The sequence below is a fragment of the Colius striatus genome, chromosome W, assembly GCF_028858725.1.
Source record: "Colius striatus isolate bColStr4 chromosome W, bColStr4.1.hap1, whole genome shotgun sequence".
Classification (NCBI taxonomy): domain Eukaryota; kingdom Metazoa; phylum Chordata; class Aves; order Coliiformes; family Coliidae; genus Colius; species Colius striatus.
In genome coordinates, this window is record NC_084789.1 from 9,737,720 (window position 1) to 9,881,898 (window position 144,179).

Below are 144,179 nucleotides of genomic sequence, written 5' to 3' on the forward strand. Positions count from 1 at the left end.
TGTCGGTTTCCTTCTGCAATAAACCCAGGTAAGGAGGTATGGGACCTAACATGCATAATAAAATAGGGATGACGGCGAGAATTTAAAAGAAAGATAAGTTCTTGTAACAGAGTGAATAAGGCGACATGAGAGACATCACGGAGTACCGAGGGCTCTGCTCGTTGAACAATTCCTGCAACATAAGCAGAATCAGTAATTACATTGAGAGGAATAGACCATTTCCGAAAGACACGAACCACAGCCGACAATTCTGTTATTTGAGGAGAACCCTGTACAGTTTCTACATCAGAGTCCCAACGTCCAGACTTATCATCCCACCAAAGAATGACAGACTTGTGGGTTTTTCCCGATCCATCTGTAAAAGCAGTAAAGGCCTGTAGAGGCTGATCACTTCTTTTTGGCATCGGCAATAGGTGAAAATCAGCGTGTAACAGTTTATGAGAAGGTGGATGCGAGGTAAGTTGACCTGCATAGTTGACTAAAGCTGTCCCCAAAGCATCCGATTGTTGCAATAACCATTGCAAATAAACTGCTGTTACTGGTAAGCAAATAAGGGTAAAATCTGACCCTGCCAAAGTTAACAGTCTCTGTCGAGCCTTGATGACAAGGGATGCAAACATTTCATGCTGTGTCGAAATAGTTTTTGTAGCTTGGTTGGGTAGAAAAATCCACTCAATAATTAACAAAGGGTCCGGTTTCTGGTTGTCCCACTGAAAGATCAACGCATGAGGTTGCCGCACAGGGTTTAAAATGATGAGTTGAAAAGACAACTCAGGTGCATACCGCTGCGCTTGTCTGCTGGTAATTGCTGTGGCAACCTTTTGTAACGCACTCATAGCCGCATTGTCAAGGCTCCGTGGGGCGCATAGGTCTGTATCCCCTTTAAGCATTTGAAATAATGGACTTAGATCTGTATTTGTGATACCAAGTAAAGGCCGTACCCAGTTAATTGTTCCCAACAGCTTTTGTATGTCATGTAAATTTCTTACATTAGCATGAATCTGTAAAGGTTGTGGAACAATAGTCTGAGCTCTAATACGCCATCCTAGATATTTCCAAGGTGGTAATTTTTGTACTTTCTCTGGTGCGATACAGAGGTCTGCTGATTTTACAGCAGCCATGACAAGGGCTACGGCCTCCTCCATGACTTCTTGGCGCTGAGCTGCCACTAGAATGTCATCCATGTAATGATATATCAGTACTTTAGGTACTGCAACCCTAACAGGGCTAAGCATTCTCGCTACAAACCATTGACATATTGTGGGGCTATTTTTCATTCCTTGTGGCAGCACAACCCAGTGGTATCTCTGCAAAGAGGCTTGCATATTGATGCTAGGGACTGAAAAGGCAAATTTAGGGGCATCGTCTGGATGCAGTGGGATATTAAAAAAACAATCTTTAAGATCAATGACAGTTAAATGCCAATCACGAGGAATCATGGTTGGTGATGGTAGCCCGGATTGTAGGGCTCCCATGTTCTCCATAGCATCATTAATTTTTCTCAAGTCATGGAGCAAGCGCCACTTGCCAATCTGTTTTCGGATAACAAAAATTGGCGAATTCCAGGGACTTGTAGAGGGAACAATATGCCCCTCAGAGAGCTGTTCTGCAACCAACTCTTGGAGGGCGTGAAGTTTTTCTATAGGTAGGGGCCATTGATCGACCCAAATAGAAGAATTAGTCTTCCAAGTTAATTTTAGGGTTTCACGCCCTGCAATGGCCCCACCTAAAAAGGCTTTTGGGTAGTTTAAATAAACATTCCCCATTGAGATAACACGTCGCGTCCCCATAAAACCATAGGGACAGGTAAAACAAATGGTTTAACAGAAGCTGTTTGACCGTTCGAATCCTGAATCTGAATCAAATCAGAGCTTTGTCGGCTAGTTCCATAGCCCCCTATCCCAGCCAGCGCCTGAGAAACATTTGCCAGTGGCCATTGTGGGGGCCACTTAGCTTGGGAAATAACTGTAACATCTGCCCCTGTATCAATGATTCCACTTAAAACCACTCGGTGATCCCCGCGAACTAAAGCACAGCGGCACATGGGGCGCTTCTGGGTGATAGATTGAACCCATAAAATCTCAGGCACTCCTGTAGAGCCAAAAGCTCCCTGCCTTTGTTTCGGCTGGCCATCAGACTGGAGGCTAGTTACTTTAGGGATTAAAATCAATTGTGCTATTTTACTATCTTTTGGTATGGTACAAGGTGGAAACGGAGTCCAAGCCATGATTTTAATTTCCGATTCACTATCAGAATCAATTACTCCTGGCAATACAAAAAGACCCGACAGGGTAGCAGATGACCTCCCTATTAATAATGCTTGAGTCTATGGTGGTAAAGGGCCAGTAACTTCAGTAGATAACAGGTGAACAGAGGAATCAAGTAAAGTTACTGTGTGGGAGGTTGCCAGGTCCAAGCCGGCGCTCCCTGTGGTTGCTGGGCAGAGGTCAGAAACCCTCCGGTTTCCTGCCCCCCCCCCTGCGTACGGAGGGGCACCGGGGCCGGTCGCGGAATTTGTGTCTGCACGCGCCGCGGATTCGCGTTCAGCTGCCGGTTTCCCGGTATAGGACGCCCATTCACATCAAATTTGGATTTGCATTGGTTCGCAAAATGCCGTCCCTTCTGACATTTAGGGCAAACCGGGGGTCTTTTTCCAGACCCAGTGTTACGGCAATTCCTTTTGAAATGCCCTGGTTTTCCGCAACCATAACAATTCTGTTCTTCACTACCTCCCATCGGCCCTTGCATAGCAGCGAAAGCAGTGGCCATGGCCTCATATTTGTGATCCACTGTGCCAATCCTGTTACAAGCCTCAATCATCTCAACTATCGTAGGGTTTTGATTCGGGAGCGATTTTAAAAGTTTTTTGCAATCGGCGTTAGCGTTTTCTACTGCTAATTTCAGCAATAGGATCTCCCGAGCTTCGGCATTATCTATTTGCCGATCTAGAGCCTGTTTCAGCCTATCTATAAATTGCATATACGATTCTCGAGGCTCTTGGGTGATATTAGTAAACGCCTTTTGAGGCTTTTGAGAATCAGGGACTTTCATTAAGGCTCTTCTCGCTTCCTCCCGGACCGCTTCTAAAGCGTCTCGGGGGATGTCTCTAGCCTGAGCGGCTGGGTCTGCGTATTGCCCTGTCCCAGTAAGATGTTCCATAGTTAAAGCTGCTAAAGCGGCATTAGCGTGCCCCGCATACCCCAATAAAATTGTTTGTAGCCTTGACCTCCATTGAGATTCCCACATTGTATACTGAGTCGGGGTTAACAACAATCGCACAAGAGATTTTAAATCATGCGGCGTCATGACATATGTATCGAATACAGAAGGCAAAAGACTCACAAAATAAGGAGAGGACAGTCCGTGCTCAGTAACCGTACGACGCAATTCCTTAATCACTGAGAAAGATAGCGATTCCCATTGAGCCGCCCCCCCCCTTCCTTCAGCGCTTGGCGCTTAATCTCTCCCCAAACATCATGGGGGCCAGGAGGGAAAAGATCAGGCTCTTTTTCAAGGTCAATGGGTCCCGGATCAAAAGGATCATCCTCCGGTGGGTAACCTGCAGCACAAGCTAACGGGGGGGGTGACGAAACAGCGGGAAATGGTGGTGCTGAGGGCTGCGCTCCCCCCTCCAAGCCTCCCTGGCTTTGCTCCTGCGCTTTTACCGTCTCATAAATCGATCTCCACCGTGGAAGCATTCGTTGTGCCTCCTCATTTCCAGAAGTAGCTGCGTCCCATAATCTTACCCCCACATCATCCCAAAGTTCCTGAGTAAAAATTGAAGAGGCAGTAACCGTGGGGATCTTAACCTGGACCCATTTAAGGATCAACTTAAGATCCTGACCCGAAATGGTCTTTTTTCCATGCTTTTCAAGCAAAGCTTCCATTAGTTCATAAACGTCTCTTTCAGGAGAACTTGTCTGATTCCCCATTTTTCAGTTTCCCGCAGCTCACCTCTCGTTCCAGACGGGGGTGATTAGCCGGCTTTTCCTGCTTCGTTTCAGCAGCTCCTTCAGTTCTGCGGGACTCGCAGCACGCCACCAGATAGGTAATTATCTGTCTCCGACGGACTCTTCACAAAAGATCACGTCGGGGTCACCATTTGCCGCGATGGAGAGACGGAGACGCAACTTGATACAAGCAAAGTGTCCACTTTATTGAATACAGGCAACATATTTATATATTCTTAAGGCCAACATGTCACTTGCTAATTGGTACAATTGCAAAAGCTGAGCTCCTAATAGGCTAATAAAAAACATACGATTCTGCCAAGAGATTGTTGTGTCACAAGACTAGATAAGTTTCAAAGTTTACCTAACAGGGTCCTAAGATCCTGTTACTAAACAGAATGTTCTTATCTGTAACCACAAATTCCTGTACTTTTGTGCTTACTTCTGCATGTTGTAATTTTCCACTGTCCTCAGTGCTTTTCCATACTGACACAACAAACCTAAAGGCCAAAGCTAACTTTATTACTTACAATATATATTTATATAATTACTAACATTCCATAAACTCAAATAACTCCTATCTTTACATAACCTACAAGCTTGAAAACAAAAATGGTGTATTTTCTACAGATGAAGAGATACTTCCATCTTACAGATAATGCTCACAGATCAGCATGCTAAAGGATCTGAAGAGAAGTCCAGAACTACATCAGGAAAAAGAAATATGAGTGGAGCTACCAAGAACTCATCCCTTCCTGCCAGTGTGTGTCCCTCCTAGCAACACATATCACATTATGTTTATTTTGACTTTATGGATTTCTGTATTGTATTGTTCAGCGATGTAGCTGTTATTGACCTTTTGTTGTAAACTCATGGCCATGGATAAAAATACTTTGTTTTCTTCATGTACCTTTAATTTTGAAATGTGTTGCTAAAGGCTGGCTGGTTCAAAAAAGAAAAAGGGGGGAATTGTAGGCACAAATGTAGCTTGGACCAGACAGCTTGAATAAAGATGGTAGGGATAAGTTAATGCAGCTGGCATGCTGCTTCAGAAACAGGTGCTGCAAGTTAATCAATTGGGCCCTGGGTGATCTCATGGGCAATAACCTTTAATGATTTCTTTGTGGTATATAATTTAAGATTGTGTTTTTCCTGGCTTAATGTTGTAAAGTTTGCATCATCAACAAAAAGCTGATGATTCTTACAACATTATTGCTAATGTATTTTTGAAATTAGCAAGAGATATGTAAAGTATCTTTCTGGTCTACCAGGATTCTTGAAAGGAAACTTCCCTTTGAGAAATTATTCTTGGTACCAAGGGCTAGAGTAGCTATCATTATGGGAAGAAGAAACAATGGTGACACCCACTATGGAAGGTATAAATAAAATTTCATGGCAATGGACAACTTGCAGTCTGATTTAATATCAAGTTCTGCATCTTGCTTTGCGCTTCTGCTTGCATTTCCAACTGCTGTTGCCATGATTTGCAACATTAAGGAGATGATTACTATGTCTAGCAAAGGCAGGAGCAGTGGTGGCAGTTGTATCATTGGTGGTGGTGGTGGAGCATGGATTTCTTATTATACAATAGGCAGTAGCAGAGTTCTTTCTGGAAGGAGTTACTGTGGTGGAGTGAATTATGGAGGGGGACTGAGTGTTAGTAGCTTGGCTGGTGGGAGCTATGGAGGTGGTAACTACTATAGCAATGGCCTTGATTTTGGCCTTAGAGGCGGTGTGGTTGATGGTGGTCTTGGTGGCGACTGTTTGCTTTCATCATGCAATGAGAAGGTCACCATGCAAAATCTCAATGACTGTCTGACTTCCTATCTGGACAAGGTGAAGTGCTTAGAGAAGGAAAATGCTGAACTGGAATGCAGAATAAGAGAGCGGTATGCTACACAGGGTCTGTCCCGTGAGCCTTGGGACTACAGCTACTATTACAAAGAAATTGAAGATCTTCAAAATCAGGTAATCCCTTTTTTCAGTTATTCCTCCCTGTGGAAGAGTGGCTTACATTAAAAGGTCATGTTCCCATCAGTGAGATAAAACAGAACAAAGCAGAGCTGAAACTGTAAATATGTTAGGTATGCTTGCAGACCTTAGTGGCACCAGCTAATAAGCAAATGTAGTAATCTGGCCAGCTGCAGATGGCAAAAACTAATTTTAGGCAAGGACGATGTATCCTTGGCGGTTATCTGTAACTCATAAACAGGGACAGATGCCTGGGAAAAAGGATCTGAAAAAGTACTTTGTAAACCACAAAAATATCTGTCTTATGTAATGCCCTCAGTTATATCAAACCAATCATAGTGTGTGTATTTCCATATTCATGAGTTAGTGTTATATTAATCAAGCGTAGAGCTGCAATAAACGAATCATGCTTATCGATCATATTGGTTGTATTTGATTCCTCTCTGCTGCAACACCTCCCCTATTTAAAGCTTATTTCTGAATTTTTGTTTAGAATCTACTGCAATTGTTAGAGGTTACATTGGTGCCACTAAATGTCTTCACAAACAAATTTTGGCGACTTTCCCTATGACATTGTTGAGTGCGGGCGCATATCAAAGATGCATGTTGCAAGGTCATACAGGTGAGAGAATACTCTTAAAAAGGAAAAGGATGCTTTGTTACCTTGTTTTTTGACTGGACAGTTACAAATATGGTATTACCAAGTGTGCTTTGAAGAAATGTAGTGGTGTCAGTCCCATAGGGAAAGCAAAGCAAAGAGAACTATAGAACAAAACATACATAGAAAATGCTGTATCAAAAGAAGCTTTACAGCTCCTAGGAGGGAAAAGTTGAGAATTTGAAATTGATTGCCATAGTGGCTCAAACAGTTTCATACTAATAGGTCCACAATGAGTGTTATGGTTAATCTTAAGGCTTAAAGACACGTTCCAACTATCCTCCCTGAAGATCCTTAAGCTTGAAGCCCAGTATACATCAGCTGGAACGTCAGTTGAGATATAACGTCTTAAGGAAGTTTCTTTAGGTTCTTTCTGAAGCATCTTTGGAATTTTCCTTCACATCTTGAAACTGGGAAGTCCCAGATGGGAAGTCCCATCTCACAACTCCTGTCCTTCTTTGGGGACTACAGCTTGATAGGACGGGATGGGATTCATCTCTCCCGTAAAGGCACTAGAATATTTGGGAGTAGGTTAGCCAACTTCATCAAGAGGATGTTAAACTAAGGGACTTGGGGGGTGAGGGGAGAAGCAAAACAGAACAAGCTGTCCCCTCTAGCTAGGAAACAGGACAGGACAGGGAATGCAATGATAAGTGCCCTTCATGTGCACACTGGGCTGAGATATGTAAGGCTGACCACCCTGAGAAACAGGAACCTCCTGCATCCATCCAGCGAAATCTCTGTGTTTGAGTAAGCCCCTGTGCTGTCTCTACACCAATGCACGCAGCCTGGGGAATAAGCAGGAGGAACTGAAGATGTGGGTGCAGATGCGGGGCTACGACCGCATTGCGGTCACAGAGACGTGATGGGACAGCTGCCATGACTGCAGTACAGCCATGGAGGGTTACATATTGCTCAGGAAAGACAGACTGAGAAGGCATGGAGGTGGAGTTGCTCTCTATGTGAGGGAGCAATTACTTTGCACCGAACTGTGCCTGGGTGGGAATGACGAGCGGGTAGAGTGCTTCTGGGTAAAAATTAATGGGCAGGGCAAGGCAGGTGATATTGTTGTAGGAGTTTGCTACAGGCCACCTGATCAGGAGGAGGATGTGGATGAGGCCTTCTACGAACAGTTGAGAGCTGCCTCACGATCACAGTCCCTGGTCCTCATGGGGGACTTCAAGCACCCTGATATTTGCTGGGATAGCCACACAGCCAAGCACATACAGTCCAGGAGGTTCCAACAGATTGTTGACGACAACTTCCTGTTACAGGTGATAGAGGAACCAACAAGGAGGAGTTTGTTGCTGGACCTGGTACTGACAAATACGGAGGGCCTGGTTGGGGATGTGAAGGTTGGACGCAACCTCAACTGCAGTGACCATGAGATGGTGGAGTTCAAGATCCTGTGTGGAAGGGGCAGAACACAAAGCAGGACTGTGACCCTGGATTTCAGGCGAGCTGACTTTGACCTCTTCAGAAATCTACTTGGACGGATCTCATGGGATATGATTCTAGAAGACAGAAGTGTCAATGAGAGCTGGTCAATCTTCAAGCTCCACTTCCTCCAAGCCCAGGATCAGTGTGTCCCAATGTGCAAGAAAGGAGGAAAAGGAGGTAGGAGGCCTCCATGGATGAGCAAGGATCTGCTGGGACAACTCAGGCAGAAAGCAGCCATCTATGAGAGGTGGAAACAGGGGCTGGCTTCTTGGGAAGAGTATAGGAACCTTGCCAGGGCATGCAGGGGTGCAACTAGAAAGGCTGGAGCTCTTCTAGAATTTAATTTAGCCAGGGAAGTTAAGGACAGTAATAAGGCATTTTTCAAGTACATCAGCAGCAGAAGGATGGCGAGGGGGAATGTGGGCCCGCTGCTAAACACTGAGGGTGCCCTGGTGTCTGAGGATGCAGAGAAGACCGAAGTACTGAATCCCTTTGCTGAGGGAGCTGGCTGATGTGATTGCTAAGCCTCTCTCCATCATTTGTGAACAATCATGGAGGACAGGCAAAGTGCCTGAGGACTGGAGAAAGGCCAATGTCACTCCATTCTTCAAAAAGGGCAAGAAGGACAACCCAGGAAACTACAGGTCGATCACCCACACCTCCATCCCTGGAAAAGTGATGGAACAACTCATCCTGAATGTTATCCCTGAACATATGAAGGAAGAGATGGTTATCAAGGGGAGTCAACATGGCTTCACCAAGGGGAAATCCTGTTTGACCAACCTGATATCCTTCTATGAGTGCACAACCAGCTGGCTAGATGAGGGGAGAGCACCGGATGTCATCTACCTTGACTTCAGCAAGGCTTTTGACACTGTCTCCTCATCAGAAAGCTCAGGCAGTGTGGCTTGAATGAGTGGAAAGTGAGGTGGATCGAGAGCTGGCTGAATGACAGAGCTCAGAGGGTGGTGATCAATGGCACAATTGAATTGGAGGCCTGTGGCCAGTGGAGTTCCACAGGGATTGATTCTGGGGCCAGTCTTGTTCAACATCTTCATCAACGATCTAGATGAGGGGACAGAGTGTACCCTCAGCAAGTTCGCTGATGACACCAAACTGGGAGGACTGTCTGATTCCCCAGAAGGCTGTGCTGCCATTCAGCGGGATCAGACCCGGCTTGAGCGTTGGGCAGAGAGGAACCTCATGAGGTTCAACAAGGACAAGTGTAGAGTCCTGCACCTGGGAAGGAACAACCCCATGCACTAATACAGGCTGGGGGTCAAATTGCTGAAGAGCAGCTCTGCAGAGAGAGACCTGGTAGTCCTGATTGATAATAAGCTAAACATGAGCCAGCAATGTGCCCTTGTGGCCAAGAAGGCCAATGGCATTCTGGGATGCATCAAGAAGTGTGTGGCCAGCAGGTTGAGGGAGGTTCTTCTCCCTCTCTACTCTGCCCTGGTTCTTCTCCCCCTCTACTCTCCCCCTCTACTCTGGAGTCCTGTGTCCAGTTCTGGGCTCCTCAGCTCAAGAGGGACAGAGAACTTCTGGAGATAGTCCAGCGCAGGGCCACCAAGATGATCAGGGGACTGGAACATCTTTCATATAAAGAAAGGCTGCGGGAACTGGGGCTGTTTAGTCTGGAGAAGTGGAGATTGAGGGGAGATCTTATTAACATTTATAAATATCTAAAGGGTGGGTGTTAGGAGATTGGGACATCCCTTTTTTCTATAGTAGCTAGCAACAGGACAAGGGGTAATGGGCTGAAGCTGGAACACAAAAGGTTCCACTTAAATATAAGAAAAAACTATTTCACTGTGAGGGTGACGGAGCAGTGGAACAGGCTGCCCAGAGGGGTTGTGGAGTCTCCTTCCTTGGAGGTCTTCAAGACCCGCCTGGACATGTTCCTGTGTGACCTGATCTAGGTGACCCTGCTTCTACAGGGGGGTTGGACTAGATGATCTCTAAAGGTCCCTTCCAACCCCTACCATTCTATGATTCTATGATTCTATGATCCTATGAACTGTTTAGGTCTTAACCTCTACACAATAGACCTTTTTTTACTGACTTAAAGTTAAGAAGGCAAAGCTACCTCCTGCATCTGCTATGTTCAAGGAACAAGGCTACTTAACTAAAAAAGTAATAGAAAATGGAAATTTTCAAGAGTTACTACCTAATTGCAAACTAGATAGACTTATGAAGTATAACAGCAGTGAGACATCTCTCATGGTCTGCTCTTTTCCAGATTGTCTGTGCAACCATTGATAGTAACAAAATAACTCTGGACATTGATAACAGCAGGATTGCTGCTGATTACTTCCATATGAAGTGAGTGCCCTTCTATGTAGATGAATCCCTCTGTCTTCTCCCTACTCCTTTAGATCCTACTTATGGAGTCTTGGTGTGCTAATTACAGAGACTTCAGACAAGTCTAGCTAAAATGCTACATTAGGCCAGGATGGAATGATGAAAGGCATTTTGGTCTTGGTCACTATCCCTCCTTTAATTAGTGTTCTCAGGTAAAATATTTAGCAACAGTGTTTGTTGGTGAGAGCTGGGGATCAACATTGTTGCAGGGAGTGGTCCTTAGTGTTAAGGTTGGTGCATTTCCATCAGAGAACTGTGCAGATTTGGATCAGCAAAACAGAAATGCAACTGATAGTAAACGTACAGTGATCAGGAGCAGGAAAACAATAGATGAGGAAGAGAAGCTTTCACAAAACAGACATCAAGTGCAGGACAGAAATCTAATGCAGAGTTCATTCAGCTTAGACAACAAAACACAGTTTAGAGCGGGCAGTTGGGCAAGGAGATCTTGGCACGAACTCCACACGTGAGATGCTACCTTGCTGAATTTCTGCTTTCTTTCTCGCTCCCGGGTACGAGATGGAGTTGGCTCTGCGCCAGAGCATGGAAGCTGACATCAGTGGCTTATGCCAAGTCCTGGATCAGCTGACTCTCTGCAGGTCTGACCTAGAGGCACAGCTGGAGTCACTGCGCGAGGAGCTCTGCTGCCTGAAGAAGAACCACGAGGAGGTAGGGTCCTGCCCTTTCCTGATGAGCACCATGGCCCTGACAGAAATCTTTGACTACATGCATGTGCTCTAAATTTAAAAGTAAAGATCAGCCACTTTCACACCACAGCTTTCCCATCAGACAGCTCTGGGGCTCAGACCTGTTGGACTCATGGGAGGTGTGGGAGCTCTGACAGAGAGGCAGGTGCTGCTCTCAGGGCTGCACTAGCACTGTGAGTGACAGAGGGGGTGAAAGTTGCTGCTGACTCCAGTGGATAAGAAAAGAGATTACCTAGCAGAGTCGTTGGGGAAAACACTTGCATCATCTTCCAGTGCTTTTTGTGGCCATGACTGGGAGGCACCCCTTGCAGGGAGTGCTGTTCGTAGCCACCAAGCTCTGCTCTTCTGTGTCATCTTTCAAAAGCCAGTACATGTCTGGTTATATTTCCAGGAAATTAATTGCCTGAGAAAACAATCAACTGGAGATGTGAGTGTGGAAGTCAGTGCCTGCCCTGGACCAGATCTGAGGCAAATCTTGGAGGATTTGAGATGCCAGTATGAAACACTGATAGCGTGCAACCACAAGGAAGTTGAGGATTGGTATGAATGCAAGGTAAACGACACACGTCTGTGAAACAAACTGACATACACATTTTGGGGCACAAGAGCATTCCAGAAAACAGACATGGAGACAATAAGCAGTTCTTGTATCACAGTGAAGCCCAAGATCAGCACTCATTATATCCTGTGCTCCACAGAAGACACAGGCCTGTCTAACCAGTTTGTTATGTCCCATCTGCAACAGCAGCATTTGCTGCAAGGCCTTGTGGTGTGTTGTTGGAACTGAGATATTTCATGTTTGAATTAAAGAGACTTAATAGCCATGAGGTTAATCGGATTTGTAAAACGAGTAAGCAGTTGAAGCTGGCAGCTAATGATCAGTGCACAGAGAACTCACCCTGCTCACTTTCCTTTTTGCTTGATACTCACTGTATTCTGCTTCTGTAAAAGCAAGTCCAATTTACACAGATATTCTCTGAAGCCCTTTGTTTTGCATTGGTGATTTTCAGATTGAGAAGGTGAATCGGGAGGTTATTACAAGTGGTCAGGGGGTAAAGACGTGCAAGAACCAGGTTACCGAATTGAGACGCCAGTTGCAAGTTCTGGAAATCAATCTCCAGGCTCAGCTCAGCCAGGTAGGTGGTAAGCTTACTACATACAGCTGTGACATGGCTTACTGCTGGATTTCTTAGCATGAACAGCCTACCAATCATCATGATGGTGGTGAATAGCTCTTTTATTTATGCATTGGAAATAATAACCTCTAGGGTGACACTTAAATGCATGTTGTTTCTTTCTTTGGTTGTCTTGTTTATCAGAGAAATAATTTGGAATCCTCTATGTCTGAGACTGAATGTCAGTAAAACATCCTCCTCGGTGAGCTGCAGAACCAGATCACATGTGTGGAGCAGCAATGAGCTGAAATCAGAACAGAAATAGAGTGTCAGAATCAGAAATACAAGACCTTATTGGACGTCAAGTGCCATCTGGAACAGGACATTCAGACCTACCGGTGCTTGTTGGAAGGACAATAGCAGGACCTTATGTATGTAGATCTCTAAATCAACTAGAGAATAAATCCAAGTATCAAGGATCTGTGTTATAGATTGGGAATCCTGCATAATCTTTAGTCCATCTTAATGCTTTCTTTGAGATGAAAAAGTTGCCTTGTAAGCAACTTTACTGTAGGCACAAATGTGGCTTGGACCAGCCAGCTTGAATAAAGATGGTAGGGACAAGTTAATGCAGCTGGCAAGCTACTTCCAATTATCAGAAACAGGTGCTGCAAGGTAATCAATTGGGCCCTGGGTGATCACATGGTCAAAAGCAGCATATAAGGAAGTAGCTAGCAAACAAAGGGTGGCTTTGAGTCAAGTCTGTTGGTTGTATTATGTTGCCTGTGTATGTCTCTGCATGTGCATTACCTCAATTCTCTAAATCGCCTGTATTCCTGTCTGAAAAGGCAAGTGAACGGATTAAACTAGTATAATGGGAAAGATGATGAGCAAAGAGGAAAACCCTATTGACACCTTCCAGCATATCTTTGCTGAGAAAGGATTCAATTATGAAAGAGAGGATTTGTTAAGACTTGTAAGATGGGGACAGGAAGTAGATCTCTTCGTCTCCCCACAGGAAGTGTATGAAATGGGACATTGGCAAAATCTAGGAGATGTGTTGAATAATGCTATTGGCCTGTGTGAACTGGTATCATCCATTCTACAACAGCTAGAAGCTGAGCATGCTACAGCTGCTGCCATGAAAGCAGAAAATGCTATACCATTTGCATTCCCAGTAGATGCTAAAAGGTTCTTTGGAGGTGGTGACTTTATAGTACCATTGGCTCCACCTCTAGAAGAAAATACTAAGAGACTCTTTGGAGGTGATAATATCATAATACCCTTGACTCCACCTGTAGAGGAGGAGAGTATGTATGTGAGAGCACCTGCCCTGTCCCATCCTGCTGCCATGCCTGAAGGAGTACCTGGCAGAGAACGAAAGGTATGCTTTGCCCACACTACTATGGTTCTGCCATTGCCCCTGAGCTCATCAACCCCTGAGTGTATTCCTCTTCCATCATCACCCCCAACATCTAGTGAAGGGGAAGATCAACAAAGACAATTGTTACAGGAAGAATTCATAAGGAACGGAGAAGATATGAAACAGCGGATATGATGTTAGGAAAAGGACCGTTCGCTGACCCTCAGGTACAAGCCCGACTCCATTAAGCTATTTTGCAGCAAACACAGACACTGACTCGTCAAGTGTTTAAGATCGTCCCTGACATGGGGGTGCCAGTTCCCTCATGCACAACCATTATACAGAAACCAAATGAACCTTTTATGACCTTTTTAGACTGTCTAAGAGCAGCTCTGGATCATATACCAAACATGTCGGCTGAAGTAAAAGCGGAAATGGGATTACACTTAGCAGTTGCTAATTGCTAACCATGATTGCCAAAAGATCCTGCAGGCTCTCCTGCGGACGGCAACCAAAAAGAATAAATGTGTACAAATTAAACCCTATGTAATGAACACTTCAGTCTGACTTTTAGGTAGAGACGCCTTAAGCCAAATGGGCTTTCGTTTGTCAAATGAAAATTTTTAATGGTGACCAATCCTGAAGTTAACCTGGCTCACAGATAAACCAGTTTGGATTGATCAATGGCCGCTAAGCAAAGAAAAGCTCACCCAGATTCATGAATTAGTATATGAAAAATTAGAAAAAGGTCATATTAAGCCATCCACTAGTCCATGGAATACACCAATTTTCACTATCCCTAAAAAATCAGGGAAATAAAGACTGTTACACGATCTAAGATCTGTTAATGCAGTGATGCAGGACATGAGTGCTTTACAGCCAGGATTACCCTCTCCTGCAATGCTTCCAAAAGAATGGCCCCTGTTGGTGATTGACCTAAAGGACTGTTTTTTCACAGTTCCCCTACATGAGAATGACAGTGAGAATTTTGCTTTTACAGTACCCTCTATTAACAAACAAGAGCCAGCAAAACGATATCAATGGACTGTTTTACCTCAGGGAATGAAGAACTCGCCAACTATTTGTCAAACTTATGTTGCCTGGGCACTAGCACCTCTGTGCAAAAATTACCCTCATTATATGGATGATATCTTGGTTGCAGGAAAAGACCTGGACCAGCATCAGATTCTACAAGAAGTGAAGTGACAGTTGAGCATCTCCAGGTTGGTGATCGCGCCAGAGAAGGTACAAATGCACACCTCTTGGAAATATTTAGGTAATATCACCGGTGCGTGTATTTATCCTCAGAAGTTGTCAATTAAAACAGAAATTGCTAATTTAACAGACGTTCAAAAGCTAATAGGTGATATCCAATGGGTACGAACCATATGTGGTATCACGAATGAGGAACTTGCACCACTAATGCCTTTGTTAAAAGGCTCAGTAGAGGCTGACAGTGCACAAAAACTGTCCCGGCAGCAAATACAAGCAATAGAAAAGATAGGAAACAAGATAGTCAATAACTACAGTCATCTATATGATCCTGACTTGTCAATTAACATTGCTGTGATAAGTCAAAACCAGCATGTAATGGTACTCTTGATGCAATGGGATTCAGTAGCGAAAGACCCATTGAGGATCTTGGAGTGGATATTTTAGCCATATAATTTGCAAAAAACAATTACCACGAGACTAGAATCAATTGAGAAAATAATAGTTAAGGCCAGTTAAGGAAACGTCTTACAGATAATGCTCACAGATAAACATGCTAAAGAAGTTGAAGAAAAGTCCGAAACTACATTCAGGAAACAGAAATATTAGTGGAGTTACAGAGAACTCATCCCTTCTTGCCAGTATGTGTCTCTCCTAGCAACATATATCAGATTGTTTATTTTCAGTTTATGGATTTTTGTATTATATTGTTCAGCGATGTAGCTGTTATTGACCTTTTGTTGTAAACTCATGGCCATGGGTAAAAATATTTATGTTTTCTTCATGTACCTTTAATTTTGAAATGTGTTGCTGAAGGCTGTCTGGTCCAAAAAGAAAAGGGTGGGAATTGTAGGCAGAAATGTGGCTTGGACCAGCCAGCTTGAATAAAGATGGTAGGGACAAGTTAATGCAGCTGGCAAGCTACTTCCAAGTATCAGAAACAGGTGCTGCAAAGTAATCAATTGGGCCCTGGGTGATCACATAGGCAGAAGCAGCATATAAGCATATGCGACCTGACCTAGGTGAAACTGCTTCTGCAGGGGGGTTGGACTAGATGATCTCTAAAGGTCCCTTCCAACCCCTACCATTCTATGAAGTAGCTAGCAAAGGAGGGGTGGCTTTGAGTCAACTCTGTTGGTTGTACTATGTTGCCCTTGTATGTCTCTGCACATGCATTACCTAGCTTCTCTACATCTTTGAATGAATATTGCTTGCACCACTACAACAGAGGAGGCCCCAAGATGTTACATTTTCAAGTGATGTTGTAGGCAGTGGAGTTTGGTCCTGTGGGAACTGTGGCTGGCCCTGTGCACAGCCTGTCTCCTCCATACTCTGCTCGCTTATCAAAGTTGATAATGTTTTCTTGTGTCAACTACAAGAAGGATGTGTCTAATTTGACAGAATTTTAATTTCATAAGCGTTGCTTCAGTGATTTTTGTGCAACCATATTGGAATATGATTTTATCTTGTAACTTCTAATTACCATTAATAATTTGCATAATAGCCATAGGCATCACTTATTAAACACTTCTCTGATGTGATACTGTGTTGGCTCCAGACCTCATGCTCCAATCTTTCAAATGCAGACCATGACTTCTTTCTGGCTAACGACTCATTGGTTTATACCACCATGTTTAGCAAAATTCCTGTAAGGCAAGTGAAATAATTATCACAAAGAGTTTGCTAACACTATGATCCTAGGTCTTAAATATGCCTCGGAGACCAAGACGATTACTCTGCCAAGAGTAATCACTCCCAAGTACCACCCCGCAAGACTGGAGATATACCAGGTAAGAGCCTTGTTTCCACAAAAGAAAAACTGGGTTTATTTTGAGTTTTTTCCTTTGTAATAAGGCCAGTAGAAATATGTTCTCCTGGGACATTGTCATGGTTTGGCCCAGCTAGCAACGAAGCACCATGACAGTCTCTGGCTTGGAGCTCCCCATTCACCCCCACCCTCGTTAGGATGGCAGAGGCCCCATTGAAATGGGAGGAAAAAGATAACCAAGGATGTTGTGGATTGAGACAAGGGCAGGGAGGGCTCACTGCCAATTACGGTTCCAGGCAAAACAGACTCCAGTACTTATTCTACTACCTACAAGAAACAGAAAAGAACAAAAAGCAAAAAGAGAGTAGGATGATGAGAAAATTACAACCAGCACTTTAAGATCTCCCTCCCCCATCCCTTCTTTCTTCCTGGGCCCAGCTCACTGCTCCCAATATCTCTACCTCCTCTCCCATCAACGGCTCGGGGGGGCAGGGAATGGGGGATGTGATCAGTCTCTCACAGATGGTCTCTGCTGATTCTCTCTTCTCAGAGGAGAACGACTCCTGGCATTCTTCTCCTGTTCCAACACAGGGTTCCTCCCCTGGGATACAGTCCTTACTGAACTTCTCTGGTGTGGGTTGTTCCCAGCAGCTGCGGCTTCTGCCGATACAGGGTCCCTCACACGGGATGCAGTACTTGGTAAATATCTCTGGCGTGGATTCTTCACGGTTGCAGTTTCTGCAGTTATTGGGTCCGTCTCTCAGAACTTGGCCTCTTCTGGGCATAAGTTGAATTAGCTGCTTTTTCGTGGCTTCTTTCCCACAGTTACATCTGTGGATATTGGGTCCCTTCATCGGGACACGGTCTCTTCCAGCCATAGTTTTAAAGAAGAAAATCACTGCCCCTGGCTCGAGGTCTGTAGTGAAGTGGTTGGGTCCCTCCCATGGGCCACGGGACACGGCCTCCTCCGGCCATAGTCACTGTCCCTGGCTCGGGGCCTTTAATGAAGTGAATCGCTGCCCCTGGTTCAAGGCCAGCTTTAGCAAAATGAGTCTCTGCCCCTGATACGGGGTCATTATCGAAATGAGTCTCTACCACTGATGCGGAGTCTTTAAAGAAATGAAAATAAATCTCAGCTTTACCTGTCCTCTCTGTAGAATGCAGGGGAGTCTCTCCTCCAGCACATCTCCTCCTCTCTTTCATCACTGACCTTGGAGTCTGCATGGTTGTTTCTCTCACTGTTCCTACTCCTTGCACCACCACCAGCCAAAAGAGGAAGGGACAGAAGAAGGAAGAAACAGGAAGAAGCCTCCTCTTCCGGCTTCTTCTTAAAAAGTGATCATGGAGATGTCTAATTGGCTCAGCCTCAGCAGTGGATCTGGCTCAGAGCTGGGGAGAGTTTCGAGCAACTTCTTACAGGAGCCATCTTTACAGCCCCCTCCCCCTTAACAGAAAAGGCTATCATGTCAAACCATGACATCGGCTTAGCAGCCATTCCTGGGGGTGTCTCCAGCAGCTCTCCAGATGTGTCAGTCATTGAAATGAGAGATGTGTTGATTGCTGAGGAGTACAATGTCAATCGTACATGTCTTAACAGATCTTCATTGTAGTCATCTGGAGGGAATGACGTGTCTTCTGACCTCACCTGGACTTTTGTAACATATGTATGTCTGAGCAAATTCCATTTCTTCTGTGTCAGACAGAAGAAATGTCTGGGGAGGGAGACCACACAAAAGAAGTACCTCTGCTCTTGGGTGACTGTAAATGGAGCTGAGAGCAGGTGCTGAGATGATAGCATTCAAATTTTATCATGAATCTCTTCTTCTCGGGAGGCAACCAGAGAAGTAGTTGTATATCCAACCACTGTAGCTGTGCAGAGACACACACAGGATGAAAAAAGTGGATTGCCTGAAAGCTCTTTTTATAGTCTATGACATGACACAAACATTTCTCACATCTGAACATGTGAAATATTTTGGAATCCTTTGCTGAGAAATTAAAAAAAAAAAATTGAAACATAAAAACAAGTGCATTTCCCCAAATCCCACTCCTTAATACACACAAATCTGGAAGAACAACATTTATGCCTCAGTTCACGCTCAGTTTATGTGCTGTAATAAGCAGAGAGACAGAGCCAGGGGCAAAGGCAGGATGGTATTTTGGCTTGGAAGCAGAGAAACAGCAAGGATGATCCCTGGTGGCCAGGATTGTGAGAAGCAGCTCCCAGAATGGCCTCCTGGCTCCAGTCAGTGCCTGGAGAATAAATGCAAGCAGAAATGGCTGACACTGCGTTTCTGGCTGTTGTGTGCCAGGGAGAAAGAGGTTCATTCTATCAGGACACACACCTTTCTCGGTATTGTGCCAGATTTGCCACCTTGCTCTCCCCAGCCTGTGATTTAACCCTGGTAGCTGCTGTAGTAGCCCAAACCTCTGTACAAACCACTCAGGTCTGTAGACATGAACCTACTGCTCCCTCTTCCCAACTGGGCACTTGGACTGAGCAGTATGGATCAAACCCTCCCCAGACTGAGAGACGGCTCCTCCTTGAAACTAAACCCAATGAATTTTGCACCTGAGTTCTCACTTTCTAACTGCCATCTGCACTGGCATTTCCCTCTTGCTATCACATAAGGAAACGCCAACATGAAACACTTGAGAAAACATTTATACTGTTTTGGTTTGGGATTTTTTTCAGATGAAAGAGAAATTGAACACAGGGCAAAACTGGTAGTTTATCCAGTTTGTACCAACACTCAAGCAAAAGTTTTTCGTGAGCACTGTATTTGATTTTGCATAAAAACTTAAGAGGAGCTGGAATAATAAATTATCACTACATGTAAATGCTGCCGTGCTGAAGAACAAGGAAATGAAGAAAGTGCCTGAACATGTTCCTGTGTGACCTGATCTAGGTGGACCTGATTTAGGACTGTTGGACTAGATGATCTCTAAAGGTTCCTTCCAACCCCTACCATTCTGTGATTCTGTGAAATATGGCAGAGCAGACATCTTGGTACTTCCCAGATCTCTCCATAAGGTGTCAACTCTTCCTAGCTGGCAGCTCCAAGCAAAATGCTGACTTGCTCGTCTCTTGCTCCGGAGCACCTGATCTGACACAGTCTTCTCCTTATCTGCCCACCAAAGGAGAGCACACAGTGCATCATCACAGTACCGAAACTGTGACCAGATGCACCGATTAAAGTAGGACATACATTCTACTAACAAGCCAGGATAAGTTTGGCAGATAAGTTTGGCTAATGCTATCTGTGGCTAAATGGAATGCTGTTTGACTATAAAACAAAACTACAATAATATGTGTCATGGTTTTGTCCAGCTTGGGACAAAGAGCCATGAGGGTGCTCACTCACTCCCCCCCTCCCGGCGGAACGGGAGAAAAACCCTCATAGGTTGAAATAAGAACAATTTAACAGAACAGCAATAAGAAGTAAGTTCAGGAAAAACAGTTATAACAGTAAATGAGGGGATATACAAAAGGAATGGCGCGTGCCGCAGTTGCTCACCACCTGGGGTCCAACATGACCACTCCTGACTGGCAGCTGAACTCGCAGTTCCGCAGCGTCGCCCCCAACTAGCTCCCTGCCTATATGTACTGGGCATGACATCAGTATGGTATCGAATACCTCTTGGCCAGCCTGGGTCAGCTGCCCATGTTGTACCCCTTCCTACTTCCTCATCAAAGTTAACCCTATCCTAGCCCAAACCAGGACATTCCACTCCTTATTCTATACCATCTACATCATGCCTAGTTTCTGTAAGTTGAAGGCACTGATCTTGAGGACGTCACTGGGCGCCAATTCACATTCCACCATTCTGTATCTTGCTCGTCCAGGTCCATCCTTCAGTGATCTGGGTGGGTCTTACTGCAGTGTCAGTGATATGGCATAGAGAAATTATGGTAATGATGACATATAACAGCAAAGTTATTTAACAACTAACATAATACAATTCAATTCATGGAATTCACAGACTATTTTCACCCAAAATCAAATTTCCTTGAGGTACACACTGAATTTCCCCATCCTTGCGCATCACCCACCAAGTGTACCCAGGTCCCTGAGCCAAAAAAATCCCACAAATGGGTTTGCCTTTACCCAAGGTAGGACTCACCCAGACTACTTTCCCTAAGATTTTTATGTGCACTACAGGGACTTTATCCCCTTCTACAGTATGTAAAAGTTCCGATTGGGCAGGGCCAGCTCTGTTGACAGATCCTCTGGAGTTGACTAGCCAGGTGGCCTTTTCTAAATTTGTATCCCAATGTTTGAATGTCCCACCCCCCATTGCTCTCAGCGTGGTCTTCAATAGTCCATTGTGTCGTTCAATTTTTCCCGAGGCTGGTGCATGATAGGGGATGTGTTGTAGGCGTCTGGAAGATCTCCGGTTGTAACACAAGAGGTGGAGGGTACAGAAGAGGTGAGCACGGGGTGGAGTGAAAGGAGGTGCTTGTGTTAGCAGAGAAAAGCACATGGTGTAAACAATTAGTTGGAATAAAGCATCATCCATACTGTGTATGTAGTGATCTTGTCCCCTCAGTGGGGTTGGGCTGAGTGATCTGTGCGGACGGCCTGGTGATGTTGCAGGTAGCGGCAACATATGGTGACCCCGACGTGATCGACGGAAAGCAGGACGTCCGCGGCCATGGCACAGTTGGAACAAGTGATTAAGGTACCTAAGGTGGTGGTGCTTGAGGTGGGCGTGCAGGTTCAATGCACGCCCATGGCCGCGTGCATCCTATGGATGCGGAGGCGGGGTGCGGTACGGGCACCCACAAAGTTATTAAGTGTCCAGAATTGGATGGCAGTGGAGGAGGACATGTTATAGGCTGCCTTATCGGGGACCAAGGGGATGGATCAGCATCTTAAAGCGTGGGAGGAGGTTAAGAGGACTCTGACTAAGGCAGCAGAGGAGAGACAGCTTTGGTTGTCTGCGCAGGAAGCTCTCCGGGGGGAGGGGCGGAAAGCGCAGACAGAGGAGAGAGTTTGTAGTGATCAAGAGGCTCAGACGAGCGTGGAGGTGGAGAATCTGGGAGCCCAGACGGGTCCGTCACTGTGTGGGGACGCGGGATGTGATAAACTTGACAGTGAGGAGGAGAGTGAGGGGTGCGGCCCCGGAGCAGAGCCCCCGCGGGAGAGCTGCTTCCCAGTCGAGTTCAGCCAGCCGGGTTACCCCTGGGACGAGTTGCAGAGGGTGCGGGCGGGGAATGCCGAGCGGACGGGGAATGCCGAACGGGAGGAGTCGGACGGGGGTACGGCGCAGGATGATCAGGGGAGAGTAGGGGGGCGCGACCCCGTGTTAGACTGGGAACCATCGGGCAAGCGAGGGGAGAAAAAGAAAACGAAAACGCAGGAGAGAGTAATACCGCCGGGGACGGCACGGAGTGAACCAGAACCCCCCGCCCCTTCCATCCGCAGCAGCCGCGGCGCAGCCGGTTCCCACGCCTGTTAAGTGTCTCCGGAGTGCCCCCCCCCCCAACCCCGCGCACCGACACCACCGGCCCCAGCCCTCACGGACCGCTGGGCTCATCCTTTCCATCCTCAATCCGTTGCCTCAACGAGTGTAAAAACTGTTGGCCGTGATGCCATGCATTTTGCTATAAATGTGATGATGAATAGTGGTTTCCTTACAGTGGAAACTTTCTAAAGTGTTTTTAGGTGTCAGGAATGGAACTTGGAAGAACAGAACATGATGCGCGGGAGCTTTCCGGAGTCAAAGACGTATCCTCATGGAGGTAGAGTCAGTACTTGTTTATTAGTAATACACACTGATATTTATACAATAGTACAGAATTCAGGTGATAGTAACATAACATTAATTGGTTTCATCTACAAAGCAACATGCTACTCGGCACAAGCTAATTGGTTAATTGCTAAAGCTCACACTTAGTTTAAGCAAAATCTCAGCACAGCTGTGGTTAAAAATATCCTGCTTTTACTTCTCAGCTGCTCACTGTTTTCAGGCAATCTCCTCCTGGCATGCGCCCAAGGTCAAGCTGACCTGGCTATCTGTGTGAAAGCTTGGATTGTGCAAACATGCTTCTAACAAAACTCCATATCCTGTATTAGAAAGAAATTTCACTACAGTTCTCCCTTTTTCTTTTTGTACAACCCATGCTTCATTGGTTATTTGCAAAATTGGTTTCTTTACACAAGAAAGCACACAGCTAAATACACATAACCCTACAATTATTAGTATCAATATAAGCAATCCAGTTTTCAACAAAATTTGTATCCATCCTTCAAGGCCCATCCAGGACACTAAACCATCTAGGCCGAAAAATCCCACATCTTGCTTGATATTAGAAGTGTGGTCCATAAGTTGCTGTATTTGTTTGTGAATTGCTTTGGAATGATAATTTAGATCCATACAACACATGCCTTCAAAGTCTTCACAACCATGACCATGAGCTAAAAGCAAAAAAATCTATAGCAGCTCTATTTTGCAAGGTTGCATATCCAATACAACTTACATCACTAATCAAGCCTTCTAATATTGAGGTTTGATTACTTTGTTTGCTAAGCCAGCATCCTAATTTGCATAGCTGAGCTAACGAAGCAGATACTCTTACACCTGGAGCAAATATACTAGTTGTTATTATTGCTGAGGGAGACCAAAGGTAACATGGTCATCACATTCACTAGTAAATGCATGCACAAATTGTTTTGGACAATGATGTTTCCAAATCATTGTGTGATTAGGCATCAAGATTGTCAGTCGTCCCAAACTACACGGTCCCCCTTGTGATCTCGAGGGTATTCCAGGCCATGCCTGGTCCCCACAAATCAGAAAAATTCCCTTTGGTAGCTGTATAGGCACAAGACTAGACCTGGATCTTTTTGGTGAAGTATAATTGCACCAAGATGTTGTGTTCTTATACATGCCCAGGATGGGATCCACATTCTGTCTCTTTTTTTTTTTTTTTTTTTAGTATTGCTGGTAAAATTAAACATAACACAAAAATCCATCTTTCTAGATCCCAATAATTCTAACTCCTGTGGCTCTGTTGTCATTGTTGGTAACCATGAAATGATCAAATCCCAGTTGTCAACTTTGCCATTACCCTTAACTAAGGGATTTGTTTTTAATGCATTTGATACAGGCCATTGTGCCACATCTGATGGAACTCCCACCAAACAGGTAGAAAAAGGATTATCTGGAGTGGCCATTGATGAACATATTGTAGACTGATTGATTGCTTTGGCCAGTGTAACCCACATGTTTTGCTTGGTTTGTTGAAATTGCCTAAAACCATTTACCACAGTTATTTGAAGCATCAACAGTATGACAAAATCAGTTTTTTACTTTTTTTACTCCTGATCAAAAAAAAAAAAATCCTTCACCAATGAGTCTAAAACACAAACCACTTTTTATAAACCTTTTTCACCCTTTTTTCTTTTTTTCTCTTCTTTTTTTTTAATGTATCACTGACTTCTCAATGCCAAAATGTTCTGTTCTTCCAAGTTCCATTCCTGACACCTAAAACACCTTAGAAAGTTTCCACTATTCATCATCACATTTACAGCAAAATGCATAACATCACGACCAACAGTTTTTACACTCGTTGAGGCAACGGATTGAGGATGGAAAGGATGATCCCAGCGGTCTGTGAGGGCTGGGGCCGGTGGTGTCGGTGCGCGGGGTGTGTGGGGAGGGCACTCCAGAGATACTGAACGGGCGCGCCGGAAGCGGCTGCGCGGCGGCGGCTGCGGATGGGGGGTCTGGCTCACTCCGTGCCGTCTCCGGCGCCGGCGGCGCAGTCGGTATTACTCTCTCCTGCGTTTTCTTTTTCTTTGTCTCCCCTCGCGTGCCCGATGTCTAACACGGGGTCGCGCTCCCCCACTCTCTCCTGATCACCCTGCGCTGCACCCTCGCCCGACTCCGCCCGCTCGGCATTCCCCGTCCGCTTCCTCTGCAACTCGCCCCAGGGGTAACTCGGCGGGCTGGGCTCGAATGGGAAGCAGCTCTCCCGCGGGGGCCCTGCTCCGGAGCCCCTTCGCCTCCCTGACGGGCTGGCTTGCAGCGGCGACGGGCTGTGTCTCGATGGACTCTAGTCGCTCCAGTTTCTTTAATACTTCCTGCAGGAGCTTGTCCATTCCCCTATCTGTCTCCTTCGGCCTCGGCGCAATGGCCAACGCCTGGGCTGCAGGCATGGCCACACGCTGTTCTGCTTGCATTTCTTTTAAAGTATTTATCACGTCCTCTCCAAACGAGACCCAGATCCTTACTGATCTTACTATTGTCCTTATCACCACTAATAGTGGCTTCCCAGAGAAGGTTTCCAATTTCTCGCCACTCGGATATACTAAATAGAAGTTGTGGTTCCTTTAGGTATAACTAGTGGGGGAGCAATAGTATATGCTGTAATCATTATTTCACCAGTAATAATGCATACTGGGCCTTATTACACCTCCCATGTGACACAGGAATTCTGTCAAACCTGGCAGATCAAATTGGTGCACGATATCCCTCACAATAGCCAGGGACAGTCAATCGTTGAACGTACTCACGCTACTCTTAAAGTACAGCTTAACTGTCTTAGGGAGGGGGAGAGCATTGGACATCAAATTACCCCCAATAGGCAACACGACATTTTGATGCGCTGTCTGTATGTCCTTAACCACTTTGTTCGAAGGTCAGGACCCATACCGGCGCAAGCACATCTTTAGGGAGCAAGAACCAGTAGCGGTAGATAAATTACCAGCAATCAAATTACGGCAAATCGACACTGGGGAAGGGGAGTCAGGATGGAAGCTTAGATGCTTGGGCCGAGGGTATGCTTGTGTAGAAAAGGAGGGAACCCAGCAGTGGGTCCCAGCAAAACGATTACGACCAGAGATATGAGTCTAACGGTCTACTGAGTCTCTTTTGCAGGTTGATGTGCTCTTCAGAGTGCTCTCCGTGATGCAGATCCAGCTGGGGTCACTCAACTATTGGTGAGATTGGGCAGTGAAGTGGAACACGACCAGCACCTGTTTATATCTTCCCACAATTGGCTCAGCTAGCACGTGTGCTGGGCAGACACGTCAGCCCATGTCACAGGATGCTGGAGTCATTGAGCATAGGGAGGGGGAGATGTTGTAGGCCTCCGGAAGATCTCGGGTTGTAATGCAAGAGATGGAGGGTACAGAAGAAGTGCGCATGGGGTGGAGTGAAAGGAGGTGCTTGTGTTAGCAGAGAAAAGCACATGGTGTAAACAATTAGTTGGAATAAAGCATCATCCATACTGTGTATGTAGTGATCTTGTCCCCTCAGCGGGGTTGGGCTGAGTGATCCGTGCGGGCGGCCTGGTGATGTTGCCAGTAGCGGCAACAGGGATGTGATAAACCCATTCAATGCCATGCTCTTTGGCCCAGGCATCTATGAGGTGGTTCTGGAAGTGCATCCCATTGTCTGATTCAATTCTTTCTGGAGTGCCATGTCCCCAGAGGATTTTCTTTTCAAGGCCCTGGATGGTACTCTGGGCAGTGGCATGAGGCACAGGATGCGTTTCCAACCAGCCGGTGGTCGCCTCCACCATTGTGAGCACATGGCGTTTGCCTTGACAAGTCTGTGGCAGTGTAATATAATCAATCTGCCAGGCCTCTCCGTATTTATATTTCTGCCATCACCCTTCATACCATATGGGCTTCCACTGTTTGGCTTGGTTGATTGTAGCACACATCTCACACTCATGGGCAACCTGTGCAATGGTGTCCAAGGTTAAATCCACCCCTCGATCACAAGCTCATTTATAGGTGGCATCTCTGCCTTGATGACCTGCAGTGTCATGGGCTCACTGAGCTAAAAATAACTCTCCCTTGTTTTGCCAGTCCAAATGTACCTGAGCTACTCCAATCTTTGCAGCCTTGTCCACTTGCTGGTTATGCAGATGTTCTTCTTTAGCCCTGTTCTTAGGTATGTGGGCATCTACATGGCGCACCTTCACAACTAGCTTCTCCAGCCGAGCAGTGATGTCTTGCCATATTGGGGCAGTCCAGACGGGTTTGTCCTGTCATCGCCAGTTGTTTTGCCTCCATTGTTGTAACCACCCCCACACAGCATTTGGTGCCATCCACGAGTCAGTGTAGAGATAAAGCCTCAGCCAGTTTTCTCGTTCAGCAATGTCTAAAGCCAACTGGATGGCTTTTACCTCTGCAAACTGGCTCGATTCACCCTCTCCTTCTGCAGCTTCTGAAATTTTGTGTAGGGGACTGCACACAGCTGCCTTCCACCACCGATGCTTCCACACAAGACGACAGGACCCATCGGTGAATAGGGCATACCGCTTCTCGTCTTCTGGAAGTTCCTTGTATGATGGGGACTCTTCAGCACGTGTTGCCTCCTATTCTGGTGATATTCCACTGTCTTCGCACTCTGGCCAGTTTGTGATCAATTCCAGAATTCCAGGGCAGTTAGAATTTCCTATGCGAGCTTGTTGTGTGATCAGTGCGATCCACTTACTCCATGTAGCATCAGTTGCATAATGTGTGGAGGAGACCCTCCTTTTGAACATCTAGCCCAGCACTGGCAGTTGGGGTGCTAGGAGAAGTTGCGTTTCCATGCCAATCACTTCTGACGCAGCTTGAACTCCTTCGTATGCTGCCAGTATCTCCTTGGTTGGAGTGTATCGGGCCTCAGATCCTCTGTATCCCTGACTCCAGAACCCAAGGGGTCGGCCCCGAGTCTCCCCAGGTGCTCTCTGCCAAAGACTCCAAGTAGAATCATTCTCCCCAGCTGCGGTGTAGGCACATTTTTAACATCTGGTCCTGTCCGGACTGGCCCAAGCGCCATTGCATGAACAATCTCTTGTTTAATTTGTTCAAAACTTTGTTGCTATTCAGGACCTCATTCAAAATAACTTTTCTTCCGTGTTACGTGGTAGAGAGGGCTCACAATCATACTGTAATTTGGAATGTGCATTCTCCAAAAACCCACAACACCTAGGAAAGCTTGTGTTTCCTTTTTGTTAGCTGGTGGAGATATGACTGCAATCTTGTTTATCACCTCTATTGGGATATGACAACGTCCATCCTGCCATTTTATACCTAAAAACTGGATCTCCTGTGCAGGCCCTCTGACCTTACTTTGTTTAATGGCAAAGCCAGCCTTTAGAAGGATTTGAATTATTTTCTTCCCTTTCTCAAGAACTTCCTTTGCTGAGTTGCCCCACACAACATCATCAATGTACTGTAGGTGTTCTAGGGCCTCGCCCTTCTCCAGTGTGGCCTGGATCAGTCCATGGCAGATGGTGGGGCTGTGTTTCCATTCTGGGGCAGTTGATTCCAGGTATACTGCACCCCTCTCCAAGTGTAAGCAAACTGAGGTCTGCACTCTTTTGCCAAAGGAATTGAGAAGAATGCGTTGGCGATGTCGATGGTGACATACCATTTGGCTGCCTTGGACTCCAGTTTGTATTGGAGTTCTAGCATGTCCGGCACAGCTGCGCTCAGTGGCAGCATGACTTCATTCAGGCCATGATAGTCCACTGTCAGTCTCCACTCTCCACTAGACTTTCGCACTGGCCATATGGGACTGTTAAAGGGTGAGTGAGTTTTGCTGATCACCCCTTGGCTCTCCAGTTGGCGAATCAACTTATGAATGGAAATCACTGAATCTCTGTTGGTGTGATATTGCCGCTGGTACACCTGTTTTTCTTCGACCATCAGCAGTCCCACAACAGAAGGATCCTCTATGAGACCGGGCACGCTGCACAGTTGTTCAATTTCCTCTCTCTCCACAGCAGCCACACCAAAGGCCCACGGATACCCTTTTGGGTCCTTGAAATACCCTCTCTTGAGATAGTCTATGCCCAGGATACATGGAGCTTCTGGGCCTGTCACAATGGGGTGTTTGTGTCACTCATCCCCAGTTAAACTCACTTCAGCTTCTAACAAGGTTAGCTGTTGAGATTCCCCCGTCACTCCAGAAATACAAATGAATTTTGTCCCTTTAAAGCTTGATGACATCAGAGTGCATTGTGCTCCAGTGTCCAGTAAAGCCTCGTATTCTTGTGGGTTTGATGTGCCAGGCCATCAGATCCACACTGTCCAATAAACTTGGTTGTCCCTCTCCTCCACCTGGCTGAAGGCAGGGCCTCCCTAGTACTGGCCATGGCAGTCATTGCATATTTTTTGTGGAAGAGAGCTAGAAGTCCCCTCGAGGGGACCAGAATAGAGATCAACCCTCCTATCTTGTCTAGGGAGTTGCTCACTGAAAACTGGAGCAGCATCTTTCCAGGAGAAATTACTTCTTGTAACTGTTTTTCCCCATAACTCTTGTGGCCATGCCCTTAAGGCTGAAGTAGGTTGCCTATGCCACTTGTTCATGTTCTCTCCCTGGTCCTGCAGGTAAGACCACAAAGCACCTCATGGTGTCTGCCCTCTATATTTCCTCTCTTGAACAGAGGGACATCTACTAATAGCTGAAGTATGGACTCGGGCAGGTGGAGGGCGAGACATATCTTGGCGGAACTCTTTTGACGTTTTATCTACAGTTGAAACAACAGCCTGTGGGGAGGAAGACAGACTTCCTTCATATTGCCGAAGTTGAACACCCATTTCTCCCACTGTTTTCCCCTTGCCTTCTTTCCAGGAGATGACTGCCAATGAATTAGCATAAGATGATGGTGCACTTTGCAGAAATCTTCGTCACATAGATTGTGTGCACTGGACCTCATCTGGGTCTGTTGGTGACTGCTCATTATAAATCATATCCAGCACAGCTAACTCCCTCAGGTACTGGATACCTTTGTCCATTGCGGTCCACTTGCCTGGATGGCATACTATATCTTTTTTGAAGAGATATCTTTCCTTCACACTTGACAAAAGTCGTCTCCAGAGGCTGAGGGCTTGTGTCTTTCTTCCAATTGCCTTGTCAATGCCACCATCCTGGGACAGAGAGCCCAGAGGCCTGGCTTCTCTGCCCTCCAAGTCCAAGCTGTGGGCCCCATTCTCCCAGCATTGGAGCAACTAGGTGACAAGGTGCTCACTTGGGTGGCGGCTGTAATATTTTTGCAATTCTCACAGTTCGCTCGGGGACAAGGTTCGGGTGATTATAACTGGCTCTGACTCTTCCTCTTGCTCCCATGATGATCCTGATTCATCTTCATCCCTCACAAGGTGAACTGATTTTTTTGTATATTTCTTTTTCTGGACAGGAGCAACTGACACTGGCTCAGGTTGATCCTCTGATTCAGAATCAGTGTCTGCTGTTGGAGTTAGGGCAGCAACAGTGTCAGTTGCCTCGATTTGAATAGTCCCAGTTGTTGCTAGGGTGACATTCCTAATCTGTACAAGTAAAAAAACTCTTCCAATACCTGTTCATATTCTTCTGTATGTCAATCCCTCCATAGCTACCCAACCTCATAACAGTCTGAAAAACAAATTTTGCAACTGTACCCAAGAAAAACACCCTACCTAGAGGACAGAACAATAAAACCACGATGGCTGGGACATCCCAAGTGTATTCCGAATTGTCAAAAGTTATTGCAGTTAACCTGAATGAGTAAGGGAGGATGGAAAAAAACGGAATTTTCCCATGAATTGATTGTCACTATTGTTACTAAATTCTGAGGAGAAATGTCCAAGTTGCAGAAATGACAACCAAGTCATGTACAAGTACTGGCCTAGCTCCAGTGATACAACCATACCATAAGCCAATATCAACCAGTATATCAGAATGAGTGCTTTTGTCCCTTTTCCAAAGGCAATAAACGCTATCACAGAGAATAAATAGTGCATATGAGAAATTATTGGCCAACACCATTTAAGCATATAAATCAACATTGTGACCAGCAACTTTTTAACTAATATCAGAAATGCACACAAGAAAATTGTTTCAGCCCACTCTGTCTTATTTCAGCCCTGCGTGCCCCATGTTGGGCACCAAATAATGTCGTGGTTTTGTCCAGCCGGGGACAAAGAGTGTAATCACAGATGTAAATCACAGAGGCATTACCTCAATCACTAATTGGCTAGGCCTTGGTCAGCTGTGGATCCATCTTAGAACTGACTAGCATTTGCCCTGTCAGCTACAGGGAAAGCTTCTGACAGATCTTTGTTTAAAGAAGCCATCTCTGTAGCCCCCCCCCCAATACTAAAACCTGGCCCAGGCAAAACCACTACATTCCCATTTCTGTCCCTTGTGCAAACCTGAGAGATTCACAGGGAAAATTTTCCTCAGCATATCATCTTCTCTTCTAGCTTGTAACTGCAGCTGTGGAAATCAACAGGGTACTTTTGTAGCTGGATAACACCAGGATGACTGCAGAAGACTTCAGGATAAAGTAAATATATTTTCCTGTTTGCTAGTCACTGACTTCCTTTCTCCTACTTTCCTCAACTTAGTGTCATAAATTCATTTAATAAATAAATATAAAACCAGAGAGAGTAGGGTTCCTCCTGATTCCATGGCAGCAGAACTAAAAAAAATTGTAAGACTTCAAAATTCTTCATTATTTCAATTCTTTCATTATTTCAATCGGCGGGACACACGGCAGTGACAAGACTCTTTTTATTTTTTTTTTTACAGCTGAGTGGCTGATTGAGGTGATCTGGGGATTTCTGGAGCATGGGGAGCAGAGAAGTGAGGAGATCTGTCAAGAGCTGGCAGCTCTTGCAAAAGGACAGTCCTAGTGGGAGACAGAGCCGCAGCAGCCACAGGGCATTTAAGTGTTCCCCAGGGAGCGAGGTGAACAGGACGGGCAAACGATGTGGCATGGCATGGCATTTCGCCCAGCAGTTCACGCAGGCAGGACGAACAGGGAGAATGGGGAGGGAATGATCCCTCAGTCCACACAGAGAGCAGTCCTCAGTCCACACAGAGAGCTGCAAGTCGAAGCAGTGCACTGAAGATGGTGGGCACTTGCCTGAGGGATGAAGCCAAGGCTCAGATGAAGAAAACCCTGGTGAAGATTGATGCATCCATCCAGACAGAGATGGTCAGCAAGGATGCTTCAATGCAGGCGGAGTGCAGGGAGTGTTTAGGATGTTTAGGCACATCTGCTGCTAAGTATGTGTCATAGGTGCCCTCAAGTTCAAGAGCTGCAGCATCAGGTGAGAGAGCTGCAAGAAACCATTAGTAGTATTAGAGGAGTGGAGATTGACAGATGGTTCCACAATCAGGTACAAGCCTCCGCTGAAACTGATATGTCTTGGACTCTGGTGACAAAGAAAAGCAGGGTTCCCCTTCATAACCCTCCTTCGAATGTACCAATTACAAATAAGTATGAGGCATTGATGACAAGGGACACAGATGAGCAAGGTCCAGAAGGGGAAAACTCAGCAAACAATTCACCATTAGCTGCTCCACCAGCAACAGGCAACAGGCACCATAGAAAGAAGCAATGGGTGCTCGTTGTGGGTGACTCACTGCTAAGAGGCACCGAGACACACATCTGTTGATTGGATAAGGAGTCACGAGAAGTGTGCTGCCTGCCAGGAGCCAAGGTCTGTGATGTGGCTGAGAGAGTGCCAAGTCTTCTCAGGGATATGGAATACTATCCCCTACTCGTCTTCCACATGGGGATAAATGATGTAATGAGACACGATATCTCCAGAACCAAGAAGGATTTTAAAACCCTGGGAACCAAATGAAGGGTAGAGGGACACAAGTTATTTTCTCTTCAGTCCTGTTCACCAGAGGTAAAGGGACAGTCACCAATGCAAAAATTGGACAAGTTAACTCCTGGCTAAGATGCTGGTGCTGGCAGGAGGATTTGGATTATATGACAATGGAATCTTCTTTGGGGACTGTAATTTGATAGGGCAGGATGGAATAAACCTCTCTCATAAGGGCACTGGAATACTTGGGAATAGGCTGGCTAACTTTATCAAAAGGGCTTTAAATTGAAGGACTTGGGGAGTGGGGGGAGAAATGACAAAGAACAAGCCATCCTGTCTAGGAGGGAAACAGGGCAGAGCAGGGAAGGGAATGCAATGGAATGATGAGTGCTCCTCTGCTGCACACCGTGTTGAGATGCAGAAGGCTGACCATCCTGAGGGAGTATCAAATCAGGGAGGATCCTCTTGCATCTATCCAGGGAAACCTGTGTGTCTGAGTAAGCCCCTGCATTGCCTCTACACCAATGCACACAGCCTGGGGAATAAGCTGGAGGAACTGGAGATGTGGGTGCGGATGCAGGACTACAACTTCATTGCAGTCACTGAGACATGGTGGGACAGCTGCCATGACTGGAGCACAGCCATGAAGGGCTATGGATTGTTTAGGAAGGACAGATGACAAGGCATGGAAGTGGAGTTGCTCTCTATGTGAGGGAGAAATTGATATGCATTGAACTCTGCCTGGGTGGATATGAGGGGCAGGTAGAGATTCTGGGTGCTTATGGGTAAAAATTAATGGGCAGGACAAGGCAGATGATATTGTTGTAGGAGTCCGCTACAGGCCACCTGATCAGGAGGAGGATGTGGATGAGGCCTTCTACAAACAGCTGGGAGCTCCCTCATGATCACAGTCCCTGGTCCTCATGGGGGAGTTCAAACACCCTGATATTTGCTGGGATAGCCACACAGTCAAGCACACACAGTCCAGGAGGTTCCTACAGATTGTTGATGACAACTTCCTGTCACAGATGATTGGGGAACCAACAAGGAGGGGTGTGCTGCTGGATCTGGTACTGACAAATAGAGAGGGCCTGGTTGGGGATGTGAAGGTTGGAGGCAACCTCGGCTGCAGTGACCATGAGATGGTGGAGTTCAAGATCCTGTGTGGAAGAGGCAGAACAGAAAGCAGGACCGTGACCCTGGATTTCAGGCGAGCTGACTTTGGCCTCTTCAGAGATCTACTTGGATGGATCTCATGGGATATGATTCTAGAAGACAGAAGTGCCAATGAGAGCTGGTCAATCTTCAAGCACCACTTCCTCCAAGCCCGGGATCAGTGTGTCCCAATGGGCAAGAAAGGAGGAAAAGGAAGTAGGAGGCCTCCATGGATGAGCAAGGATCTGCTGGGACAACTCAGGCAGAAAGCAGCCATCTATGCGAGGTGGAAACAGGGGCTGGCTTCTTGGGAAGAGTATAGGAACAATGCCAGGGCATGCAGGGGTGCAACTAGGAAGGCTAGGGCCCTTCTAGAATTAAATTTAGCCAGGGATGTTAAGGACAGCAAAGGAGGGATGGGGAAGGGAGATCTTAAAGTGCTGGTTGTAATTTTCTTATCATCCTACTCCTTTTTTGCTTTTATTCCATTCTGTTTCTTGTAGAATAAACTTTCCTACTTTCCTCTCAAGTCGAGTACCGGAGTCTGTTTTGCTCAGAACTGTAATTGGCAGTGAGCCCTTCCTGCCCTTGTCTTAATCCATAACAACCTTGGTTATCTTTTTCCTCCCATTTCACTGGGGCCTCTGCCATCCTAACGAGGGTGGGGGTGAATGGGGGCACCGAGCGAGAGACTGTCGTGGTGCTGCTGTGCTAGCTGGGCCAAACCACAACACCTTGGTGGAGGTAGTTTTGGTGGTGGTGGATATATTGGAGGTGGATTTAGTGGCTTCAGGAGTAGTGGTGGCTTTGGTGGTGACAGCCTTGGTGGAGGTAGTTGTAGTGGAATGGGGTTTGGTGAATATACCAGCTTGCTATCCACAAATGAAAAGTTGACCATGCAGAACCTTAATGATTGCCTGGCTTTTTACGTGGTTAAAGTACGACACTTGCAAGATGAAAATACTCAACTTGAACACCTGATCAGGGAGTGGTATAAAAATGAAAGTCACACTTCTAACAGGGACTACAGCCAATACTACAGAACAATTGAAGAACTTCAAAACCAGGTATGATTTGATTTGACTAACTTTGAACAGATTGTCAGTAGAATGGCACTTGCCTCCTGCAGCACAATGTCCCTATTTGGGGCAACATATTCCCTGCTTTGTTTTAGCCAGGAAGCAGACTGGTGTGGTGGCAAAGCCTGACTACCAGTTTTTCTCTGCTGTGGGTGATAGGTGGATTCTGGCATACTTGTGTTTGGGGCAGGTAGCATTGTTTGGTGCAATAGCACCCATTATGGGGCCTGTCCAGCGTTCCTTTCAACACTATGCTCCTACTTGTTTGTTCCTCACTGTCTTGAACGGGAGACAGAATCATTGCTTGCTTATGTTGTGCTACTATTGGCCATATTAATTGCTTCTTTTGGTGAAGATACAGGATAAGCAAATGTATGCATTTTGTCTAATTCTAGCCCTCAGCCATTTAATGATCCCATATCTCCTTCTGTCCTGGTTTGAGCTAGGATAGAGTTAATTCCCATGAGGAACCAGGAAAGGGTACAGCCTGAAGAGCTGACCCAGGCTGGCCAGCAGGTATTCGATAATATCCTAACGTCATGTCCAGTATATAGGTAGGGGCTAGCCGGAAGAAGCTTTCTTCTGGGATCGTGGTTTCTCGGTCGCCAGTCCGGAGCGGTAACTTAGGTCGGGTCCTGGGTGGTGAGCATCTGTGTCACCCACCAGTTTTCTTTGTAATATCCCCTTATCTTTGTTATAGTTGTTCCCCTTAAATTTTCCCCCTAGTAAATTGTTCTTATTTCAACTTATGCAGGCTCTTTTACTTTTTTTTTCCCCCAATCCCCTCCGCATTCCACCGGGAGGAGGAGGAGTCGTGGGTTTTTGTCGTTGGGCAAAACCACAACATTAATTGGTGCTCAATGTGGGGCCCGCAAGGTTGAAATAGAACAGAGTGGGTTTAAACAAACTCCTTGTGTACACTCCTAATACTAATTAACTGATTGCTAGTCACAATGTTGGTTGATATGCTTGTATGGTGGTATTACATGTCCTCTTATCTGCATCATGTATGCCCTGTGATAGTGTTTATCACCTGTGGAAAATGTATGAAAATTCTCATGCTACTGCACTGAATGGGATTGGCTTATGATATGATTGTGTCATGGGTTATTAAGTTGGATTGGAATGTGTACATGGCTTTGTTGTCTCTTCCACATTTTCTCCTAGAACTTAATAATGGCACTCAATTTATGGGAAAAACTGACATGTATAATTCCTCCCACTATTTTACTTACCCTCATTTCTTCAAGGTGCTTCTGATGGATTCTAACAATAATACTTGGAATGTTCTAATTACCATGTTTGTATTATTTTCCCTCATTTTCACCTCAACTTGGATTGTAAAAATTGTCTTTTGGAGAATTGTGAGGTTGGGTAGCTATGTGAGGAGAGGCATACAGAATATGGGCAGGTGTCCGAGGAGCTTTTTACCTGTAAAGATTTGGAGAACACACAAACCCATTCCTAAATCAGCTGTGCCAGAGCCAGCTGCTGTTCTGACTCCAGCAGTGGATGTCCCTGTTGCAGCTGTGAACACTCACACCCAGACAGCAGACTCCGTTGCTCTTACCACTGTGGACACTCATACCCAGACGGTGGATATTGTTGCTGTATCCACTCAAACTCAGACTGCTGCTACAACTGCGGCCACTCAAACCCAGGCAACTGATACAATTGCTGTTGAATCAGAGAATCAATTTGTGCCAGTATCAGTTGCTCCTGTACAGAAAAAGAAATACACAAAAAAATCAGTTCACAGCACGAAGGATGAAGATGAACCAGGGATATCACAGAGGGAAGAAGAGTTGGAGCCAGAGATAATCAGACGATCCTTGTCCCTGAGGAACTGCGAGATGTGCGGGAAGATTAAGGCCATCTCCCAGGTGAGCACATTATCACCTGGATGCTCCGATGCTGAGAAAATGGAGCCCACAGTTTGGACTTAGAGGGCAAGGAAGCCAGGCAATTGGGCTCCTTGTCCCGGGATGGGGGCATTGATAAGGCTATGGGAAGACTGTCACAAACCCTCAGCCTCTGGAGACGACTTCTGTCGGATGTGAAAGAAAGATACACCTTCAAGGAAGATATTACAAGCCCCCCAAGCAAGTGAACCACCATGGAGAAAGGTATTCAGTATCTGAGGGAGTTAGCTATGCTAGAGATTATTTATAATGACTGTGCCCCCACAGACCCAGATGAAGTTCAATGCACATGAGTTATGTGGCGAAAGTTCCTACGAAGTGCACCACCAAACTATGCCAGTTCATTGGCAGTTGTCTCCTGGAAAGAAGATGAGAGGTAAACGGTGGAACAACTAGCTGCTCAACTTCGGCAATATGAAGAAAATGTGTCTTCTCCCCTACAAGCTGTTGTTTCAGCTGTAGAGAAAATGTCAAGGAAGATTGACCAATTCGTATCTCGCTCTCCACCTGCCAGTACTCCAGCTGTTAAGAATAAGCATTCCCCATGCTCAAGAACAGGAATGTAAGGAGTATATACCCCAGGATGTTTCACGGTCCTATCCACAAAACCAAGGAGAAAATATGAGCAAGTGGGATAGGCCACCAACCCCATCTACTCCAAGGACATCCACTCTAAGATCACCCACTCCAAAAGCAAAGGCACAGGAGTTGCGGAGAGGAAGGGTTAAAAGAAATAACTCTCCTTGGAGGAATGCTGCTCCAGTTTCCAGTGAGCAACCCCCTAGACAAGATAGGAGGATTGATTTCAATTTTGATTCCCTTGAGGGGTCCTCCAGTGTTTCCTGGGAAAGAGTAAATGATGACTATGATGACCAGTATTAGGGGGGCCCTGCCTCCAGCCAGGTGGAGGAAAGGGATAATCAGGTTTATTGGACTGTGTGGATTCGTTGGCCTGGCACATCAGATCCACAAGAATACAAGGCTTTAGTGGACATCAGTGCACAATGTACTCTGGTGCCATCAAATTTTAAAGGGACAGAATCCATTTGTATTTCTGGAGTGACAGGGGGATCTCAACGGCTATCTGTATTAGAAGCTGAAGTGAGTCTGACTGGCACAAACTGTCACAAGCATCCCATTGCAACAGGCCCTGAAGCTCCATGCATCTTAGGCATAGATTATCTTAAGAGTGAGTATTTTAAGGAACCAAAAGGATACGGGTACTGCAGTGGAGGCAGAGGAGACTGAACAATTATCCAGCATGTCTGGCCTTTCAGAGGACCCTTCTGTTGTGGGGTTGCTGAAGGTTGAGGAGCAACAGGTACCAATTGCAACCACAACAGTGCACCGGCAGCAATATCGCAACAGCAGAAATTCAGTGATTCCCATTCATAAGTTGATTCACCAATTGGAGAGCCAAGGGGTGATCAGCAAAACCCACTCACCCTTTAACAGCCCTATATGGCCAGTACAAAAGTCTACTGGAGAGTGGAGACTGACAGTAGACTATCGTGGCCTGAATGAAGTCACGCCACCGCTGAGCGTGGCTGTGCCAGACATGCTGTAACTCCAAATCAAATTGGAGTCCAAGGCATCCAAATGGTATGCCACCACTGATATTGCCAATGCATTCTTCTCAATCCCTTTAGCAGAAGAGTGCAGGCCTCAGTTTGCTTTCACTTGGAGAGGGGTGCAGTATACCTGGAATCGACTCTCCCAGGGGTGGAAACACAGCCCCACCATTTGGCATGGACTGATCCAGGCCACACTGGAGGAGGGTGAGGCCCCAGAACACCTGCAATACATTGATGATATCGTGATGTGGAGTGACTCAGCAGTGGAAGTCCTTGATAAAGGAAAGAAAATAATTAAAATCCTTCTAAAGGCCAGCTTTGACATAAAACACAATAAAGTTAAAGGACCTGCACAGGAGATCCAGTTTTTAGGAGTAAAATGGCAGGATGGACGTTGTCATATCCCAATAGAGGTGATAAACAAGATTGCAGCCATGTCTCCACCAACTAACAAAAAGGAAACACAAGCTTTCCTAGGTGTTGTGGGTTTTTGGAGAATGCACATTCCAAATTATAGTATGACTGTGAGCCCCCTCTACCGTGTGACATGGAAGAAGAATGATTTTGAATGGGGTCCTGAACAGCAACAAAGTTTTGAACAAATGAAACAAGATTGTTCATGCAATGGCGCTTGGGCCAGTCCGGACAGGACCAGATGTTAAAAATGTGCTCTACACCACAGCCGAGGAGAATGGCCCTACTTGGAGTCTTTGGCAGAGAGCACCTGGGGAGGGTCGAGGCCGACCCCTCGGGTTCTGGAGTCGGGGATACAGAGGATCCGAAGCCCGATACACTCCAACCAAGAAGGAGATACTGGCAGCATATGAAGGAGTTCAAGCTGCCTCAGAAGTGATTGGCACATAAACGCAACTCTTCCTAGCACCTTGACTGCCAGTGCTGGGCTGGATGTTCAAAGGGAGGGCATTCCCCATGCATCATGCAGCTGATGCTACATGGAGTAAGTGGATTGCACTGATCACACAACGAGCTCACATAGGGAAGCCTAGCTGCCCTGGAATTCTGGAGGTGATCACAAACTGGCCAGAGTGCGAAGATGGTGAAATATCACCAGAGAAGGTGACACATGTTGACGAGGCCCCATCGTATGATGAACTGTCAGAAGATGAGAAGCAGTATGCTCTGTTTACCAATGAGTCCTGCTGCCTTGTGGGAAGGTATCGGAGATGGAAGGCAGGTGTGTGGAGTCCTCTACACAAAATTTCAGAAACTACAGAAGGAGAGGATGAATCGAGCTAGTTTGCAGAGGTAAAAGCTATTCAATTGGTTTTAGACATTGCTGAATGGGAAAAATGGCCAAGGATCTACCTCTACACTGATTCGTGGATGGTGGCAAACGCTCTGTAGGGATGGCTACAGCAATGGAGACATAACAACTGGCAACAACGGGGCAAACCCGTCTGGTCTGCTCCACTATGGCAGGACATTGCTGCTCGAATGGAGAAGCTGGTTGTGAAGATGCGCCATGTAGATGCTCACATACCCAAAAAATGGGCCATGGAAGAACATCTGCATAATGAGCAAGTTGACAAGGCTGCTAAGATTTCTCAGATAGACCTGGATTGGCAACACAAGGGGGAGTTATTTTTTGCTCAATGGGCCCATGATACCTCAGGTCATCAAGGAAGAGACGCTACCTATAAATGGGCTCGTGATCGAGGAATGGACTTAACCTTGGACACTATTGCACATATTATCCATGAGTGTGAGACATGGTACAATTAAACAAGCAAAATGATCGAAGCCCATATGGTATGAAGGGCGATGAAAAATATAAATATGGAGAGGCTTGGCAGATTGATTACATCCCACTGCCACAGACTCGCCAAGGCAAACACCATGTGGAAAGACAGACTAACAAGACGTGGAGGTGGAGTTGCTCTGTATGTGAGGGAACAATTAATATTTACTGAATTGATGTGTACTGGCATGTATGACCTATCTCCACCCAAGAGAATTTCCCAACTGCCAGACAACTACATGCCTTTTGCATTGTGGAGCACGGGCTCTACATCATCAGAGCAAGATCCCTCTCCAAGTGGCAAAGCAGATAGTTACTGCTTGCCCTCAATGTCCTTTGGTGCTACCATGGGAAGCCGGAGTTAAATCCCCAAGGGTTGCTCCCGAATCAGATCTGGCAAATGGATGTCACAATTTATGAGCCCTTTCACCCCAACCATCACCTCCATGTCACCATTGACACCTGCAGTGGATACATACTAGCTACTCCCATGCACCGAGCCACAGCACGTCATGTGATCAGGCACTGGCTACAATGTATAGTCATCCTAGGATGTCCTGAACAAATCAAAACTGACAATGGGCCTTATGACACCTCCCATGTGACACAGGAATTCTGTCAAACTGGGATGATCAAATTGGTGCACACAATCGTTGAACGCGCTCACGCTACTCTTAAAGTACAGCTCAACCTTCTTAGGGAGGGGGACAGCATGGGACATAGAATTACCCCTGATAGATAACACAATATTTTAATGCGCTGTCTGTAGATCCTTAATCACTTTGTCCAAGGGTCAGGACCTATATCAGCGCAAGCACTCTTTAGGGAGCAGGAACTGGTTTCAGTAGATTACCAGCAGTCAAATTACGGTAAATTGACACTGGGGAGTGGGAATCAGGGTGGAAGCTTATGTGCCTGGGCCGAGGCTATGCTTGTGTAGAAAAGGAGGGAACCCAGCAGCGGGTCCCGGTGCAATGAATACGACCAGAGATATGAGTCTAACGGTCTGCTGAGTCTCTTTTACAGATTGACATGTTCTTCAGAGTGCTCGCCGTGATGCAGATCCAGTGGGGGTCACTCAACTATTGGCGAGATTGGGCAGTGAAGTGGAACACAATCAGCACCTGTTTATAACTTCCCACAATTGGCTCAACTAGCACGTGTGCTGGGCAGACACGTTATGTATCAGCCCGTGCCACAGGATGCTGGAGTCATCGAGCTCAGGGAGGGGGAGATGTTGTAGGCGTCCGGAAGACCTCGGGTTGTAACGCAAGAGGTGGAGGGTGCAGAAGAGGTGGGCACGGGGTGGAGTGAAAGGAGGTGCTTGTGTTAGCAGATAAAAGCACATGATGTAAACAATTAGTTGGAATAAAGCATCATCCATACTGAATATGCAGTGATTTTGTCCCCTCAGCGGAGGTGGGCCGAGTGGTATGTGCGGGTGGCCTAGTGATGTTTCGGTAGCAGCAACACCAGGGCATGCACGGGTACAACTAGGAAGGCTAGAGCCCTTCTACAATTGTATTTAGCCAGGGATGGGCAAGAAGGGCAAGAAGGATGACCTAGGAACCTACAGGCCGGTCAGCCTCACCTCCATCCCTGGAAAACTGATGGAACAACTCATCCTGAATGGTATCCCTGAACATATGAAGGAAGAGATGGTTATCAAGGGGAGTCAACATGGCTTCACCAAGGGGAAATCCTGTTTGACCAACCTGATATCCTTCTATGAGTGCACAACCAGCTGGCTAGATGAGGGGAGAGCAGCGAATGTCATCTACCTTGACTTCAGCAAGGCTTTTGACACTGTCTGCCATAACATCCTCATCAGAAAGCTCAGGCAGTGTGGCTTGGATGAGTGGAAAGTGAGGAGGATTGAGAGGTGTCTGAATGACAGAGCCCAGAGGGTGGTGATCAATGGCACAGAATCGAGTTGGAGGCCTGTGGCCAGTGGAGTTCCACAGGGATCGGTTCTGGGGCCAGTCTTGTTCAACAAACAACGGTGGTAAACAATGCGGAGGCAAGGCTCGTTTATTTGTGGCTGTGTGGCCGATTGAGGAGCACGGGGAGTGGAGGATAAGCGAGGAGAGCCACCAGGACCAGGCAACTCTCGTGGGGGGGACAGTCTTGCTGGGAGACGGAGCCGCAGCAACCGCAGGGGATTTAATCGTCCCCCAGGAAGTGTGAGCGACCAGGAGCACGGTGAACAGGACTGGCAAATAGGGAGTGATGCGGCAGTTTGCACGGATGTTCGCGCAGGCAGGGCGAGCAGGGAGGACGGGCAGGGAACAACCCCACAGGCCACATAGAGAAGCAGAAGTCAAAGTGCCCCAGCTTCAGCTTCAACCTAGCAAAATTGTGAGCACTCGCCTAAGGACTAAAGCCAGGGCTCAGGTGGACAAAACCCAGGTGAAGGTCACCGCATCCACCCAGACAGAGCCGGTTAGTAGAGAAGCTTCAGTCCAGGTGGAGTGAAGGGAGTGTTTAGACTGCTCAGGGACCTATGCCTCTGTAGTGAGTCTGGGATGGCAGTGATTTTCCACAGCAGCTCTTGCAGTGCTGTGCTTACTGTTGGTATCAATATTATGACTACTGCTCGCACAGCATCAGGGCTGTCCCTCCAGCATTCCTTCCCCCACCTTCACCAATAGCTATGGGTGAGCACAGTCTTGGGAGGAACCACGGCCAGAACAATTGACCCAGGCTGACCAAGGAGATATTCCATACCATATGACGTCAGCTCAGTAATATAAACTGGGGGAGAGGAGCAGGAAGGGGAGGAAAGATTCATGTTTGGCCTTCCAAAAGCAACCGCTACGCGTACCGAAGCCCTGCTTCTCGGGAGGTGGCCAGACATCACTGCTGATGGGAAGTAGAGAGTAACAGCTTTATCTGCTTTTGCTTTGCTTCCCGCGCACGTGGCTTTTGCTTTCTTTATTAAATTGCTTTTATCTCAACCCACAAGACTCCCATCTTATTTTCTCCCCTTCCCTGGCTTGCTGAGGAGATGGGGGATAGAGCAATGTGGTGGGCACCTGGCATCCAGCCAGGGTAAAACTACCACAGCCTCTGAGGCAAAAATGTGTCATAGGTGCCCTCAAATTCAGTAACTACAGTGCCTGGTAAAAGAGATGCAGGAAACTGTGAGTAGGCTCTGTAGTATTAGAGGGGAAGAAGTGGAGATAGATGGAGAGTTCCACAATCAGACGCAAGCCTCCAGTAATTCCAATAAGTCATGGACCCTGGTTACAAAAAAAAGAAAGACAAAGTCTTGTCTTCAAAGCCCTCCTTCCAGAGTGCCCACTACAAATAAGTATTAGGCACTGGTGACAAGGGACTTCGACGAGCAAGTTCCAAAAGGGGAAAACCCACTAAACAATCCATCAGCTTCTCCACCTGCAGTAGGTAATGGACATCGCAGGAAGAGGTGATGGGTGCTTGTTTTGGGTGACTCGCTGCTAAGGGACACTGAAAGACCCATCTGTGGAGCAGGTAGGGAGTCAAGAGAGGTGTGCTGCCTGCCTGGGGCCAAGATCAGGGATGTGACCGAGAGAATGCCACGGCTCGTCAGGGATGCAGGCTACTACCCCCTACTTGTGTTCCATGTAGGTATAAATGATGTCATGAAGCATGACATCTCCAGGATTCAGATGGATTTTAAATCCTTGGGGGGGCAGGTAAAAGGTAGAGGGGCTCAGGTTATTTTCTCCTCTATCCTGTTCACTGGAGATAAAGGAGAAGTTTGTAATGGAAAAATCAGCCAAGTAAACTCCTTACTGAGAGGCTGGTGCCGACGGGAAGGCTTTGGGTTCTTTGACAATGGATCCTTCCTTGGGGACTACAGCTTGATAGGTGTGACAGCTGCCATGACTGGAGCACAGCCATGGAGGGTTATGTATTGTTCAGGAAAGATACTGACAAGGTGTGGAGGTGGAGTTGCTCTCTGTGTGAGAGAGAAATTAATGTGTACCAAAATGTGCCTGGGTGGGGATGAGGAGTGAGTAGAGTGCTTATGGGTAAACATTAATGGGCAGGGCAAGGCAGGTGATATTGTTGTCTGTGTGCTACAGGCCACCTGATCAGGAGGTGGATATGGTTGAGGCCTCCTACGAACAGTTGAGAGCTGCCTCACGATCACAGTCCCTGGTCCTCATGGGGGACTTCAACCACCCTGATATTTGCTGGGATAGCCACACAGCCAATCACGCAGTCCAGGAGGTTCCTACAGATTGTTGACGACAACTTCCTGTCACAGATGATCGAGGAATCAACAAAGAGGGGTGTGCTGCTGGACCTGGTACTGACAAATAGAGAGGGCCTGGTTGGGGATGTGAAGGTTGGAGGCAACCTCGGCTGCAGTGACCATGAGATGGTAGAGTTCAAGATCCTGTGTGGAAGGGGCAGGACACAAAGCAGGACTGTGACCCTGGATTTCAGGCAAGCCGACTTTAGCCTCTTCAAAGATCTACTTGGACAGATCTCATGGGATATGATTCTAGAAGACAGAAGTGTCGATGAGAGCTGGTCAATCTTCAAGCACCACTTCCTCCAAACCCAGGAGGAGTGTGTCCCAATGGGCAAGAAAGGAGGAAAAGGAGGTAGGAGGCCTCTATGGATGAGCAAGGATCTGCTGGGAAAACTCAGGCAGAAAGCAGCCATCTATGAGAGGTGGAAAAAGGGGCTAACTTCTTGAGAAGAGTATGGGAACATTTCCAGGGCATGCAGGGGTGCAACTAGGAAGGCTAAGGCCCTTTTAGAATTTAATTTAGCCAGGGATGTTAAGGACAGTAATAAGGCATTTTTCAAGTACATCAGCAGCAGAAGGATGATGAGGGGGGATGTGGGCCCACTGCTAAACGCTGAGGGTGCCCTGGTGTCTGAGGATGCAGAAGACCAAAGTACTGATTGCCTTCTTTGCTTCAGTCTTTACAGCCAAGGCTGACCCTCGGCAAGCCCAGTCCGGCAAAGATAACAGGATGGCCAGGACAGCAGAGGACTTGCCCTGGGTGGAAGAGAAAGAGGTTAAAGACTTTTTGACCAAGCTTAAGGCTCATAAGTCAATGGGTCCTGACGGGGTGCATCCTAGAGTTCTGAGAGAGCTGACTGATGTGATTGTTAAGCCTCTCTCCATCATTTTTGAACAATTATAGAGGACAGGTGAAGTGCCTGAGGACTGCAGAAAGGCCAATGTCACTCTAGTCTTCAAAAAGGGCAAGAAGGACAACCTAGGAAACTACAGGCCGGTCAGCCTCACCTCCATCCCTGGAAAACTGATGGAACAACTCATCCTGAATGGTATCCCTGAACATATGAAGGAAGAGATGGTTATCAAGGGGAGTCAACACGGCTTCACCAAGGGGAAATCCTGTTTGACTGTCCTGGTTTAGGCCCATCAGGGAACAAAGACCATGATTAGCCTCGAGTACCAAAGTGGCTGAGAATTGCTCAAGGGTAGGGAGAGCTTAATTGCCGCTTAAGGTTCAGGACAAAACAGACAGAAAGAACAGAAAATAATTTAATGCAACATCAACTAAAACATACCCCCAAAACCCAAAACATAACCAAGATAAAACAACACAGAGTAATACAACAGTGAAGAGTCCAATCAGCCTTTTTAAGAACATCTTCTTGCCACACCTCCCCTCTTCCCGGGCTCAGAGCCCTGATCCTGGTGTTTTTACCCTGTCCCCCCTGAACGGTTCGGGGGGGCAGGCAGTGGGGGTTTCAGTTAGTCTGTTCCCGATAACTTCTGCCGTTTGTCCCTCCTCAGGATGGGTGAACTCCACGCCAGTCCTCCCTTCAAGTCCGTGGGGTAACTCACATGCATGGCAGACCTGCATGGGTTGCTCCGACGTGCACGTATTCCAAAGGCTGCAGCTCCTCTTTGCCTCTCGTGTGGGGCTGCTCTGCGACGTGCAGGCTCTCCAACACGGCCTGGGCCATGGCCGTCTCCCCACACAGTCCCTCGCCTGTCCAGGCTCACTCATATGGAGCTGCTGGTAACCCTCGGTCCTGCCATGGATCTCCATAGGTTGCAGGGGCACAGCTTGCATTCTCGCCACGGCTTGCAGAGGAGTCTCTGGTCTATTGCTTCTCCTTCCTTCCTCCTTCTCTGGCTGAAGGGTCCGCGTGGTCGCCTCCATCTTGTATCACTCATACACCTCCCTCCTCGCATTTCAAATTCCCGTCCCCTAAATAGTGATCGCAGAGGTGCCAGATTGGCCCAGCCGGGCTGGAGGTGGGTGTGAACCCAGGAGCCGGGGGAGAGTCCGCAAACTCTTTACCGGGTCTTCACTGCAACCCGCTCCCCCTGTTACTAAGCCAAAAGCTGCTCCTTGCTAAACCAGAACATTGACTAACCTGATAGCCTTCTATGAGTGCATAATTGGCTGGCTAGATGAGGGGAGAGCAGCGGATGTCATCTACCTTGACTTCAGCAAGGCTTTTGACACTGTCTGCCATAACATCCTCATCAGAAAGCTCAGGCAGCATGGCTTGGATGAGTGGACAGTGAGGAGGATTGAGAGGTGGCTGAATGACAGAGCCCAGAGGATGGTGATCAATGGCACAGAGTCAAGTTGGAGGCCTGTGGCCAGTGGAGTTCCACAGGGATCGATTCTGGGGCCAGTCTTGTTCAACATCTTCATCAACGATCTAGATGAGGGGACAGAGTGTACCCTCAGCAAGTTCCCTGATGACACCAAACTGGGAGGACTGACTCAGAAGGCTGTGCTGCCATTCAGCGGGATCTCGACCAGCTTGAGATTTGGGCAGAGAGGAACCTCATGAGGTTCAACAAGGATAAGTGCAGATCCCTGCATCTGTCCAGTTCTGGGCTCCTCAGCTCAAGAGGGACAGGGAAGTGCTGGAGAGAGTCCAGTGCAGGGCCACCAAGATGATGAGGGATATCGAACATCTTTCATATGAGGAAAGGCTGCGGGAACTGGGGCTGTTTAGTCTGGAGAAGAGGAGATTGAGGGGTGATCTTATTAACATTTATAAATATCTAAAGGGTGGGTGTCAGGAGGTTTGGACATCCCTTTTTTCTATAGCAGATAGTAACAGAATAAGGGGTAATGGGATGAAGTTGGAACACAAAAAGTTTCACTTAAATATAATAAAAAACTATTTCACTGTGAGGGTGACGGAGCAGTGGAACAGGCTGCCCAGAGGGGTTGTGGAGTCTCCTTCCTTGGAGGTCTTCAAGACCCGCCTGGACATGTTCCTATGTGACCTGATCTAGGTGACCCTGCTTCTGCAGGGGAATTGGACTAGATGATCTCTAAAGGTCCCTTCCAACCCCTACCGTTCTATGATTCTATGATTCTCTGTGCTCACAATGGTGAAGACAACCACAGGATATTTGGAAACATATCCTGTGTCTCATGCCACCGCCCGGAACACTATTCAGGGCCTTGAAAGAAAAGTCCTATGGCGATATGGCACCTCAGAAAGAATTGAGTCAGACAATGGGACACACTTCAGAAACAACCTCATAGAAGCCTGGGCCAAAGAGCATGGCATTTAATGGGTTTATCATATTCCTTATCATGTACCTGCCTCTGGAAAAGCTGAGCGATACAATGGATTATTGAAAACTACACTCAAGGTGAAACTTTTAAGCATTGGGATATACACTTGGAAAAGGCCACCTGGCTGGTCAACTCCAGAGGAGCTGTCAGTTGAGCTGGCTAACCCTTGCATATTGTAGAAGGGGATAAAGTCCCTGTGGTACATGTAAATGCTATGTAAGGGAAGGCAGTCTGTGTATGTCCTGCCTCAGGTAAATGCAAACACATCCACGGGATTATTTTTGCTCAGGGACCTGGGTGCACATGGTGGGTAATGTGCAAGGATGCGGAGAGTCAATGTGTGCCTCAAGGGAATTTGATTCTGGATGAGAATAGCCCGTGAATTAAATTGTATAATGATAGCTGTTGAATGTCATTATTCCTATAGTTGCTCTGTGTTATGTGTATGCAGATGATTATGATGTGTAAACCTAGACATGACGTGTAGATGGTATAGAATAAGGGGTGGAATACCCCTTAATAAGATATTGTAAGTATTATATTCCACCCTTAAGGGGTGGAATACTCCCCTCCCACCCCCGATACCCTCTACATTCCGCCAGGAGGGGGAGGAGTCACGGGGTTTTTTCCCCTTAGCTCCAGCTGGGCAAAACCACAATACCTACATGAATATGGTTGGTGCCAAATGCAATGTTAATTACATTTTCCCACCATTTTTTGAATGGATATTTGTAAACCAAAATTGACAGCAAAAGCACTTTGTTTGAACTGGAAGGAATAAACTGTTCTCTCTGTATGGCTCTTGCAGCACTAGTCAGGCTTGACATTATCATAAAGACATTATGAAATGTGTTTCTGCACAGGTATTTCTTTCCTCTATCTGTGTGTTTGACTGAAAAGACAACTGACCAAATAACATCTGCCCTCTCCCTTTCACATTGTTGGTGTAAATATGGACCTTAATAAGATACTTCTTGTCATTGACAACACCAGAATGACCGTGGATGACTTCAGACTCAAGTGAGTCTTTCCCATTCTGTTTCATTTCATCTGACCTTCCTTTACCCTCCATGAGTTCGTATTATCAATTAATCTTTGTAGGTGTTATAGCCTCTTGGCTCCAATGGCAGAATATATAACTGTTGGGAAAAGCATTCTGAGAATGACTTTTTTAGCTTTTTGTTACTATTTTTCTCCAGACAAGTTATTGAAGTATACAACTGAAAGGACTACAGTCTAAGTTTCTCCATCCTTGCATGTAGATTTATAGGCATAATCGTCATCATATAAAGCTCATTGAGAGAAATTCTACTGAAATCAAACAAAACTTTTGGATATGGAAAAAGAAGTGGGTTCTTTCTTTTAAGAATAGAGAAACAGGATTAAAACCCAAAGATGTATAGATGGGATCTGCTCATAATCAAGACGACAAAGAGGTCTGGCTGCACTTTTACTATCTTTCTTGTCTGTCATTTAGATATGAAACTGAATATACTCTCCACCAGAGTGTGGCAAGTGATATTAATGGATTATGTCCACTTTGGATCAACTGACTCTAGCAAGATCTGACTTGGGGACACAGTTTGAATCCCTAAAAGAGGACTTGATCTTTCTTAGAAAGAACCACAAAGAGGTAATTTTCTGTACACTTTAAAATAATAACTAACCAAAACTCAATACTCAAAAAATTTCCTGTGGATTTCTTCCACTAGCAGTAACCAGATTTTGGCCACTGTCTTTGATCATCCAACTTGACACAATCTGGCTTTGATTTTCGGGAGTAGGTAGCATCCATAGCTGCCTGCAACTGATGTAATAAGCTAGGTCAATGTGTGGCAAAATGAGACCAGGGAAATGAATGTATTTCAGTACAAAGTACAATTTTGTTGTTGAACTCATGGAAGGAAAATTGGATAGAATATTTGGAGGAGTCAAAAGAAAATAGTTAAAGTATCTGCAGTGACATTTCCTATTGAGAAGAAAAATACATTAAAGGATTTTAAAAAAGAGCACGCTGCATAGAATTCCTTATGGCCCTAAGGAGAAAATGTCAAGGTCAATGCATATGTGGTGCCTAGCTATTGTTCACTGTAATGTTTGTCTTAGGAGTAGCAGAATTGTTCCCTTTCATGACTAAGGAAGATGAGACCTCCTTTTCAGAAGTGATGTGGCCATGTGAGGATTTGTGTCCCTTTCTTTTCCTTTATTTTAACCTATGATATTTCTTCTTATTGTCACCCTCTGAGAACTTGGTGAGGTTTTTTTTTTTTTTCAGGAATAAAAAGGAGTGCAAACACAATCTGGTGGCGATGTCAATGTGGAGGTCAATGCTACTCCTGGAATGAATTTGATGGAAAAATTAAATGAAATGCAATGAGAATATGAATGGCTTATTGAGAACAACCAGAAAGAGATGGAAAGCTGGTATGAAATTAAGTTAAAGCACAGGTGTTTTTCAGTTACTAAATCTTTCACAAAGATTTATTAATTGCTTTCTTGATGCTTTTCTTATTATAAAAAATGCCTAAATTTTGTATGTGAGTTTTTCAGATGGAAGAAGTTAATCAGCAAGTCCACTCAAGTGGCCAGGAGATACAAGCAAGCAAACAACAGATCTCTGAGATGAGACGTGAATATCAAAGCCTGGAAACTGAGCTGCAGTCACAAATCAGCATGGTAAGTAAAGATATTTGTGTCTGCTTCACCTGTGACACGAGCTGTATGTGTCACTGGAATGAAAGTATGGTTACACCTAGAAAGTGTTGTATCTGTAGAGAATGGAATAATGGACTACTTCTCTTCAAAGACAGGCTTTTTTTTCTGGTTTGTGAAGATCTCATTTTTTTCCATTTGCAGGTAGACTCTTTGCAATCCAACTTGGAAGACACAGAACATTGTTACAACATGCAGCTGCAGCAGATCCAGGGTATGATTGGCCCCTTGGAGGAGGAGCTGGCCAGCATCTGCTGTGAGATGGAGAGTCAGAACCAGGAGTACAAGATGCTCCTGGGCATAAAGACCTACCTGGGACAAGAGATTGCTCAGTACCAGGCACTGCTTGAGGAAGGACAGCAAGAACTTGTGTATGTAAACTGATAAAAGAATACAGCATTATGTGGAACTTGGAGTTGCTAGATTAGTCACAAAGACAAGAGATTAACAATCTAGATTTGCAAAATGATTTTGTACTGAAATGATGTTAATTCAGCTATCTTGACCAATCACCTCCCATGTTTGAGGTAAATTTCTTGGCAAGCCTGTTCAGAATATAAATCGTGTGAAGAAAAATGAGTGCAGAAATTCTAGCCTATTGATTTGGGGCTGGACAGGGAAATCCACATACAGAGCCTTACCTTCACTGTGGTTCCAGAAAAAGCCAGGAACTGAACAGACAGAAGCCAGCTTGGAAAAGACTGTTAGCAGAGAAAAACTATAGTTTTCCAAACCTTCATAACAGTCTCAGTGTGAAATTCTTTGAAAGTTCAAGCTACTTCAGTTTCCCTTATGCTTGTAAATGGCACCTGAAATAACAGCTAAAGCTCAATTTTCTGCCTTTGCAATTTGGAGTGCAGTGACATAACACACCAATAAAGCAGCAATGCTATATCTTGCAAGAAATACGTGAGCAGAATATGGGAAAAACAAAAACTCTTGCATTCAAGCTGAAATTGAAAGAGAGGTTGATTTTTGGTACTGCATCAGTTGCCTTGCTGATCTGTGCTAGGTTCTAGAAAAGAGAAGTGCAGGCTTCTGTGCAGGATATGTAGATAGATTTCTTTCTTAGATAAAAAATGCATTTGATTAATCCTTTTCCTCCTTTCTCTTTCTTGGCAGGGTCCCATCAGGAGGCATGGGAGGAGGCATGGGAGGTGGTGGCTACTCTTTTGGAGGAGGAAGAGGAGGAGGTGGTAGCATGAGTGGTAGCTATGGAGGTGGTGGCATTTCCTCTGGCAGTGGAATAGGAGGAGGAAGTGGAGGAATAGGAGGGGAAAGCGGTGGTGCAGTAGTATTGGAGGAGGAGGAGGAGGCAGAAGAGTCTCAGGAGGCATCAGCAGTTCTCACTCCTACTCTTCATCTTCCCAGTCTCAGTCTTGAAGGAGTAGTGGTGAAAGTCAAGGTGAGAACTGTTTTATGGGCACACTGTTATCTCAGTCCCATCCTTACTCATTTATACACTGTGTCAACATACTCTTCCCAGGGTAAACAATACCAAGAATAAACTTTCTGGAAAGTGTTAGATTGCACACACATAGGAAAGAATCGTTAGTAAAAGTAAAGGACCAACCCCACTTAAGAAACACACATTCGATTTCTATTCAGTTTTGAGGGTGACATCAGTTAATCGTATAGTTAAAAGTCCAGCTTTTTTTCTTCATCTCTCTCATTCTTTGCAGAACATTGTAAACACTGCTGCCTTTGTACTCTGCTGAAGTTTTCCTTTATGCTTTTGGAACATTTATGTCATCTATCACATAACCAAGCTGCTTCTCTGTCTGGTAGATACTGGTGCCTCAGAGATGACTCAAAAGATCATCTAATCCAACCCCCCTGCCAGAGCAGCACCACCTAGAATAGGTCACACAGGAACTCATCCAGGTGGGTTTTGAATGTCTCCAGAGAAGGAGACTCCACAACTCGGCAGCCTGTTCCAGTGCTCCATCACCCTCACAGTGAAGAAATTTTTCCTTGTGTTTCTTTTCAACCTCATGTTCCAGCTTGTACCCGTTGCCCCTTGTCCTATCATTGAGAACAGCCTGGCTCCATCCTTCTGACACCCACCCTTTACATATTTATAAACATTAGATCACTCCTTGGTCTCTTCTTCTCCAAGCTAAAGAGCCCCAGCTCCCTCGGCCTTTCATCAGAAGGGAGATACTGCAGTCCATCATCCTTGTGGCCCTATGCTAAACTCTCTCCAGCAGCTCCCTGTCCTTCTTGAACTGAGGGGCCCAGAACTGGACACAATATTCCAGATGTGGCCTCATGAGGGCAGAGTAGATGGGGAGGAGAACCTCTCTAGATCTGCTAACCACACCCCTTCTAATACGAATGAGTGCCACAAAGAAACAGACTGTGGTGGTTTAGCCCTGGCTGACAATAACCAAACCACAGATCTCTGCGATCACTATTTAGGGACAGGAATTTGAAGTGCTGGTAGGAGGTGTAAGAGTGATACAAGATGGAGGCGACCACATGGACCCCACAGTCAGAGAAGGAGGAAGGAAGGAGGAGCACCAGACCAGAGATCTCACTGCAAGCCATTTTGAGAATGCAGACTGTATCCCTGCAACCCATGCAGGGCCATGACAGGACTGAGAGCCACCAGCATCTCCGTGTGCGTGCACCCGGACTGGTGAGAGACTGTGTGAGGAGGTGGCCATGGCGCAGACCGTGCTGGAGAGCCTGCAGGCCACAGAGCAGACCGACACAAGAGGCATAAAGGAGCTGCAGCTTTTGGGATAAATGCACGTCGGAGCCCGTGGAGGGCTGTCGTGTGTGTGAGGTACCCCGTGGACTTGCAGGGAGGACTGGTGCGGAGCCCACCTGCCCTGAGGAGAGAAAAAGGGCAGAAGCTATCAGGAACAGACTGAAACCTCCACTCCCTGTCCTCCTGGGCTGTTCGGGGGGGGGGGAGGTAAAAACACCAGGATCAGGGCTCCAGCCCCGGGGAAGAGGGGAGGAGTGGGGAGAAGGTGTTCTTAAAGGGTTGGTCAGACTCTTCATTGTTGTACCACTCTGTATTGGTTTATTTTGGTTATGTTTTGGGGTTATATGGTTATGTTTTAGTTGGTGTTGGATTATTTTCTGTTTTCTTCCTCAAGCTGAGTAGCCTGGTCTGTTTTGTCCTGAACCTTAATCGGCAATTAAGCTGTCCCTGCCCTTTGGCAATCCTCAGGTCTTGGTACTTGAGGCTAATGGTGGTCTTTTGTTCCCTGATGGGCCTAAACCATTACATGAATATATGGTTGTTGCCACGTATCCAGTGGATCAAGTTCCTCTCTGAACGGAAGTTGCTGCCATCTGAAAACAACTCTCATTCAGGAGCTTCCAGAGGGACATCCTTCAGGTCCTCTTGACTGGAATACACGTGTGTTGTAGGCATCTGGAAGATCTTGGGTTGTAACGCAAGAGGTGGAGGGTAGGGAAGAGGCGGGCACAGGGTAGAGTGAAAGAAAGTGCTTGTATTAGCAGATAAAAGCATATGGTGTAAACAATTAGTTGGAATAAAGCATCATCCATACTGTGTATGTAGTGATCTTGTCCCCTCAGCAGGGGTGGGCTGAGTGATCCGTGCGGGTGGCCTGGTGATGTTGCCGGTAGCGGCAACATATGGTGACCCCGACGTGATCGATGGAATGCAGGACATCCGCGGCCATGGCACAGTTGGAGCAAGAGATTAAGGTACTCAAGGCAGTGGTACTTGAGATGGGCGTGCAGGTTGAATGCGTGCCCATGGCCGCGTGCATCCTATGGATGCGGAGGCAGGGTGTGGTACAGGCACCCACAAAGTTATTAAACATCCAGAACTGGATGGCGGTGGAGGAGGAGATGTTACAGGCTGCCTTAGCGGGAACAAAGGGGATGGATCAGTATCTTAAAGCGTGGGGGAAGATTAAGAGGACTCTGTCTAAGGCAGCAGAGGACAGACAGTTTTGGTTGTCGATGCAGGAAGCTCTTCGGGGGGAGGGGTGGAAAGCGCAGACAGAGGAGAAAGTTTGTAGTGATCAAGAGGCTCAGACGAGTGGAGCGTGGAGGCTTTGCGAATCTGGGAGCGCAGACGGATCCGTCACTGTGTGGGGACGTGGAATGTGATAAACTTGACAGTGAGGAGGAGAGTGAGGGGTGCGGCCCTGGAGCAGAGCCCCGCGGGAGAGCTGCTTCCCAGTCGAGCCCAGCCCGCTGGGTTACCCCTGGGACGAGTTGCAGAGGGTGTGGACAGGGGTAAAAAACATGTCAGCCACATACTGCAGTATCAGGTGTTCTGGCCATGGGGTCACCATTTTTGATTTCTTCTTTTGCAAACTGACTCCCAAAGATCATTGGGCTGGTTTTGAATCCTTGGGGTATTCGTGTCCATATTAGTTGTACCTTGTGCCCTGTCTGTGGGTCCTCCCACTCAAAAGCAAACAATTTATGGCTTTCCTGTGCCAGGGATATACAAAAGAAAGCATCTTCTAAATCAAGCACTGTAAACCACTGGTATGTTTCTTTAAGAGCAATTCACAATGTGTATGGATTTGCCACCGCTGGATGGGTGTCTTGTAATTTGATTTATAGCTGGAAGATCTTGTACTAATCTGTACTCACCCGTGGGCTTCCGTACTGACAAAATAGAAGTATTATACACTGATTCACACTCTTCTAAGATTTTATATTTCAAAAACTTGTCAATTAATTTCTTTTTTCTCTATTTTGCCTCAGGCTTAATTGGATACTGTTTAATTATAACTGGTTTCATACCCTCCTTCACTTCAACCTTTGCAGTTTGGGCCAATTTAGATTTTCCTGGAATATCACTTTCCCATACTGTGGGGATTACTGAATGATCCAGATCTGGGGGAATTTCTTGCAGTTTTGTTTTTTCTTGTATCATCAAAATTTCCCCTGTCTTTGATTCAGGTATTTTTAACAACAATTCCCCACCTTCGAAAACAATTTGTGCATTTAATTTACATAAAAGATCTCTTCCTATTAAGGGTATCAGGCATTCTGGAGCATACAAAAATTCATGTGTTATAATTTTGTTTTTAAATTTAAAATCCAAGAGTTGTAAAAATGGCTGATTGTCCTCTTTCCCTGTGGCCCCAACAATATTTTCTGTTTTAGTTTCTATTGTTCCCACCTTATCTCCCACCTTATCTGAATCCTCGCTATTGGGACCAGACAATTCCTTCCAGAGAATCAAATCAGAAGGTGAGAAAGGCACTTTTATGTATACTTGTCCGTTCTGCTTAACCCCTTGTCTTAACGGGGCAATTATACACTTTCTGACCTTAGATTTCAAGGGGATCCTTAAGGAGATTATTAAATGAGTATGGTGTTGAGTTCTCTACTGTGAGCGACATTACCCAGTTTGTTAATTCAAATTCTTTCTACCATTCAGGTTTTTCTCCTAAGTAAAAGAACAAATCCACATATGGGATTTCATCCCATTTTCCCTCTCTTTTACAAAACAACATCAATTGCAAGATAATATTATAATTTAACGTTCCATTCAGAGGCCACACTTCCTCATAATCCAGAACATACATCAGCCACACATAATTGCAATACTCAATAAGCTGCTTTTTATGCAATTTGTCATGTATTTCTTTCCAGTGAGACAAAAGGCAGCCCAGAGGAGAGCTTTTGGCACAGGGTCCTGATCGCTAGACTTTCCTCCCCTAAACAGGTTCAACAACTTAGATGTAGTAGTAAAATTACGATGACTTCAAACACAGAGACTTAAAGGCACAGTTCAATACTTCCACACATGTTTTGTCTTTTGCCACTTATCTCGGGCTGCACCCCTCGTGGGATCACAGAACCGTGGATCAAAGCTCCCTCTCGCTTCGCACACAGTTGTGTGTTTTAGACATACTCAGTCACGGTTCAAAACTTTGCAAATATAAGTCTCAAACACACTCAATGCACTACTATATACACGTACACAACAAATTCCTCAGTACTCAAATTACTCAAATACGCAATTTCCAATATTTCCACCCTGTGCCACTTTCATGTGCGTCTTACCAAGCGGAGGCCGAGGCTTACATGTACAGGGATCCCCTAGCACAACCATGCGAGGCTTTCACCCTGTCTGACTGGCAGGCTTACTACCACAAGAGCTTCATCCATGCAGGGCTTTTGCCTGGACTCACAGACAGGTTTACCACAAAATATACAATATATACAATAACCTCATTCACGCAGGACTTTCTCCCCGTCTAACAGACAAATTATTAAGAAAATGTAGCGGCCAAGAATCACTTGTAGAGATGAGTTCAGTTCACGGTGCTGTGTTATAAAGACTGAGTAAAAGAACATTGAATGAAAAATCTCCAAAGTTTCCTGTTAAAGTTTATGGCGTTTTCTAGAACTGATTTTGCTAGATATTTTTTTAAACAGAATTTGGTCTTGCTTTTTGTGGGATCATTCAGAGCTAACCAGACCCGAACAGCATGCACACCCCAGGATATTTACATTACAGGAGTGATAAAGGAACTTTTTTATCTTTAGGAGAATTTGTCTAAACTTGTTTCCTGAGATACTAACTCTTGGAAATACATAGATTTGGCAAGTGATGCAGAACTATTAATCTGCCCAACAGCAAAACTGAACCACTGTGGCACATGTCCAGGTTCAGTTTGAAACATGTTTCCACAACTGTAAAACACCTTGTCTTTTCTAATCAGCTAAAGAAGAAGTGGACATACTCAGAACCAGACTGTTCTGTTACCTATCACAGCTAGGTTTCTGATGTTTCTTTCCTCCCAAATACACATCTTATCCTAGTAAAACGGCTGCGCATTTCCCAGAGTCTGCATTAAAGTCAACTGTTTCTGTTTCAGAAAGGTCCTCGGTTTATTCCGACAACTGATATAAGCCTCAGTTTATCTGAAATCACCTATCCTGAACTCTAAGCTCATTTTCTGTTGATATGTGTGGTCAAAAACTGTGCTAAAAACAACTCTCTCATTATGTTGTCAGCAAGTATAGACTTTTTTTCTTTTTTATATAAAATTTTAAATTTTTTATTTACATTTTTTTTTTTTAAATAAACTTTTTAGTGGATCCTAACTAGAGACCAGAGAAAGTTCCTTCCATCTTCACTTCAACCTTGCTTTTCCCTCTCCTCTCAACTCCCAGGTTCCATAAACCATCATGTGCCTCAGTAGCAATTTTTTGATTTACCATATCCCCACTTCTGCAACTGCAGTTTGTGGCTTTCATCTGAAGAATGTCACCATGTTGTGCAAGGAGAATGGGGCTCTGTGTGAGGACACAGGCAGGACACAGGAACAACCACAGAACCACAGATAAAATGCCAAGAGCAAATCTATTCTCATTACCTCATGATCCAGGGGCTCTCTGAAACTGCATCCAGGCAGAGGCACATAAGTGGGGACGCAGCATCACAGAGATCGGTCCTGCCAGCAGCAGAGCAGAAAAACAAAGACCTGGAATCTGCTGCTTTTCTCCTATAAATCAGGGTTTGACTTTCAGTTGTAATTTTCCACTGTGCTTTGATCCTTCCCACAGCAAGGCAGGAATCTCAAGAATGTCTGACAGGTGTCTCTGAGTCCATCACAGGCCTTTGTTATCTAAACAAGGATGTTCTACTTGCCAAGCACACAGGGCTAAGCAATAATTAGCATTGTTGATATCTGTGTTTTTGACATTCCAGCTGCAGGTCACTTGAGCTCGTTTACAGTCCTCCTGGCCAATCTGCCATTATGTGCCCACATTCCACCCCCTCAATCAGGAGACCATGTGTACTAGTGCTGGCAAAAGTTGAGGTGTTTGTGGGGTGTAGGAAATAACAATTCCAGCAGGCATGCAATAATCACATATAGAAAGAAGGAATTAACATATCTCTACAATGATGCTTTGAATCAAGTGTCCCATACATCCTGTAAGGCAGTTAAACCGGTCAGCCAGCCAGGCAACATCAGTAGATTGTTTCTTGTGAAACTTTAAGTGCTGGAGAAGTTGAACACTGTCCTCTATGGTGGCTGATTCATCAGTTATATTGAAGTAACTCATGCATTCAGAATTGAGTGTTCAAAGTGCCAAAGGATGAAATAGTCCACAATCAATTTTGTGATGTTCATAGGTATACAGCCATCATCTACTTAGGAGAAAAGAATGAGAAATAGTAATGTCAAAATTACTTAACATAGTATAATCTTGTAATGCAGCTACTGGGATTGGTACATCAACGAAACATGTTGTTAAAAGATCTAAATCTCCTTCAATGTAAAAGGTAGATGAGTTACTTACAGTGGAGGCTGAGTTAAATATTGCCATAGTGATCTTGCTGGAATATGTGCAGTGTATGTACTTGTAGCACAGACTACAAAGCACAACAAGCCAGCCTGTGATAAAAGAGGAAAACAGGCGTATCATCTTCTTTCAGTAATATATACGTCGTTGCTCCAGCTCCTTCACCTGATATTAGTCTGGGTTTGGTAACCTGATGTGGGGCAATTATCCACACATTGGAGAACTGTGCATTCACTTTTTCAGTTTGGACTTCAATTTGATGTTGGGTTCACGATCTCAGCAATACTGTTCCAATACTGTCTCCTCTAGATCAAAGGTGTTTGTCAAAGAAACCTGAAATACAAGAACTTGAGAATTTGATATCAACAAAGGATGTAAAATAAGAGAAGTTGAGGTACAGAATCACATGGCATTCTCAGGGTTTAATATATGAATCTTCGCAAATAGACTAATAGGTCGCAGTCCCACCGTGCAATCTGTAGGTGTAAATGATTCCATTTCCCCTGTAGTTTCTGTGTATGCTGTGCTTTCATCAGTAAATCAGGCATCTTCTTTGTGCTCTTCTGTGAACTTGTCATAAGGGAATGCCTCCTCCACAGGAGATACAGGGATATCTCCAAGAGGGTGAGTCTCCCTTAGTATAGGCATAAAAGTTTTGCAATACCCTAAACATACCCAAAAAGGTCTGTAACTGTTTCACTGCAATTTGTACAGGAAATCTCTGGACTGTTTGCTGTACCTTATTTGGTATTTCTCTGTCGTAGTGACCAAGAACCACTCGTAGAGACACGTTCACTTCATGGTGCAGCAGATACTTTATTGTCAAAGCTTCCCCCCAATATACCCTTATCCCCTGATCACACACAGTTTATTCTATGTTAATTGGATAACAGTCTCAAAGTATGCGTCTATGCTAACATAATGATTGGTCACTTTATATTGTTAATTTGTTGCTCTTACTGCATCTTTGGTATGCTCGTATCCTGTTTTTATAACTTCTTTCTCAGAGCTGTTTATCTGTGTGCTTCAAGGGAAAAGCTGTGTCTCAAGGATAAAGCTGTCTGCAGCCCAATACTGTCCCACAATTCCCCCTTTTTTTTGTTTTATAGATCATTTTGATGGAGATCATCTCAATCAACCGTGTTTTGGCTTTTATTTCATAGAGAATGATGTTATTCAATCATGTCAAATAGAGTGAGAGAATCTCTCGGCTCCGGACGGTACCCTTAAGGGGTATCCCTACTAAAAAGGGGGGAAATTTTCAGACACACTCCAAAAGAGCGTATGCAGAAATCCTCTCACCCCACAGAACTGGGGCTGGGCTTTTATACAATAAAGTGACTGAATGTCAGTCATCTTGTCATTAGACTTAAATCTCTGTAGGGCTAGCAGGAACATCTAGTCTCCTGCAACAATGTTATCACAGATGTCTCTTTCACTGTCCATTGGCTCAAGAATCTTCTCATCCTCTCAAGTTATCCTTGAAGATGTTTAAGTTAGGCTGATCTGTAACAGCCTTCGCCATTAGAAAACAGCATGACCTTCAGCTTGTATCTTTTCACTAGGGAGAGTGTCCTGCTACACTCCATCCTGAGACTGCAGTCAATCATCTTTACCTCATGAAGTGGTAATGCAGGTACCTCTTGCCTCCATGCTATAAAGGTGCCCCACATTTTATATGTTACCATCAACTGTGTTAAGAAACATCATTCTCTATGTTTAATGTGACAGACCTAGGTGGTGTTAATCATGTTAAGTCTTAAACCATGTATCACACTCTCAGATGTATTATGATTATCAAAACTAGGCATAAAATGTTTAGTACGAACAACACTATTTCAGGATATATTATTCTGTTAAAGATTACAGTAACAGTCAGATTTCATGCAAACAAAATATACCACCATTGATATTCTCCATCCTTTTTCACTCGTTTCGGCACATGATGTATATGTCCTGTGTGTCATGGTGAACTGTAATCTGAGTCTATGCGTTCTCTTCTTCAATCTTTCTATTAAGTTGTGTAGATCAGGGTGCTCTAGCAGCTTCTTGACCAACGTGATGTTAATTCTTATAAGTGTTGGTGACAAGGCATTGTCACTGTACATTCTGGTACACAGTCCTCAGTATTGAGTAGTTAAAATCACACCCTGAAATGCAAGTAAAATTGCAAATGTCGATATCTGAGTAATTGTTAAGTTTATCTACTAACAAATTCATAGAATCATAGAGTCATAGAATAGTAGGGGTTGGAAGGGACCTTTAGAGATCATCTAGTCCAACCCCCCTGCAGAAGCAGGTTCACCCAGATCAGGTCACATAGGAACATGTCCAGGTGGGTCTTGAAGACTTCCAAGGAAGGAGCATCCACAATTCCTCTAGGTGTCCTATTCCAGTGCTCCGTCACCCTCACAGTGAAATAATTTTTTCATATATATAAGTGGAACTTTTTTTGTTCCAGCTTCATCCCATTACTGCTTGTCCCGTTACTACCCACTATAGAAAAACGGGATGTCCCAACCTCCTGACACCCACCATTTAGATATTTATAAATGTTAATAAGATTTCCCCTCAATCTCCTCTTCTCCAGACTAAATAGCCCCACTTCCCGCAGCCTTTCCTCATATGAAAGATGTTCGATATCCCTCATCATCTTGGTGGCCCTGCACTGGACTCTCTCCAGCACTTCCCTGTCCCTCTTGAGCTGAGGAGCCCAGAACTGGACACAGGACTCCAGATGAGGCCTCATCAGGGCAGAGTAGAGGGGGAGAAGAACCTCCCTCCATCTGCTGGCCACAGTCTTCTTGATGCATCCCAGGATGCCATTGGCCTTCTTGGCCACGAGGGCAAATTGCTGGCTCATATTTAGCTTATTATCAATCAGGACTCCCAGGTCTCTCTCTGCAGAGCTGCTCTTCAGCAGTTCGACCCCCAGTCTGTACTGGTGCATGGGTCTGTTCCTTTCCAGATGCAGGACTCTGCACTTGTCCTTGTTGAACCTCATGAGATTCCTCTCTGCTCAGCTCTCAAGCCGGTCGAGATCCCGCTGAATGGCAGCACAGCCTTCTGAGGAATCAGCCAGTCCTCCCAGTTTGGTGTCATCAGTGAACTTGCTGAGGATACACTTTGTCTCCTCATCCAGGTTGTTGATGAAAATGTTGAACATGACTGGCCCCAGAACCGATCCCTGTGGAACTCCACTGGACACAGGCCTCCAACTCGACTCTGTGCCACTGATCACCACCCTCTGGGCTCTTTCATTCAGCCAACTCTTGATTCACCTCACTGTCCACTCATCCAAGCCACACTGCCTGAGCTTTCTGATGAGGATGTTGTGGGAGACAGTGTCAAAAGCCTTGCTGAAGTCAAGGTAGATGACATCCACTGCTCTCCCCTCAACTAGCCATCTGGTTATGCACTCATAGAAGGCTATCAGGTTGGTCAAACAGGATTTCCTCTTGAGGAAGCCATGTTGCCTCCTCCTGATAACCATCTTATCCTCCATATGTTCAGTGATAACATTCAGGATGAGTTGTTCCATCACTTTTCCAGGGATGGAGGTGAGGCTGAACGGCCTGTGGTTTCCTGGGTCATCCTTCCTGCTTTTTTTGAAGACTGGCGTGACATTGGCCTTTCTCCAGTCCTGAGGCACCTCACCTGTCCTCCATGATTGTTCAGAAATGATGGAGAGAGGCTTAGCAATCACATTAGCCAGCTCCCTCAGCAGTCTCGGATACATCCCATCAGGAGCCATTGACTTATGAGCCTTAAGCTTGGCCTACAAGTCTTTAACCTCTTCCTCTTCCACCCAGGGCAAGTCCTCTGCTGTCCTGGCCATCCTGTTATCCTTGCTGAACTGGGCTTCCGGAGCGTCGACCTTGGCTGTAACAACTGAAGCAAAGAAGACATGAATTAGGGTATTGTTTATTAAAATTTATGTTAAGCCCAATGTAAAGTAACAAGGGGAGCAAGTGAGTGTGTGTTTGTGGATAATCCAGAAGATGGGGGCGAAGGGCAGCAAGCCTTCGACACCCATGGGAAGGGTACCTGCTGTACCTAAGAATACCCCTCTGGCATATATCTTAGACAATTGGAGATATTTCCCTGGAACACTAGGGAGAGATAAGCAGAAAATAATAGAATACTGTACTAAGATATGGGGAGGGAAGAAGATTTCTGAAAATGTCTTTTGGCTAGTCTGCGGGCCAGAAGAAGATTGGATAAGACAACAATTAAATTTCTGGGTTAATAATAAAAAACCCCTTAACCCGGAAGAAAGTCAGTATGCGGAAGTGTGGCTAAAAAGACCGGGAACTAGACTTTACCCGCTGAGTGAAATAAAAGCTAAACAAAAGAAAAAGAAGGAAGAGTTAGACGAAACCCTTCTAACCCCCCCTTACATTTCCCCTCCTGCTCCCACAGCCTCTCCAGAGGTCCCCAGAGCACCCACTCCCCCACCGGAGTTGGAACGAAAGTCTCCCCCTCCTCCTTTTGGGACCAAACCTTTATACTTGGGATGAAATGCAATCTATCCTTGGCCAATTATTTACTACCGAGGAAAGAGACATGATTAGACGAGCAGGAATGAGATTGTGGGATGCTCAACATGCCCAGGGACCTAAAGCAAATATTAAAATGGCCACTCCAAAGACCTAATTGGGATAATCAGGATCCCGTGCATAGAACTCATATGCAGGACCTGAAAACTATAGTAATTCAGGGAATTAGAAAAGCAGTACCCCGTGGCCAGAATATCAATAAAGCATTTAATGAAATGCAAAAGAAAAATGAGAGCCCTACTGAGTGGTTAGAACGACTGAGGAAAGCCCTTCAGCTGTATCTCGGGGTAAATCCTGACGAAGGGCAAGCACTCCTCAAAACTCAGTTTGTAGCAAAATCATGGGGGGATATCAGAAAGAAGATTGAAAAGTTAGAAGACTGGCAAGTGAGAGGGTTGAATGAATTATTGAGGGAAGCCCGGAAAGTCTATGTAAGGCGAGAGGAGGAGAGCAGCAAGCGGCAAGTGAAAATGATGGTAGCAGCGGTCAGAGAGGATCGTAAAAGACAAACTGCTGCTGGAACGAAACAAGGAATGTAGTAGTAAAGAAGGAACAGAGATGTTGTTTTTACTGTGGAAAAAAGGGACATATAAAGAAGAATTGTAGAGAAAGGATCAGGGATGAGGAAATATTGAAAGCGGAATAGGAGAGTCAGGGGCTCTATATTTTGGGGGACCGGAGTCATCATGAGCCCTTGATAAAATTAAAAATAGGTCCCCATAAACTAGAGTTCACCTTTTTAGTAGACACTGGGGCTGAAAAAATCGACTATTAAACAAATACCTGAGGGATGTAAAATTTCCCCCGAAAAAGTACAAGTAATTGGGGCAAAAGGAGAACCATTTAAAGTAAACAAAATCAAAAATGTATTATTTGAAACTGAAAATAAATTCGGAATGGGTGAACTCTTGCTCGTCCCTGAAGCAGAATTTAATCTGCTAGGATGAGATTTAATTGTTGAATTGCAATCAGAAATTAAAGTAAAGAATCAAGAGCTAACAGTGTCTGCTTATCCTTTGACCATGGAGGATAAAAAAACAAATCAGCCCTGATGTCTGGTACTCTCCGGACACAATTAGTAGACTGGAAATCCCACCGATTAAAGTCCAAATTTCTGAACCCCACATACCTGTGAGGGTAAAGCAATATCCCATATCCCTAGAAGGACGGAGAGGATTAAAACCAGAAATTGATCGGTTATTAGCACAAGGAATCTTAGAGCCTTGTATGTCACCCTTTAACACCCCCATTCTGCCTGTAAAGAAACCTAATGGGAAATATCGGCTCTTACATGATTTAAGGGAAATAAACAAAAGAACTATCACCCGGTTCCCTGTAGTAGCAAATCCATACACATTGCTAAGCAAGTTAGGACCTCATAACTCCTGGTATAGTGTGATTGATTTAAAGGATGCCTTTTGGGCCTGTCCACTGGCAGAAGAATGCTGTGATTATTTTGCCTTTGAATGGGAAGACATAGAAACAGGCCGTAGACAGCAATTAAGATGTACCGTGCTCCCTTAAGGGTTCACTGAGTCCCCTAATTTGTTTGGACAGGCCCTGGAAGAGCTCTTAAAAGAATACCAGGTACAAACGGGAAATGTACTGTTACAATATGTAGATGATCTGCTTATAGCAGGGAATAATAAGGAAGATGTAAGAAAAGAAAGCATTCGATTCCTAAACTTTCTTGCACAAAAGGGAACTAAGCCAAACACCGGTTTTAAGCCTACCAGATTTAAAGCGGCCATTCCATTTATTTGTTAACACACATGAAAGAACAGCATTCGGAGTATTAACTCAGGAATGGGCCGGACAAAAGAAACCGGTGGCATACCTATCAAAGCTGTCAGACGCTGTGAGCAGGGGTTGACCGAGCTGCTTACAAATCATTGTTGCTGCTGCCTTATTACTTGAAGAAACAAATCGTATTACCTTTAATGGAGAAGTTGTCTTATATGCTCCACATAACATCAGAGGAGTGTTGCAATAAAAAGCAGAAAAATGGCTTACAGATAGCCGATTATTAAAGTATGAGGGAATACTTATAGAATCCCCTAAACTATCTTTAAAAACTATTGGGGCAGTTAATCCTGCTGAATTTTTGTACCCAGGAGAAGATAATGAACTGTTACACAATTGTTTTCAAACAATTGAACAGCAGACGCATATTAGGCCAGACTTAGAAGAAGAAGAACTATAATATAGAGAAGTATTATTTATAGATGGGTCATCACGAATAGTGGAAGGTAAACGATTGTCCAGATATGCCATCGTTAAGTTGGAAAAAGGAGAGTTTAAGATAATAGAATCAGGCCCCCTGAGTGCCAGCTGGTCGGCTCAAGCCTGTGAGCTATATGCATTGTGGAAAGCGTTAGTGTCACTGGAGTGTGAACCCTGGCAGCACTCCACCGGCCCTCCACTAGTCCCCCCCAAGCCTCGGCTGTGGTGGGGTGCTGGGAGAGCATGGAGGAGGTCAGGCCCCGCTTGTGCCCCCACCCTGCTCCTCTTCCCCCTGGAAGAAGTGTTTTTGGAGGGGGCAGCTGGATCATAGCTGTTGGCAGCAGTGGCGGTATCTGGAGCTGTACGGCCGGGTCACGGTGCAGAGCCCCTGGGTGCTGTCCTGAGGATTGTTTTGGCTGCCATGGGGATGCCCAGGCACAGCCCTGCCTGCCTCCCCTGGCTGCCAGCCTAGGGCTGTGCAGGGCTCCCCCCGAGCTGGTCCTGCTCGCCCTGGCATGAGGATAGGACTTGCTGTTGCTGCTGCCCACTCTCCCCCTCACCCCCCAGCAATGCCGTCCCGGCCGCACTGCAGCGGGGAAGACAGAGCGCTGGGAAATGTAAAAAGGAGGAAAAAGACGGAACTATATACACAGACTCACGCTATGCGTTCGGAGTAGTACACACTTTTGGAAAAATATGGGAGGAAAGAGGATTTGTTAACTCGCAGGGAAAAGAATTGATACACCCGGAATTGATTCGGCGAGTTCTGGGGGCATTAAAAATGCCGAATAAAATAGCAGTTGTACATATAAAGGGACACCAGCGAGGTACAAGTTATCAAGTCAGGGGAAATAATGCCTCCGATACAGAAGCAAAACGAGTGGCAGGCAATTATAATACGATTTTGACTATGCACACAGCCTGCGAGACCTGTCAAAAGGTTAATCGAAATAACATGAGACAAAAACCCCTTGGGGGACGTTCCCCAGCATACAGACCCTTCTCACACATACAAGTGGATTTTACTGAACTACCTAGGGTTGGACGTTACAAATATTTATTAGTAATGGTGGATCATTTAACACATTAATGTTTTAATTCGAGATTGTGTGATTAATGACTATGTTTCACAATTAGCAGAACACCGTAACAAGCTTTGGGAGCAGGGACTGATTGTGCAACGACCCCTGTTGGACTTAAAAAAAAAAAAAAAAAAAAAAAAATTCATAATGTCAAGCCTGGAGATTGGATATTGATTAAAGTGTGGAAGGAAGAAACTCTAAGACCCAGCTGGGAGGGATCTTATCTTGTTTTGCTTACAACAGAAACGGCTGTCTGGACTGCTGAGCGTGGATGGACTCATGCCAATCGCATTAAAGGCCCAATAACGAGACCCCACTGGAAAGTAATCAGTACTCCAAGTGACACCAAGATAACCCTGAAAAGATAACGTAATGATAGAGACTTTATTTGATTGTTTTGCTGCGTTACCTTTTGGTATAAAGTGTATTGTCATTTATATTTGCAATAATTATTTCTTTGTTTATCTATTATATGGAAGCGTACAAAGTGTGCTGAAGGGAATTGCTAAACTCATACAACCACACCATATTGAATATAGAAAATATACTGATGTAAATAATATATATATATATATACACTCTAGATATAAGAATTAGGTGTAATGATTTAAATTGCAATTGGTATCCATTTGCTTGTTTTAGGTGCAAGGTATGCCAGGATAAATGGTGAATGTGGATACCCTCCAATAGGAGTTTGCACACAGTGTTGGGAAACCACTCCAACGAACCAATCCCCTTTGTAGTTGAAATCCTGACTATAAAGAAAAGTGCTAACTGTGTCTTGCTTTGTCCCATTAAAGCCTGTGTAAATAGGTAAAAGGCCCTGAAACAGCTGTCTCCTGAAGAATTCCCTTGCTGCCGAGAAGATGGTACACCCCGTGGCTCGAAGCAACCGAGTCGACGGGCGAGGCAGAGGAGGAACAAACTGTGGAGAAAAGAACCAAAACAATGGGACGCAAAAGCAACCATGGTTGAACTTCCCTAGGACTGGTAAAATTATACTTAAATTGGTAAAATTGACAAATACCGTTTTTCCTGGTATACTGGTGGTTTTGCTATTGATACTAACTCAAGCAAATGGGAACCCCCATGAGCCAGTGCTCTGGAAATTATATAACTTACAGGAAAGTAAGCTTATACAAAATCGAAGCAGTTCGGAAGGAAATTGGAATTTTACTGTATCTTTATTTTCGCTAATACCTTTTGAAGCAATGGGATGTCATCCAACAAACTGTTTAAATTTGGGTTACACCCAAGCGCAATGCAAGGCATGGTACATATGTCCAGCCTCAAACCCTGGAAAAAAGTTATTGTAATTACCCGGGACATTATTATTGTGGTTATTGGGGTTGTGAGACAATAGCTTCAGATTGGAAAACAACAGGAGATAGATATATAGACATCACTTGGGGACCTCCTGGATGTAAGAAACCACAACACAGATATGACAAATGGGCTATCCCGACACCAGGAACTAAATGGGTTTGTTCAGACATCGGAATAACACCATGTCTGAACTTTGGAAAAGGTTAAATCAACGTAAAAAGGATCGTGAGGTGGGCAGATCATGGTATAAAAATTGGTTTAACGTTTCACCCTGGCTAACCACTTTATTGTTTGCCTTATCAGGACCGCTTATTATGTTGATTCTGGGACTTATATTTGAACCATGCATATTACGCTATATTTTACATTTTATTAAGGAGCGGTTTGACATAGCTAAACTACTCATTCTAACTACGGAGAGCTGAGACAGATTATAAAAGTATACCTACTAATGAAGATGAAGATGACGAAGACTGTTGTGAATGCGATATGCCACGTGAAAACTGTGATTGTAATTGTAAGGTATTATCTTGTGAATGTTATGATACATGTCGGGATTGTGGAAAAAGCTTGCCTGCAGTGTCGAAAATGAAAATAGTGTCTAATAAACAATAATAGGATAAAAGAAAAAGGGGGGATTGTAAGAAACTATGAATTAGGGTATTGTTTATTAAAATTTATGTTAAGCCCAATGTAAAGGTTAAGCGACAAAAGAAAGGAAAGTGCTTATGCGAACAGCTGCAGGACATCACTCATGTGAGATAAGATAACTGCAATTGCCTTCACATACCAGACACCATTTGTGTAAACAGGAGAGATACTGCTCAAGGATGACTACAAGATGTTCTAAGGGACTGGCGAAGATAAGAAAAACAACTCTATCTAAGTGAGGGATCAATTATAAAACAAAGAAGGAAAACTTCTTACTCAGCAAGCACCGAAAGACAGAAAAAAGACCCCTCACAGTAACTGAAGCATGCGCAGAGCAGTTCTCCTACTTTACGGCCACGGATGTAAAATGTATAAAAAAGGACTGTTTAAACTAATCAGTACGGCAGTTGGCGGAGCGCAGACTCCCCTGTCGTCCAGCGCTGTCTTTGCTCTTATTCTACTTGCTACAATTAATAAAATTATAATTGGCTTATGATCCATTGTGGTCTCAATTTATGACAAGTACTTCAGCTTTCTCTGCATCCTCAGATACCAGGACATCCTCAGCGTTTAGCAGGGGTCCGACATTCCCCCTCCTCTTCCTTCTGCTGCTCATGTACTGTGGGGAGATTTTTGACATTTTGACATTAAGAAGCTAAAAGGTGGTTTATGTTTTAGACTCATTGGTGAAGGATTTTTTTTTTTTTATCAGGAATAAAAAAAAAAATGGATTTTGTCATACTGTTGATGCTTCAAATGATTGTGGTAAATGGTTTTAGGCAATTTCAACAACCCAAGCAAAACATGTGGCTTACACTGGCCAAAACAATCAATCAGTCTACAGTATGTTTATCGATGGCCTCTATGCCTTGTCAGTCTGTCCTTCCTAAGCAATCCACAGCCCTCCATGGCTGTGCTCCAGTCATGGCAGCTGTCCCACTACATCTCTGTGACCACAATGAGGTCATAGCCCCACATCTGCACCCACATCTCCAGTTCCTCCTGCTTATTCTCCAGGCTGTGTGCATTGGTGTAGAGACAGCGCAGGGGCTTACTCAAACACACAGGTTTCCCTTGGACAGGTGCACGAGGTTCCTCCCCAGTTTGGCTCTTTCTCAGGGTGGTCAGCCTTCTGTATCTCAGCCCAGTGTGCAGATGAAGGACACTTATCATTGCATTCCCTGTCCTGCCTTGTTTCCCAGCTAGAGGGGACAGCTTGTTCTATTTTGCTTCTCCCCACAAGTCCCTTAGTTTAAAGACCTCTTTATTAAATTTGCTAGTCTACTCCCAAATATTCCAGTGGCCTTACAGGAGAGATGATAGCTTGTCCTATCAAGCTGTAGTCCCCAAGGAAGGATCCATTGTCAAAGTACCCAAAACCTTCCTGCCAGCACCAGCCTCTCAGCCAGGAGTTCACTTGGCTGATTTTTCCATTGCAATCTCCTCCTTTATCTCTAGTGAACAGGATGGAGGAGAAAATAACCTGAGTCCCTCTAGCTTTTACCTGCTCCCCCAAGGTTTTAAAATCCATCTGGATCCTGGAGATGTCATGCCTCATGACATCATTCATATCTACATGGAACACAAGTAAGGGGTAGTAGTCTGCATCCCTGACAAGCCGTGGCACTCTCTCGGTCACATCCCTGATCTTGGCCCCAGGCAGGCAGCACACCTCTCTTGGCACCCTACCTACTCCATAGATGGGTCTCTCAGTGCCCCTTAGCAGTAAGTCACCCAGAACAAGTACCCGTCGCCTCTTCCTGCGATGTCCATTACCTACTGCAGGTGGAGCAGATGATGATTTGTTTAGTGGGTTTTCCCCTTTTGGAACTTGTTCGTCGATGTCCTTTATCGCCAGTTCCTCATACTTATTTGTAGTGGGCACTCTGGAAGGAGGGCTTCTGGAAAGCTCATCTCTTATTTCTAAGCAGTAAAAAGCATAAGCAAAGCAATGCACCTAATCATTACTACACAAGAGTAGCAATAGTGATTAAGATAGACAATCCATTGCCCTAATACTTTACCATCATCAAGAGCCGCAGTCGCTAGGGAGCCCCTGTTACAATGAGGATTTGGGGAACCTGTCCTGGAAATTGAGAGGTCCTACGCCATGCATCCACTTGTAGGTGAGGTCTCCAAAGTCACTGTAAGAGGGTCCAGCCTTTTATACTGTTGAATAATCCCACATAATTTTTCCAATGGAACATCTGGTTTTATTCTCTGTTGAGACTTACCAATTTACCAACTTACCAAGGCAAAAATGGTGGGTTGATGACATGTGCCCAATATACATGACCAGTTGCTTCTGGACAAAATAAAAATAGCAAACTTATACTTACTGCCAACTTGGTTGAAATAAGGGCCAGATAGTTTAAAAAAAACAAAAAAATATATTTACTGGTACTGGCGTTGCTCCTACCCATGACATCATATTCTCTGCTTTCTGTTGTAGTTGTTTCAGACTTCACCATGTGACTCGCCACAGTTGCTGAGTTCCTAGGAATCTATTGTTTGTGTGTCAATTCCCGCATAGTCGGTGGGGAGTTTTGGGGTATTGGGTTGAAAGATTGATTCTTCCAGCTCATAATACGGCTTAACTTTTTTTGCTGGTATCCACCGAGGACCTGTGGGTGATAAACACAAGCATACACTTTCCCTCACACCAACAGATCTACTGGCCCCTTCCAGGCTGTTTCCTTCAGGATCCTTGTACATAACCCACGGTTTAGCTATTAAGTCTGTTGTAGTGCTGAAATGGTGTTCCACAGCTGTCAGGGCAAGCCGATTTCTGTTTAAAATATTAAGTATATATAAAGCCATTGCTAGCGGATTCTGTGTTGGTCTGGAGAATTCCCCCTTCTTTGTTTTAAAATCAGGGCTTTCATTGCAGCATGTGCACGTTCGACTATTGTCTGTCCTGTGGGGTTATACGGAAATATCCATCTTATGTCAAATCCTCCACTGCTTTAAAAGGAGATGTATATTTTGAGTTGTGTAACTAGGGTCATTAACAGTTTTAATTTCTTTCGGCATCCCCAAGTTTGTAAAACAGCTCAACCAGTGACTTGGTATACACACAACCTTCTCCCCAGAGGATGCAGTGGCATGTATCATCCCAGAAAATGAATCCACCATTACATGAATCCACCACAGACCACTAAATGATGGTATGTGTTATGACTGTTTGCCAAATTTCATTGGCTTCCAGACCTCTTGGATTCACCACATTGACAGGGAGAGGTACCCCCGGTCTGCTGACAGTCTGGGCAAGCTCGGATGATGTATGCTCACAGAAACATCTGCTCCTGTGTCTATAAGACCTTCAAAAGTTCTGCCCTGAATTTCTGTTATTTTACAGGGATTAGCACACCAGTGAAACACATTATTAAAAGACCTGAACCTCCTTCAATGTAAAAGGCAAGTGAATCATTTACAGTGGAGGCTGTGTTAAATATTGCCATACTGATCTTGCAGTAATATGTACAGTGTATGTGTTTGTAGTACAGACTACAAAGCACAACAAGCTAGTCTGTGATAAAAGAGGAAAACAGGAGTATCATCTTTCAGTAATACATATGCTGTTGTTCCAGCTCCTTCAGTTAATATTAGTTTGGGTTTGGTAATCTGATGTTACCAACATCAGGTGGGAGCTGCCTCACAGTCACAATCCCTTGTTCTCATGGGGGAATTCAATCTCCCTGATATTTGCTGGCAAAGACACTCAACTAAGTGCACACAGTCCAGGAGATTCCTACAGATTGTTGACGACAACTTCCTGTCACAGATGATTGAGGAACCAACGAGGAGGGATGTGCTACTGGACCTAGTACTGACAAATAAGGAGGGTCTTGTTGGGCATTTGAAGTTTGGAGACAACCTTGGCTGCAGTGACCATGAGATGAAAGAGTTCAAGATGCTGTGTGGAAGAGGCAGGACTTTGACCCTGGCTTTCATATGAGCTGACTTTGGCCTCTTCAAAGTCCTACTTGGACAGATATCATGGGATAAGATCCTAGGAGGCAGAGGTGCCCGAGAGAGTTGGTCAATCTTTAAGCACCACTTCCTCCAAACCCAGGATCAGTGTGTCCCAACATGTAGAAAAGCAGGAAAAGGATGCAGTAGGCCGCCATGGATGAGCAAGGATCTGCTGGGAAAACTCAGGCAGAAAGCAGTCATCTATGAGAAATGGAAACAGGGCCTGGCCTCTTGGGAAGAGTATAGAAACTTTGCCAGAGCATATAGGAATGCAATCAGGAAGGCTAGAGCCCTTCTAGAATTAAATCTAGCCAGGAAAGTTAAGGAAAGTAATAAGGTGTTTTTAAGGTACATCGGCAGCAAAAGGAAGATTTGGGGAAATGTGGACCTGCTGCTGAACATAAAGGGTTCCCTGGTGACAGAGGTGCCAGAGAAGGCTGAAGTACTGATTGTCTTCTTTGCTTCAGACTTTACAGCCAAGGTCGGCCCTCGGTAAGCCCAGTCCAGTAAGGATAGCAAGATGACCTGGACAGCAGAGGACTTGCCCTGGGTGGAAGAGGAAGACTTGTTGGCCAAGCTTAAGGCTCATAAGTCCTGATGGGATGCATCCAAGACTGCTGAGGGAGTTTGCTGATGTGATTGCTAAGCCTCTCTCCATCATTTTTGAACAATCATGGAGGACAGGTGAGGTGCCTCAGGACTGGAGAAAGGCCAATGTCACTACAGCCTTCAAAATGAGCAGGAAGGATAACCCGGGAAACTACAGGACGGTCAGCCTCACCTCCATCCCTGGAAAGGTGATGGAACAAATATGAAGGAAAAGATGGTTATCAGGAGGAGGCAACATGGCTTCATCAAGGGGAAATCCTGTTTGACCATCCTGATAGCCTTCTATGAGTGCATAACCAGATGGCTAGTTGAGGGGAGAGCAGCGGATGTCATCTACCTTGACTTCAGCAAGGCTTTTGACACTGTCTCCCACAACATCCTCATCAGAAAGCTCAGGCAGTGTGGCTTGGATGAGTGGACAGTGAGGTGAATCAAGAGCTGGCTGAATGACAGAGCCCAGAGGGTGGTGATCAATGGCACAGAGTCGAGTTGGAGGCCTGTGTCCAGTGGAGTTCCACAGGGATCGGTTCTGGGGCCAGTCATGTTCAACATTTTCATCAACAACCTGGATGAGGAGACAAAGTATATCCTCAGCAAGTTCACTGATGACACCAAACTGGGAGGACTGGCTGATTCCTCAGAAGACTGTGCTGCCATTCAGCGGGATCTCGACCGGCTTGAGAGCTGAGCAGAGAGGAATCTCATGAGGTTCAACAGAGTCCTGCATCTGGAAAGGAACAACCCCATGCACTAATACAGGCTCGGGGTTGACTTGCTGGAGAGCAGCTCTGCAGAGAGAGACTTGGGAGCCCTGGTTGATAATAAACTGAACATGAGCTAGAAATGTGCCCTCATGTTCAAGAAGGCCAATGACATCCTGGGATGCATCAAGAAGACTGTGGGCAGCAGATGGAGGGAGGTTCTTCTCCCTCTCTACTCTGCCCTGATGAGGCCTCATCTGGAGTCCTGTGTTCAGTTCTGGGCTCCCCAGCTCAAGAGGGACAGAGAACTTCTGGAGACAGTCCTGTATAGAGTCACCAAGATGATCAGGGGATTGGAGCATCTTCCTTATGAGGAAAGGCTGTGGGAACTGTTGCTATTTAGTCTAGAGAAGAGGAGACTGAGGAGGGATCTCATTAATATTTACAAATATCTAAAGGGTGAGTGTGAGGAGGATGGGAGATCCCTTTTTCTATTGTATCTAGCAAAAGGACAAGGGATAATAGGATGAAGCTGCAACAAATAAAGTTCTATTTAAACATAAGAAAAAACTATTTCACCGTGAGGGTGACGAAGCTGTAGAGGCTCCTTCCTTGGAGGTCTTCAAGATCCACCTGGACATGTTCCTATGTGACCTGATCTAGGTGGACCTGCTTCTGTGGGGAGTTTTGTGGAGACTTGGCTAGTGAAAAGAGGACGTGATAGAATACAGCTGGTTAGGCAGTAAGCATTAAGCGATAAGATATTGGACTCCTGCTCAAGGCCGTGAGAGCAAGAGAGTTGTATGATAACAGAATGAAAAAGCAGGAGCTTAGTTTGGGTTAAGCAGCCACAAGTATCTGGAGTATGTTGAAACAAGGGCGAGGTTTGCATCTAACTGGGAACCAATGATGAGCTTAGCTTTTGCAATATGTATGAGCCTGATTATTGTATCTATAAAAGAGTTATATCTTTGCAAATAAAGTTGAGACTTGTTGCACTACAGGGTGGGCTTGTCTCCCGTCGTCTTCAGCAAACGGTGACCCCGACGTGATACATGAAGGACGTGATATACCGACTGGGTGCCACGGCGGAGCGACGAAGGGGTTCAGGTACTATGCAGCAAGGACGGCAATAAGCGTGAAAATTGGGAACACGCCGTGCCCTGGGTGACCGTATAGACAAGCCCGGCCGATACGTGCCGCTGGACCTTGAAGGGCTGCAACAGCGCACTGACAAATAGGTATGGAAAGGCAAGCGGCATATGATTTATTTACTGCACTCTTGCAGAAGCGACAGATAAAGGGTATAGATCTGCAAAAAGACCTACCAGGGTTGTTAGCTTATGGGTATGCTAAGGGAGTGTTTCAGAGTCCACATACAGTGCATGAATTGAGCGAATGGCGTAAATTTGGGGATTTGCTCTGGGAGGCTACCCTGGAGGACGATGAGATAGCTGAAAAGTTAGGGAAGCTTTGGAGGATAGTGCACAATGAGTTGTTGCAACATCAGGCAGAAAAGAAGGCTGCTGAGTACGCATCAGTAGCACAGAGTAAGAACAAAAACGATGAGCGTGACTGGTTCCAATCCACCTCGCTGGCTCCTATCGTCTCAAAAGTAATGCTCCCCCCCCGCGTGAAGAGCCGGGAGAGGCACTGACAGTAGTGCCGGGAGAGGCGCCGAGAGCAGCGCCGGGAGCGGCGCTGAGGCGGATGATACCGAGAAAAAAAAAAAAAGGTTCTTCTCTACACAAGAGTTTTTACAAAGTCAGAGAGGCGAAGGGGCTTCAGAGCAGAGCCCCCGCGGGAGAGCTGCTTCCCATTGGAGCCCAGCCCACCGAGTTACCCCTGGGGCGAGTTGCAGGGGAATGCCGAGTGGGCGGAGTCGGGCGGCGGCGCAGCGCAGGATGATCAGAGGAGAGTGGGGGAGCGCGACCCCGCGTTAGACTGGGCACCATCGGGCACGCGAGGGAAGAAAAAGAAAACACGGGAGAGAGTAATACCGACTGCGCCGCCGGGGACGGCACGGAGTGAGCCAGACCCCCCCCGCCCCTTCCATCCGCAGCCGCCGCCGCGCAGCCGCTTCCCGCGCCCGGTCAGTGTCTCCGGAGTGCCCCCCCACACACACCGCGCGCCGACACGGCCGGCCCCAGCCCTCACGGACCGCTGGGCTCATCCTTTCCATCCTCAGTCCCTTGCCTCAAAGAGTGTAAAAACTGTTGGTCGTGATGTTATGCATTTTGCTGTAAATGTGATAATGAATAGTGGTTTTCTTACAGTGGAAACTTTCTAAGGCGTTTTAGGTGTCAGGAATGGAACTTGGAAGAACAGAACATTTTGGCATTGAGAAGCTAAAAGGTGGTTTATGTTGATGCTTTAAATGATTGTAGTAAATGGTTTTAGGTAATTTCAACAACCCAAGCAAAACATGTGGGTTACACTGGCCAAAGCAATCAATCAGTCTACAATATGTTTATCAATGGCCACTCCAGATAATCCTTTTTCTACCTGTTTGGTGGGAGTTCCATCAGATGTGGCACAATGGCCTGTACCAAATGCATTAAAACCAAATCCCTTAGTTAAGGGTAATGGCAAGTTTGACAGCTGGGATTTGATCATTTCATGGTTGCCAATAATGACAACAGAGCCACAGGAGTTAGAATTATTGGGATCTAGAAAGATGGATTTTTGTGTTATGTTTAATTTTACCAGCAATACCAAAACATTTGGGACAGAATGTGGATCCCATCCTGGGCATGTATAAGAACACAACATCTTGGTGCAATTATACTTCACCAAAAAGATCCAGGTCTAGTCTTGTGCCTGTACAGTTACCAAAGGGAATTTTTCTGATCTGTGGGGACCAGGCATGGCCTGGAATACCCTCGAGATTACAAAGGGGACCGTGCAGTTTGGGACAACTGACGATCTTGGTGCCTAATCACACAACGATTTGGAAACATCATTGTCCAAAACAATTTGTGCATGCATTTACTGGCGAATGTGATGACCATGTTACCTTTGGTCTCCCTCAACAATAATAGCAACTAGTATATTTGCTCCAGGTGTAGGAGTATCTGCTTTATTAACTCAGCTATGCAAATTAGGATACTGGCCTAGCAAACAAAGTAACCAAACCTCAATGACATTAGAAGACTTGATTAGTAATGTAAGTAGTATTAGCCATACAACTTTGCAACATAGACCTGCTAGAGATTTTACCTTTAGCACAAGTATAATAACCTTGTCAGCTGTGCTTTTTTTTTCAGTGTATAAGAAGCAGCTTACCAGGCATGAGTTGTTAAAACTAATGTGCAGATTGTCCTTGAGCTACTCTCGACTGTGAGAAACGAAGAAGCAAAAATACCTACGGGATAACAACTTTGAGCAAGGAGGAGGCTGAGGCAGTGTGTGAAACTGCAAGGCTTATCACAGAAAACTACAGTTGGCTTTTGGAGAAAGGACCAATTAGAAGTACTATAAACACGCTAGCTTAGCTGCTGATTGTAAGGGTCTGAAGCTTGTCAGTAAAATTTGAGTTATTAAAAATAGTGGAGCAGGCTGCCTGGAGGGGTCATGGACATACCAGCTATCCCCATGCATTGAGCCACGGTATCCCTCACACTAGCCAGGGACAGGCGGTCGTTAAATGCGCTCACAGCTCAACAGTCTTAGGGAGGGGGAGAGCATGGGGCGTAGAAGATATAACGGTCTACTGAGTCTCTCTTGCAGATTGACGTATTTCTCAGAGTGCTCGCCGTGATGCAGCAACTATTGGCAAGATTGAATAGTGAAGTGGAACAGGACCAGCACCTGATCATATCTTCCTGCAATTGGCTCAGCTAGCATATGTGCTGGGCAGACACGTTATGTATCAGCCCGTGCCACAGGACACTGGAGTCATCAAGCATAGGGAGGGGGAGATGTGGTGGGCATCCGGAAGATCTCGGGTTGTAACGTGAGAGGTGGAAGATACAGAAGAGGTGGGCACGGGGTGGAGTGAGAGGAGGTGCTGGTGGTGGCAGGTGTGAGCACATGGTGTAAACAAGGGGTTGAAGTTTGGCAGATGGATGTCACTCATGTGGCAGAGTTTGGAAGACTAAAATATGTGCATGTAACCATAGACACATGGAGCAAATTCGTTTGGGCAACAGCACAGACAGGGGAGAGGGCCATACATGTGGACCGTCATTTATATAGTTGTTTTGCAATAATGGGAATTCCTCAGAAAATAAAGACAGACAATGGGCCGGCCTATATAAGTAGAAGAATAGAACAGTTTATGAGGCAATGGCGAGTTAAACATGTAGCAGGGATTCCCCATTCCCCCACAGGACAGGCCATAATAGAAAGAGCTAATGGGACTCAAAAGATATCTTGCTAAATATGGGGATGTTAAAGACCCACATATGAAATTGTTAAAAGCCTTATTTGTTATGAACCACCTGTGTGTTTGGGGAACAGAAGCTACCACCTGTAATAATGCATCATAATCCAAAGGCACAAAAGGAGAGAAAGAAAGAAATATGGGTTAAATATCGTGACCCTAAAACAGCGATATGGCAGCCTCCGGCCAAAGTATTTTACTGGGGATGTGGGTATTTGTGTGTTGATTCTCCAACAGGATCCATTTGGGTTCCAGCCAGGTGGACAAGAGCTATCCTTGAACCTGCGGAGATTAAGCCATCTGACGAAAAAGGACAGGAAGAGATTGGAGAATAAATACACCCTCATCTTGCGGTCATTGGAGGACTGGCTAACAATCAAAAGACTGAAGATTATAGAACAAAAAGACAGTGAATTTAATGAATAATAATGAGGTGTTTTGTTATAACCATAGCTTTTAGTGTAACTATCATTGCTAACAGCTTGACGCATTTTAATCAGCCTAGAGATAATATTTGGATAACCTTTGCTAATCAAAATGGTCAATCATCTCTTTGTCTTAGTTTGGGAGGGGTTACTAATCCTTTTAAAACGTGTTTGATAGGATTGCCCATGTGGAATCCGGAGGAATTTTGTGGACTAGAAGACAATAACACCTTGTGTAATAGAACACAATTAGCGATGATCACGATAATTCGGACAGGAAACGTCAATGTGGGATAATTAAGTCCCTTAATACCACATTATCCTTACCCCCTGAGGAAATAGATTTGTTTGGAAGTGCCAATGCAAGCTTTGGTACTAATGGAACTGGGGGAAATTGGATAAGTTTTATGCCACGGGATATCCATGACTTTAATAGAAATCGAAAATATTGGACCACCTTAGACTCTTCTTTGAAGTCAGAAACGGTATTTAAGCAATTGTATTCCAACTGTAATGGCTCTAGTATTACATCACCTAAGAAATTGCCCACGGGTATATTTTTAATCTGTGGAGAAAGGGCCTGGAACGGAATACCAGTAAATCCCCCGGGTGGACCCTGTTATTTGGGGAAACTCTCTTTATTCCACCTTAACTTAACCATGCTAATGCAGCTTGCTGACCATAATAATAGCTCCCACAAAAAACGTAGTTATTATGAGTTTGATTATACTGATATTGGTCCCCCATGATTTTGGAGTGAACTAAAGCAAGTCATAGTTGCCACCCTTTTGCCAGGAGGAGCAGCCAATAAGGCCATGAACTTGGCTAAACAGTTAGGATGTTGGACTAAAGATGAGTTAAATAAAACTTCAGAAATGATTGATATATTAACAGCTGACGTTCAAAGTGTAAATCATGCGGTGTTACAAAATAGAGCTGCCATAGACTTTTTATTATTAGCCCACGGACATGGATGTGAAGAATTTGAGGACATGTGTTGCATGAACCTGTCGGACCATTCCACCTCGATACAAGCCAAACTGAAAGAACTTCAACAGGGATTACATCAGTTGAAACAAGAAGAGGGATTAGGACTTGAAGGATGGCTTAAGGGATGGGGAATAGGCCCTTGGTTGCGAACTGTTATAATGTATGGAATTGGCTTTATGGGTATTGTTTTATTTGTATTGTTAGTGTTTCCCTGTTTTATAAATTGTATTCAACGGACAATAGAAAGAGCATTTGAGAGGATGTGGCAGGCTAATATCATTTTCCAAAAAGAAAACGGGGGAAATGTGGGGAGTTTTGTGAAGACTTGGCTAGAGGAAAGAGGACATGATAGAATACAGCTGGTTAGGCAGTAAGCATTAAGCGATAAGATATTGGACTCCTGCTCAAGGCCGTGAGAGCAAGAGAGTTGTATGATAACAGGATGAGAAAACAGGAGCTAAGTTTGGGTTAAGCAGCCACAAGTATCTGGAGTTTGTTGAAACAAGGGCGAGGTTTGCATCTAACTGGGAACCAATGATGAGTTTAGCTTTTGCAATATGTATGAGCCTGATTATTGTATCTATAAAAGAGTTGTATCTTTGCAAATAAAGTTGAGACTTGTTGCACTACAGGGTGGGCTTGTCTCCCGTCATCTTCAGCATGCTTCTGCTCCTGGTTTGGACTAGATGATCTCTAAAGTTCCCTTCCAAACTCTACCATTCTATGATTCTATGTGGGGTAACTGTCCATACACTGGAGAGCTGTGGCTTCGCTTTTTCAGTTTGGACTTCAATTCGATGTTGGGTTCATGATCTCAGCAATACTGTTCCAATATTGTCTTCTCTAGATCAGACACAGGTGTTTGTCAAAGATACCGGAAATACAAGAACTCGAGAACCTGATGTCAGCAAAGGATGTAAAATAAGGGAAGTTGAGGTACAGAATCATATGTCCTTTTCAGGGCTTACTCTGTGAATCTTCACATACAGACTAGTAGGTCATAGTCCCACTGTGAATACTGCAGGTGTAAAAATTTCCATTTCCCCTATAGTTTCTGTGCATGCTGTGCTTTCATCAGTAAACCTGGCATCTTCTTTGTGCTCTTCTGTGAACTTGTCATAAGAGAATGCCTCCTCCACAGGAGATACAGGGATATCTCCAAGGGGGTGATTTTCCCTTTAGTATAGGCATAAAAAGTTCTACAATATTCTAAACATCCCCAAAAAAGTCTGTAACTGTTTCACTGCAGTTTGCACAGGAAATCTCTGGACTGTTTGCTGTACCTTATTTGGTATTTCTCTAATTTGTCCATGCCAAAATAATCCCCAAATTTGGACAGCAATATTACAGCTCTGTATTTTCTTTGGATTAACTGTATTTTCTTTGGATTAATTATCCAGTCTTGGTCTTGTAAACAGGTTGTCATTGATTCAGCAGCCGTTTCAGTTTCTGATATTGAATCTGACATAATCAATAGATCATCAATATAACGGTAAACAGTGACAGTACCAGACCATAGTGCTACATCAGCTGCTATCATTTGGTGGCAAATGGAGGGGCTGTGTTTATATCCCTTAGGCAATATCTAGGACGTATATTGCTTTTTTTGTCAGGTAAAGGCAAACTGGTCTTGAGTTTTCTAAAACAATTATAGAAAAGACAGGATTATCAACAGCTATCACCATGTTCCAAGGCTGTAAATTTTTGCTGATTTTTTTTTCCAAGCGTTACTGTGTATTCAATTCTGTATAATCTACAGTCATTCTTCAAGTGCCATCTGGTTTTTGCACAGGCCAAATGGGGTGGTTAAAAGCAGTGACAGTTTCCCTAACAATTCCTGATTCTTGAGGTACCTGAATGGTTTGGGAAATTTCCTCTTCTGTCCCTGGAATACGATATTGATTTACAGTTACCACCTTGGTAGGCACGAGCAGCAGAACCGGATCCCACTTTGGAAATCCACACAGGACAGTTAGAGATCGAATGGCAAATGTTGCCTGGGAAGTCCCAAAGAAAAAAGTTTCAACCATGTGTCCTGCCAACACATCAGTACTCCAAACACACTCCTTAATTGGAGCAATTAACACCATAGCAATAAGTGATTGTCTTGGTTTGGTCCAGCTAGCACAGCAGCATCATGACAATCTCTCTCTCGGTGCCCCCATTCACCCCCACCCTTGTTAGGATGGTGGAGGCCCCAGCGAAATGGGAGTAAAAAGATAAGCAAGCTTGTTGTGGATTGAGACAAGGGCAGGGAAGGCTCGCTGCCAATTACAGTTCTGGGCAAAACAGACTCCAGTACTCGACTTAGAGAGGAAAGTAGGAAAGTTTATTCTACAAGAAATAGAATAGAATAAAAGCAAAAAAAGGGAGTAGGATGATGAGAAAATTACAACCAGCACTTTAAGATCTCCCTCCCCCATCCCTCCTTTCTTCCCGAACCCAGCTCCCTGCTCCTGATATCTCTACCTCCTCCCCCCTCAATGGGGAATGTGGTCAGTCTCTCACAGATGGGCTCTGCCGCTTCTGTCTTCTCAGATGAGGACGACTCCTGGCATTCTTCCCCTGCTCCAACATGGGGCTCCTCCCCGGGGACACAGTCCTTAACGAACTTCTCTAGTGTGGATTGTTCCCAACAGCTGCGGCTTCTGCTGATGCAGGGTCCCTCACACGGGATGCAGTCCTTGGTGAATATCTCTGATGTGGATTCTTTGCCACGGTTGCAGTTTCTGCAGTTACAGGGTCCCTCTCTAGGGACAAGGCCTCTTCTGGGCATAAGCTTAATGAGCTGCTTTGTCATGGGTTCCTCCCCACAGTTATAGCTGTGGATATTGGGTCCCTCCTTCAGGATACGACCTCTTCTGGCCATAGTTTTAAAGAAGAAAATTACTGCCCCCGTCTCGGGGTCTGCAGTGAAGTGCATCGCTGACCCTGGTCCAGGGCCAGCTTTAACAAATGAGTCTCTGCCCCTGATATGGACTCATTATCAAAATGAGTCTCTGCCACTGATGTGGGGTCTTTAAAGAAATGAAAATAAATCTCAGCTTCACCAGTTCTCTCCATAGAATGCAAGGGGAGTCTCTGCTCCAGCACACCTGTTCTTCTCTTTCATCACCGACCTTGGAGTCCGCATGGTTGTTTCTCTCACTGTTCCTACTCCTTGCACCACCACCAGTTAGAAGAAGAAGAAAGGGGCAGAAGAAGGAAGAAGATGGAGGAAGATGGAGGAAGAAACCTCCTCTTCCGGCTTCTTCTTAAAAAGTGATCATGGAGGCGTCTAATTGACTCAGCCCCGGAAGTGGGTCTGGCTCAGAGCTGGGAAGAGTTGCGAGCAACTTCTTACAGGAGTCATCTTTACAGCCCCTTCCCCCTTACCAGAAAAGGCTATCATGTCAAACTATGACAGTGACATAGCATTTCCTATTGTTAAGGCAACCTAGTCCCTCCAATATACCTGCTCTAAATGGGCTCTGAAGTCCCTTCTCATTGATACTTTTCCGCAGCTATTTAAAAACCGCATATGGCGGGGACTCATGTCGTGGCTGTTGGTGGGATCTTAAAATCACTGGAAATGCTACAGGGTCCCCATTATTTAATGCTTCCCTAAAGGATGTCTCTAAACCAGACCCTTTTCCCTGTACTTCTACCAGGGATGTCTCAGGATGGGGCGTTTTGGGATTGGGGGGAGATGTGTGAGGTGAGTCAAGCTGCAGCTGTTCAGCTTCACTGCATGTGTGCAAGGAGGGGGTGAGGGGTTGAATAATCTGGGAACTTGGATTCTAATTCATCATCTTTATCCTTTGCGCCCCAACTTGTTTCTCTCGGGGAGGGAGGCTCACTGGTTATTACTTATTTCTCTTGCTGAGATGGGATCTCAAAGGATTCTGTTCTCTCCCACCAGAGATTGTAAACACAATAGAGGTAGAAGCTGCAAGCCCCAGCTCCTTTTTAGTTTTAAACTCTTGTCCCACCTTGTACCGTAATGCTAAATGTACGCTCCCTTCTGCCGGGAACCATGTACAATATCTCTGAATATAGCGCAACAACTCACGCAACTGATCATCTGTTACCAAACAGTGAGCAGTCTACTGTAGATGCTTTAAAGCTTGAGAGAGAGAAAGAGAGTGGTGGAAGGACCAGGGTTGACGTTTTCAGAGGGGGGAGACAAACAAGCTGCATGCCGCGGAGGGACCAGCCGGGAGCCGGTGGTCAGCAGCCACTGAGGGCCTGGAGCGCTGGCTCCCCCAAAAGGCCCAATGAGAGAAAGACACAAAAGAAAAGAAAAACCCCTTCTGAACTCATGTATGTTGATAGCTTCTCATGGACAGGCACTTCTGTCTGTTACTCCTCTGCATATGAGCACGTGGTTGTTACACTTTTATCAGGAGAGTCTTTTGCCCCAGGAATAGAGGGAGGCAAGGGTGACAGGGAGGTTACTCATGCAGGGGCAGCAGCTGCAGAGCGATCACTTTTAAGTTGCATTATCGACTCCTTTATAAGTCGTCAAGTGGTTAATGACTCTGTAGCAAGTTTTTGTTACTTTCTATGATATTAGAAATTTTATAATAGATAAGGAATCAATCAAGATAAAGGGCAAATTAAGAGATGGACATTTTCTGCATGCTTTTGTTGGCAAAAGTAGTTCTTTGTTTGAAGTGTATAAAAACCTTGAAAATGGTAACTAACAACGAAGCAGGATTGGAGGAGCTATTCCCCCCCCACCCCTCCCCGTGTTTCCCAGCGCTGCATAATAAAGAAGTGCCTGCTTATCTGCATTCCTGTGTGGATAAGGTTTTTTTGTCCATGATTGTGGATCCGTCAACAGTTTTGGCGATCCAGATGGGACTTTGCGAGTGAGACTGGACAGGATCGAACTGCTGATCGAACTTCAGCGCGCACTGAGGGATTCTCCGGGAGGACCATCACCTGCAATCCTTACAGCTCCTTGCAACGTTCCCTGGAGTGGTAAGGCACTTCTAATTGGTTGTGGGTGGAACCTGGTGAATTAGCCTGTAAGTCACGGTGTCAGAGACCCCGCTTGGCTGGGCCCAGGGAAAGCCCAAGGAGCCTGCCAGTAAGACGGAGCAAAAGTTCTGCTTTATTGGGCTAGAAGATCCTTGGTTATTGGGAGTCTAGGCACTGCCCATAAGGAGAATGCGAAAGCAATCACAGGGTTGACATTGGTATCACAGCCCGTAAGTCACATGAAGCGATTGCGGGGCTGATATTGGTATTGGTATAAGTGGGCCCACATAAGTATATGGTAAGTTACCTATTGGTTTTGGTTTGTATATTGGTTTGTATATTGCTTTGGGTATATATATGCAATTGTGCACGAAGCAAGTGCGAAGCTTTGATCCGCAGTTCTGTGATCCCGGGAGGGGTGCAAAGCAAAAGAAAAAACGACTGTTGAGAAAGTATTTGTGGCTAAAAGGATTTTGAAATGGCAAACAAAGTACCTGAGAATTCATCTCTTGGGTGTCTGTTAGCACACTGGAAGGAATTTAAGGGTGATTTTCATAAAGATCAACTTATAGAGTAGTGTAATCATGTGTAGAAATATTGAACTGTGCCTTTAAGTCTCTGTGTTTGAAGGACAACATAATTTTAGGTTATGGCATCTAATTGGTCAAACCTGTTTAGGACATCCTAAAGATCCTTTTGAAGATCCTTTTGTAATATTCAGTAATTGTTCAGTAGTTAGGAACCTTCTTTAGGGCCAAAACCCCCAAAGGGTAAAGCGTCTCAAAACTCACTTGAAGGCAGCATAAAGGCAATCTTGCTAGTGGTAGGCTTTTTGTCACCCATCTGGTCAGGTTTAGAGCAATGAAATCTGCAAAAATAAAGATTACTACAGTCAGTTAATAATATTGAATTACTTGAATCCAAAATTTGTCTTATAAAAAGTTATGAAGAATTTTTTAAAAATGAGAACTATGAGAGGTTGTCTTTGTAGTAGCTGTTAGGATTTCTCATTCTGAGTATAGAACTGAAGAAAGTTACTGAAAATATCTGTGCAATTTCATCATTAATTTTGGACAGGTTTTAGGCAGTTTGTTGTGCACTGGGAAGAGTTACTTAATTTCACTGAAATGCATGTATTCTCACACAGTTAGAAGCATTAAATCTGAAATCAATTTTTCTGTCTGGAATCTTCTTACAGAGACACATCACAGAAACACAGAATGTTAAGGGTTGGAAGGGACCTTGAAAGATTGCCTAGTCCAACCCCCTTGCCAGAGCAGGACCACCTATAGTAGGTCACACAGGAACTCGTCCAGGTGGATTTTTAATGTCCTCAGAGAAGGAGACTCCACAACCTCCATGGGCAGTCTGTTCCAGTGCTCCTTCACCCTCACAGTGAAGAAATTCTTCCTTGCATTTCTTTGGAACCTCTTGTGTTCCAGCTTACACCCATTGCCCCTTGTCCTATCATTGAACATCATTGAGAACAGCCTGGAACCATCCTCCTGACACCTGCCCTTTATGTATTTGTAAACATTAATGAGATCACCCCTTGGTCTCTTCTTCTCCAAGCTAAAGAGCCCCAGCTCTCTCAGCCTTTCATCATAAGGGAGATGCTCCACTCCATCATCTTTGTGGCCCTGTGCCGGACTCTCTTCAGCAGCTCCCTGTCCTTCTTGAACCGAGAGGTCCAAAACTGAACACAATATTCCAGATGCTGAAACTCTCAATTTTCTTTAGAAAGGACTGTGGGAAGACACATTCCACTGAAGGATTTCACCATATGGTTTGTGAAGATACCAGTGCTGAGGACTGGTTACATTTGTATAGCTGCCTTTCTCATGTGTATGTTTCAAAATACTTGTGTTTGTGTGTCAGGGAGAGGGAAGACTGAAGAGTTATAGCGAAGGCAAAATGTCACTGGAAGGCTATTCGAATGTGTGCCTTCACACACTTTGAATGATAGTGAATAGCCTGAACTTCATGTGCAAATGGCCATCTGTCAAGTGATAAGGTGTGAACTCCTATCCCAAAATCTCATGTGTATGGATTCTCTTCATCAAAGGTCAGAGAAAAAAAAAACATGTCCGGCAGCTAAGGGTATACAAAGTCTACTACAAGACACAGTGCTTCCAGTGAGAATGCAGTGAGCATGCCGTTATCTGAAACATATCTGTTATCTGCAACACATGATGCAGAGACCCTGAGCTCCAGAAAGTGTGGAATCAGTGAAGTCACAATGAAACCATTTCTAAGGATTTTATGATGTAATTTTTTTTAATGACTGGTTAATTTATTTACAATTCTGATGATCATTTCAATAAGTTCTGAAATAGAAGATAAATTTAAGTATTTTTTCTCTAAATAAGAAGTACCTGTTCTCTTCTTGCTCAAGCAGATTGTGATACCTTGCAATCTCCTCCTCCAATTTCATCCCGGTGTTCATGAGAATTTCATGCTCTTGAATCTGTTTCTCAATACCTCTTCTAACTTCCAGTAGCTCTTTCTATAAGCATTCAATCTCAACTTCTAAATTTTGTAGTTGCATGTGGTATTGCTGCTCTGTGGCACGCAGCAAATGTTCCAAACCCTTTTCCTGTGAAATTCAACTTGTATTTTAAGATTTAGAAAGTATATACGTTAATATGTTATATGTACTTCTCATTAACAATCTGTGTATTTTTTCATCAGTTCTTTTAACAATATTCTTTTGGAAGAGTACTAAAACTTTCAAGATAATACTTTTGCTAAGAAATTTCCCAGGAAACTATGATAACCTCATCTGGAGTACTGTGTCCAGTTCTGGGCTCCTCAGCTCAAGAGGGACAGAGAACTTCTGGAGAGAGTCCAGGGCAGGGTCACCAAGATGATCAGGGGACTGGAACATCTTTCATATGAGGAAAGGCTGCGGGAACTGGGACTGTTTAGTCTAGAAAAGAGGATACTGAGGGTAGATCTTATTAACATTTATAAATATCTAAAGGGTGGATGTCAGGAGATTGAGACATCCCTTTTTTCTATAGTAGCTAGCAACAGGACAAGGGGTAATGAGATGAAGCCAGAACACAAAAAGTTCCATTTAAATATAAGAAAAAACTATTTCACTGTGAGGGTGACAGAGCAGTGGAACAGGCTGCCCAGAGGGGTTGTGGAGTCTCCTTCCTTGGAGGTCTTCAGGACCCGCCTGGACATGTTCCTATGTGACCTGATCTTGGTGAACCTGCTTCTGCAGGGGGATTGGACTAGATGATCTCTAAAGGTCCCTTCCAACCCCTACCATTCTATGGTTCTATGTTTCTATGATAACTTAGGATAAAAAATTGTATCCTTCGGTTGTACCAGCAATCCACTACCACTGATTTTACAGACCTCTGATTCTAGCTGTATGGTTAAAATGATATCCAGCTCTGTGCTGTATGAAAACTGAGTGGTCTGTGCACTCTTGTGGCTTATCTGTCATACTGAACTCAGTAAATTGCTGACATACTTTATCATGAATGAATTTATAAACTTGATACACACATTCAAAAAAAGTAAGAAACATGGTATGAATTGGTTAGGCAGAATGACTAGGGACTTGATGAGGGAATATCATGCAAATATATGTTTGACAGGTGTGAAAACATGTTTCCCTTGAATAAACGATCCTGAATGTAAATGTGTGATACTCTTCAAAGTGAGCAAATGGCCCAATTATTGCTTGTTGGCTACTACTCTGTTGATGAACTGAAAGTCCACTGCAAAGCTGTGTATTTCTCTGTGTGTTGGGTTTCCACTGTATAGTGGATGGAATTGTTGCATTAACTGAATTGTGGAATAGTTTACATCAAGAAAAAGGTTTCTTTTTTTTCCAACCCATCTGGGCAGCCCATTCTAGTGCTCCCTCACCCTCACAGGGAAGAAATTTCTCCTTGTGTTTCTTTGGAACCTCTTATGTTCCAGCTTACACCCATTGCCCCTTGTCCCATCATTGGGCATCTTTGAGAACAGTCTGAAGTGGAACTTTTTGTGTTCCAGCTTCATCCCATTACCCCTTGTCCTGTTGCTAGCTACTATAGAAAAAAGGGATGTCTCAATCTCCTGACATCCACCCTTTAGATATTTATAAAGGTTAATAAGATCACCCCTCAATCTCCTCTTCTCCAGACTAAACAATTCCAGTTCCTGCAGCCTTTCCTCGTATGAAAGATGTTCCATTCCCCTAATCATCTTGGTGACGCTGCGCTGGACTCTCTCCTGCACTTCCCTGTCCCTCTTGAGCTGAGGAGCCCAGAACTGGACAAAGTACTCCAGATGAGGCCTCACCAGGGCAGAGTAGAGAGGGAGAAGAACCTCCCTTGACCTGTTGGCCACACTCTTCGTGATGCATCCCAGGATGCCATTGGCCTTCTTGGCCACAAGGGCACATTGCTGACTCATATTTAGTTTATTATCAACCAGGACTCCAAGGTCTCTCTCTGCAGAGTTGCTCTTCAACAGTTCAACCCACAGTCTATACTGGTGCATGGGGTTGTTCCTCCCCAGGTGCAGGACACTACACTTGTCCTTGTTGAACCTCATGAGGTTCCTCTCTGCCCAACTCTCAAGCCGGTCGAGATCCCGCTGAATGGCAGCACAGCCTTCTGGGGAATTAGTCAGTCCTCCCAGTTTGGTGTCATCAGCGAACTTGCTGAGGGTACACTCTGTCCCCTCATCCAGGTCGTTGATGAAGATGTTGAACAAGATTGGCCCCAGAATCAATCCCTGTGGAACTCCAACTCAACTCTGTGCCATTGATCACCACCCTCTGGGCTCTGTCATTCAAACAGCTCTTGATCCACCTCATTCTCCACTCATCCAAGCCACACTGCTTGAGCTTTCTGAAGAGGATGTTATGGGAGACAGTGTCCAAAGCCTTGCTGAAGTCAAGGTAGATGACATCCACTGCTCTCCCCTCATCTAGTCAACTGATTATGCATTCATAGAAGGTTATCAGGTTGATCAAACAGGATTTCCCCTTGGTGAAGCCATGTTGACTCCCCCTCATAACCATCTTATCCTTCATATGTTCAGTGATAACATTCAGGATGAGTTGTTCCATCACTTTTCCAGGGATGGAGGTGAGGCTGAACGGCCTGTAGTTTCCCAGGTCATCCTTCCTGCTTTTTTTGAAGACTGGCGTGACATTGGCCTTTCTCCAGTCCTGAGGCACCTCACCTGTCCTCCATGATTGTTCAGAAATGATGGAGAGAGGCTTAGCAATCACATCAGCCAGCTCTCTCAGCACTCTAGGATGCATCCCATCAGGACCCATTGACTTATGAGCCTTTAGCTTGACCAACAAGTCTTTAACCTCTTCCATCCAGGGCAAGTCCTCTGCTGTCCAGACCATCCTGTTATCCTTGCCAGACTGGGCTTCCCAAGCTGTCACTTCTGTCTTCTCAGATGAGAATGACTCCTGACATTCTTCCCCGCTCCGATACGGGGTCCCTCCCATGGGACAGAGACCTTAACGAACTTTTCTGGTGTGGGTTGTTCCCAGCAGCTACGGCTTCTGCAGATACAGGGTCCCTCACACAGGACATGACCTCTTCTGGGCATAAATTTAATGAGCTTCATTTTCGTGGGTTCCTCCCCACAGTTACAGCTTCTGTGAATATTGGATCCCTCCCACGGGACATGGCCTCTTCCGGTCATAGTTTTAACGAAGAAAATCATTGCCCCTGGCTCGCGGTCTGTAATGAAGTGATTGGGTCCCTTCCACGGGATACGGCCACCTCACTGCCCCTGACATGGGGTCCCCAACAAAGTGAGTCACTGCCCCTGGCATGGTATCTTCTTCAGCAAAATGAGTCTCTGCCCTTGATGCGGCGTCTTTAATGAAATTCAAACAAATCTCAGCTTCACCAATCCTCTCCGTAGAACGCAAGAGAGTCTCTGCTCCAGCACACCTCCTCCTCTCTTTCCTCAGTGACCTTGGAGTCTGTATGGTTGTTTCTCTCACTCTTCCCACTCCTTGCACCACCACCAGCTGGAGAAGAAGAAGGGACAGAAGAAGAAAGAAACAGGAAGAACCGTCCTCTTCTGGCTTCTTCTTAAAAAGTGATCGTGGAGATGTCTAATTGGCTCAGCCCCAGAAGTGGGTCTGGCTCAGAGCTGAGCAGTGTTTTGAGCAACTTCTTACAGGAGTCATCTTTAAAGACTCTTCCCCCTTACCAGAAACAGTTGTCATGTCAAACCATGTGTAGTGGGTTTGGAGTGGTGGTGATTTTCCACAGCAGCTCTTGTAGTGCTGTGCCTTCTGGTCATCTCATGGTCATCCTGCTGTGCACCGTGGTCCCTTTCCCCTACACTACTCTCTAACAGTTAATTCCCCAACCTGTACTGGTACATGGGGTTCTACTTTCCCAGATGTAAGACTCTACACTTGCACTTGTTGAATTTCATTGGAATGACTGTTTTGTTTAAAAAACTTATTTTTCCTTTTTGATTCTGAGTTTTACTGCAAGTGGTGAAGATGCCACAAGTACTAGAACCAATTAATGCTTTTTTGCATATTTACTCCTTTATGTTGGTTCTTATGCTGCCATCAGCTCTAAGAAAACAAACTCTTTCATTTGAGTCTTATGAAGCAAATAAAAGAAGTGTGTGGTTTTTGTTTTTGTTTTTTTTCTTTTGTACTGACCTATTGTAATTTTAGCATCCCATCATTTTGGTGAAAAATCTAGATTTGCACAAGTAAACACTCAATATTCTTTGCTTACCCTTTTTTTTTTTGCCTTAGCGTTGTAGAATTTATGTCTGATTATACATGATTATATCCATATACATTGCCTGCTAAGTGTCAAACACAAAGTTGGCTTAACTCTTGAGTTTATAGCTGCCATGTATGATTGGATTACTGTATAGATCAGCCAGGTTGTAGCAGTCTGGCCTGTAGTTAAAATAAACCTCCCCAATTTCTGCAATGCCTAAGAAGTACAATAAGGTGATATAAACCCTAATTTTCATCCCAAATTTCTTGCCGTTTGATGGCCAAAAATTTTTTTGCCATTTTATTTCAAAGTTCAGTTGGGTTTTAGAGATATTTTGTATGTAAATCTGGAATAGTAGCATTGTATATTGATAACATCTGTATGAAAGAAGAAATTATATTTGCTGATGAGTCTAACAGTTTTACTGTGAACAATATAAAACATTTCTTGAAAAGGTACAGTTTAATATAGGTGCTAAAAATTATAAAGCTTTCTGTATATAAAGGGCTTCTTTATATTGCTTTTGATTTTTGAGATGATGTTTTCCTAGGGATAATCAAATGGTACTAGTGGTTACCACGCTACAGCACAGTCATCATTTTTAAAATCACAACAATATCCCTGTCGCAGATACAGGAAATCATCTGGATGAATTACATAGCATTCACTTAGTGTGAATTTCATACCTTGAACACAATCTGCTTCCATATCTTCTAGTTCACATCTTACTACAGTAAAATCAAAATCCCTTCCCCAATGACACACTGCATTGAAAAGGCCATACTATACCTCAGAAGGGCTGAGGGAGGGGCTGTATAGACAGGGGCTGGCTCCTCTCTCTTGAAGGTGTGTGTCTATATGCAGTCATTACCTGGGTCCTTGCTGAGATGACGTTTCATACTTTGCTCCGATCTGACGGAGGAGCCGGGACAGTTCTATCCCCCTCCAATCCTCTCCCTCGACCCTCCGGGCCCTGATGATAGGATGCGCCGGCCACTGCTGCAGAGCCTCTGCCACCTGCAGCGAGGGGAGCTGGAACGCAGGCAGGCTTTAAAGCTGCAGAGTTGTTTCTAAGGAGGCACTGGAAGGTCAGAGCCTTCCAACCGTTCCGAAAAGCCAGATGAATAAAGCAGAGGACTGCTGCTTTTGCAGCAATCAAAACGATTCCTCAATTCTATGCCAAAATGGATATATATCTTTATGGTTTTGTTACAGTTTAAGTGTGGTTTTTTTGTAACCTCAAAAATATGAGGTTAAGAGATACAAAGCAAAGGACAGAATTACACCTGCACAGCATGAAAGTACCATCACAGAGGGGCAGAGAGCAGCTTCCCAGTGGTACCTCTGTACTGGGGCAGTGCTGCTGGAGCATGCTTTTGCCAGGTATTTGGGCAGCATTGGAGCAGATTATTCAGGGATGTTACAAAATTTCCATCCTTGAAGGCTTTTGAGATGTCTGACCTGATCTAGTGTTGAGGACTGTCCCATTTTGAAAAGCGCTGGTTGCTGAAGACGACGGGAGACGTCCTTGCTGCATAGGACCTGAACCCCTTTGTCGCTCCGCCGTGGCGCTCAGTCGGTATATCACATCCTTCGTGTATCACGTCGGGGTCACCATTTGCTGAAGACGACGGGAGACAAGCCCACTCTGTAGTGCAACAAGTCTCAACTTTATTTGCAAAGATACAACTCTTTTATAGATACAATAATCAGGCTCATACATATTGCAAAAGCTAAGCTCATCATTGGTTCCCAGTTAGATGCAAACCCCTCCCCCCCCCCTTTTCACATACTTCAGATGCTTGTGGCTGCTCAACCCAAACTAAGCTCCTGCTTTCTCATCCTGTTATCATACAACTCTCTTGCTCTCACGTCCTTGAGCAAGAGTCCAATATCTTATCGCTTAATGCTTACTGCCTAACCAGCTGTATTCTATCATGTCCTCTTTCCTCTAGCCAAGTCTCCACAAAACTCTCTACAGCTGGTCTCTTGTGCATCCTCTCACCCAACTTTGTGGTGTTTTTATGGGCAGGAACACAAAAAAAGAGAGAGAATCCAGCTGTAGTAGCAGTAAGGAATGCTTGTGTACCTTATGGCAAGGGGTTTGTCTCCTCTGCTGCAGAGTGCAAAGTTCTGGTGAGTTAACTCTTCAAACATAGCTAACAGTTATCAGAAAAGGTGTCTGGTTTTTCTCTGAAGATATTTATGGAACCTCTGACGTGTGCCAGTGTGTCTCATTCAAATAATATGCACATTATGTAAAGATTATTATACCCTTCCTGAAAGCTACCAGGGAGGTAGAAAGTATGGGTGCTATATTTTCTCCAAATATTTCTTAATTTCCTGTCTCACTGTAGATGCTGCATGATCGCAATGACCTTGTCTGCTAAGAATGGCTTTTACCTGTTTTTCTAAGATTTTTTTTTTAGTAATGCACAATACCAGATATTTAGTAAAAAAAATCCTAGATTTCAGTCAAAAATAAAAATTCACTAGATAGAATGTCTCTTTACGCTTCAGATAAGAATATACATCAGTAAAACTTTTTAAAAAGGCAGTAAACTTTTACAAGACACTCATCTTTTCAGAAGTCAAAGTATTACACCACTTAAAAGTTTCCAAGGCTTCCTTGCTCTTGACTTTGTCTGCTGGCATGTGTGAAAGAATCTTGTGTTTTGTTTTTATTTTTCCTAGCTGGCTTTTTTTCAAATGACTTGGAGTGAGACAAGAATGTTTTGTTGTCCACTGTCTTTTCTACAAGTGTCTTAATTATTCTAGTTTTATCCAGTCCTAAAAGCAAAAGCTTGACATTGGTGATTTGAGAAGTCACATAATAAAAACATAGGAATCTATCAAACACAAGATATTATACCTAGGACAGCAGAAACACTTAAGAGCCTATGTCTTTAAGTGTAGAAAATGTAATGTTTTTGCTAAGGGTTGTACTGCTAACTATCTAGTTCCAGATGAGTTCTGAAATCTTATTTTAAGATGGGAAAAATGGGCAAAGGGGGGATGGAGGATTGAGATAAGAATTGTGAATAGGAATGAGACATCCCCTGAGGGGATTGTAGGTACCTCAGGAAGTTGTAAATCTTGGAGTACCTAATCAATGGGGAAACAAGGGATAGGGATCTTGGGGACGGGATAGGGAATAAAAGCCGAATGTTGTATCCATCAGGTGTGCCTGCTAGCTAGGACACCCTCTCTTGAAAGAATGCTTAATAAAAGTGCTCCACTGCGGAGTCTGACCCAAGTCTTTCATGAGAAAACTTGTTTGTTTCTTACATAAGTAAATAAGAACTTGAAATGTTCTTGAATTTAAAATCTTTCTTTTTCTTTGCATTGCAATACTGAATGCTTACAGTTTGCTTCCTGGGGCTCAGGGCATCTTTTGTTTACATCAGGCAAAATCAAGGCTGTCCAGCACTGAGAAATGAATCCAGGTAAGTTTGACATAGAATATAGAGGTCTGCAGGGATATTGGATTTGATCTCACAAACCAAACTTCATGCATCAACAAACATCTATCTATGGATGAATCTTCACATTACCAGGAGCTAAACATTTGATATTTGATACAATTTTTAAAAGCTTTAAAAAAAAAAATAGCGCTAATGATTTATTTTTCCGGGCCATGGCCAGGACATCTGCCCCAGGCTGACCAAGGAGATATTCTATACCATATGACGTCAGCTCAACAATATAAACTGGAGGAGAGTGCAGGAAGGGAGATGTGATTCATTTTCACCTTCCAAAGCAATTGTTACGGGTACCGAAGCCCTGCTTCTCGGGAGGTGGCCGGATATCGCTGCTGATGGGAAGTAGAGAGTAACAGTCTATTTTGCTTTGCTTTGCTTCGCTTCTCACGCACGTGGCTTTGCTTTCTCCTTATTAAACTGCTTTTATGTCAACTCATGAGACTCCAATCTTATTTTTTCTCCTCCCTGACTTGCTGAAGAGGTGAATGATAGAGCAGTGTGGTGGGTACCTGGCATCCAGCCAGGGTCAAACCACCACAGCCTTTTTGGTGCCCAATGTGGGGCGAGACAACAGCAGTTTTACATTAAATGTGCTGTAACTATAGTAAGTTACTAAGTGCAAAGCTCCTGTGCAGGTCACAGAGTCTTGCTGTAGTATAGTTTATCTTTTACTTTGCTATGTTTGGGAACATGCTGTTTCTAACTTTTGCTCTGTGTTGTGCTCTAATATTGATATTTTTGTGTGTTGGTTGTTCCACTTTGTGAGAAGGATGAAGGGGCCTGGGAACATGATGGCCCAAATAATAACTATGAGCTTAATTCTGTTATTGATGGGTTTACTGTATTGTGGGAGCTATCTTGTGGAAGTAATGGGGCAATGCACCTCCTTTTCCTTAGCTCGGACTGATGTAGGTAATTTTGTTACAGAGACTTCGCAGGTCCTTAGTCACTATTATATGAGTTTTTAAATATTACTAGTTAACATAGCTAGTATATTAAGCATTTTGTGGAACCTTGACTCATCTGGGTAGAAGACAGGACAAATTTGGGATGAAGAGATGTTGAAATGCCCCCTGAAGTGGCCAGTCTCTGGGTGACAGGGTGTATGGACGAATTTAGGCAAATTCCTAGGACAATTATCACCTCCTGTAGCCTGGGATTTTATACCTGAACAGATTAAAAACCCTGCTTTACTGGCACGCCACCTGATAGAAGGGTGTCTTGCCTACCCCAAATTGATAGAGGCATTGGAAAGAAGACCTCAATTTGTAGTCTCTGGAAACGACTCCTCTCAAGTGTAAGGGCAAGATACCCATTCAAGGAAGATCTTGTAAATGCCCGAGGAAAGTGGACTACAGCAGATGAAGGCATACAGTACCTAAGGGAATTAGCTGTGCTGAAAGTCATCTATAGTGACCTAGATAATGCTGAGGTCTCCACAGATCCAGATGATGTCAAGTGTACACGAACCATGTTGAGAAAAGTGATTCAGAGTGCCCCAGCTTCATATTCTAATAGCTCGGCAATATATAAAAAAATATATCAAAATATCCCAACAGTGGAGAGAATATCTTCTTGGTTGCAAAACCATGAAGAGAGCCTCTGTACCTCCTCACCAGTATGGGATAATGGATTGACTGTCCGGAATGCCCCAAGAATTCGGTCATCCACTGTCCCGACCAGGGGAAAAGGAAGTCCCAGACATACGTCACGAAATGAACTCTGGCTTTTTTTGCATGGCCAAGGAGAGGATATGAGGAAATGGGGTGGTGAACCCACTTTTAATCTGGAAGCCCATGTACGTGAACTAAGGGGGAAGACAGCTGTTAAAAAAGGATCATCCAAGAAGGCTGTCAGTGTAGTAGCTGTAAGGACAAAAGAAGGCAATCAGCAATCTCCAAGACATAAAAGAACTGAAATCATCTTCTTCAATGCCGATGAGGAGACCTCAGGTCTGCAATTGCAAGGATCAGATAGTGAATACTCTGCATGGTCTCACCCGGAGCCTCTGGCAGAAAACATCTGGAGAAATTCAAGATCGACCATTAGGGTTTTGGAGCTGAGGAGATTGAGGATCAGAAGCCCACTACATCCCAAGTGAAAAAGAAATACTAGCAGCATAGGAGGGGCTTCGAGCTGCTTCAGAAGTCATTGGCACAGAAGCTTATCTCCTCTTGGCACCACATCTGCCTGTGCTACACTAGATGTTCAAAGGGAAAATCCCTTCTATACATCATGCAACCAGCGCTACATCGAGTAAGTGGATAGCATTGATTACACAATGATCTCAACTGAGTAAATCTAATCGCCCAGGAATCCTGGAAGATATCATGGACTGAACAGAAGGCAGAGATTTTGGAGCATTGCCTGAGGAAGTAGCTCGTGTCCAAGAGGCACCACCATATAATGAACTATCAGAAGATGAGAGGCATTATGCTTTGTTTACTGATGGATCCTGCCGCGTGGTAGGAAATCATCATAAGTGGAAAGCTGCTGTGTGGAGTCCCACACGATGAGTTGTTGAGGCCACTGAAGGAGAAGGTGAGTCAAGTCAATTTGCTGAAGTGAAAGCCATCCAACTGGCTCTAGAGATTGCAGAACAAGAAAAGTGGCCAGTACTCTTTCCTTACACTGACTCTTGGATGGTGGCTAATGCCCTGTGAGGATGACTACAGCAATGGAAGAAGATCAATTGGTAGCGCAGGGGTAAACCCATCTGGGCTGCTGTATTGTTGCAAGACATTGCCGCTTGGGTGGAAAACATGACTCTGAAGGTACGTCATGTAGATGCTCACGTGCCCAAAATCCGTGCCACTGAAGAACAGCATGGGACCTCCCATGGGGGCAACTGTTCACACACTGTCCCAACGTGGGTCATCCACTGGGAGAACAGTTCTTCAGGGACAGACTGCTCCTGCATGAGTCCCTCACAGCATCACAGGATATCTGGGATGACAGAGGTTTTAGGCCAGTTTTCATCCTGTCCAAGGACCCAGGAGTAAATATACATTGCAAGGAAAGTTTGGATCTTAATCCAACAGCGATCGCTAATAACCACCAAAGGAAGCAAGAGGACACCAAAAGAAGCATGACGGAGGTGTAACTGGGGTGGACCAGGCCAGGACTATGGGTGGGCCGTTTCCTGGAAATGTGATGAATATTCATGTTTGCTGTAAATATAAACTGAAAATCCAAAGGCTGAGGTGGGCACGTTTGGTGGAGAAATCCCCTGTGTTCCCCAGCACTGCAATAAAGAATACCTGCTTAATAGTCTCATTGGCTATTGAGTCCTCACTGGCTTCTTCACGGCATCATTTGACACCTCAGATGGAATCCTATCTACTCGGCTGCAGGACCCAGTAAGGAACAGGACTCCCTAGGTGCATCCCAGGATTTCCTGCAGGGCCTCCTCGCCCTGCCGGATCACTGCGGGAGCAGACAAGGACCATCACAGGTTAGTCCCACTTGGGACCAGGACCGGTCATCAACATTGGGGGTCCGTAATTCATTGGGAGACGTCCCACATGGGACCTGTAAGTCGTGGGAGACGTTCACATGCAAAAAAACCTTTAACTGGGAGTTAACAAAAGGGGCTGGTCATCTTTGGGCTGATCGCGCAGTCTAGTTACTGCTACACAGTAACCGCTTGGTCTAGTTAACTCACTTAAGCCTGGCTAATATAGACCTGGAACTTGTAATAAGGATTTCTGAGTTTTGCCTCATTTTTTACTTATTTTTTACTTATTTTTTACTTATTTTTGGTTGCCAATATATTTGTGAAGTATGTTAACAAGTTTTGTTGATGGGAGGGGTGTGTGTGACTGAGATATGCAAATAAGCACGAAGCGAGTGTGGAGTCCTGATCTGTGGTTCCAATATTCCGCGAGGGATACAGCCAGAGAAGGACAAAGAGAATGACAATACTATAAATTGTTTGTTGGATTGTCTGTGAGATGATAACAATTCACTTGGTTTTACTATTAATATTGATAATAATCTTTGTTATATGTGCAATGTTGAGTCTGAAATATTGTAGTTGGGAAATACCCTGTATCATTTGTCCCGAGGACTTTTAAGCTAAACAGCATTTGAGTCTAAATTATACTCCTAAATACGATAATTAGTTTAATTGGACATCACTCAGGAGTTAAGCTCAGCCGCCCCCAACCACCCAGAATTATCTGAGGTTGGTTAGAAAGCAAGGAGGTTTAACTGTTGCCGAAATAATTATAATCTAACCGAAGACTTTGACATTAAATTGATGAGGACCTTAAATTGGACTAGAATATTAATCGGAGTAGTGGTTTCCATAGTTATTATCATTATCTGTTGTTATATTTAAAAACGCTGTCTGACGAGCTGCCTGATGCTGTCCTGTTTAAACTAGATAGCTTTGTGTAGAAACCCAGAGTTAAAGGTGATTTTTAAGGAGTTGAGTTTTATGGAGGCCTGAAAGAGGCGAAAGTTAGTTGTTTGTGGAAATTAAGTGCAAGGGCTGTAAAGGGTAGAAAGGAGCTGAGTTAATTGTGAATTACTGCTTGTAACATAGAGGAGCATTGTATGGAGCATTGATGAGAGTGATCGGAAAAAGGCAGGGAAAAAGAGGGAGTTGAAAGTGGTATAGGAGGGTTTGTGGAAGTGATAAAGAAGAGTTTTGTGACAGATTAGGATGGAATAATAAAGGAGAAGAGGAAACAAGGAAGGTGACAGGAGCAGTAGTGGCTGCATTGGATTGGAAAGAAAACATAGAAGAAGGATGAAGGGGAGTTGGAAATGTTGGAAGATTTGGTGAAAACAGTGCAAGAAGTTATAGGGGAAATAATAGAGGGGGTTTCATAAAAATGGTAAAATAAAGTTTTGTGGCAGGATAGGACTGAATCAGTGTTCGTGCTGTAAACAGGAGGGGCATTGGAAGAGGGAATGTCCAAAGCTTTTACAGTAGAGCAGTACTCTAAAAGTACAGCTCAACAGTCTTAGGGAGGGGGAGAGCATGGGGCATAAAAGATATGAGTATAACGGTCTACTGAGTCTCTGTTGCAGATTGACGTGTTCCTCGGAGCGCTCGCCGTGACACAGATCGAGATGGAGTCACTCAACTATTGCCGAGATTGAACAGTGAAGTTGAACACGACCAGCCCCTGTTCATATCTTCCTGCAATTGGCTCAGCTGACACTTGTGCTGGGCAGACACGTTATGTATCAGCCCGTGCCACAGGACACTGGAGTCATCAAGCATAGGGAGGGGGAGATGTGATAGGCGTCCGGAAGATCTCGGGTTGTAACGTGAGAGGTGGAAGGTACAGAAGAGGTGGGCACGGGGTGGAGTGAGAGGAGGTGCTGGTGGTAGCAGATATAAGCACATGGTGTAAACCAGGGGTGGGAATAAAGTATCATCAATGCTGAGTGTGTGGTGATCCTTGTCCCCTCAGCAGGGGGGCTGAGTAATCCGTACGGGCGGCCTGGTGGTGTTGCCGGTGGCGGCAACAACTTAGAGTTTTTAGTGTGGACATCTCCCACAACTTACAGGTCCTATGTAGGGACATCCCCTACGAATTATGAACCCTCTTCCCTGGCTCAGACCTGCCAGGTGAGATTTCAACCTGTGGGACTTCAACCTGGACCGGTCCCTGGTGGGACTCCAACCCACATAGAGAAGAGAAAATAAAGAATATCTTTATTGCTTGCGATGGTCCTTGTCTGCTCCCGCTGATGAGCAAAAGCAGACATACAGAAGGGAAAGGCCTGAGAAAGTTAGAAAGACACGATTCACTGTAAACTAACACCATGATAACAAACCTCAGCTCACTGGAATTCAAACCGCTGGTTAGTAAAGGCCTTGAAGACCCTGAAAGCAGATAACTAAGAAGCTGGTGTGCAGACAGCTGCAGATAAGAAGGACTTGGAATGTGGAAAACAGAATTGTTTGCATCCTGCTCCATGGCATGGAAATCTACCAGAGACACTGAACAAGTGTAAGCTCGAAGAGGACTTATTACAATACTGAGCGGTCATGAATATGTAATAGGCGCTTATGCATACCCCTACCTGTACCCTATAAGTAACCCTTTGTTAGACAATAGTGTGTGCGAGCTGGGCAGAATTATCTCCCTCGCACCTGCCGGTGCAATACATACCTGCTTTATAACCCTTAACCGTGTTATAGAGTTTTTTCACCGCAGTGATCCAGCAGGGAGAGGACACCCTCTGGAAATATCAGGATGCGCACCTAGGGAGTCCTGTTCTTTACCAGGTCCTGCAGTCGAGCAGAAAGGGTTCCATCTGGGTTGCCAAATTGATGCCTTGAAGAAGCCAGTCAGTACTCAATAGCCAATGAGACTAGTGAGCAGGTATTCTTTATTGCAGTGCTGGGGAACACGGGGGATTTCTCCACCAAACGTGCCCACCTCAGCCTTTGGATTTTCAGTTTATATTTACAGCAAACATGAATATTCATTACATTTTAAGGAAAGGGCCCATTCATAGTCCTACCACTTTGGTCCGCCCAAGTTACACCTCCGTCACGTGTCTTTTGGTGTCTTCTTGCTTCGTTCGGTGGTTGCCGGGGGTCGCTGTTGGATTAAGATCTGAGTCTTCCTTGCAGTGTATTTCTCACCTCTGGGTCTTTGACATTTGTCCAAATGGCAGGACAGGATGAAACCAGTCTAACGATTTGTTATCCTAGCTCTGTCATCCTCAGATAGTAGTTCTGTTTAGGGCTAAGCAGGCCTTGTAGTTATCAGCGTTAAGCAATGTTCAAACTGTAGAACTGACCTAATGATCTGTCATCCTAAGCAATAGCTTTATCATCCTAAGCACTAGCTCTGTCATCCCTAGATAGTAATTCTGTTTACAACTAAAGGAAAAAATCAGCCTTGTGGTTATCAGCACTAAGCAATAGTTGTGTCACAAGCAATAGCTGTGTCATCCTAAGTAAGCAATAGCTCTGTTCATAAAGTTTCTGTGGGTCTACAAGTTTAGCAATTTTGTAAAACTATACTTAGGATTTTCTAGCTAATGTTGCAAGCCTTAGCAAGCAAGCTTTCACAACCTAAACTTCTCTGTCTACCCATGAATCAGTTCCCAGGTGAACTCACACAATGCTGGCAATTTGATGCTTGGAAACAAGAGAGTCTGAGGTCCACAAACACACTTGCTGTGAATTCATTATCAAAATTCTGGAGATTTGTTCCCCCATATATAAACACCCCATAGTTGCTGGGGTGTTCCTCTAGCCTCTGTCTACATTTCTGTAGTTCAGTTCAATTTACTCTTATCTCTTCGCAAACTTTAATCACATAACTCAGATTACTAACCACTTTTTGACAAATTATCTCTGTTTGTTTATTGTAATTCCAAATGGAATCAACTTGAGGCCAGATAGTCCAATTTCCCATTGTCTATATGGTTAATCCTACATTCCTGTCAATTATCTTCTCTTTATCTCCAGACAGAATAACTCTCAAATGACATGTTAACATCAACTCAAGATTATATCTTGAACAAATATGAGAAAAAATTGACACACATTACCTACATTTTTCCTTAACCTGGACATTGATTTCCTCACACATGTAACACAAGAAGAGGGGTTAAAACATTTCATATACACACTGGCTGTAAAACATTTCACACAGATACACACTGAGTCTGTCAGTCAAGCTGGCCCTGCTCAATCAGTACTCCTACATACTGTAGGAGGGGATAAAGTCCCTGCAGTGCTTCTGAAAAATCTGTTAGGAAAGACAGTTTGGGTCAATCCTGCCTCAGGCCAAGGCAGTCCCATCCAGTTGATTGTTTTTGCCCAAGGACCTGGATATACTTGGTGGGTGATGAGGAAGGATGGGGAAGTTCGATGCGTACCCCAGGGGGATTTGATTTTGGGTGAGACTAGCCACTAAACTCAATGGTATTAATTACTGAATAACCTCCACTTTGTCTTAAAGACCCAGGGCTTTGTCCCCTTGCAATGGCTGTATTCATGCACTGGAGTGCCAGAGCCACTTTCAATACAGCCACTTCAAGTAAGAGCCTGTGGATTTGTGGGTCTGATTCATGTTACTGTACATCTACTGCTTTGCCTCGTGTGTTTTCTGGCAATCTTTTGAAGCATGCTCTTCAGGAAGAGGTGATCTCTTACAAGAACATGCACCCAGAGCTGAGACCAGAGAAGCTGAAGCAGCAGGCTGATATCATCTGAGCAGGAACCTAGAAGACTGATATGAGAGATAGAGCCCTGAAGACATAAACTAAATTAATCGCCCATGGACTAAGGGAATAATATCTGTATCAATGACAGGAAAAAGTTTAAAATGTGCCTTATTTGGGCATGACATACATGGTATAGAATAAGGGGTGGATAATGTCCTGGGTTAGACGGGGATAGGGTTAACTCTCCCCAGTTGCCACAAGGGAGTGAAGCCAGGTTATTCAATCCAATGTGACATCATGCAGCTGCCGGGGCGGCGCTGCGGCCAGTGCGGGAACTGCAGTTCTGATGCTCGGCTGCGTATTGGGCTGCGCGCAGTGAGTAGTTACACTGGGCATTGCTCGTTTTTCAATGTCCCTTGTTCGTCATTGTAACTGTTTACTCTTTGTGGTGTTCTATTAAATTGTCCTTTTCTCCACCCACAAAGTTCTAGAACTCTCTTGATCCTCCTCCCCATTCAACTAAGGTGGGGAGGAGTGAGTAACTGGGTGGTTTGGTTATTGTTAAGTCGGGGCTAAACCACCACACCTGCCTCCTGACATCTCTATGAATAGAGAACTTAATTTCACGGTCGCTGTTCCCCAGACGGCTTCCAGCTGCCACGTCCTCCACAAGACCTTCTCTGTTCACAAACAAGAGGTTTAGTAGAGCACCCTCCCTGATCGGTTCACTTACCAGCTATGTGAAGAAGTTATCCTCCATACATTCCAGGAACCTCTTGGACTCTTCCCTGTCTGCTGTGTTTTATTTCCAGCAGATACCTGGGAAGTTGAAGTCCCCAACGAGAACAATGGCAAGTGACCTGTCACAGGTGATTGAGATTGAGGAACCAACAAGGAGGGGTGTGCTGCTGGAACTAGTACTGACAAATAAGGAGAGTCTGGTTGGGGATGTGAAGACAACCTCATCTGCAGTGACCATGAGATGGTAGAATTCAGAATGAGATGGCAGGCCACAAAGCAGGACTGTGATCCTGGATTTCAGGCGAGCCAACTTTGGCCTCTTCAAAGACCTGCTTGGAGCGATCTCATGGGATATGATTCTAGAAGTTAGAAGTGCCCAAGAGAGCTGGTCAATCTTCAAGCACCACTTCCTCCAAACCCAGGATCAGTGTGTCCCAATGCGCAAGAAAGGAGGAAAAGGAGGTAGGAAGCCTCCATGGATGAGCAAGGATCTGCTGGGACAACTCAGGCAGAAAGCAGCCATATATGAGAGGTGGAAACAGGGGCTGGCTTCTTGGGAAGAGTATAGGAACATTGCCAGGGCATGCACAGGTGCAACCAGGAAGGCTAGAGCCCTTCTAGAATTAAAATTAGCCAGGGAAGTTTAGTACAGTAATAAGGCATTTTTAAAGTACATCAGCAGCAGAAGGATGATGAGGGAGAATGTGGGCCCTCTACTAAACACTGAGGGTGCCGTGGTGTCTGAGGATGCAAAGAAGGCCAAAGTACTGAATGCCTGCTTTGCTTCAGTCTTTACAGCCAAGGATGGCCCTCGGGAATCCCAGTCCAACAAGGATAACAGTATGGCCAGGACAGCAGAGGACTTGCCCTGGGTGGAAGAGGAAGAGGTTAAAGACTTTTTGACCAAGCTTAAGGCTCATAAGTCAATGGGTCCTGATGGGATGCATCGCAGAGTGTTGAGGGAGCTGGCTGATGTGATTGCTAAGCCTCTCTCCACCATTTTTTAACAAACGTGATACGCGGGAGCTTTCCGGAGTCAAAGACGTATCCTCATGGAGGTAGAGTCAGATGGAGAGTTTTTTTGGTTTTTTTTTTTTGGTCTCTTGTCGCTCCAATTTCTTTAATACTTCCTGCAGGAGCTTGTCCGTTCCCCTATCTCCTTCGGCCTCGGCGCAACGGCCAACGCCTGGGCTGCAGGCATGGCCACACGCTGTTCTGCTTGGATTTCTTTTAAAGTGTTTATCACGTCTCTCCAAACGAGACCTAGATCTTACTATTGTCCTTATCAGCACTAATAGTTGCTTCCCAGAGAGAAGGTTTCCAATTTCTCGCCCATTCCGATATACTAAATAGAAGTTGTGGTTCCTTTAGGTATAACTAGTGGGGGAGCAATAGTATATGCTGTAATCATTATTTCACCAGTAAAATCAGCATCGATAATCCCCGGTAATACAATCAATCCCGCAGTCCCAGCAGATGATCTCCCCAACAGTAATGCACCTATCAAGTCTTTACTCTCAGTTATAGGTCCGTTAACCCCTGTTCGTATTTTTACCACTCGGTTATCAGTGAGCGTGACATCTATCGTTGTTGCCAGATCGATTCCCAAACTCCCAGTAGCTGGGAACTGTAGCTGTCGGTTGAAACGGGATCTGAGAGTTGGAGGCTGTAGTAGCTGGATGAAACGGGGGCCACAATTCGTATCTGAGCGCAGCGGGATCTCACGCTCTACTTTCGTTTTTTCCCATTCTGCAAACAATGCCCTCGTGATTATCCTTTTGGCAACAATCACACCAAACTGCTACTGTGTATGCTCTTTTAAAATGTCCTTTTCCTCCGCAACGATAACAGAATCCGGAGGGAATCAGGGCCAAATTATTGTCTTCTTTGGTATGTTGGTCTGTCTAATTTTTGGCCGCCTGCAGTAAGGAGATCAGTAGATGGGTGCGTGGCTGCTGCAAACACTGAGGCTAATGTTTTCCCTTGTTGATTCTGTGTTGCTCAGTCCATCATTTCTATCATAGCCACAAGTTCGGCAGATCTAGACAAAGTTGCTGATATTTGCCTTGCTTTAGGATTGGCTTTCTCGAAGGCCAACATTTTAAACATAGTCTGTTTTGCTGCTTCCTCCATATCCCCTTGGGCACCAATGGCTTCAGAAAGCCGGTTAATAAAATGAGCATAATTCTCCGTTAGGCCCTGCTTAATGCTAGTAAACAATGGAGTGGGGTTTTCATCTGGGACCCCATAAAAAGCCTGACGAGCTGTTAAAAGCTGAGAGATGGAAAAGACTCATTGGGTAGTTTACGTTCATAGTCATATTTGAAAAAGGACCACTCCCAGTGACCATTTCTGGCCAAAGTCCATACATAGGGTCATTTGGGTCCCTTGGCCTAGCAGCTTCAAGCTCTGCCAGCCTATTCCATTCCTTGAGCCACACAATATATTGGGCTGCCGTTAAAAAGGAGAGTTCAGATCAGCAATGTAAATCCAATCTAAAGCAGCCTGAGCAGCCTCAGATCTTAACCCATTCTTTTGAATTGTCTCTTTTACTTGATACAAAACTTTCCACTCATGCTGCTCATAGTGTGGTCCGGCAGTCCCTTGCACCACCATGCATGCTATTACTCCTGCCAGGTGCCAATCTCCCTCGACTATCGTGTCGCAAATTATCCCTGACCACCGTTTAAAAGATTCTGGTCTCAGGGCTTCAGATTGCATTGTCTCTAGTGAGGAGGCAGGCAGCTCTGCAGAGGAATGGTTTTGACCCATCTCTGTTAACATTTGTTGAATGGATCTTTCAGATGAATTTTTCGGTAAGGATTTTTCAACATTTGATACAGATGCCTCCATGCGTTGCTCCAAAGTTTGCAACAATTCTCTAACTTGCTTAATCATTTCGGAAACATTTTTCTCTAATTCTGACTCACTATCATTATCTAGAAGTGGGATCATCTCCGGCGGGAGAGCCAGGGCCGGTTGCATGGGTGGAGTCAGAACTGGGAGAGCTGGGGCCGGCTGCACAGGTGGGGGGGCTGGCTCTGGTGGCTTACAGGTGGGTCCACCTTGAATGGTCTCAATTTGCTGAATTTTTGAATCAGACTCTATCACAGACTTAATTGTTTCCAAGGGGTCAGTAAAAACTTTTTCTTGGGTCGAATCTTGTACCACCAACTCCTTCACCAATAGACAAGTCTGACCCTTTATCCCTTTAATTGTGCATGACTGATTAGTTCCGAAAAACATTCAGAGCTGACTGGTTTTTGGCCCCACTGCCTGTTCACCCATATCAGTCTGATCAGATCCAGATAGTGCCTGCATAGCAACCTTTGCAACCTGTGATTCTGTTTTCATCTTTTTTAAGGCATTAATAACTGTCCGCCACGTATCCCCGAGAGAATGGCAATCCTTATCTTTCCCTGAGACAGTGCGATCCCACATTTCATTCTCGACCAGGTGCCATTCGTCTGTCATAAAAAGCAGCGAGGGTTCTTTAAAGAAAACCTGCTCCTTAGCCCATTTAATGAGCTTTGCCACTGCCTTTTCGGCAACTACGTCCCCTCTCTTAGAGAGTATACGAAGTAGCGACGTTTGTGCCGCTGAATATTCATCTTCCATTTTTCCACGACACAGACAGGGGGAAGGTAGCGACCCTTCCTACCTTGGTCAGATGTCCACTGGTGCCGAGCTCCTCTGGCCGGCTCCCCTTCAGCCTTCCTCCGTGGTGCAGCCACGGAATCAACAGGCTGTTCACATCCATCCGCATTTAAGTGATTCGATTCAAGCACTGTCCCGGTCCCTATTCGGGCAGTCCGCGTTCCTGTTCGGGCGCCAATTGATGCACGGGAGCTTTCCGGAGTCAAAGACGTATCCTCATGGAGGCAGAGTCAGTGCTCGTTTATTAGTAATACACACTGATATTTATACATTAGTACAGAATTCAGGTGATAGTAACATAACACTTATTGGTTACATCTGCAAAGCAATATGCTACTGGGCACAAGCTAATTGGTTAATTGTTAAAGCTCACACTCTTAGTTTAAGCAAAATCTCAGTACAGCTGTGGTTAAAAATATCCTCCTTTTACTTCTTCTCAGCTGCTCACTGTTTTCAGGCAATCTCCTCCTGGCATGCGCCCAAGGTCAAGCTGACCTGGCTATCTGTGGGAAAGCCTGGATTGTGCAAACATGCTTCTAACAAAACTCCATATCCTGTATTAGAAAGAAATTTCACTACAAACATGGAGGACAGGCGAGGTGCCTGAGGACTGGAGAAAGGCCAATGTCACTCCAGTCTTCAAAAAGGGCAGGAATGATGACCCAGGAAACTAAAGGCTAGTCAGTCTCACCTCCATCCCTGGAAAGGTGATGGAACAACTCATCCTGCATGTTGATACTAAACATATGAAGGAAAGGATGGTTATGAAGGAGAGTCAGCATGGATTCACCAAGGGGAAATCCTGTTTGACCAACCTGATAACCTTCTATAAGTGCATAACCGGCTGGCTAGATGAGGGGACAGAAGCAGATGTCATCTACCTTGATTTCAGCAAGGCTTTTGGCACTGTCTCCCATAATATCCTCATCAGAAAGCTCAGGCAGTGTGGCTTGGATGATTGGACAGCGAGGTGGATCGAGAGCTGTTTGAATGACAGAGCCCAGAGGGTGGTGATCAATGGCACAGAATCAAGTTGGAGGCCTGTGGCCAGTGGAGTTCCACAGGGATTGGTTCTGGGGACAGTCTTGTTCAACATCATCAACAACCTGGATGAGGGGACAGAGTGTGAGAGTGACAGAGCAGTGGAACAGGCTGCCCAGAGGGGTTGTGGTGTCTCTTTCCTTGGAGGTCTTCAAGACCCACCTGGACATGTTCCTATGAGACCTGATCTAGGTGAACCTACTTCTGCAGGGGTTTGGAATAGATGATCTCTAAAGGTCCCTTCCAATCCCTACCATTCTATGATTCTATGATACTATGAATTGTGGCACTCCAGTCAAGTGAGGTATCCCACCACATTTCTCTGATAGCCACCGTGTCATAATTTTCCTGTTGCATCATGACTTCAAGCTCCCCATTTGTTGCTCTTACTCTGTGCATTGGTATAGATGCACTTCACATGAGCTAATAATCCCAACACCTTTTTGTGAGTGGGGGGACCATTTCCTACCAGATGCTTCTCAGGTTTTTCTCTGACTTCTAAATCATCAACACTCCTTGCCTCTTCATTTCTCATTATATGTCTGTCCTTTGTATCCACTGAGAAGGCAGAGTCTTCACTAGCACACCATCCTACGAGCCCTGCCATGCTTCCCTTGGGCTTATTCATAGCAGGCCCAGTTGTATCCCCTTCCCTCTTTGAAAATAGTTTAAAGCTCTATAAATGAGCCCTGCTAACTCCTGCCCTAGAATCCTTTTTCCCCTCTGGAACAGGTGCATTCCACTTGCTGTCAGCAAGTCATGAGTCTTGTATATCCATCCATGATCAAAAAAAACAAATCCCTGCTGCTAACACCAGTCTCAGAGCCATGAATTAATCTGATGGCACTTCCTGTTAATTCTCTCATTCATCCCTGCCAGTGGAGGGATAGAGGAGAATATGACCTGCACTCCTGATCCCTTAAGCAGTGGTCCCAAGGTCCTAAAATCTCTCTTAATTGTTTTTGGGCTTCTAGTAGCCACTTCATCACTACCCACCTGAAATACCAAAAGCAGATAATACAAAAGCTCACGAGGATGGGAAATTTGCATAACACGTCTTTAACCCAAGCCCCAGGGAGACTGCAGACTTTTCTATGAAGTGGGTCCGAACGACATATCAAGCCCTTTGTCCCCTTCAGGAGAGAGTCACCCACAACAATGACATGTCTGGTTTTCTTTTTGGAGCCAGTTTTTAAGCTTGGTATAGGGTAATTTGGTCTTGGTGGCGCTTCTGACCTGGGTAAACTAACCACCTCTTCAGCAGTCAGTTCCTTTTGCAAGGCCCCATACCTGTTCTGCAAGAGGAGCTGGGAAGGTGGAGGAGGATGGGAGGGAATTCTTCTGCCTCTCCAAGCAGGGGCTTTTTTTCATTTGCCCCCATCTCTTTGGTCCCCTCCTTCTGCCTGGAGGCAATAGAGGAGGTGAACCTCTGCTTTTTGTGGAGCCTGTACTTGCTGCATCAGGGAGTGGCTCCACCGATCTATCTCCATCTCACACTCCCTGATACTCCGTAACCTCTCCACTTCCTCAAGCTCTGCCACTAGGATGAGCAGATCATTCATCTGGTTGCTTTGAACACAAGTGTTGTCTCTGCCATCCTCTGGTACCATTGACAGGCTGAGGAACTCCCTGCAGCCAAAGACCTGCACAGCAACATGCCTGCATGAGAGCTCTGTCTGGGTTCCCACACTTTTTTCTGCTGATATATCTGAAAAACCCCTTCTCATTTTCCTTTACTTTCCTGGCCTGGTTTAATTCTAAAAGAGCCTTAGCCTTCCTGGTTGCACCTCTGCATGCTCTGGCAATGTTCCTGTACTCTTTCAAAAAAAACAGGCCCCGTTTCCATCTCTCATAGACTTCTGTCTTCTTCCTGAGTTGTCCTAGCAGATCTTTGTTCATCCATGGAGGCCTCCTGCCTCCTTTTCCCACTTTTCTACAGGTGGGGACACACATATCCTGGGCTTGGAGGAAGTGGCATTCGAAGATCAACCAGTTCTCTTGGGCACTTCTATCACCTAGAATCCTATCCCATGAGATCCCTCCAAGCAGGTCTTTGAAGAGGCCAAAGTCAGCTCACCTCAAGTCCAGCGTCACAACTCTGCTTGGTGTCCTGCTTCTTCCACACAGGATCTTGAACTCCACCATATCATGGTCACTGCAACCAAGGCTGCCTCCAACCTTCACATCCCCAATCAGACCCTCTTTATTTGTGAACAGAAAGTCCAGCAGCACATCCCTCCTTTTTGATTCCTCGACCACTTTTGACAGGAAGTTATAATCGACATTCTGTAGGACTCTGTGCTTGGCTGAATGGCTTTGCCAACAAATATCAGGGTGTTTTAATCCCCCATGAGGACCAGGGATTGTGATTGTAAGGCAGCTCTCAGCTGTAGAAGGCTTCATCTACTTCCTCTTCCTAATCAGGTAGCCTGTAGTAAACTGCCACAGCAGCAGCATCTACATTACCCTTCCCCTTAATTCTCACTGATAAACACTCAACCAGCCCCTCATCCCCACCTAGGCAGAGCTCAATGCACTCTAATTGCTTTGTCACATAGAGAGCAATTCCACTCCTCCACCTGTCTTGCTTGTCTTTCCTAAATAACACGGTCATTCATGACTGTACTCCAGTCATGGGAGCTCTCCTACCATGTCTCTTTTATTGCAATGAGGTCATGGCCTTGCATCTTCACCCACATCTCCAGTTCCTCCTGTTTATTCCTCAGGCTGCATGTTTTGGTGTACAGGCAAGGCAGGGGCTTACTTGAACACACATGTTTCCCTGGATGGATGCAAGAGGATCCTCCCTGAATTTGTACTCCGTCAGGGTGGTCAGCCTTCTGCCTCTCATCTTGGAGAGCCAGGCAGTGGCAGCCAATTCCATCAGCACTGCTTGTGCTAGACAGGAGAAGATTCACACTGTAGCCGCAGCCAGCTTCTTCAGCACACATTTTTGACACAAGCATTAATTACTTCATCACGTGCCATTTTTTTTTACAGAGGGCTCTTTCCTGGTCCTGTGGACAGATTGAATCATGCTCACTAAACAAACTGCCATGCAGCCACTTGTTTTGTCACCATTATTTATTGCGTGGCCCTAGGACTCAATGGCACCGTATGCAGGCTGGGCATGCCATGCCACCAGAATTAGGAACATCCACATGGGTTCTTCCATGACATCAGTTATTGTAGCAACACAGTGCTGAGTAACATCAATCAGTTTATTTTCAAAATATACTAATAAATTTTCAGTTAACTTTTAATGGGTTTATGATAAAGCCACATTTTGATGGATTTTTATAGGAATGCAAAAGGGCACAATCATAGCCCCAAACTGAAACAAAATGCAGTCTAGTACTCCGCTATCCTGCTATTAAAGTCTACAGACAAGGTGTGGTGGTTTAGCCCTGGCTGGGTGCCAGATGCCCACCAAGTCATAATATCACTCCCCCTCCTAAAATGGACAGGGGAGAGAGAAATATAATGAGAGGTTTGTGAGTCAAGATAAGGACAGGTAGATCGCTCAGCAATTAGTGTCATGGGCAAAACAGACTCAACATGGGGAGAAAAAGTTTGATTTATTAATGAATAATCAAAAAAACTCAGGGAGATAAGAAATAAATCAAATCTTAAAACACCTCCCCCTAACCTCTCCTTCTTTCTCCCCCAGCGTTGCAGGGGAACGGGGATGGGAGTTACAGTCAGTTCATTACAGATGGACTTTACCTCTGCTGCTTCTCAGAAGGAGGCCTCCTCCCACTTCCCACTGCTACAGCGTGGGGTCCCTCCCACGGGAGACAGTCTTTCACAAACTTCCCAACAAGGGTCCTTCCCACCGGTTACAGGTCTTCACAAACTGCCACAACATGGGTCTTATCCACAGGTAGAACAATCCTTCAGGTACAGATTACTCAAGTGTGAGTTCCCCGCGGGGTCAAAGGCTTTTGACATTGTTTCCCATAACATCCTCATAGAAAAGCTCAGGCAGCAGGGGATTGGAATGCATGATCTCTAAAGGTCCTTTCCAACCCCTACCATTCTGTGATTATTAATTGTAGCTTCTGCATTAATTTTCAGTCTTCCCACCTAGTGTACTCCAGAAAGGCAATATGCCGCTACAGAAACTAGCTTTGTTTGGTTTACTGTGTGTGAAGTCTCATGTCACCATAAATTTATATTTTTTGGTTTATTAATATTTTATTGTTGTGAGGTGAATATTTATAGTTACCTCTATCTTCTCTGAAAGTACTGCATTTTTTTATTAATATCATCAATGCTTCAGTTATTGCTAATATTCAAAATGGATTTAATTATTACTTGATTAATTCAGAACTAAAACATTGTTGATATCCAAACAGGCCATACACAAATCAGGTGCAATTTACATTTCTAACTATTATATTAATAATTTATTTCTTCTGAAACACTAAAATGCCACGGCCAGTATAATCATGATGAAGAACAGCAGCAGGCCAGGAAATGTAGTAAGCTTAAACAAGGTACATGCTGCACTGAAATAGCTAAGCACAACAGACAGTAAGGATTCCAATAAAGCATTTACAAATTAGGAAATGGGGCTGGAACAGCTCTGCATACTGTGATTTCAGAGGCCCTCCCACCCTCAGGGGGAGATTGTCCCACAGGAGGGTCTGTGAGCTGTAGATACAAATATGACTTAGACCAGCCAGATACTTTCCTCAGTTTGAATAAAGATGGAAGGGACAACTTAATGCAGCTGGCAAGCTGCTTCCAATTATCAGAAACAGATGCTGCAGGTTAATCATTTGAGCCTTGGGTGATCACATGGGTGGAAGCAGCATATAAGGAAGTAGCTATCAAACAAAGGGTGGTTTTGAGTCAATGTTGTTGCTTACTGTGTTGTTTGTGTATGATTTTGTATGTGCATTTTTCTAGTTTCTCTACATCTTTGGATGAGTATTACTTGTGCCATTACGACACTTGGTGACCCTGATGTGGTATGCCAAACTTGCTGCATCAAACCTTTTGGAAAAAATGCTTGGAGCACTCTGACAGAAGCATCTGAAAAGGCAAGTGAGTGATTGAGATTAGAAAAAGTGGGAAAGGCTTTAAGCAGAGAAGAAATGTCTCCCATGGACTTCCTGTAGCATATTGTCTCTGAGAGAGGATTAAGTAACCATGAAGAGGCACTACAGAGGCTGATGAAATGGGAGCAGGATACAGGCTTTGTCTCCTCCCCACAGAATATACTTGAGTTAGAATATTGGGAAAGATTAGGGAGTAATTTGTGGGACTCCACTGAATTATGTAAAGTAATACTATCTTAAAGTAACTGCAAGATGAACAGGCTATGACCACCCATGCAGCGGTCGGTACAAACAGAGACTATACCACACCTTCTGCATTCCCAGTAGATGCTAAGTGATTTTTTTTTTTTTTTTTTTTTTGGAGATGGTGACTTTATAGTGCTGTTGGCTCCACCTGTAGAGGAAAATACCAAGAGATTCTTTGGAGGTGATAACTTTGTAATTTCATTGGCTCCACCTCTAGAGGAGGAACATATAGAAGTGAACCCACCATCTACTCATCCCCAGGACCCCCTAGGCCACTGCTAAAAGCACCAGCGATGATACGGGGACAAATATCAGGGACACCGATCTGGGAGCTGAACATGCATATTGTTTCTCCTCCCCACCCAACCTCCCCCATTCAGCCATCATGCCTGAGGGAGCACCTGGTAGTGAACAAAAGATGTGATTTGTTAATGACATTACTGATGTACCTTTGCCCTTAAGATCATCAATTCCTGAGTATACTCCTTTTCCGTTGTTGCCCCCAACGTCTGGGGAAGGGGAAGATCAAAATAGAAAGCTTCTTCAGGAGGTATTAATGAGACAAGTGTAGGAAATGAAACAAATGTTGCGCCATTTGGATAAACTAATAGAAGAACTGAAAACAACAGCCAAGCAACTGCTGGCTTAATAAATTACTGTTTGAGGTTAATGTTTCTGCTCCACAATTGGTCAGAGACCCCTGGCTGGATGACTGTGATCCAGCAAAGAAATGGAGAGATCTTATATGGGATGCAGTAATAGAAGGAGGTTTCATCCTGCAAGCCTTCCCAGTGATAACAGCAGGTAATAATTGTGCACAAAAACAGTGGGTGCCTATGGATTGGAAGATAGTCAGGGAAGGACAAAAGACAGTAATGCAACATGGTTTAACTAACCCATATGTGCAATATCATAGAATCATAGAATGGTAGGGGTTGGAAGGGATCCTCAGAGATCATCTAGTCCAACTTCCCTGCATAAACAGGTTCACCTAGATCAGGTCGCATAGGAACATGTCCAGGCGGGTCTTGAAGACCTCCAAGGAAGGAGACTCCACAACCCCTCTGGGCAGCCTGTTCTGCTCCTCCGTCACCCTCACAGTGAAATAATTTTCTCTTATGTTTAAGTGGAACTTTTTGTGTTCCAGCTTCATCCCATTACCCCTTGTCCTGTTGCTAGCTACTATAGAAAAAAGGTATGTCCCAACCTCCTGACACCCACCCTTTAGATATTTATAAATGTTAATAAGATCCCCCCTCAGTCTCCTCTTCTCCAGACTAAACAGCCCCAGTTCCCACAGCCTTTCCTCATATGAAAGATGTTCCAGTCCTCTGATCATCTCGGTGGCCCTGTGCTGGACTCTCTCCAGCACTTCCCTGTCCCTCTTGAGCTGAGGAGCCCAGAACCGGACACAATGTTATTAGATCATATCTTCTCTGGTGGATTAATGACTCCATTTGACTGTCGAAAACTGGTAGAAACCTTTCTGAAGCTGACTCAAATGCTGCTATGGGAATCTGATTGGGAGTAAAGAGTGGAGCTAGTAGTAGTAGAAAATTTAGATTTACAGCAGGGGGATCCATGATGGGTTGTCACAGCTGGCATGATGTTGGGAAAAGGACAATTTGCTGACCCCTAAGTACAGGCTTGACTACATGAAGCCATTTTACAACAAATTGTAAACATTGCCTTGGCAGGCATGTCCCTGACATGGGGGTGCCAGTTCCTCTGTATACGACCATCATACAAAAGCCTGATGAACCTTTTATGACTTTCTTAGATCGTTTAAGAGCAGCACTCGATCGCATTCCAAATATGTCAGCCGAAGTAAAAGCTGAAATGGGACTGCACTTGGCAGTTGCTAATGCTAATCATGACTGTAAGAAGATCCTGCAAGCTCTCCCATGGACTGCAACTTTGGTGTACATGATAGAAGCCTGCTCTAGAGTAGGATTATCAGAGGAAAAACGGCACATCTGGCTGAAGGTATGGACACGGCATTCAAACCATTAGTTCAACAAGGCAGAGGAAATGAGAGGCTAGAATGTTTTAATTGTCGAAAACTAGGATGTGGAAAACCAATGTCACTCTAGACCATTGGTATGGACAAATAGCTCAACCAAAATATCAAGGTCCAATGGCAGATTCAATGGTAATTGCTATAACTGTGGCAAGTTTGGACATAGAGCCACTGAGTGCCATTCTCGAGTGGCCAGACACAACACACCTAAGGGAAACGGATTGACGAGTGCAAAAAGGGTGAGCACAATGACACAAACACACCCTTTGACACCAGTGGCTGCCTGGATGGCCTCAGATCAGCCACTACAGGAAGCACAGGAGTGGACATGGAACCAGCAATAGATGTAACCATCAACAACACAGACATTACGGTTATCCATTCAAATGCTAATAGATGCCTGGGTCATGGCCTGAGTGCTTTACTTTTAGGATGGTTGTGGATTTCTTGTCAAAGTATTTTGGTGCTCCCTGGTGTGGGGAGTTTTGTGGAGACTTGGCTAGAGGAAAGAGGACATGATAGAATACAGCTGGTTAGGCAGTAAGCATTAAGTGATAAGATATTGGACTCCTGCTCAAGGCCGTGAGAGCAAGAGAGCTGTATGATAACAGGATGAAAAAGCAGGAGCTTAGTTTGGGTTAAGCAGCCACAAGTATCTGGAGTATGTTGAAACAAGGGCGAGGTTTGCACCTAACTGGGAACCAATGATGAGCTTAGCTTTTGCAATATGTATGAACCTGATTATTGTATCTATAAAAGAGATGTATCTTTGCAAATAAAGTTGAGACTTGTTGCACTACAGGGTGGGCTTGTCTCCCGTCGTCTTCAGCAAATGGTGACTCCGACGCGATACATGAAGGACGTGATATACCGACTGGGCGCCATGGCGGAGCGACGAAGGGGTTCAGGTCCTATGCAGCAAGGACGGCAATAAGCGTGAAAATTGGGAACACGCCGTGCCCTGGGTGACTGTATAGACGAGCCCCGCCGATACATGCCGCCGGACCTTGAAGGGCTGCAACAGCGCGCTGACAAATAGGTATGGAAAGGCAAGCGGCATATGATTTATTTACTGCATTCTTGCAGAAGCGGCAGATAAAGGGTATAGATCTGCAAAAAGACCTACCAGGGTTGTTGGCTTATGGGTATGCTAAGGGAGTGTTTCAGAGTCCACATACAGTGCATGAATTGAGCGAATGGTGTAAATTTGGGGTTTTGCTGTGGGAAGCTACCCTGGAGGACGATGAAAAGTTAGGGAAGCTTTGGAGGATAGTGCACAATGAGTTGTTGCAACATCAGGCAGAAAAGAAGGTTGCTGAGCACGCATCAGTAGCACAGAGCAAGAATAAAAACGATGAGCGTGACTGGTTCCAATCCACCCCGCTGGCTCCTACTGTCTCAAAAGTAGTGCTCCCCCCCCCGCGTGTAGAAAATAGCCCTGGAGGCACGGACGGGGTACGGGAACCATATGAGCCATCAGCCCCTCCTGGGGAACGAGAGTGCCGGCCTAAAGAGCCCCCGCCTCTGCCCCCGCCACTTAGTGAGCCTGTCCCTGGGGCAGAGAGTGAACTGGCAGAGGCACCGACAGTAGCGCCGGGAGAAGCGCCGGGAGAGGGGTTGAGAGCAGCGCCGGGAGCGGCGCTGAGGCGGATGATACCGAGAAAAAAGAAAAAGGTTCTTCTCTACACAAGAGTTTTTACAAAGTCAGAGAGGCAAAGGGGCTTCAGAGCAGAGCCCCCCCGGGAGAGCTGCTTCCCATTCGAGCCCAGCCCGCCGAGTTACCCCTGGGACGACTTGCAGGGGAATACCGAGTGGGCGGAGTCGGGCGGGGGTGCAGCGCAGGATGATCAGAGGAGAGTGGGGGAGCGCGACCTCGTGTTAGCCTGGGCACCATCGGGCACGCGAGGGAAGAAAAAGAAAACACGGGAGAGACTAATACCGACAGCGCCGCCGGCGCCGGGGAGGGCATGGGGTTAGCCAGATCCCCCCGCCCCTTCCATCCGCAGCCGCCGCCGCGCAGCCGCTTCCAGCGCCAGGTCAGTGTCTCCGGAGCCCCCCCACACACACACCGCGCGCCGACACGGCCGGCCCCAGCCCTCACGGACCGCTGGGCTCATCCTTTCCATCCTCAATCCCTTGCCTCAAAGAGTGTAAAAACTGTTGGTCGTGATGTTATGCATTTTGCTGTAGATGTGATGATGAATAGTGGTTTTCTTACAGTGGAAACTTTCTAAAGTGTTTTAGGTGTCAGGAATGGAACTTGGAAGAACAGAACATTTTGGCATTGAGAAGCTAAAAGGTGGTTTATGTTGATGCTTCAAATGATTGTAGTAAATGGTTTTAGGCAATTTCAACAACCCAAGCAAAACATGTGGCTTACACTGGCCAAAGCAATCAATCAGTCTACAATATGTTTATCAATGGCCACTCCAGATAATCCTTTTTCTACCTGTTTGGTGGGAGTTCCATCAGATGTGGCACAATGGCCTGTACCAAATGCATTACAACCAAATCCCTTAGTTAAGGGTAATAGCAAAGTTGACAGCTGGGATTTGATCATTTCATGGTTGCCAATAATGACAACAGAGCCACAGGAGTTAGAATTATTGGGATCTATAAAGATGGATTTTTGTGTTATGTTTAATTTTACCAGCAATACCAAAACATTTGGGACAGAATGTGGATCCCATCCTGGGCGTGTATAAGAACACAACATCTTGGTGCAATTATACTTCACCAAAAAGATCCAGGTCTTGTGCCTGTACAGTTACCAAAGGGAATTTTTCTGATCTGTGGGGACCAGGCATGGCCTGGAATACCCTCGAGATTACAAAGGGGACCGTGCAGTTTGGGACAACTGACGATCTTGGTGCCTAATCACACAATGATTTAGAAACATCATTGTCCAAAACCAATTTGTGCATACATTTACTGGTGAATGTGATGACTATGTTACCTTTGGTCTCCCTCAACAATAATAGCAACTAGTATATTTGCTCCAGGTGTAGGAGTATCTGCTTTATTAACTCAGCTATGCAAATTAGGATACTGGCCTAGCAAACAAAGTAACCAAACCTCAATGACATTAGAAGACTTGATTAGTAATGTAAGTAGTATTAGCCATACAACTTTGCAACATAGACCTGCTAGAGATTTTACCTTTAGCACAAGTATAATAACTTTGTTTGTCAGCTGTGCTTTTTTTTTCAGTGTATAAGAAGAAGCTTACCAGGCATGAGTTGTTAAAACTAATGTGCAGATTGTCCTTGAGCTGCTCTCTACTGTAAGAAACGAAGAAGCAAAAATACCTACGAGATAACAACTTGGAGCAAGGAGGAGGCCGAGGCAGCGTGTGAAACTGCAAGGCTTCTCGCAGAAAACTACAGCTGGCTTTTAGAGAAAGGACCAATTAGAAGTACTATAAACACGCTGGCTTTGCTGCTAATTGTAAGGGTCTGATGCTTGTTAGTAAAATTTGAGTTATAGGCTGCCTGCAGGGGTCATGGACATACCAGCTATCCCCATGCATTGAGCCACGGTATCCCTCACACTAGTCTTAGGGAGGGGGAGAGCATGGGGCATAGAAGATATGAGTTTAAGGGTCTACCGAGTCTCTCTTGCAGATTGATGTGTTTCTCGGAGTGCTCACCGTGATGCAGATCAAGATGGAGTCACTCAACTATTGGCAAGATTGAATAGTGAAGTGGAACATGACCAGCACCTGATCATATCTTCCTGCAATTGGCTCAGCTAGCATATGTGCTGGGCAGATACATTATGTATCAGCCCGTGCCACAGGACACTGGAGTCATCAAGCATAGGGAACGGGAGATGTGGTAGGCGTCCGGAAGATCTCGGGTTGTAACGTGAGAGGTGAAAGGTACAGTAGAGGTGGGCACAGGGTGGAGTGAGAGGAGGTGCTGGTGGTGGCAGGTGTGAGCACATGGTGTAAATAAGGGGTTGAAGTTTGGCAGATGGATGTCACTCATGTGGCAGAGTTTGGAAGACTAAAATATGTGCATGTAACCATAGACACATGGAGCAAATTCGTTTGGGCAACAGCACAGACAGGGGAGAGGGCCATACATGTGGAGCGTCATTTATATAGTTGTTTTGCAATAATGGGAATTGCTCAGAAAATAAAGGCAAACAAGAGGCCAGCCTATGTAAGTAAAAGCTTAGAACAGTTTATGAGGCAATGGGGAGTTAAACATGTAGCAGGGATTCCCCATTCCCCCACAGGACAGGCCATAATAGAAAGAGCTAATGGGACTGTAAAAAGATATCTTGGTAAATATGGGGATGTTAAAGACCCACATATGAAATTGTTAAAGGCCTTATTTGTTATGAATCACCTGTGTGTGTTTGGGGAACAGAAGCTACCACCTGTAATAATACATCATAATCCAAAGGCACAAAAGGAGAGAAAGAAAGAAATATGGGTTAAATGTCGTGACCCTAAAACAGGGATATGGCAGCCTCCGGCCAAAGTATTATACTGGGGACGTGGGTATTTGTGTGTTGATTCTCCCCCAGGATCCATTTGGGTGCCAGCCAGGTGGACAAGAGCTGTCCTTGAAGTTGCGGAGATCAAACCATCTGACGAAAAAGGACAGGAAGAAATTGAAGAATAAATACACCCTCATCTTGCGGTCATTGGAGGACTGGCTAACAATCAAAAGACTGAAGGTTATATAACAAAAAGACAGTGAATTTAATGAATAATGAGGTGTTTTGTTATAACCATAGCTTTTAGTGTAACTATCATTGCTAACAGCTTGACGCATTTTAATCAGCCTAGAGATAACCTTTGCTAATCAAACTGGTCAATCATCTCTTTGTCTTAGTTTGGGAAGGGTTACTAATCCTTTGATAGGATTGTTCGTGTGGAATCTGGAGGAATTTTGTGGACTAGTAGACAATAACACCTTGTCTAATAGGACGGGGCTGAACACAATTAGCGATGATCACAATCATTGGGACGGGAAAGGTCAATGTGAGATAATTAAGTCCCTTAATACCACATTAGCCTCACCCCCTGAGGAAATAGACCTGTTTGGAAGTGCCAGTGCAAGCTTTGGTACTAATGGAACTGGGGAAAATTGGGTAAGTTTTATGTCACGGGATATCCACGACTTTAATAGAAATGGAAAATATTGGGCCACGTTAGACTCTTCTTTGAAGTCAGAAACAGTATTTAAGCAATTGTATTCCAGCTGTAATGGCTCTAGTATTACATCACCGAAGAAATTGCCCACGGGTATATTTTTAATCTGTGGAGAAAGGGCCTGGAACGGAATACCAGTAAATCCCCTGGGTGGACCCTGTTATTTGGGGAAACTCTCTTTATTCCACCCTAACTTAACCACACTAATGCAGCTTGCAGACCATAATATTAGCTCCCACAAAAAACGTAGTTATTATGAGTTTGATTGTACTGATATTGGTCCCCCACGATTTTGGAGTGAACTGAAGCAAGTCATAGTTGCCACCCTTTTGCCAGGAGGAGCAGCCAATAAGGCCATGAACTTGGCTAAACAGTTAGGATGTTGGACTAAAGATGAGTTAAATAAAACTTCCAAAATGATTGATATGTTAACAACTGACGTTCAAAGTGTAAATCATGCGGTGTTACAAAATAGAGCTGCCATAGACTTTTTATTATTAGCCCACGGACATGGATGTGAAGAGTTTGAGGGCATATGTTGTATGAACCTGTCGGACCATTCCACCTCGATACATGCCAAACTGAAAGAACTTCAACAGGGATTACATCAGTTGAAACAAGAAGAGGGATTAGGACTTGAAGGATGGCTTAAGGGATGGGGAATAGGCCCTTGGTTGCGAACTGTTATAATGTATGGAATTGGCTTTATGGGTATTGTTTTATTTGTATTGTTAGTGTTTCCCTGTTTCAAAAATTGTATTCAACAGACAATAGCAAGAACATTTGAGAGGATGTGGCAGGCTAATATCATTTTCCAAAAAGAAAACAGGGGAAATGTGGGGAGTTTTGTGGAGACTTGGCTAGTGAAAAGAGGACATGATAGAATACAGCTGGTTAGGCAGTAAGCATTAAGCGATAAGATATTGGACTCCTGCTCAAGGCCGTGAGAGCAAGAGAGCTGTATGATAACAGGATGAAAAAGCAGGAGCTTAGTTTGGGTTAAGCAGCCACAAGTATCTGGAGTATGTTGAAACAAGGGCGAGGTTTGCACCTAACTGGGAACCAATGATGAGCTTAGCTTTTGCAATATGTATGAGCCTGATTATTGTATCTATAAAAGAGATGTATCTTTGCAAATAAAGTTGAGACTTGTTGCACTACAGGGTGGGCTTGTCTCCCGTCATCTTCAGCACATGGTTAGTTTATTATCAATCAGGACTCCCAGGTCTCTTCCTGCAGAGCTGATCTCCAGTAGATCAACCCCCAGCCTGTACTGTTGCATGGGGTTGTTCCTTCCCATATGCAGGACTCTGCACTTGTCATTATTGAAGCTTGTGCGGTTCTTTTTTGCCCAAGTCTCACGCTGGTCGAGATCCCGCACGGCCTTCTGGGTAATCAGCCAGTCCTCCCAGATTGGTGTCATCAGAACACTCTGTCCCCTCATCCCAAGTCATTGATGAAGATGTTGAATAAGATTGGCCCCAGAACTTTGGAACTCCACTGGCCACAGGCCTCCAACTCAATTCTGTTCCAATTTGTCACCACCCTCTAGGCTCTGTCTTTCGGCCAGTTCTCAATCCACCTCACTGTCCACTCATCCCAACCACACCGCTTGAGCTTTCTGATGAGGATGTTATGGAAGACTGTGGTAGGCGTCCGGAAGATCTCGTGTTGTAACGTGAGAGGTGGAATGTACAGAAGAGGTGGGCATGGGGTGGAGTGAGAGGAGGTGCTGGTGGTAGCAGATATAAGCACATGGTGTAAACAAGGGGTTGAAATAAAGTATCATCAATGCTGAGTGTGTGGTGATCCTTGTCCCCTCAGCGGGGGGGCTGAGTGATCCGTGCGGGTGGCCTGGTGGTGTTGCCGGTGGCAGCAACAGGAGACAGTGTCAAAAACCTTGCTGAATTCAACATAGATGACATCCACTGGTCTCCTCTCATCTAGCCAGCCAGTTATGCCTTCATAGAAGGTTGGTCAAACAGGATTTCCCCTTGGTGAAGCCACGTTGACTCTCCCTGATAATCATCTTTTCCTTCATATGTTTAGTGACGACATTCAGGATGAGTTCTTCCATCACCTTTCCAGGGGTGGAGGTAAGGCTGACTGTCCTGTAGTTTCCTGGGTCGTCCTTCTTGCCGTTTTTGAAGACTGGGGTAACATTGGCCTTTCTCCAGTCTTCAGGCACCTCGCCTGTCCTACATGAATGTTCAAAAATTATGGACAGTGGCTTAGCAATCATATCAGCCAGCTCCCTCAGCACTCTTGGATGCATCCCATCAGGACCCATTGACTTTTCAGTGTTAGACTTTAACCTCTTCCTCATCCACCCAGGACATGTCCTCTGTTGTCCAGACCATCCTACTATCCTTGCTGGACTGGGCTTCCAGAGGACTGTCCTTGGCTGTAAAGACTGAAGCGAAGAAGGCATTCAGTAGTTCAGCCTTCTCTGCATCTTCTGTCATCAGGGAACACTCTATGTTCAGCAGCGGGCTTACATTCCCCCTAATCTTTCTATTATTGCCGATGTACCTGAAAAACACCTTCTTATTATCCTTAACTTTCCTGGCTAGGTTTAACTCTAAAAGGCCTTTAGCCTTCCTTGCATCAGGCCCTGTTTCCACCTCATAGATGGCTGCTTTCTGCCGGAGTTGTCCCAGCAGATCTTTGCTCATCCATGGAGGCCTCTTGCCTCCTTTTCCTGCTTTTCTACAGGTGGGAACACACTGATCCTGGGCTTGGAGGAAGTGGCCCTTGAAGATCAACCAGTTCTCTTGGGCACTTTTACCATAAAGGATCTTATCCCATGAGACCTGTCTAATCAGGTCTTTGAAGAGGCCAAAGTCAGCTCGCCTGAAATCCAGGGTCATGGTTCTGCTTTGTGTCCTGCCTCTTCCACACAGGATCTTGAACTCCACCATCTCATGGTTGCTATAGCCAAGGTTGCCTCCAACCTTCACATCCCCAATCAGACCCTTCTTATTTTTCAGCACCAGGTACAGCAGCACACCCCTCCTCGTTGGTTCCCCAATCACCTGTAACATTAAGTTGTCATCAACATTCTGTAGGAACCTCCTGGACTGTGCATGCTTGTCTGTGTGGCTTTCCCAGCAAATATCAGGGAGGTTGAATTACCCCATGAGGACCAGGAATTGAGACTGTGAGGCAGCTCTCAACTGTTTGTAGAAGGCCTCATCCACTTCCTACTCCTGATCAGGTGTCCTGTAGCAAACTCCTACAACAGCATCACTTACCTTACCCTGCCCCTTAATTTTCACCCATAAGCACTCAATCTGCCCCTCATCCCCACCCAGGCAGAGCTAAATGCATATTAATTGCTCCCTCACATAGAGAGCAACTCCACCTCTTCGCCTTATCAGACTGTCTTTCCTAAACAATAGATAGCACTCCATGGCTGTGCTCCAGTCACGTGAGCTGTCCCACCACGTCTCTGTGACTGCAATGAGGTCATAGTCCCACATCCGTACCCTCATCTCCAGTTCCTCCTGCTTATTTCCCAGGCTGTGTGCATTGGTGTAGAGGCAATGCAGGGCTTATTCAAATACACAGGTTTCCCTGGATGGATACAGGAGGATCCTCCCCGTTTTGGCTCTTCCTCAGGGTTATCAGTCTTCTACATCTCAACATGGTGTGTGGCTGAAGGGCACATCATTGCATTTCCTGCCATGCCCTTTTTCCCTGCTATACAGGATGTTTTTTTCTTTGTCATTTCTCCCCCCGCCCCCCAAGTCCGTCAGTCTTAAGCCCTATTGATCAAGTTGGCCTATTCCCAAATATTTCAGTGCCCTTGTGAGAGAGATGTATTCCATCCTTCCCTATCAATTTATAGTCCCCAAAGAAGGTTCCATTGTCATAAAAACCTAAACCTTCCCATCGGCGCCAGCCTCTTAGCCAGGAGTTAACTTGACTGATTTTTTCATTGGTGACTTCCCCTTTACCTCTGGTGGACAGGATGGAAGAGAAAATAACTTGTGCCCCCCTAACTTTCACTTGCTCCCCCAAGGTTTTAAAATCCTTTTTGATTCTGGAGATATCACGTCTCATTACATTCATCCCCATGTGGAAGAGAAGTAGGGGATAGTAGCCCAAGTCCCTGATGAGAAGTGGCACTCTCAGCCACATCACAGACCTTGGCTCCCAGCAGGCATCGCACTTCTTGTGACTTCATGTCCGAATGACGAATGGGTCTCTCGGTGCCTCTTAACAATGACTCACCCACAATGAGCACCCGTCACTTCTTTTTATGGTGCCTATTACCTGTTGCTGATGGTGAATTGTTTACTGGGAATTCCCCTTCTGGAGCTTGCTCATCTAAGTCCCCCGTCGCCAATGCCTCATACTTTGTATTTGTATACATTTGTATTTGGCACTCTGGAAAGGGGGTTGTTGTTTTAATAGTTATTCTGACAACTTCCTATGATCTGTCCCTCCGGGCTCTTTCTAGTAGGTAGCAAGGGGAAGGCAGGGCTGAGGGCATGCTGGGAGGCAGGGACAGCTGCTCTGTAATTTGAGATGTCTCAGGATGATGCTGAGAAAGTGCCAATTAGGACTCAATAGCCTATGTGACTCTAAAGCAGGTATTCTTTATTGCAGTGCTGGGCACCGTCCTGGTTTGGTCCAGCTAGTAAAGAAGCACCATGACAGTCTCTCAGTGTCCCCCATTCACCCCCACCCTTGTTAGGATGGCAAAGGCCCCAGCGAAATGGGAGGAAAAAGATAACCAAGGTTGTTGTGGATTGAAACAAGGGCAGGGAGGGCTCACTGCCAATTACAGTTCCAGGCAAAACAGACTCCACTACTCGACTTAGAGAAGAAAGTAAGAAAGTTTATTCTACTACCTACAAGAAATAGAACAAAAGCAAAAAGGGAGTAGGATGATTGAGAAAATTACAACCAGCACTTTAAGATCTCCCTCCCCCATCCCTCCTTTCTTCCCGGGCTCAGCTCACTGCTCCTCCCCACTCAACGGCTCAGGGGGGCAGGGAATGGGGGATGTGGTCAGTCTCTCACAGATGGTCTCTGTCTTCCCAGATGAGGATGACTCCTTGCATTCTTCCCCTGCTCTGATACGGGGTCCCTCCCCTGGGACACAGTCCTTAATGAACTTCTCTGATGTGGGTTCTTCCCAGCAGCTATGGCTTCTGCTCATACAGGGTCCCTCACACGGGATGCAGTCCTTAGTGAATATCTCTGGTGTGGATTCTTCTCCAACGTTGCAGATTCTGCAGATACAGGGTCCCTCCCTCGGGACACAGCCTCTTCTGGGTATAATTTTAATAAACTTCTTTGGCATGGGTTCTTCCCCACATATACAGCTTCTGTGAATACTGGGTCCCTCCCATGGGACACGGCATCCTCTGGCCATAGTCACTGCACCTGACACAGGGTCTTCTTTAGCAAAATGAGTCTCTGCCCCTGATGCGGGGTCTTTAGCAAAATAAATCGCTGCCCCTGGTGCGGGGTCTGCTTTAGCAAAATGAGTCTCTGCCCTTGATGCAACGTCTTTAGCAAAATGCAAGCAAATCTCAGCTTCACCAGTCCTCTTCGTAGAATGCAGGGGAGTCTCTGCTCCAGCACACCTCCTCCTCTCTTTCCTCAGTGACCTTGGAGTCCACATGGTTGCTTCTCTCTCTCTTCCTTTTCCTTGCACCACCACCAGCCAGAGAAGAAGAAGGGGAAAGAAGAAGAAAGGAACAGGAAGCACTCTTCTCTTCCAGCTTCTTCTTAAAAAGTGATCGTGAAGGTGTCTAATTGTCTCAGCCCCAGAAATGAGTCTGGCTCAGAGCTGGGGAGAGTTTTGAGCAACTTCTTACAGGAGCCATCTTTACAGCCCTTTACCAGAAACAGCTGTCATGTCAAACCATGACAGGTACACAGGGCATCCCTCCACCAAGCGTGTGCACCGTTTAAAGCAAAACTTTCTACATTCATACAGACTAGATATGCATTTTCATTACACTTTTTCATTAGTTCCACCCATTGTCCCGCCTTAGTCCGCCTTGGTTACACCTCCAGTACGCCTCCTTCCTGTGGTCCTTTGGCTTCCTGGTTTTTGTTCAAACGTCAGGACAGGCTTGAGTGCTTGTTTATTTATTTGTCTCTGATTGGCTCAAGATAAGTTCCATTCTTGCTGTATAACAATAGGAGTTAGATGTTCTGCAATGAAGGCTTTTTGCGACTCTACAAGATTATCAATTTGGTAAAGCTTGTGCTTCTACAAGGTTAACAATTTTGTAAAGCAAATATTTCAAATACCTAATAGTTACAAATATATTCTTGCAGTTTTCTAGCTAAATGATACTTCAATGCTATGATACTTCTATAACTTCTTTAATTCAAGAAATTGTCAGACATTGTCAGAATCACCCACAGCTCTGTCTTCCAAGAATAGAATCATAGAATGGTAGGGGTTGGAAGGGACCTTTAGAGATCATCTAGTCCAATCCCCCTGCAGAAGCAGATTCACCTAGATCAGGTCGCATAGGAACATGTCCAGGCGAGTCTTGAAGACCTCCAAGGAAGGAGACTCCAGAATCCCTCTAGGCAGCCTGTTCCAGTGCTCCTTCACCCTCACAGTAAAATAGTTTTTTCTTATGTTTAAATGGAACTTTTTGTGTTCCAGCTTCATCCCATTACCCCTTTTCATGTTGCTAGATACAATAGAAAAAAGGAATGCCCCAACCTCCTGACACCCACCATTTAGATATTTATAAGTATTAATAAAATCCCCTCAGTCTTCTCTTTTCTAGACTAAACAGCCTCAGTTCCTGCAGCCTTTCCTTGTATGAAAGATATTCCAGTCCCCTGGTCATCTTGGTGTGCAAGTCCAGTGATGTGAATACAAGAATAGTATGGTTCCAAGGGGAATACAGCCCTTTTTAATTGAACATAGATAGGTATTTGGGTCTTCTTGTCTTCATATATCATGAATTGTACATTTCATTTGAAATAATACTGCTTTGGAAAAGACACCTGTGTGCCTCAAACAGAACAAATATAGATTATGTCACTCTGAACTGCCAGGATTGATGATGCTGAATGAAGTATATGCATTCATAAATTGACTAACTAGATTATATTATACTTAGTTGACAGAGTAGAAATATTGCTATATTAAAATATGTATATTAACTTTAATTCTTAATTAACATTAATTCTTAATGTGATTTATGCAGTGGATATGGAGATTAAAGCAGCAGCATTTGTGAAAGCAGTTATTGTTGATTAATTTATTAGTCTAATAAAAATGTCAATTATGAATGGTAAGAAATATGTTGTATCAGCTCCCCTTTATTATAAGGAATGGCTATGAGTTTGGAAAACAAAGTAAATTAAAGTATGTCAACAATCAGAGTTTAAAAAATAATGATGATTTTAATTAAATTTGGTGTCAGGAAGGTGACGATCTTTCAGGTGTGCTCTGGATGTGGGAGCTATGCTCCGGGCCAGTCCTGCCTGTCCTGGGCAATCTCAACTGCAGCTCATTAGAGCAGTGACAAACTGGAGGCAGACCTGGAGATGAGTTTGAATCAAAGGGTCAAATCTTGGTCTGAACAAAGACCTGAGTCAGGGTGGCTGTGTCCCCACCAAATCAGCCCATTCCCTGCACGTCCTGGTGCCCGCCCAACTGCTGCGGAACTTGGGGAGCTCTGTCCTGGTCCATGTTGAGATTGGCCATAACCAGTGTGCTCACAGTGAGCTCTGTGCAGTCTTTCCCATCTCTGAGGTTTCGTGAGTTCATGGTAATTTCAGGTGTTGCAACCTGAATGTATCTGCACACCCCAGTGTGATCTGCCTTTGCAGGCAGCAGGGCAGGAGGTGGATGCTCCATGGGCACTCATGGCCTCACCACGTCTGGGGCTCCTGTATGTGATATAATGCAACCTAAAATATTTCCTTGGACTTACAGACTCTATCCAGTCTCTTTGAGGCAAATTTTACTGGGACCATTTCATAACAAAGTTTTCTGCCTTCAGTCAAGAGCCTGGAAAGCTTTGCTCCCACATGAGCAGTGTGATGAGGGTCAGGGTATTCTGGATTGAGTCAATTGAAGATTTGGAATTACTGTTTTGGGAAAATGGAGATTTTTCTGTTAAAACTTGTTCTCCTTGTTGAGGATCCACATGCCTTTAACAAGTTGTGACATGGTAATGTTTTGTACCTAGGCTGGTGCATTGTGCAATCCAGGTGTCTTCTTTGTATGATCACCTCCTTACCCTCTTCTCCAGGTGGATGCCCCCTGTGGGAGGCCCCATGGTGGAGCAGTTTGTGAGGAGGACCTCAGTGGAGAAGTTCGTGAGGGACTATCTCCCATGGGGAGGGACCCCACAGTGTAGCAGTGGGAAGTGTGAGAAGATCTCCCTCTTGAGAAGAAGCAGCGGCAAAGTCCATCTGTAACAAACTGACGACAACCTCCATCCCCCATCCCCTGCGCCGCTAGGGGGGAAGGACAGGGAGTCTCAGGAAGAGGAAGGGATGGGGGGAGATGTTTTTAAGATGGCTTTATTTCTCATCTCCCTGCTCTTACTGTTTCTTTAATAAATCAAACCTTTTTCTCCCCAAGTTGAGCCTGTTTTGCCTGTGACGCTAATTGCTGAGCGATCTCTCTGTCCTTATCTAACCACTCATATTTCTCTCTCTCTCTCCTGTCCAATTTAGGAAGGGGAGTGATATTATGACTTGGTGGACACCTGGCTAAACCACCACACTTGGCCACAAGGGCACATTGCTGGCTCATTGTTAGTTTATTATCAACCAGGACTGCCAGGTCTCTCTCTGCAGAGCTGCTCTCCAGCAGGGCAATCCCCAGACTGTACTGGTGTAAGGGGTTGTTCCTCCCCAGATGCAGGACTATGCACTTGTCCTTGTTGAACCTCATGAGGTTCCTCTTTGCCCAACTCTCAAGCCGGTCGAGATCCTGCTGAATGGCAGCACAGCCTTCTGGTGAATCAGTCAGTCCTCCCAGTTTGGTGTCATTGCTGAGGGTACATTGCTGAAGATGTTGAACAAGACTGGCCCCAGAACCGATCCCTGTGGAGCTCGAATTTTCTTTCATTATCAGTGCTTTTTCTTTTAGTAGAATTATCATCTAATAACTGTGCTATTGAGTACAATTTTTATGGCACAGTATATTCCATTTACCACTTCCCTTCTCCTTGGATACTCTTTATGACTGTACCAAGGCCTCCTGCCCCCTTAGCTCCATGGAGGGGTAGATGGTTGCAGTTGTTTGATCCCCCTTTATGGCAGATCTGGGAGCTGTGACCTAAACTGAAATCCCTTGAAATCCCTGCTCTGCCTCAGGGGAGAGGCACTCACTCTCTCAACCTGTGCTGACATATGCAGCTCTGAGCCTGGCATGGATCCCTGACCATGTGCCAGTCCTCGCAGACTCCTCCCAGGGAGAACGGGAAACACCATACTCTGCCTACAATACAGCTCGGAGCAGAGTCGGAGCCGCTGGTGTGAGCTGTGGGGTTGTCCCCATGGCCTCATGCTAGGGGGTGCCAGCAGCACCCACAGCAGCCTGTGGCAGCAGCCTCCAGCTCTGCCTTTGCTGCAGGAGAATCTCAAGGAACTCAGCAGTATAACTGCATGGTCGTTACCCGTGGATCATTACCCACAGCTTTGACTGCCGTAACTCCATTGCCACCACTGCACAGCAGAGGTGGTTTTGCATTATAATATGTCCTGTTAGTATCTAGAGAAAAAGGAGGATGGTGGCAGAGTTATCTCAGCTTGCACCCTGCTGATAGTAAACCCTGAGCAGTCTATGTCGCAGTTCTTGTTTCAGAGCTGTGCTGAGCTGCATGCCCTGAACCCTGCATGCCAGCCACCTTGGAGACGGCACCAGGAGTGATGTTCAGCAGGTCCAGGCTTCCTCGGAGGGCAGCTTTCCTGATGCTTCCATGATGGGACCCTATGGAGAAGTTTCAGCCCATGCTCCTTTTCCCACATCTCCTTGAGCAGAGGTGCAGCATCCCTGAGCATCCCCCATCCCTGGGACTGGCTCCAGGGAAATGGAAAGAGCAGAAGTTATGGCTGTAATGCAGCTGTGGCCCAGCCCTGGTGTAGCCATTCAGTGCACCAGAGACCATGGCTTCAGCCTGCGATCATGGTCACATCTTCCTGCTTTCCAACGTTACATTTATTCTTAATAGAACCAACAGCCTTAAAATAAGTAAAATACTTAAAAATGGAGGAAAGAGGAGGAGGTGATGAATCCTCAGATTGAACCATCTCCTTGGAAGCTGCATCTGTAGGAGTCCTTGGGGAAGACAGGCGACCTCCTGCTTAGGAAGAAGGCTTGGGGCTCAGCTTCCCCCCTACCAGGGACTTCATCTCTGCCCACAGCACTCACTTCACTCTTCATTTGTCGAACAGATATGAGTGGGCTCAGAGTAAAGGAACTGGGTCTGGCAGTGGGAACTGGGCTGCACCAAGGAGCAGGATTGCAACCATGGCCTGGACAGTTGACACGTTATTTTGAATGTAGATATTGAGAGAGTTCTTGTGGGGAAGATTTTATAGCCAGAATAAAGAGTGGGAGAAGACAAATGTTATCTCAGTTGTGTTAAAATAGAAGAGAGAAACTGAAAAGTTAATTGATTGTGTTGATGAATCAGCAGGTAAAATGTCCCAATCCTCAGTTTTAATAGCAAGAGCCTCTTTCTTTCATCTTAATTTAAGGTGTCCTGCAGGGACCACCTCGCGGGACAGGATTCATGGACTACGCATCAGATCAATATGATCAATGCAGAAGCCGTTTATTTTAGCATTCAATCACATTATGTATGTTATTCTTTTCTAAATAAATGATGCATTCTATTATGATTGGATAGCTCAGTCTATCATGCTCTGTTCACGCACCTAATAGCAAAATATGATTTGTTAAGCTTAACTATGTTAATATTTTGATAGTAGCAGTTTCTACATTCTTTTACCTAATTCCTTCTTTATTTAATTTATATTCTAAGCTTACACAGTTTCTTTCCCACACACAGCTGCCTTCATATCTACATTCTAATAAGCAACTCATACTTGACTATTCTTTAGACCCATTGTTCACTGTCTGATATAGCCAAAGTCTGAGGCCTGCATCTGAGGCCTGTGTCTGAGCCTAATGCAGCTTACGGTTTCATATAACCAAAGTCTGGGTGGGCCACATGTCCATTTTCCTTCAGGTAAATTACTACAGTGTCCCTTCTTAGGCTGGAGACATCTATCTTCACTCAGTGTTGTATGTATTTACAAGCACACCAGCTCTGATCTTGCTAGCCAGATAGATAAGGAAGTGTATGACTCAGTGGTACATCCTAAGTAAACAACTGTTCAGTTCCAAAATTCAAGAAAAGAGAAATACTACTGGGATGCCATCCGGAGCTTTTCCACAGCTTTATTCTGATTTCCACAGGAGACGCCTTGATAATTTTTCTGGGAGGTGAGGAAGCATTGCTTGTGCTTTTTGTGCAGACTTTGCAGACTTCCTACCTCAAGTGAAAAAACACAACCATATTAATTTCTCTTCAAACATCCAACTTAAATGGGAGTTTTCCAAAACAAACACAATGTTCCTGTCTTTCCCTGTGCCACCTGCCGTACAAGAAAGTTAGCTAGTCCTGGGATGTAGATGTTGTTGCTGCTCCAGCATCTTTAGGGACGTTTCCTCACACTAGATCTGTTGTGTGCTTTGGAGCTTCTTGGGGTTCAGTGGTGGGTTGTGGATTTTCACCCACTGGAGAGATGCCAGAGCACAGGGGCAGCGGTGTGGTGCCTGCTGAGAGGGGCTGATTCCTGGTCTGGGAGACTTTGGGGACCATCAACATGGGGTGAAGCCTCCTTTACTGACCTTCCTGGAGACAGGCATCCAAGGACAGCAGGGTAAAATGGGGTGAAAACTTGGAGGCAGCTTGCTGGGATCCAGCTAATAGTTTGTGTCAAGTGAGAGAGAGTGAGGTAGGAGCTAGATTAAGGAGGGGAGTAACAGCACATAATATTATAATTTTATCATAATATTTTAGTCTAATTCAGTGACTTCTGAGGTCTGAGAGCCTACAGAGGTGGGACTAGACCCATGTAATGCACTGCAGTGCATATGCAGTGAGGTGCTTGGCTTTCCCCTGCCTCACAGAGCCTATACATTTTTCCAAAGTCCTCCTCATGTGGTGGCTGCCCTTCCATAGGTGCTGCCCAGGGCTCCTGGCAGGCACAGGGCTGTCATGCTTGCTGTGTTATTGGCTTGACAAGATTCTCTTCATCTGGTAACCCTGGGGAAAGACACCTGGCTAACAGCCCTCCTAACCCTTCTGGACAGCCATTAAATCATACTATATTATGATTCGGAGGCTTTTCCATATTAAAATTAGAACTGTATTAAACTCCACACAGCGGTTTTTTTTTTTTTTTCAGTTGTAACAAAGTTCTGTTTTTTGCTTTAAATTAAATAAATAAATTTGTAACTGTATCTTTAGTACATAGGAAGTGAATTCAATCCAAGGAAATGATAAAATCTACTATACAGCAGTGAGGTGATTGGTTAAAAGAACCATCTGTTGCAAATAGTACCTGAAATCACTCCCTAAGGACTAAGAATTCATTTTGCAGAGAAGAAGCTGTGTTGCTGTTGTTTTTAAAATAGATTACAAGGTAGAGAAAAAGCAGATTAAAATGGCTTAGTTTTTAATGAATTGCACAGGCTACCTTCAACATGAAAGTGCAACTGGAAAGGGATAGTCCACTATGTGGATTTTTTCTGAGGCCTTAGCCATATGTTTTATTTAAAAGTAAGACCTTTATCGCAAAATTTGCACACTTCTGAATGTGTAACTATTTTGGACTAAAAAAAATAAAATAATACAGTACCGAATAGTTCTGGCCCATTTGTAGCAGCTGTTGTCAGAGGTATGGGATTAGTGGGTTTTTTTTGTTTAGCTTGAGCAGAGACTCCCTCTTCAGAGTACTACAGATAATGCAGAAAGCACTTCATGGAGTGAAGATTTTGGCCAACAAATCCAGATGATTCCCAAGCACGTGCAAAAAGGGCAGGATGAGACACAGTAGATAGCAGAATTTTTAAAGTGGTTCTTTTAAAATGGCTTTTTAGGCAGAGCAGCATTCATTCCTCTGCCAATGCTGGTGCCTGAGGAGCAGACCCTGCTCCCAGGGACTTTGATTTGTACTTTGGGATTAAACGTGCCCTGCATGTTGAAGCCCCCCTCTAAACTTAGCACACATTTTTCCTTTAAACTTTTAATCGATCTGCCTATCTGCTTGCCTATATTGAGCATCGGTACTGAAAAGATCCCAGTAGAACAAAAGGAAATCCAGCAACATGCTGTTTTGCCAGCAGTGATCCTGTAGTTGGAGGAGCTGCTGCAGCTGTGGCCAGGGAGCCAGGAGCCAATCTGCCTGCACCTCGCTGATCCTGTACTTTGCCTGCCCTTCTGCTCCCTTCTGGGCAGATCAATCAGAAAATACATTTTATTCAGTAAATAAATATAAAAAGTAATGAGGATTTTATGTCTCACTCTCAATCATTTTCTCTACATAGCTATGTAATTTGTAGTTCTTTTTTCATTTGGGGATTAAGCTGAGTTTCATAAATGTAAAACTCAGCACTTAATTTTTCTATTTGAACTTGAGGATGATTGTTAGGAAAAGGCATTTATTTTTTTTTTAAATCTCTGTACATTAATTTGATTTTGTAGCTTTTCTTTAAATATTATCTGTAGATTGTATTCATTACAAGCAGTGCAGTGCCTTCGGATCTCTGATTAGCACAGTTCAGCATTTCAGATAGAAGCATTCAAATTCTGTCTTGCCTCAGGACTTTCAAACATGATTTGAGGAAAGGTTGGCTTCTGAGGGTTCGGATTTATTTTTTGGATCTCATTTGCATTAAGGTTTTTTTCCATTTCAGGAGGGATTGGACATGGGGTTAGGGTGGGGAGAATGATGCCATGTGTAGAGGAGGGGAGGGTAGGATGTTAATGAAGAAGTTATCTATGGAAGTTTAAGATACTCTGTCAAGATTGATAGATTTGCCTTCTGACTAGAGTACACTTGTTAACAGAATCCCTGTGTTTTGTCAAAGGAACATTAATTTTTGCTCTGAAGTATTTTTTGCCTTTACATTGAAGCAGTAAAGGAGCAAAAACAATCAGCAGAGCAAAAATATTTTTAAAATATTGCATAAAGAACTCCAATAACCATTAACATTGTTAAAAGCATAGTAAAGCTCCCCTGATAGTTTCTTGGCACAAAACCTAGGAGGCCTACAAGGCTAGTTATTTTTTTATTGTTATGTTATTTCCAATGGTATACAGTGCCTTTCAAGAGGTCAAGCAAGTGGTCAGAGTCAGCACCCTAGCTAGGGGACACCACAGCGGCCCTGGCATGACTTTACACCCATAAATGCACATTGCATTTTGCTTCCCAAAGCCTAGGCCCCACAGACACTACCAGGAGAAGGGAGCGAGTTGTCCTGCCCTGCTTGTTCTCCCCACTGAGCATCTGACAGGCTGTGATCACTCACTCCTGCTGAACATCCCTAGAAGGACCTCAAGAATACCCTTTGCTCAAGGTCTTGGAGGGCTCCTTCTAGCCCTGCCAATGCTCTGAGATCTGACATGCTCATACTTGTTGGTGCCACGTATTTAATGCATCCAGATGAAATGCATCTAGGTTTAATCTCTGGTGGGTGTCCTGGGTGTCTCCCAGGTCTCTGCAGCCAGCCACAGGGAGAGGAGCCCTCTGGACCCAGAGCCCTCCACAATATTTAAGTATATGGATGGCTCAGCAACAAGTATTTTACTGATGCTATCCTCGCTATGTTGTAAATAAGAAAAGGCTTGAAGGCTCTCATAGTTGCTGCTTTTCTAGCAAATAATAAAGACTTGAGTATTTTAGGTGCCTCAAACACTCGTTCTGTTAGTAGCCTTTGTATGTTACAGCATCACTAGGCACTGCAGCATGACCCCCAAGCAGGGAAGTGTGTGTTCCCACTCCAGAGTGAGAGGGGCTTCGGTAACCAGGGTATTTTAAGCTAGATTTGCATATTACAGACAATTTGACTACGTTTCCAGATGAGAACAACTTTTCCTTGCCAAATGCAAGCCACAAAGTGACAAGGCAGAGTTAAATCGCTTGGTCCGAGTCCAGTTTCGCAGAGCCAGCCCTTCATGGTATGGCTGGGGCTGGTCGAGCAGGGGCCAGGCAGAGGCAGGAGGCCCAGGCAAGATCAGGTCCGGAGCCAACAGCCCTCCCTTGTTGCCATTGCCAACTGGTGGAACACAAAGGCTATGGATTTGCAGCAAATGCGCCTTTAATTTTGGCTCTTTTATTGCAAACACACTTTAGCAATACTGCGCAAGAGTCCTTAACCAAAAAGATCCTCTCATTTTCTCTGCAACATCTCATTTCTCTGCTCACAGTTCATTTATGATTCTGAGAAGAGTGTTTTTTCAGGAAACACACATTTCACTTTTTGACCTAGGAGCATCTGTTAGATTTTTTTTTTTTTAATACTACTTTGGCATTCTGGAAGTGTTAATGTCTTTCATATCTGTTTAATGCTGTTAAGGGATATTTATGATCACCTCTTGGTTACCTGGGGTAAAGTGTGTTGCAATTTTTTTCAAACAGACAGGAAAGCATTCATATGAGGAAACAGATTGCTTTAAATATGTGCTTCCTGTGATAGTAAAAAGAACAAATTAGCTTTAACACTGTGTAATGAATACATAAATGTGTATGTTTAAGCTTTTAAAAGCCTTACATTTGGTTCTGGCCTAAACAAAAAACAAGAATCACCTATCAAGGTGCAACAAAGTAAATTTAAATATGTACAACCAAGCCTGTTTGTATTTTCAAAGCCATTTTGCTGCAGTTTTCTGTTCCAATCTGGATATTTTCTCCTTAAATTGAGTAAAATTAATCTTTGGATGCTCTTTCCTGGTCCAAAAAGCGTTCTGTGTCAGTGAATCACAAAAGAAGGAAGCTCTCATACAACCATATTTATTTAAATAGAAGAAGAGTTCATCATTCCTCTAACAATAAATGTCCCTGGGGTGAAGGTGCATCTGCAAAAGAATTAAAGGAAGTTTCTGTCCACCTCCACCCTCACATCTTTTATTTTCCATCTTCTGGATGATTTCTTAAAACATAAAAACCTACTCAGGTGAAAACAGAGTGTGAGATTTTTGTGTCACTGACCATCACAGTGCTCACAAGTCCAGTGTGAGGATGTGGGGGTATGGGCTGGTGTTAAAATAGACTTGGATTCAGCACACACGCATCCACAATTGAAGAAAAACGCCAGAAAAATGACTAGTTTCTGCCGAGCCAGAATCTTTTTTGCAGGCTATGGGAGTTGGGTCTAGGATACAATTTGTTTGATAATTAGTGCATATCTTCTAAGATTTTCAGAGATTCATGATTAACATTTCTGCCACCACATTCGGACATAAAATTAATGCACCTTTTGTCATTCTCCTGTATTTAAATAAATATTTTTGAACCATTTCCATGCAACAAGTTCCTGAAGATTTAAAATATGCCACAGGTTTCAAAAAAACTTCATTTTTTCTTATATTTTAAATGTTCTGTTTGTGCAAAATTTTGAGAATCACCATAAGTGCATCTTTGCATTTTTAATTTAGGAACTAACATATGAATAAATTTGCATAATAATTAGATTCAGATCAAATCGTGCATACATCAAATCGTGCCTCTTTACTGTGTTTAATGCTTGCCAAAATCTCCAGCCTAGTTTGATGGATGTCATATGAAATATTACAATTTGATATACCCTTGGAAGTATTTACCTCAATTATGCAGGATTTTTTTATGGCAGAATTCTCTAGTTATATACAGTTTCTAATAAACATGTAAGATAGGTGCATGTCCCTTTTGACTAGCTTTTTTCCTTGTACCAAGTAATTTAATATTCATAATCATTACTGCATCTCCTAATTATACAGCATGTCTGTTAACTACTTCCTTGCCAGTCTTTGGGCTGCAGTGTCTGAATTTTTAATACAAGTTATTATTTGAGACACTATTCCTGAATTGTTTTGCCTCTGACAATGAGCCATCTCTTCAGGTTTTCCTCGTCTTTGATATTTGGAGGAAGAGTTTAAAATGTGACATACATTTTGTGGTTAATTATTGAGGTTGAAGAAATGAGCTACACTTCACTCATGACTGAAGGCTTCTCTGCTGTGGCTACTGCAGTAAATGATTGTGGTGGTTTAGCCAGGTGTCCACCAAGTCATAATATCACTCTGTCTCCTAAACTGGACAGGAGAGAGAGAGAAATATAACGAGTGGTTTGTGAGTCGAGATAAGGATGGGGAGATCGCTCAGCAATTACCGTCACGGGCAAAACAGACTCAACTTTGGGAGAAAAGAGTTTGATTTATTAAAGAAACAATAAGAGTAGGGAGATGAGAAATAAAATTGAATCTCAAAACACCTCCTCTCATCCCTCCTCTTCCTGGGACTCCCCTTCCTTCCCCCCTAGCAGCGCAGGGGATGGGGATTGTGGTCAGTTCATTACAGATGGACTTTGCCCCTTCTTCTTGGGGAGGCCTCCTCACACTTCCCACTGCTACACTGTGGAGTCCCTCCCCACAGGAGACAGTCTCTCATGAACTGCTCCAGCATGAGGCCTCCCATGGGGCATCTCCTTACACACTGCCCCAACGTGGGTCATCCATGGGGAAAACAGTCTTTCAAGTACTGACTGCTCCAGTGTGAGTCCCTCACAGGATCACAAGTCCTGACAGCAAACTTGCTGTGGTGTGGGATCCTTTCTCCCCATGGACTCGCAGGTCCTGCCAGGAACTTGCTCCAGGGTAAGCTTCCCATGGAGTCACAGCATCCTTCAGGCATCCACCTACTCCGGCGTGGGGTCCTCCACAGGCTGCAGGTAGATCTCTGCTTCCCAGTGTACTCCATGGACTGCAGGAGGACAACCCGCCTCACCATGGTCCTCACCACATATCATAGGGGAACCTTTTCAGTGCCTAAGCATCCTCCTCCCCCTCCTCCACCAACCTTGGTGTCTGCAGAGATGTTTTCACATTCTTACTCCCTGTTGATGCTGCAGTTTAGCAACTGAGTAACTTCTTCTCCTTCTCAAATACATTATTCACAGAGGCATTACCTCCATCACTAATTGGCCAGGCCTGGGTCAGGTGCGGGGTCCAGCTTAGAATTGAATGGCCCTAGCCCTATCAGCTTCTTGTAGATCTTTGTTTAAAGAAGCCACCCCTGTAGCCCCTCCTGCTACCTAAAACCTGGCCCAGGCAAAACCACTACAATGATCAAGGGCATTCCAAGTACAAAAATAACATCTACCAAAATTATCACTAACCTAGTGCTGAGCATACCCTAATATCAGATGGTGGACGGGGAAGGTGGGGTTGGGGGCTGCCATACCCCAGTGCCACAGCGGTGGACTGGGCTCACTGGGAGCTTCTCAGGGGGATGCGTTGCCCTGCCCACAGCTGCCTCTCATGCTGGGCTCCATGGAACCAAGGGCTTTCCTGGGGATTCATGGTTCACCTTTCCACTTTGGGTGGACAGCACCTGGGTGCCATTGCCAGGTGTCAGCAAAATGTTCCAAATCCACACCTGAGATCTCAAGACAAAAAGCTGACAAAACCCAGCAGACTTTTGGACAAATATAAACACAGTACTGAGTTTGTATTTGCCTCTTGATGATTTTATGTTATGCTATGCTCTGATCACACTTTCAGGTTGTGTCCATAGTTATGAGGACCTGAAACTACTATTTTAAATGAAATCTAGATTTTTATGTAATTACAGAATTTTTGGAGCTGAGGCTTTAGGAAAAAATAAAACTCAGACAGAAGAGGAAATAGTGCAAGATCCCTGATAAAATCCCAGGAACTGACTACGCTGAATTTATCCATGAGCAGTCGATTTCCAGGTCGTTGATGAAGATGTTGAAAAACACTGCCCCAGAAATGATCCCTGTGGAACTCCACTGGCCACAGACCTCCAACAGAATCGAATTGAATGATGATCTGGATGAGGGGACAGAGTGTATCCTCAGCAAGTTCGCTGATGACACCAATCTGGGAGGACTGGTTGATTCACCAGAAGGCTGTGCTGCCATTCAGCAGGATCTCGACGGGCTTGAGAGTTGGGCATAGAGGAACCTCATAAGGTTCAACCATTACCCCTTGTCCTGTTGCTAGCTACTATAGAAAAAAGAGATGTCCCAACCTCCTGACACCCACCCTTTAGATATTTATAAATATTAATAAGATGTCCTCTCAATCTCCTCCTCTCCAGACTAAACAGCCCCAGTTCCCGTAGCCTTTTCTCATATGAAAAATGTTCCAGTCCCCTGATCATCTTGGTGGCCATGTGCTGGACTCTCTCCAACACTTCCCTGTCCCTCTTGAGCTGAGGAGCCCAGAAGTGGACACAGTACTCCAGATGAGGCCTCACCAGGGCAGAGTAGAGAGAGAGAAGAACCTCCCTTGACCTGCTGGCCACACTCTTCTTGATGCATCCCAGGATGCCATGGGCCTTCTTGGCCACAAGGGCACATTGCTGGCTCATATTTAGCTTATTATCAATCAGGACTCCAAGGCCTCTCTCTGCAGAGCTGCTCTTCAGCAGTTCGACCCCCAGCCTGTACTGGTGCATGGGGTTGTTCTTTACCTGATGCAGGACTCTGCACTTGTCCTTGTTGAACCTCATGAGGTTCCTCTCTGCCCAACTCTCAAACCGGTCGAGATTCCACTGAATGGCAGCACAGCCTTCTGGGGAATCAGACAGTCCTCCCAGTTTGGTGTCATCAGCAAACTTACTGAGGGTACACCCTGTCCCCTCATCCAGGTCATTGATGAAGATGTTGAACAAGACTGGCCCCAGAACCGATCCCTGTGGAACTCCACTGGCCACAGGCCTCCAACTCGATTCTGTGCCATTGATTACCACCCTCTGGGCTCTGTCATTCAGTCTGCTCTCAATTCCCATATTCTTTATGAAGAAAACATAAATATTTTTCCCCATGGCCATGAGTTTACAACAAAAGGTCAATAACAGCTACATTGCTGAACAATATAATACAGAAATCCATAAACTCAAAATAATCTGATATATGTTGCTAGGAGGGACACACACTGGCAGGAAGGGATGAGTTCTTGGTAACTCCACTGATATTTCTGTTTCCTGAATGTATTTCCAGACTTTTCTTCAACTTCTTTAGCATGCTGATCTGTGAGCATTATCTGTAAGATGGAAGTATGTCTTCATCTGTAGAAAACACACCATTTTTTTTTTTTTTTTAGTTCCCATTGTTTTTTCGGTTCTTTTAATGTGATACAGATAGCTGGAGGAATTTATAGCAGCATATGTGGTGCCACAGTTGACAGGGTTTACATTTTAATAGGGTGATGGATTGAGGGTGAATCACTTGGTTCTTTCCTCAAGACTGTGTTTTCCATTGCTTCAGAAACTTACGTGTTTTACTGGCTATATATCCTGAGCCATTATCAGTTTTTATCTCTCGTGGAACACCAAGGACTGCAAAGCAACTCCTCCAATGTCTTATGACGTCTCGAGCACTGTCGCTCATTAAGGCTGTGGCCCAAACCATGACTGAATAGGTATCAATGGTGACATGTATTTGTTTAAATTGTCCAAAGGGAGCATAGAAAGTGATATCAGATTGCCATATTTTTAATGGTGCCAGACCCCTGGAATTGACTCCTACTCCTAGGCCAATTTGATTCTGGCATGTAGGGCATGTGGAAACAATACCCTGAGCGCCTGATATGGTCAGGTCAAACTTCTTTGCCAGCATTTTCGCACTTTGGTGAAAAAAGTCGTGCGATCTTTGAGCTTGAGAAAATTTGTCAATTATTGGCCCCAAGGGTATCAATAAAGGAGCTGCCACTATCTTGTCAACAATTTAATTGCCAACTGATAGGCCATCTTTTAAGTCCAAATAGCTTTAAATATGTCCAATATAATAAGCAGTTTGATGTTCATTTATCTGATGCCAGAGCTATAGAAATAAGTTATACAGATTCTGATAAGAGATTTCTCTCAACAATGCTCGCTCGAATAGAGTGACAGCGTCGACCACGTAGAGGGAATCAGAGATGATGTTTAATGGGACATCTGGCCATTTCTCAAAAGTTTTAACTACAGCCATCAGCTCCAGCAGTTGAACTGAACTGCCTGGGGAGTGAACAGTTAGATTTTGCCATTTTCCATTCTCCCACCAAACCACTCCTGCTTTGGCTTGGATCTCACTTGCGTCGGTAAAAACAGTCAGGACTTTAACGGGTACTGCTGATCTCAACAACCAATCTTCCATTTGAAATTTAACAGAAAACAATTTATGGGCCGGATAATGATTATTTATAGCTCCTGGATATGACAATAAGGCCCACTGTAATTCATCAGATTGTTGCAGTGCCCAGTTCAAGAACTCATCTGTGAGAGGAACAAAAATGACATCTGCCTCAATCCCTGCTATTTCCAGCAGACGTTTCCTGGCCTTAACTATTATTTTCGCAATTGTTTCTAGTCTTGTGGTAATTGTTTTTTGCAAATTATATGGCAAAAATATCCACTCCGAGATCCTCAATGGGTCTTTTGCTACTGAATCCCATTGCATCAAAACTGCCATTACATGCTGGCTTTGACTTATCACAGCAATGTTAATTGACAAGTCAGGATCATATCGGTGACTGTAGTTATTGACTATCTTGTTTCCTATCTTTTCTATTGTTTGCATTTTCTGCTGGGACAGTTTTCGCGCACTGAGCCTCTACTGAGCCTTTTAACAATGGCATTAGTTGCACAAGATCCTAATTTGTAATACCACATATGGTTTGTACCCACTGGATATCACCTTTTGAACGTCTGTTAAATTAGCAATTTCTGTTTTATTTGCCACCTTCTGAGGATAAATGCGTGCATCAGTAATAATATTACCTAAATATTTCCAAGAAGCGTGCATTTGTACCTTCTCTGGTGCGATCACCAACCCGGAGATGCTCAACTGTCGCTTCACTTCTTGTAGAATCTGATGTTGGTCCATGTCTTTTCCTGCAATCAAGATATCATCTATATAATCGTAAAATAAGACATGAGGGTATTTTTTGCACAGAGGTGCTAGCGCCCAGGCAACATAAGTTTGACAAATAGTTGGCAAGTTCTTCATTCCCTGAGGTAAAACAGTCCATTGATATAATTTTGCTGGCTCTTGTTTGTTAATAGATGGTACTGTAAAAGCAAACTTCTCACTGTCATCCTCACGTAGGGGAATTTTGAAAAAATAGTCCTTTAGGTCAATCACCAACAGAGGCCACTCTTTTGGAAGCATTGCAGGAGAGGGTAATGCTGGCTGTAAAACACCCATGTCTTGCATCACTGCATTAACAGCTCTTAGATTGTGTAACAGCCTCCACTTCCCTGATTTTTTAGGGATAGTAAAAATTGGTGTATTCCATGCACTGGTGGATGGCTTAATATGACCTTTCTCTAATTGTTCATTTACTAATTCATGAATCTGGGTGAGCTTTTCTTTGCTTAGTGGCCATTGATCAATCCAGACTGGTTTATCTGTGAGCCAGGTTAACTTCAGGATTGGTCGCCCATCAATGGCCACCATTAAAAATTTTCATTTGACAAACGAAAGCCCATTTGGCTTAAGGCATCTCTACCTAAAAGCCAGACTGATGTGTTCATTACATAGGGTCTAATTTGCACACATCTTTTCTCTTCGCTCTGTATCCATACAGAAATCAGGTCTCTGCTAATTTTTGTCATCTGTATTCCTCCTACTCTGACAACAGGGATGTCTAAATTCTCTAAAGGCCAGCTGTTTGGCCAAGAGGATAATGGAACAATGGTAACATCTGCTCCCGTATCCAGTAACATAATATACCGAACCGTATGTTCACCATTTGGATGTTGGAATACAACCATCTGAGTGGGCTTTCCCTGTGAACGTGGCATTGCAAGCCTTACCTCAGGTACTCCAGTGGATCCAAAACCACCATCTCGACGCTTACGACTTCCTGCAAATGGAACTTTAGCTCTGAAAGGAACTAATTGAGCTATTTTAGTTCCTTTAGGTATACAAACTGGTGGCTGCCAAACTTTAGCCATTATTCCAATGTTTCCTTCATTATTAGCATCAATAACACTGGGGAGCACAAAAATACCCTGTTGAGAGGCTGCTGACCATCCTAAAAGCAGAGCATTTAAACCATAGCCAAGGGGTCCAATAGCATTATTCAGTTAACCGTTACATCCATATTGTGGATGGTTACATCTACTGCTGTTTCCATATCCACTCCTGCGCTTCATCCAGTGGCTGATCTGAGGACAACCAGGCAGCCATTGGTGTTGAAGGGCATTTTTGTGTCATTGCACTCGCCCTTTTTGCGCTCGTTAATCCGTTTCCCTTAGGCATTGTATGTCTGGTCACTCGAGAACAGCACTCAGTGGCTCTGTGGCCAAACTTGCCACATCTGTAACAATTGCCATTAAATCTGCCATTGGACCCAGATGGTCTGGTGGAGCTGTTTGTCCATACCAATGGTCTGGACCGACACTTATTTTTCACGTCCTATTTTTCCACAGTTAAAGCATTTTGGTCTCCAGTTTCCTTTGTGAGGTTGAACTAATGGTTTTAATGCTGGTGCCATGGCTTCAGCTAAATGTGCTGATGATCCTACCCGAGTACAGGCTTCTATCACGTTGACCAAAGTTGCTGTCCGCGGGAGAGCCTGCAGGATCTTTTTACAGTCATGGTTAGCATTAGCAACTGCTAAGTGTAACCCTATTTCCGCTTTTA

General features: G+C 44.9%; 2 pseudogenes; both read left to right on the top strand.

Moving 5' to 3' along the window:
- The first annotated feature begins 5,429 nt into the window (after positions 1-5,429).
- Positions 5,430-12,625, top strand: LOC133628611 (keratin, type I cytoskeletal 10-like; annotated as a pseudogene).
- Positions 12,626-34,102: 21,477 nt separating this feature from the next.
- Positions 34,103-51,553, top strand: LOC133628612 (keratin, type I cytoskeletal 10-like; annotated as a pseudogene).
- The last annotated feature ends 92,626 nt before the right edge of the window (positions 51,554-144,179 follow it).